General features: G+C 43.4%; 1 protein-coding gene across 1 annotated transcript; it reads right to left on the reverse strand.

Annotated features, from left to right (window-relative positions):
* Positions 1-36,304: 36,304 nt before the first annotated feature.
* On the reverse strand, positions 36,305-114,495 carry LOC141113286 (protein-glutamine gamma-glutamyltransferase E-like). The gene is made up of 13 exons (XM_073606319.1): positions 114,288-114,495; positions 104,120-104,293; positions 96,190-96,432; positions 93,539-93,657; positions 88,578-88,706; positions 83,095-83,272; positions 73,439-73,568; positions 64,932-65,035; positions 62,043-62,285; positions 57,394-57,759; positions 45,663-45,820; positions 37,586-37,719; positions 36,305-37,498 (listed from the first exon to the last, which is right to left on the reverse strand). The coding sequence occupies exons 1-13, from the start codon at positions 114,292-114,294 to the stop codon at positions 37,282-37,284; spliced, it is 2,202 nt and encodes a 733-aa protein (XP_073462420.1). The 5' UTR covers positions 114,295-114,495; the 3' UTR covers positions 36,305-37,281.
* Positions 114,496-134,521: the final 20,026 nt, after the last annotated feature.

The raw sequence follows: 134,521 nt of genomic DNA on the forward strand, positions 1-134,521 counted from the left end.
CTGAAAAATGGCCAAGAAATCATCAATTCTGCCAGGCTATATAAACTTATGAGCATAACTGTATGTACTGATATTGCATATCAGTAATAAAAAAATAAACAACACCTTAGGGAGCTTAAAGGGTAAGTTCACTTCTCCTAGAAAAATTATAAGGTGAACTAACTCCCAATATACCGGTGACCCCTCCATACCCCACTGCGCGTAGCAGCCATGAAGCCCAGTGCTGCTGGTGTAGTGGTCTGTATATCGTACACTGCAATACACAGCCCACAGGTGATCGGGCTGACCAATAAAATTAGCTTTTTTCTTCTGGGACACCCTACCAGAAGAAGAAGCCTCAGATGCACTTCTCATTGGTCAGCATGCTCACGTGACCAATGAGCTATCATTATGATGGATACTCACTCAAGGGATGTGTATTGTGGTGTATCGTGTACAGATCAATACACCGACAGCACGGGCAATGTGCAGCAGAGTTTGGGGGGTTGCCAGCATTTTTAGAATTAGTTCACTTTTTTGTAAAAAGGTGAACTTACCCTATAAACAAATGATCCAAAATAATTATAATTATCATTTCCATATTTATTAACCTGGCATTACTGATTAGTTAGAAGTCTTTACACTGGCATGACTTTGTGTCTGATGGAAGGTGATCACTGTGTTATCAAGCCTATAATATTATTTACAGTGATCAATCACTGTAGATCTTGACTTAACCAGCTTGCTGACTGATTTGTCTGGCATGCACGTGTCAGTGTAAGTAGTTCAATGTCTATGACAGTATGTAATAGTTTAGTGATTACACCCAGACATGGAATATTTTAGGCTACCTGTTATTTTGGACTTCTCAGAGTCTGTTTTGTTGCACATAAAGAGCATCCTAGGCAATCCTTCTGGCTTTGAGTGCTTCCTGTGTTTCTCCCTGTAATCATGACATGTGTAGGATAGATAACCTCCAGCCTTGCTCAAACCTGCTAGACCATTTCCTACAACCACCCAACTATACGATAAAAGACGTGACAAGGTTTAATTGGAGTAAAATGGCCATCGCAGCCTTTTATTTAACAAAAATACATAACTACCATAAATAACACACTTAAAATAATAATTATACAAAAATTGAGAAAAAAAAAAGCTTGGTGGTCTTTGAGGGCAATAACACACAACCTGGTCACTGCGACAAACTTTTTCTTAAACTTAGGCCTCCAGCCGCAACACACTGGCTCGGAGACAATCCTCATCATCCACAGTCACCTCCATTTACCTATTCCGAGTTAAACCCCTCGTTAACCGGAATTTACCCGAGAACCCCATACCACTGATGGGTCCGACCATTCTATAATCCAGAATTTTTCTTCCTCCTCCAAAGACCAACCACCGCCACAGCACATAAGGGGTAAAGCCTTACCCTTGCCTGCCCCTCCATACCCTTAACGCTCGCTCAATCCCCTCCTGCAACCCCAGGGATCATAGATCAATGCCTACCGCATTAAGATGTACCCCGTCACTCCGAAGGTATCCACTTCCAGCTCCCGATGCCGGACAGCCAAGCCCCCATTGTGAGTCACACATTTTCTCAGTTCTTTATTGATTTTTAGGCCGACCGGGCCAAACACCACGACGTCCTGCCCACCATATCTGACCATACTATCAGCATCCCAGTAAATGCCGAGCGTAGATGCAAGAAATCAAATTTTACATTGCGTATAAGCTCACACATGGGCCTAGCCCCCAGATCATTCCCACCCACGTGTAGCACCAAAATGTCAGGTGATCTATCAAGGCGAGAAAAGCGAAGCACCTCCGGCACCACCCTGCTACACAGCATACCAGGCACCCCGTACCATAGAATCTGAGCCTCCTGTCTGGGAATGCCCAGCTGCCTACCATTAGGCCATACATCTACTCAGCTGGCCCCCGAAAACACGTAGGAATGACGACCCAGAATCCAAACGAGGCAGACCCCCACCATCTAAAAAAGAGGAAACAAACAACAAACGTAACAGCATAATCCCCCCGTCCCCAGCCACATAGACGAACATAGACCCCTGACTAAGCCCTAATCCTGCAAAAAATGAGGGCACATGTAGAGCTTAAACCTGTCAGAATGCCACCGATTGATGCGCTTAATGGACTCATCATCCAGACCTGCCCGGGCAGCCTCCATGGCCGCCCCCTGATGTGAAAGGAGTGGGAGGCATAGCACTGAGGGTCATACCCCGCAGCCATTAGACATTTCCTGAATACCGCAATGAACTGAAAATGAGATAACGTGGAACCATCTAAGTTTACAAGGAAAGAACCCCCCAAAGCTGGACATATTAAAAGGAAGGACTCCACCACTCCCTTACAGGACAAATGAGCAAATCCGGAATGCGAAATACAACAATTTGCATGCCTTTGCCACTCTGCTCAGTTTTAGAACGCAGCCAACTGGCCCCAGGAACAAGACACCTCCTGCGCCAACAGGCCCCCTTGAGACCGCTTAGAAGGGCTAAGCAACTCACTCACCCGCAACTCCTCAAAGAAGGCCAGTACAAACGCTGCCCAAAATAAGGAACACTCATAATCTGAAGTACACAGGGAACTTAAGTGAATAAAAAGATCATGCAACATGGAAAAGGAAACCATGTGACAACCATCCCTGTGCTTGTGGGATCTCCTGTACCCCTTGACCGTCTGCCTAACCCAAAATCCCTTTGTGTCACGAGAGCCACGTACCTGATGTGAGACCAAAGTAGTGGGGAGGCCTCCCTTGCACCTCGGGTCCTTGAAGCCTCTGGAGACAGAGACTCGGTGGGACACGGGTGCCAGGGGTGCGGAGCACCGTGCATGCCTTAGTCCGAGATCCGAGCCAAGGTCAAGTCCAGTTGGGCAACGAAGTATAGAAGGGTTAATCAGAACAAGAATGGTCGAGACCCAAGCAGGGTCGGTTCCAGTCTGGCAGCTGAGTACAAAAGGGGCAAAGAAGTAGAATGGTTATGGTACAAATCCGAGGTCAAAGGCAAGCAGCAATCAAGAGTAGTCAAATAGGTTTCCAAGTCACAACAAGTTCACACAGATCACACACTAGCACAGGAACAAGGGGGGGACTGAAAATAATCCAGCAATTTGGCAGTGTCTGGGCTGGGCTTATATAGGGAAGTTTGAGGTCACTTCCTGTGCATCTCCTGGGCATTTTCTGGCCTTTTTCCATCAGGTTGATATCACTTCCTGTGCGCTTCCTGGGCATTTTCTCGCCTTTTCCCATCAGGTTGAAGTCACTTCCTGTGTGCATCCTGGGCTTTTTCCTGCCCTTTTCCATCAAGTCTTCTGCGCAGGTGCGGGTTAGCGCACTAAGGCGTCTTTGGCACATTCTCAGTTGGCATGGATTTTCTATTGCAGCAACGCGCCATTGGTGCATGCGTAATAAGCCCTGGACTCTTACACTTTGTGTAGTCCCTGCAACCCTGCAGTTTAAAAATGAAGGCCAAACCCGCTAAGTTACGATCAAGAGTAGATGCAGAGACCCCATGCTCCATTCTCAGAGTAAGGGAATAGAGGACTGCATATTCAACCTCCCGACCCTCGGGATCAACCCCTGTCCAGTGCAAAAATGCTAACCATTCCCGCCATACCTTAAAATAGGCACACCAAGTAGCCGTACTCCACCGCGCCGCATCTCCAAAAGCAATTATCCACAGCCAGTCAGGACAGGGAACCCATCATTGCTCCAACTCTCGGAACCTGTCCAATCAGCTATATACTGCAACATTCCCAACAGGATGGAGCAAACATTGGAAGCAGAGGGACACACACAAGAAGTCATTCAAATAATGAATGACGGCAATGAGCCCAGAGACGTCCCGCGCAACCCAGAAACGAGCTGAAGGTTTCAAACAAGGCCCAGGAGATTGAGCAGTCCATGGGCAGGCAACGATCAACCTAGAATGCTCCATGCCAAGCACAGCCAAACAAACAAAAGCTGTCCGGGTGAACCGGCAGCAGACGAAAAGCCGACTCAATATCTGGTTTTGCCATGAGCGTGCCACGTCCATAACGGCCATAGCGGAGCACCCAGGATACCGCCGCATCAAAAGAGGTGTAGGTCACAGCACACGTCTTAGGTGCGTTAGCATCATTGACCGAATCACCTTTTGGAAAGGAAAGGTGGTGAATCACCCGACACTTGTGCGGCTCCTTCTTGGAAATTACCCCGAGAGGAGAGACCACCAAGTCCTGCAGGGAAACTGTAGCAAAATGGCCACCCATCCAACCCAATGCAACCTCCTTCTGCAGTTTTTCGGTGACCACGCCAGGATGTTGCAAGGCGGAACGCAAATTTTGTGCCATGGGCGGGACGGAGAAAAGGGAACACGGATTGTGAAAACCCAGAGAAAACCCTTCTTCTAACAATGACGCCGCTTGTCGGTCTGGATACCTACTGAGGAAAGGAAGCATCCTTTCCACCCGCACTGGCATCCTCCCTCTTACCTGGAGGCTCTCCGGTACGACCCTTACCTCTTTTGAAGCTTCTTGACAGCGCATGGGATCCCGCGCAGCTGGAACATTCATGTTTGAAACGACAGGCCGAACCGAACTTACAAGCCCCCTCATAGTGTTGCCAGAAGAAGCCCCGTCGCTTTTTGGTCAGTTGTCCTGAGGCAGCGGCACATCCGTTCCCCCCCCTGAAAAAATTGACTGGGAGCCTGCGAAGATGTCATAAGTTTCATCCTCAAACTGATGTCCTTATGGTCCCAGCGCAGTGACGATCTAATGGCCATCTGTTGTAGAAATTGCTCATCGTAACGTAGCCAAGCTATGCCGCCATAAGTCTTGTGGACCTCGCTGATGGCCTCCAGGTAACAGAACAGTGCGAAACAATGTTCCGGGGTCTTCTCTCAGAATTGCAAACACCTGCAACTAGTTGGAAAAAGTGTGAGGAATCAGTCGGTAGTGCAGTTTTTCTGCAGATGGTGTTCTGCCCTCACTGTACGTGACTGAGGTATAATTAGACAGACAGCTAACTCTCCTCCCTTAACAACTCATTGAGGCAGGCGCAAGGTCCTTTTTTCAACTTTTATTGCAGGGAAGTTAGAGTAAAACTAAAATAAAGGAAATAACATACAATCAGTATACAAAATATACAAACTAGGGAAAGAGGTTATAAACATACCGGCGATGTTTCAGGCTGACATTATAATTGCTTTTAACCACTTCTAGCCCGGCCTATAGCAGAATGACGGCCGGGCGGTGGTTCAGTTATCCTGACTGGGCGTCATATGATGTCCAGCAGGATAACTAACAGCCGCCGCGCACCCATGGGGGCACGCATCGCGGCGATCGGTGGTGTGGTGTGTCAGTCTGACACACCGCTACACTGATCTCTGACAGACGAGAGTAGAGGTGAGCCGATCTCCTGACAGGGGGGGTCTGTGCTGATTGTTTATCAGTGCAGCCCCCCCTGCGGATGCCCACACTGGACCACCAGGGATGTCCACAACAGATGGATCACCAGGGATGCCACCCTAGACCGCCAGGCATGCCAGTAAGTGCCCAAATAATGCCAATCAGTGCCCACACATATTGCCAGTGTCAATCAGATGTCTCCTCATCAGTGATGCCCAGCAGTGCCATCTATCAGTGTCCATCAGTACCACCCATCAGTGTCCATAAGTGCCACCTATCAATGCCCATCCATGCCCATTAGTGCCCACCTGTACCACCTACCAGTGCCACCCATAAGTACCCATCAGTGCCGCCTATCAATGCCCATCAGTGCTGCATACCAGTGCCACCTATCAGTGCCGCCTATCAGTGTCCATCAGTGCCACATATCAGTGTCCATCATCAGTGCCACCTCATCAGTGCCAACTCATTGGTGCCACCTCATCAGTGCCCATCAGTGCCACCTTATCAGTGCCCATTAGTGCAGCCTCATCAGTGCCCATCAGTGAAGGAGAAAACGTATTTATTTACAAAATTTTAAAACAGAAACAAAAAAAACCTTTTTTTTTTAAATTTTCGGTCTTTTTTATTTGTTGCGCAAAAAATAAAAATGCCAGCAGTGATCAAATACCACCAAAAGAAAGCTCTATTTGTGGGTACAAATGATAAAAAATTTGTTTGGGTACAGTGTAGCATGACCGCGTAATTGTCATTCAAAGTGTGACAGCACTGAAAGCTAAAAATTAGACAGGAAGGGACAAAAGTGGTATTGAAGTGGTTAAGCAACAATCTCTACCTACCTTCAGTAAATTATTCACAGATCCTAAGTAAGTAAAAGAACCACTAGATGGCGATATTACAATTTACTTTACATACCATTAGCTTATTCAACAATTAAACAAAAGCACATAAAAAAACACTTGCTGAAGGCATGACACTCCCCATCTGGTATTATGAGTAATTATCATATGATGGTCCCTCTGGGGAGAAAAGTAAAATTAGTTCGGACACAGGTCTGAGGAAAAGTTTAGGCTAGTCTTGCCTAATGACCTTAACCTCAACTTTCCTGACTTTCCCATCTTGGCTTGGAAACACTTGGGTTATCAGGCCCAAGGGCCATTGGTTCCTCTTCGACTGAGAGTCTTTCCTGAGAACAATGGTGCCAGGTTCCAAGTTAGGTTTGCTGTCTTCAAAGGGATTGAGTTTCTTTAGAGGACAGTCTTTTGAAACATTCTTGTGTTTTTGAAGGCATTCTAGTGTTGGTGCATAATTCTGTTGTTGAACACAATGGATGATAAAATTTTTTGCCTGTGTAAGTTCATCCACTGTGCATGCCTTGCGACAATAGTGCCAACCTTTGCTATGTCTTGATCCTGTAGGTGTGGCACTAAAAGATCTGGTTATGTGAATTAAGCAGGTTATAGCTCTGTGTAAAGACTTCTTAGATAATCTATGAAAGCGTTTGGATCCCAACAATTTGTTAGAAACTGTTGTGTGTAGTGCAGAAACCTGAGGGCGGATTTCTGCATCAGATTCAGGCTCCATCAGTACATATGTGCCTTTTTCAGGAGTGCTAGGCGCTGGTTTGTACAGGAAGGGTGGTCCTGTGAGCCATGTAGTATCTCTAAGGCGGGATGCTGGCACAGCCCTTGTAGCATGATCTGCTGAGTTATGATCAGTTGAGACATAATGCCACTGGGTAGGCTGTGTCGACTTCCTGATCCTCAGGACTCTGCTGTGTACATAGACATAGAATCTCCTGCTCTCGTTGTAAATGTAGCCCAGCACTACCTCGCTGTCTGTATAAAACTCTACATCCTCAAGTTCTACATCTATTTCAGATGTAATCAGTTCTGCTAGCTCCACTGCTAGAACAGCAGCACAAAGTTCTAATCTTGGAATGGTGGTCTCAGGACATGGTGCTAGATGGCCTTACCAATTACAAATCCAATATGGACTTGACCTTTGATGTCCACTGACTTAAGGTAGGCTACTGCTGCTATTGCTTTGACTGAAGCATCACAGAATACACATAGCTTTGCAAACTGAACTTCTGCAGGGGAAATGTGAGCATATGGCCTATGTATGTGTAAGTTGAATAATGCCTTTAAAGAGTCTCTCCATGATACCCATAATGTCTCTTTCTCAGGAGGAAGAGGAGAATTCCAATCACATGTGTCTGCAGTAAGTTCTCTGAGTAGCATCTTACCTTGGATGGTCACTGGTGCTGCAAACCCAAGTGGGTCATACAGACTGTTTATTGTAGACAAGACACCTCGCCGTGTGAAAGGCTTTGGTTCCTGGTCGACCTGGAAGGTGAGGGTGTTAGACTTGAGATGCCAATTGAGTCACAGGCTGCGCTGCATGGGTAGCGAATCTGTTGCCAAATCTAGGCCTTTTAAATCACTGGCGTGATCTTGAGAGGGGAAGGCCTCCATAATAGCCCTGCTGTTTGAAGTTATCTTATGCAACCTAAGGTTTGAACAGGCAAGTGTGGTTTGGGTCCTCTTAAGTAGTCTAATTGCAGCCTCAGGCGATGGAAGTAACTTCAGGCCATCATCTACATAAAAGTCTCAATGAACTGTCTAACATCTTGCCCATAGTCTTTTTCACATTCTAGGGCAGATAGTTTAAGTCCATAGATAGCAACAGCAGGATCAACCGATACAAAAACAGAAAATGACTCCTGCGCACAAGTGGTCGACCAAATAGATGAAAGGGAGACACAGGCCTTGCTGCCCTCAAGGATGGGGAATCCTAGCAAACAAAGAAATAAAAAGAGAAAAGGGCGCACCAGCCATGTGCATTATCTTTTGTAAAACATTTATTGAGTAAAATAATAAAGGAAATTACTCACAAGCAGTAGTAAATCATGTGCCGTAAACCTTGGACATCAACTAACAGCGAGAGGTTAAAATGATGAACGAAGCCTTCCAAAGGTCTTTTAGAGGAATATATAGCACTGCTTGCTAACGCGTTTCGAAGGGCTCGTCCCTTCTTCATCAGAGCTCAGCAGTCGACTGCTAAAAGACATTTGGAAGGCTTCGTTCATCATTTTAACCTCTCGCTGTTAGTTGATGTCCAAGGTTTACGGCACATGATTTACTACTGCTTGTGAGTAATTTCCTTTATCATTTTACTCAATAAATGTTTTACAAAAGATAATGCACATGGCTGGTGCGCCCTTTTCTCTTTTTATTTCTATAGCAACAGCAGGGGATGGGCTATTGCCAAAAATGTGCTCTTTCATGCGGTATTCTATAACGTCTTTAGTGGGGTTGTTATCCCTAAACCAGAAGAATCTCAGAAAATTCCTGTGTTCTTCCTTGACTTGAAAACTGTGAAACATTTGTTTATGTCAACAACTATGGCAATGGCTTCTTTGTGGAATCTTATGAGAATGCCAAGAAGTGTGTTGTTGAGATCTGGTCCTTTTAAGAGGACGTCATTGAGAGATTCCTTCATACTGGGAGCTGGAGTCAAATACTACTCGGATTTTCCCTGGCTTCTTGGGGTGGTAAACACCAAAGATAGGTTGATACCAGCGCTCTTCTTTCTCTTTCAGTGGTGGGGCCATCTATGCATGGATGTCTTCAAACATCTTACTCATGAATGAGAAGAAATGCTCTTTCATTTCTGGTTTCCTTTGAAAATTGAACCTGAGAGAAGAAAAACGTTTTAGAGCCTGTAGTCTGTTGTTAGGAAGACACAGTCTGTGTGTTTTGAAAGGCAGCTGTTTGCTACCCAGCTGTTTGCATCATTTTTGTAGAATCCCTGTTCAATTATTTATAAGAAGATATGGTCTTCAATAGATAGGGCAATTTTGTGGTCTTCGTTAGGGATGAGCTTCGAGTTCGAGTCGAACTAATGTTCGACTCGAACATCGGCTGTTCGAAAGTTCGCCGAACAGCGAACAATTTGGGGTGTTCGCGGCAAATTCGAATGCCGCGGAACACCCTTTAAAAGTCTATGGGAGAAACTTACTATTATCTCACATATATATTATTATTAATAAGTGATCTTGCTATGCAAGAACACTTAACTAGAAAAGCTACAATTTCTGGGGAAATTGTGTAAGGTGTTCTTGCCTCTACAACTGGAGTGGGTGGAGTAACTGGGCGGAGTGGCTTGAGTATAGGGATGAGCCGAACACCCCCCTGTTCGGTTCGCACCAGAACTTGCGAACAGGCAAAAAATTAGTGCGAACACCGTTAAAGTCTATGGGGCACGAACATGAATAATCAAAAGTGCTAATTTTAAAGGCTTATATGCAAGTTATTGTCATAAAAAGTGTTTGGGGACCTGGGTCCTGCCCCAGGGGACATGGATCAATGCAAAAAAAAGTTTTAAAAACTGACGTTTTTTCAGGAGCAGTGATTTTAATAATGCTTAACCACTTGCCGACCGCCGCACGACTATATACGTCGGCAGAATGGCACGGGCAGGCAAAAGGACTTACATGTACGTCCTTGCCTGCCCGCGGGTGGGGGGTCCGATCGGACCCCCCCCCGGTGCCTGCGGCGGTCGGCAAATGTCCCCCGGCGATCGGAGGTGAGGGGGAGGCCATCCATTCGTGGCCCCCCCCTCGCGATCGCTCCCAGCCAATGGGATCATTTCCCTGCCTCTGTATTGTACACAGAGGCAGAGGAAATGATGTCATCTCTCCTCGGCTCGGTATTTTCCGTTCCGGGCCGAGGAGAGAAGACTGAAATGTGAGTGCACAACACACACACACACACAGTAGAACATGCCAGGCACACAAAACACCCCGATCCCCCCCCCGATCGCCCCCCGATCCCCCCCCAATCACCCCCCCCCCCCCCTGTCACAAACTGACACCAAGCAGGTTTTTTTTTTTTTTTTTTTTTTTTTTTCTGATTACTGTATTGGTGTCAGTTTGTGACAGTTAGTGTCAGGGCAGTGAGTGTTAGGCCCCCTGTAGGTCTAGGGTACCCCCCTAACCCCCCCTAATAAAGTTTTAACCCCTTGATCACCCCCTGTCACCAGTGTCGCTAAGCGATCATTTTTCTGATCGCTGTATTAGTGTCGCTGGTGACGCTAGTTAGTGAGGTAAATATTTAGGTTCGCCGTCAGCGTTTTATAGCGACAGGGACCCCCATATACTACCTAATAAATGTTTTAACCCCTTGATTGCCCCCTAGTTAACCCTTTCACCACTGATCACTGTATAACCGTTACGGGTGACGCTGGTTAGTTTGTTTATTTTTTATAGTGTCAGGGCACCCGCCGTTTATTACCGAATAAAGATTTAGCCCCCTGATCGCCCGGCGGTGATATGCGTCGCCCCAGGCAGCGTCAGATTAGCGCCAGTACTGCTAACACCCACGCACGCAGCATACGCCTCCCTTAGTGGTATAGTATCTGTACGGATCAATATCTGATCCGATCAGATCTATACTAGCGTCCCCAGCAGTTTAGGGTTCCCAAAAACACAGTGTTAGCGGGATCAGCCCAGATACCTGCTAGCACCTGCGTTTTGCCCCTCCGCCCGGCTCGGCCCAGCCCACCCAAGTGCAGTATCGATCGATCACGGTCACTTACAAAACACTAAACGCATAACTGCAGCGTTCGCAGAGTCAGGCCTGATCCCTGCGATCGCTAACAGTTTTTTTGGTAGCGTTTTGGTGAAATGGCAAGCACCAGCCCCAGGCAGCGTCAGGTTAGTGCCAGTAGCGCTAACACCCACGCACCGTACACCTCCCTTAGTGGTATAGTATCTGAACGCATCAATATCTGATCCGATCAGATCTATACTAGCGTCCCCAGCAGTTTAGGATTCCCAAAAACGCAGTGTTAGCGGGATCAGCCCAGATACCTGCTAGCACCTGCGTTTTGCCCCTCCGCCTGGCCCAGCCCAGCCCACCCAAGTGCAGTATCGATCGATCACTGTCACTTAAAAAAACACTAAACGCATAACTGCAGCGTTCGCAGAGTCAGGCCTGATCCCTGTGATCGCTAACAGTTTTTTTGGTAGCGTTTTGGTGAACTGGCAAGCACCAGCCCCAGGCAGCGTCAGGTTAGTGCCAGTAGCGCTAACACCCACGCACGCAGCATACACCTCCCTTAGTGGTATAGTATCTGAACTGATCAATATCTGATCCGATCAGATCTATACTAGCATCCCCAGCAGTTTAGGGTTCCCAAAAACGCAGTGTTAGTGGGATCAGCCCAGATACCTGCTAGCACCTGCGTTTTGTCCCTCCGCCCAGCCCACCCAAGTGCAGTATCGATCGATCACTGTCACTTACAAAACACTAAACGCATAACTGCAGCGTTCGCAGAGTCAGGCCTGATCCCTGCGATCGTTAACAGTTTTTTTGGTAGCGTTTTGGTGAACTGGCAAGCGCCAGCGGCCTAGTACACCCCGGTCGTAGTCAAACCAGCACTGCAGTAACACTTGGTGACGTGGCGAGTCCCATAAGTGCAGTTCAAGCTGGTGAGGTGGCAAGCACAAGTAGTGTCCCGCTGCCACCAAGAAGACAAACACAGGCCCGTCGTGCCCATAGTGCCCTTCCTGCTGCATTCGCCAATCCTAATTGGGAACCCACCACTTCTGCAGCGCCCATACTTCCCCCATTCACATCCCCAACCAAATGCAGTCGGCTGCATGAGAGGCATTTTTATGTCCTCCCGAGTACCCCTACCCAGCGAACCCCCCAAAAAAGATGTCGTGTCTGCAGTAAGCGCGGATATAGGCGTGACACCCGCTATTATTGTCCCTCCTGTCCTGACAATCCTGGTCTTTGCATTGGTGAATGTTTTGAACGCTACCATTCACTAGCTGAGTATTAGCGTAGGGTACAGCATTGCACAGACTAGGACACACTTTCACAGGGTCTCCCAAGATGCCATCGCATTTTGAGAGACCCGAACCTGGAACCGGTTACAGTTACAAAAGGTACAGTTACAAAAAAAGTGTAAAAAAAAAAAACACAAACAAAAATATAAAATAAAAAATAATAGTTGTCGTTTTATTGTTCTCTCTCTATTCTCTCTCTCTCTATTCTCTCTATTGTTCTGCTCTTTTTTACTGTATTCTATTCTGCAATGTTTTATTGTTATTATGTTTTATCATGTTTGCTTTTCAGGTATGCAGTTTTTTATACTTTACCGTTTACTGTGCTTTATTGTTAGCCATATTTTTGTCTTCAGGTACAGCATTCACGACTTTGAGTGGTTATACCAGAATGATGCTTGCAGGTTTAGGTATCATCTTGGTATCATTCTTTTCAGCCAGCGGTCGGCTTTCATGTAAAAGCAATCCTAGCGGCTAATTAGCCTCTAGACTGCTTTTACAAGCAGAGAGAATGCCCCCCCCCCCCCCCCCATCGTCTTCCGTGTTTTTCTCTGGCTCTCCTGTCTCAACAGGGAACCTGAGAATGCAGCCGGTGATTCAGCCAGCTGACCATAGAGCTGATCAGAGACGAGAGTGGCTCCAAACATCTCTATGGCCTAAGAAACCGGAAGCTACGAGCATTTTATGACTTAGATTTCGCCGGATGTAAATAGCGCCATTGGGAAATTGGGGAAGCATTTTATCACACCGATCTTGGTGTGGTCAGATGCTTTGAGGGCAGAGGAGAAATCTAGGGTCTAATAGACCCCAATTTTTTCAAAAAAGAGTACCTGTCACTACCTATTGCTATCATAGGGGATATTTACATTCCCTGAGATAACAGTAAAAATGATTAAAAAAAAAAAAAAATGAAAGGAACAGTTTTAAAATAAGATAAAAAAGCAAAAAAATAATAAAAAAAAAAAAAAAAAAAAAAAAAAAAGCACCCCTGTCCCCCCTGCTCTCGCGCTAAGGCGAACGCAAGCGTCGGTCTGGCGTCAAATGTAAACAGCAATTGCACCATGCATGTGAGGTATCACCGCGACGGTCAGATCGAGGGCAGTAATTTTAGCAGTAGACCTCCTCTGTAAATCTAAAGTGGTAACCTGTAAAGGCTTTTAAAGGCTTTTAAAAATGTATTTATTTTGTTGCCACTGCACGTTTGTGCGCAATTGTAAAGCATGTCATGTTTGGTATCCATGTACTCGGCCTAAGATCATCTTTTTTATTTCATCAAACATTTGGGCAATATAGTGTGTTTTAGTGCATTAAAATGTAAAAAAGTGTGTTTTTTCCCCAAAAAATGCGTTTGAAAAATCGCTGCGCAAATACTGTGTGAAAAAAAAAAATTAAACACCCACCATTTTAATCTGTAGGGCATTTGCTTTAAAAAAATATATAATGTGTGGGGGTTCAAAGTAATTTTCTTGCAAAAAAAAATAATTTTTTCATGTAATCAAAAAGTGTCAGAAAGGGCTTTGTCTTCAAGTGGTTAGAAGAGTGGGTGATGTGTGACATAAGCTTCTAAATGTTGTGCATAAAATGCCAGGACAGTTCAAACCCCCCCCCAAATGACCCCATTTTGGAAAGTAGACACCCCAAGCTATTTGCTGAGAGGCATGTCGAGTCCATGGAATATTTTATATTGTGACACAAGTTGCGGGAAAGAGACAAATTTTTTTTTTTTTTTTTTTTTTTTGCACAAAGTTGTCACTAAATGATATATTGCTCAAACATGCCATGGGAATATGTGAAATTACACCCCAAAATACATTCTGTTGCTTCTCCTGAGTACGGGGATACCACATGTGTGGGACTTTTTGGGAGCCTAGCCGCGTATGGGACCCCGAAAACCAAGCACCGCCTTCAGGCTTTCTAAGGGCGTAAATTTTTGATTTCACTCTTCACTGCCTATCACAGTCTCGGAGGCCATGGAATGCCCAGGTGGCACAAACCCCCCCCAAATGACCCCATTTTGGAAAGTAGACACCCCAAGCTATTTGATGAGAGGTATAGTGAGTATTTTGCAGACCTCACTTTTTGTCACAAAGTTTTGAAAATTAAAAAAAGAAAAAAAAAATTTTTTTTTTTGTCTTTCTTCATTTTCAAAAACAAATGAGAGCTGCAAAATACTCACCATGCCTCTCAGCAAATAGCTTGGGGTGTCTACTTTCCAAAATGGGGTCATTTGGGGGGGGTTTGTGCCACCTGGGCATTCCATGACCTCCGAAACTGTGATAGGCAGTGAAGAGTGAAATCAAAAATGTACACCCTTAGAAATCCTGAAGGCGGTGATTGGTTTTCGGGGTCCCGTACGCGGCTAGGCTCCTAAAAAGTCCCACACATGTGGTATCCCCATACTCAGGAGAAGCAGCAGAATGTATTTTGGGGTGCAATTCCACATATGCCCATGACCTGTGTGAGCAATATATCATTTAGTGACAACTTTGTGCAAAAAAAAAAAATAAATAAATTGTCACATTCCCGCAACTTGTGTCAAAATATAAAATATTCCATGGACTCAACATGCCTCTCAGCAAATAGCTTGGGGTGTCTACTTTCCAAAATGGGGTCATTTGGGGGGGGTTTGTGCCATCTGGGCATTTTATGGCCTTCAAAACTGTGATAGGTAGTGAGGAGTAAAATCAAAAATGTACGCCCTTAGAAATCCTGAAGGCAGTGATTGGTTTTCGGGGCCCCGTATGCGGCTAGGCTCCCAAAAAGTCCCACACATGTGGTATCCCCATACTCAGGAGAAGCAGCTAAATGTATTTTGGGGTGCAATTCCACATATGCCCATGGCCTGTGTGAGCAATATATCATTTAGTGACAACTTTTTGTAATTTTTTTTTTTTTTTTTTTTTTTTGTCATTATTCAATCACTTGGGACAAAAAAAATGAATATTCAATGGGCTCAACATGCCTCTCAGCAATTTCCTTGGGGTGTCTACTTTCCAAAATGGGGTCATTTGTGGGGGTTTTGTACTGCCCTGCCATTTTAGCACCTCAAGAAACGACATAGGCAGTCATAAATTAAAGGCTGTGTAAATTCCAGAAAATGTACCCTAGATTGTAGGCGCTATAACTTTTGCGCAAACCAATAAATATACACTTATTGACATTTTTTTTACCAAAGACATGTGGCCAAATACATTTTGGCCTAAATGTATGACTAAAATTGAGTTTATTGGATTTTTTTTAGAACAAAAAGTAGAAAATATCATTTTTTTTCAAAATTTTCGGTCTTTTTCCGTGTATAGCGCAAAAAATAAAAACGGCAGAGGTGATCAAATACCATCAAAAGAAAGCTCTATTTGTGGGAAGAAAAGGACGCAAATTTTGTTTGGTTACAGCATTGCATGACCGCGCAATTAGCAGTTAAAGCGACGCAGTGCCAATTTGTAAAAAGTGCTCTGGTCAGGAAGGGGGTAAATCCTTCCGGGGCTGAAGTGGTTAAAGTGAAACAATAAAAGTGTAATATTCTTTTAAATGACGTGGGGGTCCCCCTAAATTCCATACCAGGCCCTTCAGGTCTGTTATGGATATTAAGGGGAACCCCGGCCAAAATTTTTTAAAAAAATGACGTGGGGGTCCCCCTAAATTCCATACCAGACCCTTCAGGTCTGGTATGGATTTTAAGGGGAACCCCGCGCCAAAAAAAAAAAAGAAAACTGCGTGGGGTCCCCCCAAAAATCCATACCAGACCCTTATGCGAGCACGCAACCTGGCAGGCCGCAGTAAAAGAGAGGGGGAAGAGAGAGCGCCCCCCCCTCCTGAACCGTACCAGGCCACATGCCTTCAACATTGGGAGGGTGCTTTGGGGTAGCCCCCCAAAACACCTTGTCCCCATGTTGATGAGGACAAGGGCCTCATCCCCACAACCCTGGCCGGTGGTTGTGGGGGTCTGTGGGCGGGGGGCTTATCGGAATCTGGAAGCCCCCTTTAACAAGGGGACCCCCAGATCCCAGCCCCCCCTGTGTGAAATGGTAAGGGCCTACCATTTCACTAAAAAATTGTCAAAAATGTTAAAAATGACAAGAGACAGTTTTTGACAATTCCTTTATTTAAATGCTTCTTCTTTCTTCTTTCTTCCTTCATCTTCTTCGTCTGGTTCTTCTGGCTCTTCTGGTTCTTCCTCCGGCGTTCTCATCCAGCATCTCCTCCGCGGCGTCTTTTATCTTCTTCTCCTCAGGCCGCTCCGCACCCATGGCATGGGGGGAGGCTCCCGCTCTTCTCTTCATCCTCTTCTCTTCTTCTTTTCTTCTTCTGTTGAGGGCATGTGGCCTGGTACGGTTCAGGAGGGGGGGCGCTCTCTCCTCCCCCCCCTCTTTTCCTGCGGCCTGCCAGGTTGCGTGCTCAGGTAAGGGTCTGGTATGGATTTTTGGGGGGACCCCACGCTGTTTTTTTTTTTTTTTTTTTGGCGCGGGGATCCCCTTAAAATCCATACCAGACCTGAAGGGCCTGGTATGGAATTTAGGGGGACCCCCACGTCTTTTTTTTTTTTTTTTAATTTTGGCCGGGGTTCCCCTTAATATCCATACCAGACCTGAAGGGCCTGGTATGGAATTTAGGGGGACCCCCATGTCATTTTTTTTAAAATTTTGGTTCGGGGTTCCCCTTTGGGGAATTCCCATGCCGTTTTTATCAATGAACTTCTATGTGTATTGTCGGACCGGCAATGCAATAGCCGCGAGTAGTTTTAAATGGCTTTTTTCCTTTCAAATGTCATTATGCTGTCAGACTGTTCTAAACACGGGAAACATGCGCCCCTTTACAGGCATACTATAGACACCCCCCAGCTACGAAATTTAAAGGAATATTACACTTTTATTGTTTGACTTTAAGCATTATTAAAATCACTGCTCCTGAAAAAACGGACATTTTTAAAACTTTTTTTTGCATTGATCCATGTGCCCTTGGGCAGGACCCAGGTCCCCAAACACTTTTTATGACAATAACTTGCATATAAGCCTTTAAAATTAGCACTTTTGATTATTCATGTTCGTGTCCCATAGACTTTAACGGTGTTCGCGTGTTCGAACGAACTTTTTTCCTGTTCGCATGTTCTGGTGCGAACCGAATAGGGGGGTGTTTTGCTCATCCCTAGTCTTCGTTTGTCTTTTGGAAAACTGAGCATCCCAACTGATCTTTTTCTTCATCGCAGGGAAAATTGCTAGTGTAAAGGTTGGAATATATGACACTCACAGGTTTCTCTTTTGTGATGAATCTGTTGGGGCAAAGTTGGAAAAGGGATGGACACCCATTCTCTAATGTCTTTGTAAAAAGAGAGTTCACACTGGTTGGTTTGTGAGCACTTCCTAGGCAAACATCGCCTATAATGACCCATCCTAGGTCCAGCTTCTGAGCATAAGGGGAATTGTGGGGGCCACTGATTTGTTTTCTCACCCTGTGAACTGTGATGATATCTCTCCCAAGTAGGAGCGCTATCTGAGCCTAGGAATCAAGTGCAGGGATGAGATGTGCTATGCTCTTCAGATGTCTGTGATGAAATGCCACCTCAGCTGTAGGGATCTCCCCTCTGTCAGTTGGGAAATTATTGCACTCGAGTAAAGTTGGCAAAGTCAGGGATGTTTGGCCATCAATGGATAAGATTTGGTAACCAATGGCCCATCTCCCAGTTTCTTCGCTTACACCCATACAAGTCTTGAGTGAGTATGAAGAGCTGGCTCTCTTGATTTTAAAGGTGTCAAAGAAGGCTGAGCTAGCAAGTGATCTGTTGCTTTGATCGTCCAAGATCGCGTAAAGCTTTACTGCTTTTTGTCTGTGACCTATGGGATAAACTGTGACAAGACAAATCTTAGAGCAAGCTTTGCCATAGAGACCTTCTCCGCAGACTTGGGTGCACTGGGGTTTCACTATAGGAGGTACTGTGTCTCGTTGCTCCCCGCCGTGCTCTTCAGCTTGGTTTAAGGGGGTAAGTGTCCATGGCCTTGCCCCTGGATGTAGAGCCGTATTGTGCTCTGTGCTGTCACACTCTGAACAGTTTATGCCTGCTTTGCAGTTCTTTGCAAGGTGCAAAGTTGATGCACAGCACCTGAAGCAAATTCTATTTTCTTTGAGAAAGGTTTTGCGATCTTGGAGAGTTTTTTCTCTGAAACCTCTGCACTTTAGTACTGGGTGGGGTTTCTTGTGAAGGGAACGCTCTCTGCTTGGGTTCTCTGTAGGTGATACGCTTGTTTTGTGTACTGCAACAGACATGTCTTTGAAGTTGCAAGTTGAAGTAGGCTTACCTGTCCTAGGGTATGTAGAGTCAGATGATGAGAAGTCAAAACTGGGATCATTTTTAGTCTTTGCTTGTTGGTGAACAAAGTCCACGAAGAAAGAGAATGGTGGGAAAGGGACGGTATGCTATTGCTTGTATTGGGAGCCTCGAGTAACCCACATTTCTTTAAGGCTGTAAGGCAGTTTTTGCACTATGGGGTTAACACCACGGGCTATATCTAGAAAAGCAAGGCCTGGCAAATCTCCTTCTGTCTTGGCTAATTGGAGCTCTGTCACCAGGTCGCTTAATTCTCTCAGCTTCTGGAAGCCTTTGTTAGGAATCTTAGGGAAATCCTCTATTCTTTTAAAGAGTGAATTTTCTATGGCTCCTGGGGAACCGTATATCATGCTCAGTCCTCTGCCTGGATAGTTGACATTGATGTCCCTAATTCTTCTTGCATGCTCTGCTGGCTCAGTCCCCAGCCATTTGACTAAGAGATCGGCCTCCTCACTTGCAGATAGATCTAGATCTTTTATTACATCTCTGAAGGATCATCGCCATGCTCTATAGTCTTTAGGCCGGTTATTAAACCTTGTTAGTCCTTTTCTCAATAGCTCATGCTGTGCGAAGAACTTAAGGAAATCGAACATACCTTGGTCTTTGTGTGAGTAGTCGGGAGGTGCTCTGCTGTGCGGAGCACTTGTTGGGTATTTGTGGTCGTCAGAAATGCTGTCGCTGTAATTCCTACCCTGCGACCCTTCCTTTCTGAAGTGGGTGACTGTATCATAGGGGTTTGATAGCTTGGATGCAGGTTGCACTGAAGGCTGACCGAGTATGGGAATATTTTCTTGTTTAATGTAGGGTGTGTGAACGGCAGGAGTGGACTCTGCTCTTGGAACTGAATGCAGGCAGTCATCTGGCTTGGCATGTTGCAGCACATAGTCTGAAGTACGCTGCAAATTTTCATGATGATCAGGTTTAATCTCAAGTATGTTGCTGAGTCTCTCACTGGTGGGGTTGGCAAGTTCCTCTAAGATCTCTGCCTCAGCTACTGCTGCCGCTGCTTCCTTCTCTGCAGCCAATTTCTCTAACACAGCTTCTATGCGTAGCTTCTCTAATTTCATTTGCATCTCTTTTTCAGCAAAGGCAGTCTTTACTTTTGCAGCTTCTGCTTTTGCACGTGCAATAGCAACCATGTTGCTACTCAGTGACCTCTTTGAGCTTTTGGAGCTAACCAAGACTTGAGACATTGGGGGTTATTTACTAAAGGCAAATCCACTTTGCACTACAAGTGCAAACTACAAGTGCAAAGTGCACTTGAAATTGCACTTGGAAGTGCAGTCGCTGTAGATCAGAGGGGGGCATGCAAGGAAAATAAAAAACAGCATTTTAGCTTGCACATGATTGGATAATAAAATCAGCAGAGCTTCCCCTCATTTCAGACCCTCATTTTTACCCCTCAAATTTACAGCGACTGCACTGCCAAGTGCATTTTGCACTCGTAGTGCAAAGTGGATTTGCCTTTCATAAATAACCCCCTAGTCTCTAATGGCTCTGACTTTTTCTCTGACATGATGTCTTGCAATGTGGAAACCTGTCAAAGGCTGCTGTTTTACTGGGCTTCTGTGTGCAAGCCTGTTTGTAGCCACCGTTTTACTGGCTATGTGCAAGCCTGTTTGGAGCCGCTGTTTTACTGTTCTGCCCTCACTATACATGACTGAGGTATAATTAGACAGACAGCTAACTCTCCTGCCTTAACAACTCATTGAGGAAGGCGCAAGGTCCTTTTTTCAACTTTTATTGCAGGGAAGTTAGAGTAAAACTAAAATAAAGGAAATAACATACAATCAGTATACACAATATACAAATATATAGTCCTAACACACTAGTCTAACTAGGGAAAGGGGTTATAAACATACCGGCGATGTTTTTGTTAGGCTGACATTAGAATTGCAGCTGAATAGGCATGGGATGAAAAAGGAAGATGGCTACTGGGGTCTGTCTCTCAGACCTCATGAAATAGATAAGTGGAATTATGGGAAGCTACGGTGGCTTTTAAGCAACAATCTCTACCTACCTTCAGTAAATTATTCACAGATCCTAAGTATGTAAAAGAACCACTAGATGGCGATATTACATTTTACTTTACATACCATTAGCATATTCAACAATTAAACAAAAGCACATAAGAAACACTTGCTGAAGGCATGACAGGTGGCTTCAATCTATCCAGATTGAATTTCTCCAGGGGCAGTAAAGTGAAAATCTCCATATACTCACCCAAATTTTTTTCTTTAACCTCCAGTTGGAGATGAGCACCCAAGAGACCCTCAAAACAAACATATACCTCACACTTTGCGGAGTCAGCCAGACGTACCGAAACCACCTTCTTGTCCCCCGCCTTCTCCTGCTTGTCCAACATTGAAGCACTAGCCGGGGTTCCGGATCCCTGTACCACCCACAAAGCCACCCCTGCAGCTGATGCCGCTGGTGACCTGCCCAAACCACCCCCCCTGCCAAATGGCAAGGAAGAGTCCACTGTACTCACCTCGCTCCCCCCCGAGGCGGCCCCCACGGTGTCGGCGGCGATGCCCTGGCTCCATCGCCTGGCTCAAACCGTTGTACCAAGTCCCGTAAACCCGCCAACAAGTCCTTAAGCATCAACCCTGACCCCCCCCATCATCGGAAACAGATGTCCCCAACTGCTGGGCGGGTTTTCCACTGGCCCCAGCAACCGGTAACCCACCCATCACAGGGGTCACCCCCCACTACCCTGACCTAACAAATCCCGCAATACAGACTGAACAGACAAGACAGACAAAACAGAAACACACTCTCCAGGCTGCCCAGGACTGGGCTCAACAGCTGCAGTGCCGGAATCCCTCGGTGCCACATGTCCCTGGACTTCATCCACCTCCTACCTGGACAGTTCCCCTTCCGACCTGGTGTCATTCTCTGCTGGCCGCACGATCATGGATTGCATTCCAGGGGCTCCTGGCCTGGTTGCTGAGGGTCTATGTAGCTGGTCCCGTTTGCTTCTCCTGACCAGAACACCAGACCCGCCCACCGACCTCCTGGACACACACCTGGCACGCACCTGGCATGGGCACCCACTGCACGGCCTGCACTGCCGGTCCTCTCAGAGACTGTATTCTTCAGGCTCCGCACATCTGTCGCCGCAGGATCGCCGGCCGCCTCTGAAGCCTGCCCGGCATCCGCACCTGCTGCTCCGCCACGCCGACCCACCTGCCTGCTAGGAATATCAGCAGAAGCAGCGGCTGTGGGATCCAGACACCAGCACTGTGCAGGAGGGGAGGAGACATGTGCAGCTCCCCTCTCTCCTCCTGCTGAGCTCCGCCGCAGAGAGGATTCCTTCTGGGCTCGCCCCCTGCTGAAGCCATGTCTCGCTAGGATGAGGGGCCCAGAGGTTCCCTGTTGGGTCTCCTATACTGGCGCTGAGCTCCAGGGGAGGGGTCCAGACTAAAGCGTTCCGGCGACCGCTGAGCACGTGGGAGCCCCTGCCCCCTCCCCACAACCGAATCAGTCTCCTGCTCACCCATCAAAGCAGCCACCTGAGCCTGCAGCCATTCCGTGCCCCACGAGGTCGCTGCAGCTCACAGCTGGCAAAGAAGCCTGTCCAACTCTGCCATGAGGAAGCACAGGGGAGAACGTGGATCAGGACAGGTAAGCTGCACAAGCTTCTTCTTCCTGGTACAGCACCCGACTGGCCCCTCGCCGTTCACCACTCCCCCTAAACTTCCCAGGACACCTCCCAGCTCCAGCTACAACCCCCTGCCTTAAAGAGACCTAACTGCCCTACCAATTTTTACCCTTACCCAGCTGTCCTACTATCCACTAGCTTTAAAGTGGTTGTAAAGGCTGAAGGTTTTTTACCTTCATGCCTTTTATGCAGAAAGGTAAAAAAGCTTCTGTGTGCAGCAGCCCCCCTCCCCTCAGCCTGCCCAAATACTCATCTGAGCTCCATCTTGATCCAGTGACGTGCCATTGACTCCCACTGCTGTCAATCACAGCCAGTGGGCCAATGAGGAGAGAGAAGGGGGGAGCACAAAGAGCAGCAATCTTGGGAGCACACCTGCTTGGGTGCCCTCATTGCAAGCTGCTTGCTGTAGGGGCACTCGACAGGAAGGAGGGGCCAGGAGCGTCGGTGGGGTCCAGAGAAGAAGAGGATCTGGGCTGCTCTGTGAAAAAACGCTGCACAGAGCAGGTAAGTATAACATGTTTGTTATTTTTAAAAAGAAATTGTGACTTTAACCACTTGCCACAAAATCACATACCTGTACGTAATTTTGCTCAAGTGGTTGTTCCGGTGCAGCCATAACCCCAGTAACGTTTTTTAGAGCCGATGGTTGGCTTTCTTGTAATAACAACTAATGCGGCTAAGCAGCCACTCGGCTGTTATTGCAAGTAGCAGGAAAGGACGTATCCCCCCTCCCCCTGCCTTCCACAGCTCCCCCAGGCTCTCCCATCCCACCAGGAGACCCAAACCACCAGCTGGCACGTCCGCCAGTTGGCCTGAGATCTGAACAAAGCCGGATTTGGCTTTGATCAGGTCTCCGATGTAGGAACCCAGAAGTGACATCACAAGGTCACTTCTGGTTTACTCGGCAGCCAATGGCGCCAGTTTTTAAAAAATCCACAGTATTCAAAAACACAGATCTTGGCCCCAGATCCCTCCATAAAGAGTACCTGTCACTGCCTATTACTGTCACAAGGGATGTTTTCATTCCTTGTGACAGCAATAAAAGTGATCAGAATTGTTTTTTTCTTAAGGGACAGTGTAAAAGAAAAAAACAAAAAAAAAGAAGAAAAACATTTTTTTTTTTAAAGTGCCCCATCCCTCCATGCTCGCACGCCAAAGCAAACGCATACGTAAGTCCCGCCTGCAAATATAAACATTGTTCAAACCTCACATGTGAAATTACGGTATCGCCTCTGTAACTCTAAACAGGTAACCATTAACATTTTTTAAAACGTCGCCTATGGAGATTTTTAAGTACCATAGTTTGTCGCTATTCCACAAGTGTGTGAAATTTTAAAGTGTGACATGTTGGGTAACTATCTACTTGGCATAACATCATCTTTCACAATATAAAAAAATTGGGCTAACTTAACTGCTTAGTTTTTTTTTTTAATTCATTGAAATGTAAAAAGTTGAAAAAAATTGCGTTTGAAAGACTGCTGTGCAAATACAGTGACTTAAAATATTGCAACAAATGCCATTTTGTTAGGGTCTCTGCTAAAAAATATATGTATAATGTTTGAGAGTAATTTTCTAGGAAAAAAATACTGATTTTTAACAAATCTCAAAAATAGGTCTGGTCTAATATCACTTTAATACGTTATGAATCACTGTCCTGAAACAAGTATGTAGATAAGGAGAGCCGGAAATCCTGTTCTGTATTCCTGCCATTGGTTGATTACTTAAAGCGAAGGTTCACACAAAAATTGAACCTCCGCTTTTTGGAACCCTCCCCCCCTCCGGTGTCACATTTGGCACCTTTCAGGCGGGAGGGGGGTGCAGATACCTGTCTAAGACAGGTATTTGTACCCACTTCCGGGCATAGACTCCCACGGGAGTCTATGCCTCTTCCTGTCACCCCACGCTGTCTGCTGGGACACACACGGATCCCAGAGACAGCACGGACCACTCAGATTGCGCAGCGCTACTCGTGCATGCACAGTAGGGAACTGAGAAGTGAAGCCGCTTCATTTCCTGCTTCCCATACCGAAAATGGCAGCAGCAGCATCCGAGGACCGAGGGACGGTTCGGCCTCGGGTGCCGACATCGCTGGACCCTGTGACAGGTAAATGTCCATATTGTAAAAGTCAGCAGCTGCAGTATTTGTAGCTGCTGACTTTAAAAAAAAAAAATTTGCGGGTCTCCCTCTTTAAAGCAGACTTAAACCTATCAATTTAAATTTCCAAAAACAGTTACATTCAAGGCATGTTGTGAATGATAGTTACCACAGTCTAGAGTCTAGATTGAAACATAAAGCCATCAAATTGCTGCCGCGGCACTTTGCGAGTGCTTTTAACTCTTTATTCAGCTGCTAGCAGGGGTAAAAGCACCCCACTAGCGCCTCAAAAACTACAGCAAAGCGCCGCTGAAACTAGCAGCGCTTTACCGCCGACTCCCCCGTGCTGGCAGTGTGAAAGGGCTCTAAGGTAGTGAAGCCACAGGGTCAGTATAGAATTCAGGTAATTACTATAGCAAAATGAGATCTCTAAAAATACATCCTCTGGTTTTCTCTCTGGAAAGGTTTTCATTTCAGATGTTTTAATAAATGAAGTTATGTATTTCATGTCCTAGGCAAAGTTTAAAGAGAATTATGAGATGAAACAATCACAAGTAAAAAATATTGTGATGTTTAAATAAGATAACCTAATAATAAATGTGCTCAGCTGCTAAACATTCCAAGTGGTACACCACACTAATTTCAAAATAGATAGTAAATAAATAAATATAGTGCTATGTGTAAAAATATATATATAAATATAAAGTGCAAATCTCTAAAATAAATAAATCCTACACATAAATTAATAGTCCATAAAATGAAAAAAATAAGAAATGAAACCTAAAAAACACTTCTTGTGATCAGTGTATCCACACAATTCCACCACAGTGATTGTTCGTCCTCAAAAGGAGTGCACGCCACCACCAGTAAAAATGCGTGCTCACCTCCCAGATGAGTCAAAACCCATATGCAGGTCTCCCCACGAGCTCTTTGCTCTCACTTCCTCTTCCCAATCAATGGTGGGTAATCCAGATGGCTCTTTTCTTAATGGTAACTCAGCTCATTAACATCCAAAGAAACAAATCACCTCCCAGCTTGGCTCAAGATTCCATGAGTTCAGGACATGTAAATGTAGCAAAAGACCCCCGAAGGAGCTGCTGAAATAAATTGGGTTGTTGCCGTCACCCCTTACCTGTAGTTTCACCACATCAGGAACTTAGAGTCTATATTAAGCCTTGCGTCCACCAATGTATGCACCAGTCACTTTGTTCTGTTTCCAATGCTTTATTGCAAAACTTGAAAGGAAGTAGCAGTAAAGAGGTAGAAAGGGAGTTGCAGGAGAGTTCAAATACCTTTTTCAGAGGAATTCTGAGGAATTTAAGATTTTGCAGACTAGCACACCTTCAGTCTAAAGATCTTTGCCCACCCAGATAGGTCTCTCTCACTGACCTAGCAGCTGGAATGGCACACGGACAAAAAGTCTCTGCCACAGACTTTAGAAAAACAAAATAGCTGTACGATCCTCTGCCACAGGATGTAGTAATGGTTGTACAATCCTCTGCCACAGAATTGTAGTTTTGGATGAAACAGCAACACAGTACCAGAACCTTTAAGCAAAACGGCAGTACTGTGCGGTAGGTTAAATTGCATCCTCCAATTGAGTCACCAGGCCCTTCTTGAGATACCAGCATGCCGCTCGGTCCTCTCCAAGATGAGTCCTCCCCTGGATCTTCTCAAATGCTTGGCTTCTTCCCGCAGGACAGACAGCACAGGACCAGCTGTAAACCAACGGGCCCCAGACGACCTCTGGGCCTACTTATAGTAACGTAGCCTCGGGCCAGCATGGTCCCAAGACAGAAAGGAAGCTATCACATACCTTTAGGCCAGGAGGGCCAGGCGGTAAAAGAGAACCAAAGATGGCATCTGTCCCTTAAGTACTCTCTCCCAGAATGCTTAGCAGTGGACCATCTCTGCCGAGTTACCTCTGAGAAAGAAGAGCACTCAATACATTTCAGCCTGTTGCTTTTCAACACTGGCCTGTGGTGACAATGACACCTACAGACAACAATGTGGAACTACATGCAACTCAGCCAATGCTGGAACAGAACCTAATTTAGCCACAGATTAAATCTGAACTATATACCGAACAGATAACCCCCTAAATTTACATGCGAGCATCTGATCAATTGGAGCAGGGCGCTACATACCCCCCCACTAGAAAAGACGGTGTCCTCAACGTCTGCAAAAAAAAATGACTCTCAAGTCTGAAAGCCTGAGAGTAGGTATTTTAACTCAAACTTGGATGAGAAAGAAGGAAAACAGTAAGGAAAATGTTATAATTTCAAACATTAAGCAACACATTCACATCAGTCATGTTACAGAAACCTCACTATCTATCTAACTACCCCCATGCTAGCAGCTTGATAGAAGACCTTTTGTTACCTGAAAAACAAAGTTTTTACATAAAGAAATCACACCACAGGGTTACTCGTCAATTTAGGAGCAAAGTCTCATTCCAAAGAGAATGAAACTTTCTTCTACACATTTTCCTTTAAATGTAAAATGAACCAAAAGTAACTTAAAAGTCCATCCCTATCTATAAGTAGCTTCCACCGTTTAGCAGCAGAAATCTAACATGACAAAGAGTCTTTGGGTATAGGAGTGCTGAAGTAAATGAAATCTCTTGACCACGAAGTTCTCACCAACCCTGACACTATCTAGCGATATACCCCAAAGTTCTCTTTTCTTTGGCAAAGTAGAAACAACAGTCCCTTTGCATAATCACCAATAGAACCGGGGATCTGGCAGAGTCAGTTTATTCCCCTGTTTATCCACAGTGGTGATGAAATAAACAATGTCATCTTTTCCAGGTGTGCAAATGACTACTTTATCAGTATAGATGTGCCGACCGTAATTCCAATGTAGCAAACACCCATTGAACCGTTCATCTATAGCAGCAGAATAACCAGCTCTCCGAAAAGGTTTTGGCACAGACAAATAGTCCCAAACAGCTTCACGGTATTACTGCTCTCGATTGGTCTTAATTTCCTGCATGACTTCCTGAGTAACATAAAGAAATTCCAGACCATACTCTGTGGCAACTCGTTTAGTGAGCACTCTTTGTAAACGGGCAAGTCTAGGCAAAGCTCTGGTTTTTCCCAGACCAGGAGGCACACAAGAATTTGGCGATTTGCGCACCATAGATCCGATGGGCATCGGTTCAAACTCAAACGAACTAGAAACTTTAGACAATGTCTCTTTTGTAGTGCTGTGCGGCTCCACACACGGTGATGTCTTCCCAGAATCCATAGCTATCCATTCTGAGAAGGTAAAAGCAGAAGCAATATCTTCACCCTGGGCCCACAATAATTCCTGTGACATTGTCTCAGACAAATCATCATCACCGGAGATCTCTGACAGAGAATCTATCTCCAAATCTCTCAACTCCACTGCAGGCAAATATTTACAAATAGTCCCAGATATGTTCCCCCTTGATCTCTCACCCGTTCCTGTCGTGAACTTTTCTGGATCCATGCTCTCCTCCAGCTCCGGTTCGGGTAGTCTTTGGGGTAAGCCTCGACCGCGGCCGTGGGAAGTCTTTGCATATCCCACCTTCCTTTGGACAGGTGCAGCGAGAACAGGTTTAATGGAAGCAGAATCAAGGGTGATGTCCGCTGATGAAGCAGTAACAGCGACATCTCCCTCAGGAACACTCACAGTAGCAGATGGGACAAGTGCCTGTTGCTCTCCAGCAGTAATGGCAGTAGTTTCTGCCATAGCGATCCCTGTAGCCCAGTCCACTCGGTAAGCACAGGGCGACATTGTAGGTTGCTCCACAATATATAAGTATTCTCCGCACTGCAAACATCCGACAAATGGACGGAGATGTATGGCCAGTCCCTCGCACTTGTGGCAAAGCATGCCCAGCCCTTCAATATCTCCAACCGTGTACAACACGAACAGCCCCCTCCAGGAAGTCAGCATAGCACAGGGATGTTGGGAGCCCCTCATAATGAGCACAGCAGGGGTACAAACCCAGGAAATCAGCACAGGGATGGTGGGAGCCCCTTCATAATGAGCACAGCAGGGGTAAAAACCCAGGAAGTCAGCACAGCACAGGGATGGTGGGAGCCCCTCATAAAGAGCACAGCAGGGGTACAACCCCAGGAGGAACTTCCTCCTGGGCTGTATCCCTGCTGTGCTCATTATGAGAGGCTCCCACCATCCCTGTGCTGTGCTAACTTCCTCCGGGGCTGTACCCCTGCTGTGCTCATTATGAGGGGCTCCCACCATCCCTGTGCTATGGTCATTATGAGGGGCTCTCACCATCCCTGTGCTGTGCTGACTTAGTCGGGGGAAGTCAGCACAGGGATGGTGGGAGCCCCCTCATAATGAGCACAGCAGGGGTACAAACCCAGGAAGTCAGCACAGCACAGGGATGGTGGGAGCCCCCTCATAATGAGCACAGCAGGGGAAAATTCATATTTCGTGCAAATCCAAATTGGATTTCGGACACGAATTACGAAATAAGAATTAACGGCTAACACGAAACGGAACAGGACGAAATGAAACAAATTTATTGACGGCGCACATGTCTAATTGATCACAAGAAGAGTTTTTCATGTTTCATTTCTTCATTTTTTCATTTTATGAACTATTCATTTATATGGGGGATTTATTTATTTTAGAGATTTGCACTTTATATTTATATATATTTTTACACATAGCGCTACATTTATTTATTTACTAAGGTTTAAAGAGACACTGCCATCTTGCCTATTACGGACAGAGTGACAGTGTCTCTGTAAATGTGCCCAACCCACTGCTGCTCCTTCCTCCTCTGATGGAGCTTTGTGGTATATCAGGAATTTATTTATGCAGACTTAGGTACCGAAAAGTCCACTTCAACCAGTCTATTTAACATGTTAATATACAAGATTCGTATTCTTCAAAAATAACCTACACACATTTATGACTTAATGGCTCTGTAATCTATTCTTCATGAAATTGTTTCCAAGGCTTCGTTTACACATGCTTTTCTTTCTGAACAGCTTACCACCTGCTTTAACACCTTGGACCCCACAAAAGGACATTGCAACTGCAGGTAGTAGCGCCTAGGGATGAGCCAAACACCCCCCCCGGTTTGCTTCGCACCGGAACCTGCGAACAGACCAAAACTTCGCACAAACGTTAGAACCCCATTGAAGTCTATGGGACTCGAACATTCAAAATCAAAAGTGCTAATTTTAAAGGCTAATTTGCATGGTATTGTCCTAAAAAGGGTTTGGGGACCCGGGTCCTGCCCCAGGGGACATGTATCAATGCAAAAAAAAGTTTTAAAAACTGACGTTTTTTCGGGATCAGTGATTTTAATGATGCTTAAAGTGAAAAAAAAAGTGAAATATTCCTTTAAATATCGTACCTGTGGGGTGTCTATAGTATGCCTGTAAAGTGGCGTGTGTTTCCTGTGCTTAGAACAGTCCCTGCACAAACATTTTTAAAGGAATAGAAGTCATTTAAAACTGCTTACGGCTTTAATGTAATGTCGGGTCCCTGTAATATGGATGAAAATCAGTGAGACAAGCGGCATGGGTACCCCCCCCCCCCCCAGTCCATTACAGGCCCTTTGGGTCTTGTATGGATATTAAGGGGAACCCTGCACCCAAATTATAAAAAGGAAAGACGTGGGGCCCCAGGCCCTCTGAACAGCAGTATATAGGCGGTGCAAACAAGACAGGGACTGTAGGTTTGTTGTTAAGTAGAATCTGTTTGTAATTTTGAACTGGTACATTTTTAAAGTGTTTAGCTCCAGCCAAAAAAATCTATTTAAAGCTTTTTGGAAAACATAGGGAAGGGTTATCACCCCTGTGACATTTGTTTTGCTGTCTGTGCTCCTCTTCAGAAGATTTCACCTCACTTTCTGTCCTAATGGCAAATGTTTTTTGAAAATTTGGGGTTTTTAGTGAAACAAGGATTGGTGATAAAGCATCAGTGGAAAGGAGCAGCATTTTCCCCTATTAACTCTTATAGGATAGAATTTCCCTTCCTAGGGGTAGATTTCATCTCACTTCCTGTTGTCTCCTTCCATTTGCAAGTAGGAGTCGTTTGTAAGTTGGATGTTTGAAAGTAAGGGCCTGCCCTATATACTCTGCAGAAATTGGGGCATTAGGTGTTGGTGTTGCCACAACACTGTAAGCCCTCACAGGGTCCTGCTGTGAAATATTAGATCAAGAATTGTAATTACGTGCCCCTGTTGAACAGGGTCAGACAAATTGGGCCTTTGGTGATGGTGGTGGTGGTGCTGGTGCCACAACACTGTAAGTCCTCACAGTTACACTTGGTGGGTGCAGAAACGGGCCCTGCTGTGAAATATTAGATCAAGAATTGTAATTAAATGTCCCTGTTGAGCAGGGGCAGAAAAATTGGGCCTTAGGCACTGGTGCCACAACAAACAACCCCTCACAAATACTCTAGTTGGAGCGCAGGAACGAGTCTTGCTGCAAAGTATTGCATCAAAAATTGTAATTGCACGCCCCTGTTAAACAGGGGCTGAAAAATTGGGCCTTAGGCACTGGTGCCACAACACTGCAACCCCTCACAGATACTCTAGTTGGAGCGCAGGAATAAGCCCTTCTGCAAAGTATTGCATCAAAAATTGTAATTACACGCCCCTGTTAAACAGGAGCAGAAAATTGGGCCTTAGCCACTGGTGGCGGCGCCCAGAACCAAAAATATTCTTACAAGCTATCAGCATGATCATTGAGGAGGAAGAGGATAGTCACTCAGCATAACAGGATAGTCACTCAGCATCAGCATAGGGAGTCTTGAAGTAATCTGACATTTCAAAAAAAATTATTTGGTTACATCAGCATCAGGTGCTTGGTATCTGGTGGTGATCCAAGACTGATTCATTTTTATGAAGGTCAGTCGATCGACCGAGTCGGTGGACAGGCGCACCCTGTGATTGGTTACAAAGCCTCCAGCAGCACTGAATGTGCGTTCCGAAAGAACGCTGGATGCGGCACAGGCCAGTAGCTCAATTGCATACTGTGCAAGCTCTGGCCAGTGATCCATCCTCAAGACTCAGTAACCCAGAGGATTTTCGGTGGGAAAGGTATCCAAGTCAGATCTTGCCCCTAGGTATTCCTGCACCATGTAAAACAGACGTTGGCGATGGTTGCTGGAACCAATCATACCTTGGGGCTGCGGACTAAAAAATTGTCTGAACGCATCGGTCAGATGGCCACCTTCTCCACCGCTCCTTTGACTGACCGAAGCCTCAGCAACACGCTGTCCAGGAACAGGAGTTTGTAACCTCCCAGTCTCTGGGAACGTGTTGCACAGACCTTTCTGCAAGGCCTCCCGAAGATGTTTCATCCTCTGCTCCCTCTGCGATGGCAAGATAAGGCCCGCAACCTTACCCTTGTAACGTGGATCAAGGAGGGTTGCCAGCTAGTATTAATCCCTCTCCTTGATACCACGAATACAAGGATCCTTCCGCAGGCTTTGCAGGATGAGGGAGGCCATGCAGCGTAGGTTTGCTGAGGCATTCGGTCCGGAGTCCTCTGGGTCACTAAGGACGACACGATCCGCAGCCACCTCCTCCCAGCCACGTACAAGTCCATGGGTTTATTGGGACTGTAAATGATCCCTTAAAGACTGCTGCTGATGCTGAGTTCCAGGCTCCACCTCCATGCTGACACAATCCTCCTCCTCCTCCTCATCCTCTTCCTGTGTGATCACCGGGCACGCAGGAACACTGTCTGGATAAAGGGGGCCTTGAGAGCTAAGGAAGTCCTCCTCTTCCTGCCTCTGTTCTGCCTCAAGTGCCCTGTCCATTATTCCAAGCAGCGTGTGCTCCAACAGGTGGACAAGGGGGACAGTGTCACTGATGCATGCACTGTCACTGCTCACCATCCATGTTGTCTCCTCAAATGGTGACAGGACAGTGCATGCATCCCCGATCATGGCCCACTGACGTGGGGAAAAAAAACAAGCTCCCCTGACCCTGTCCTGGTGCCATAGTTGCACAGGTACTCATTGATGGCCCTCTGCTGCGTGTGCAGCCGCTGCAGCATGGCCAACGTTGAGTTCCACTTGGTGGGCATGTCACAGATTAGGCGGTTCTTGGGCAGGTTAAATTCCTTTTGGAGGTCAGCCAGCCGAGCACTGGCATTATACGACCAGCGGAAATGCACACAGACTTTCCTGGCTTGCCTCAGGACATCCTGTAAGCCTGGGTACCTGCCTAAGAACCGCTGCACCACCAAGTTAAGGACGTGAGCCAAACAGGGCACATAGGTCAGTTGTCCCTGTCGGAGGGCGGAGAGGAGGTTGGTGCCATTGTCGCAAACCACCATTCCTCACCATTCCTGGCTTAAGCTGGCGTGGCGTCAACCACCTCTCAACCTGCCCCTGCAGAGCCGACAGAATCTCTGCCCCAGTGTGGCTCCTGTCCCCCAAGCACACCAGCTCAAGCACTGTATGGCATCTTTTGGCCTGCGTACTTGCGTAGCCCCTTGAACGCCTACGGAGCACCGCTGGTTCCGAGGACAAAGCACAGGAAGAGGCCATGGAGGAAGAAGAAGAGGGGGGGGTGGAGGAGAGAGGTGTGTCAGAATCACCAGTAGTAGTATTTTGGAGGCGTGGTGGCGGAACAACCTCCAACACTACTGCACCTTGTCCTGCATCCTTCCCAGCTGCCAGCAGAGTCACCCAATGCGCCGTGAAACTTAGGTAACGTCCCTGTCCAAGCCTGCTGGACCATGAGTCAGCGGTAATATGCACCTTACCGCTGACCGCCCTGAATCACCCTGAGAGCCAGAATCGCCTTCCGTGAGAAAAAGTGGCATTTGAGAACCTGCCACTGAGGGACCGCATATTCCACAATCTCACGGAAGAGGGCAGAGTCTACCAACTGAAAAGGTAGCAGTTGAAGTGCTAGCAATTTTGTCAAGCTAGCATTTAACCGCTGGGCATGTGGATGGCTGGGAGCGAACTTCTTTCTGCGGTGCAGCAGCTGGGGCAGGGAAATTTGCCTGGTACAATCTGACGTCGGTGTACCGATAGCAGATTGACCGCAAGGCTGTGAAAAACACCTAATTCTACACCTTCATTCCTCTCAGTGCAGGTCTCAGAGAGGACTGAAGGTATAGTGGGGTTGGAGATCCCAGCTGATGAGGAGCAAGGAGAGGTCATCTTTGTTCTTTGGTGTGGGTCTTTTAGGTACGCTTGCCAACCAACTGCATGGCAGGTCAACATATGCCTGGTCAAGCATGTGGTGCCCAAGTGGGAGATGTTTTGGCCACGCGAGATACGCTTGAGACATATGTTGCAAATAGCAGTGGTGCGATCTGATGCACTCGTCTCAAAAAAGGCCCACACCAAAGAACTTTTGGAATAACGCGCAGAGACAGCAGCACCCTGCACATGCGGAGCTCTGTGGTGTGATGTAGTCAGTGTGCTGCCCTTAAGCTGGCCCCTGGAGGGCATCCTGCCTCATTGGTGATGTGCCTCCTCCTCCGCCTCTCTCCTATCAGGCACCCACATGGAGTCAGTGACCTCATCCCCACCTCCCCTCCCTCCTCATCACTGGCGCAAACCTGGCAGTATGCTGCAGCAAGGGGAACATGCTGCCAGATTGCTGTCCTTCTTGGGCACCCCCTCTGTCTGGGCTCACTTTACTGCCTTCCTCTAGCTGAGTACCATCATCAGAGCCTTCAAAACGCTGGGCATCCTCCTGGAGCATGTACCCAACACTGTGATCAAACAGTTCGGGGGACTCCTCAGGAGGACATGGTGGGGCTAGGGTAGGAGTCACTGATGTCATTGAGACGAGGGAAGAGGCCGCGTTGGCAGCTGCTTTGCCAGACCAAGTACCCTGAGCCTGGGTGATAGAGGATGGGGAGGATGAGGACGGCTTGGTCATCCACTCGACCAAGTCTTCCGCATGTTGCGGCTCAACACGGCCAGCTGCCGAAAAAAAGGCCAAGCGTGTCCCACGGCCACGTGCTGATGAGGATGCACCATGTCCATGACCAGTACTGTTGCCTCTAGACACAGAGCCTGCTTGCCCTCTTTTATTGGCTTGTGACTGTCTACCTCTCCTTGTTGGCCTTCCAGACATACTAATGGCCTGCAGTGAGATGTAGCTGCACAAAACTGGGATGTATATATATATAGATATATATCTACTCTATATATCTATAGATATATAGATATATATCTATATATCTATATCTATAGATATATAGATATAGATATGTATCTATATATCTATATCTATCTATATATATATATACGGATTATACTACTGTCTTTATGGACCTTGCTTAGTGCATTGGTCCAAATCATTTGGTGGAGGGGGGATTATGGTGTGGGGTTGTTCTTCAGGGGTTGGGCTTGGCCCCTTAGTTCCAGTGAAGGAAACTCTAATGCCCCGTACACATGGTCGGATTTTCCAATGGAAAATGTGTGATAGGACCTTGTTGTCGGAAATTCCGACCGTGTGTAGGCTCCATCACACATTTTCCATCGGATTTTCCGACACACAAAGTTTGAGAGCAGGATATAAAATTTTCCGACAACAAAATCCGTTGTCGGAAATTCCAATCGTGTGTACACAAATCCGACGGACAAAGTGCCACGCATGCTCAGAATAGATAAAGAGATGAAAGCTATTGGCCACTGCCCCGTTTATAGTCCCGACGTACGTGTTTTACGTCACCGCGTTTAGAACGATCGGATTTTCCGACAACTTTGTGTGACCGTGTGTATGCAAGACAAGTTTGAGCCAACATCCGTCGGAAAAAATCCTAGGATTTTGTTGTCGGAATGTCCGAACAAAGTCCGACCGTGTGTACGGGGCATTAGGGCGTCATGCTCCCAACTTTATGAGAACAGTTTGGGGTTGGCTCTTCCTGTTCCAACATGATTGCGCACCAGCACACAAAGCAAGTCCATAAAGACATGGATGAGCGAGTTTGGGGTGGAGGAATTTGACTGGCTTGCACAGAGTCCTGACCTCAACCCGATAGAACACCTTTGGCATGAATTTGAGTGGAGACTGCGAGCCAGGCCATTTTATCCACATCAGTGCCTTACCTCTCAAATGCATTTGTGGAAGAATAGTCAAACATTCCCATAGACACACTCCTCAACCTTGTGGAGAGCCTTTCCAGAAGAGTTGAAGCTGTTATAGCTGCAAAGGGTGGGTCAACTCACTATTGAACCCTACGGACTAAGACTGGGTTGCCATTAAAGTTCATGTGTGTGTAAAGGCAGGTGTCCCAATACTTAGTGTATTATTGTATTGAAATAAATACAGGGTTTAAACAGTTCCTGGGACTATGGAGTCAGGGAGGGAGTGGTCTGACATAAATCTGGTCATTCCTCTGCCCTTCTTCTACCTGTATCCATAGAGCACAACCTAGGCAGAGTTTACAGATTCTGTGTAAGTGTTTATATTCTATTTCAATCAGTTATCGCTGTTTGACTGTTTCTAATTTCAGGCTTATTTGTCGAAGTGAATCCCCTGCAGGTAACAAGTTTTTTTTTTTTATTGAATGTCATTGCCAATAATCTTTCAGTAAATGAGATTGAACTGCTTGCTTTGACTGTGTGTGCTTCTAAGTACTTTTGTTACCACAAGAATGTGAGAACCCAGAGTGTCAGAGGTGTCGGAGAACTTGCAAGGTCGGGGCAACCAGTAGGGTACCGATTCATTGAGGGGGTAGTGCCACAGACCTATCACTGCTGTTCTCTCCTTTGTACAGGGATACTGGTCTTGTATCTGCCTCCTCCTGTAGTTTTCTGTAGGCAGCCTGTAGTGGGTTGAGATTCTGGGTTCCTCCAACAGCTGTGCTCTCCACATGGGTCATGTACTGCACGCGGAGTGTGTCACTGCTATTTTTACAAGGTAAAATCTGGGATTGAAAATACATTTGGCACACGCAAAGTGGATATATCCCCTCTGTGGATATCAAGGAATACATTTCAATGCAAGTTTTCTTAGAGTTTAGCTATAAAGTGCTTAGAGAATCCTTTGCCAAGTAGTAAAAGTTTATTTGTAAAACACGGATTGCATATAGTAGAAGAAACAGATATAAAACATCAGTTTAAAAACAGGACAAAAAAAGGGGAAGGTTTCCTTTTAATGAAATTCAGCGATTTTAGTTTAGCCTCACAGATTCCATTTAGTCAAAATGGCACATGTCATTCCTCTTGCTATCCCCTCTAACATGACATCTGCATTGAGGTTGTTGTAAGCTCTTTATTTCTCTCTTGCTATCAATCCTTATCAGTCCCTAGCATCTGTTAAAACTCTGTTTAAAGCCCCTTACACATGGGCTGAATGCTGACCAATTCAATAAAAAACGATTGACATTCGACCTGTGTGTAAGACACTCGGTCCGACAGAAGTCGGCCGTTTGGTCGGCTTCTGTCGGACGAGCATGCTGAAAAACCAGCAGCCGATCGGCTCCTAATCAGTGCTCTCAGCCATGACTGAGAGTGCTGATCGGGGTGTTCTGGCAGGAGGGGGGGATGTCCCCCTGTCAGAACACAACAGCCCATTGAGGGAGACCACTGAACTAACGTCGGATCATTAGTACAGAAGCTTTGACCGGAGCTGACAGTTGTTTTTTTTTTCTTTCAACCCACTGGCTTGAATGGAAAAAAAGAATAGTGTGTACCAGGCTTTAAAAACAAATTTACCTTCAGAAGGCAGATCTGCAATTCCAATGTGCAAGTAAGATTACCATTATACAATGGCACCTTCTTTCGCAGTTGGAGGAATGAAGTCATTGTATCAAGGGAGACTTTCTGTACAGTTGAAGTCGATTTTTACTTTTTATACAGAGTCTTCACAGCTGCTTTCTTGGTATTGCTATAGAGATGTCATATGAAAGAGGGAGCAATAACAAGCTTACAGAATTCTATATGCACAGGTACTGTTAGATAACAAAAAAGAATAGCAAAGGTCAATGTAAGCAGAACTTACAATGGGGTGGCATACTGTTTCATTCATATAATTCGTCATCAGCTTCTACATCTACATCTACATCTACATCTACATCTACATCTACATCTACATCTGTTACATTTATGGTATGGAAACCCTTAATGGCTGAAAAGTGTTTGGAAGTAAAATCCACCACAAGCTGCTTTTTGCCAGTTCTTGAAGGAGTAATTTCTATCAGCACAGTGCGTGTCTCTCTGGGCCCCAGATCTGGAACTCTAAAAATAAGAATCAGTTGTTATTACTGCGTATACTACTTGTTTTTTCTGTTAATAATCATGCTGAATATCAGCGATCATACTTACTTTCTCTTCATTTTTTTCTTCACTAAGCCGCTGCCTCCAACAGACAAAACTCCATCACTTAGATTGGTAGATAAAGGATTTGTATAAGTAACCTCCACTTCCACAGGGTTATTTACTAATGCATTTGCGAGGATCTGTGGGAAAGAAAATAAAGCTCTTAAAGAGATACAAGCAGGTTAGATAGTAAGTATTAAAGTGTACGTGTATTTATCTTCTGATTCATTTTGATTTCACCCTTATACTGGCCACACACAGCAAAGTTCAGATATTTTAAATTTAAATTTTGTATTTGAAGAAAAATTCCAGGCATGGTATATTTTTACATAGTTTCATTGGTCCTGCTTGGCCCAATGTATCTATGTACATACCATACCTGGCCAATGCCACTGGAAGCTGCAAATCACTGAAGTAGACACCATTACCCCAGTGATTTCTATTTGCTTCTGAGCTGGAGCTGAGATGCTTAGCATGGGTGCCATTCATTGCTTCACATTTTATGAATGAAGGCAAATGCCACGTACACACAGTCAGATTTTCCTACGGAAATTGTTTGATGGGATCTTGTTGTCAGATATTCCGACTGTGTGTAGGCTCCGTCACACATTTTCCAAAGGAATTTCCATCACACAAAATTTTGACATCTGGATCTCAAATTTTCCGACAACAAAATCCGTTGTCGGAAATTCCGATCGTGTGTACACAATTCCGACGCACAAAGTTCCACGCATGCTCAGAATCAAGCAGAAGAGCCGCACTGGCTATTGAACTTCATTTTTCTCGGCTTGTCATACGTGTTGTACGTCACCGCGTTCTTGACATTCGGAATTTCCGACCAACTTTGTGTATGCAAGTTTAAGACAAGACAAGTTTGAGCCAACATTCGTCGGAAAAGACATGGATTTTGTTGTCGGAATGTGCGATTGTGTGTACTGGCCATAAGTGTTCGCTGGTTGGAGGAGGTGTAAAGCAGGACACCACCCCACCTTTCCACCTCATCCAATCAGAGAATGCTTTGCATCCACTGAGGAGATGCAAAGTATTCTCTGAATTGTGCCTGTATAGTATATCAGGTTGAAAAAGAAAACACAGGTCCATTGAGTTCAACCAAAAAAAAAAAAAAAAAAAAAAAACCTTGCATCCTCAGAACCTTCAATCTGCACTTAGGCCTGGTTCACACCTATGCATTTTTTAGCGCGTTTTCAGTTTTGCAGAAACACACTGCAGTCCATATAACATGGTTTACTATGGATGTAGTTCACATCTGTACATTTTAAGGAAAGGGCCAGGGACTTTTTTTCTGGTTTTTGGTTCCATAGGCTTCAATGGATGAAAAGCATGTATTGAGAAATGAAAAATGCACCTGCAATATGCAAACTGCAACCTGCATAGGTTCAGACCTTAGGCTCGATTCACACCTATGCATGTTGCTTTTGAGCGTTTTTGGAGGTTTTTTTTTCATGCTTGCCGCGTTTTTGAGCCGCGTTTTTGCCGCGTTTTAGCGGCGTTTTTGCCGCGTTTTTGCCGCGATTTGCGTTTTGCGTTTTTTTTTTTTTTTTTTTTTTCATTTTTTTTTACAGTCTTACAAAAAAATTACAAAAAAAAAAAAAAATAAAAAAAAAAAAAAAACGGCAAAAACGCACCAAAAACGCACCAAAAACGCAACAAAAACGCTGCAAAAAAGGTGCACTTGCGTTTTTGATGCTTGTCCATTGAAAACCATTACATGCAAAACGCTGCATTTTGCATGAGAAAAAGTCCCCGACCCTTTCCAAAAACGCTGAGATACAAAAAAGCATTGATGTGAACATGTTCCATAGGAACCCATGTTAAAAAATTCCCGTGCATTTCTGTAAAATGCAAAATGCATCAAAAAACGCGCTATTGTGAATGGGGCCTTAGGCTTGATTCACATCTATGCATGTTGCTTTTGAGCGTTTCTGGAGTTTTTTTTGTGATGCTTGCCACGTTTTTGAGCTGCGTTTTTACAGCGTGTTTGCAGTGTTTTTGCCGCGTTTTGCGTTTTGCATTTTTTTTTTTTACAGTTTTTCATTTTTTTTTAGACTGTATACAGTCTAAAAAAAACCCGCCAAAAACGCAAAACGCATCAAAAACGCTGCATTTGCGTTTTTTAGGCTGGTCCATTGAATTCTATTACATGCAAAACGCTGCATTTTGCATGAAAAAAAGTCCCTGACCCCTTCCAAAAACGCAGAGGTACAAAAAGGCATTGATGTGAACATGTTCCATAGGAACCCATGTTAAAAAATTCCCATGCATTTCTGCAAAATGCAAAATGCATCAAAAAACGCGCTAGTGTGAATGGAGCCTAAGGCTGGATTCACACCTATGCATTTTCAGTGCTTTTTGCATTTTGCAGATTTGCACTACAAAACTTGTTCCATAGGAAACCATGTTAAATGGACTGTAGTGCAAATCTGCAAAATGCAAAAAACACTAAAACTGCATAGGTGTGAATCGCTGGATTCACACCTATGCAGTTTTAGTGCTTTTTGCATGCAGGGACTTTTTTTCATGCAAAATGCAGCGTTTTGCATGTAATAGAATTCAATGGACCAGCATCAAAAACGCAAGTACAGCGTTTTTACAGCGTTTTGCTGCATTTTTGACGCATTTTGCGTTTTTTGCAGGGTTTTTTTTTTTTTTTACAGTGTATACAGTATAAAAAAAAACTGAAAAAAAACGCAAAACGCGGCAAAAATGCTGTAAAAATGCTATAAAAACGCTGTTCAAAAACGTGGCAAGCACTGCAAAAAAGGCTGCAGAAACGCAAAAGCAACATGCATAGATGTGAATTGAGCCTTAGGCCCCTTTCACACTGGGGCGGTGGGGGCGTCGGCGGTAAAACAGCACTATTTTTTAGCGCTGTTTCACCGCCGTTTTTGCGGCGGTATTCGGCCGCTAGCAGTGCGGTTTTAACCCCTGCTGGCGGCCGAAAAAGGGTTAAATCCGCTCGCATAGCGCGGCTATAGCCGCGGTATTGCCGCGGTATAGCCGCGCTGCCCCATTGATTTCAATGGGCAGTAGCGGTGAGGGAGCGGTGAATACACCGCTCCTTCACCGCTCCAAAGATGCGGCTTGCAGGAGTTTTTTTCTTCTCCTACCAGCGCACCGCTTCAGTGTGAAAGCCTTCGGGCTTTCACACTGAACAAACAGTAGAGGCTGTTTTGAGTCGGTTTGCAGTTGGTATTTTTAGCGCAATAACGCCTGCAAACTGCCCCAGTGTGAAAGGGCTCTTAGGGCCCTTTCACACTGGGGCGGTTTGCAGGTGCTATTGCGCTAATAATAGCGCCTGCAAACCGAACTGAAACAGCCGCTGCTGTCTCTCCAGTGTGAAAGCCCCAAGGGCTTTCACACTGGAGCGGTGCGCTAGCAGGACAGGAAAAAAAGTCCTGCTAGCAGCATCTTCGGAGCGGTGAAGGAGCGGAGTGTATACCGCTCCTTGACCGCTCCTGCCCATTGAAATCAATGGGACAGCGCGGCTATACCACCGGCAAAGCGCCTCCGCAGAGGTGCTTTCCGGTGGTTTTTAACCCTTTCTCGGCCGCTAGCGGAGGGTAAAATTGCCCCGCTAGCGGCCGAATACCGACGGTAAAGCGGAAGTAAACCCTTCTATTGTTTTCAGCCAAGGAAGCTGACATCTTGGCCTCTGCTTGATCTACAACTGCCATTATGCTGCACATGTGATCAGTTATGACACCAGCCATTGGATGGCTTGACAGTTTGGTTGAGAGCACATCACGTGCATAGTTGCCAACAGTCCCGATTTTCCCGGGACAATCCCGATTTTGGGACCCTCATCCCGATTGGAGGCTGTCCCGAATCGGGATTTTCCATAAGGAAAATCGGGAATGTTGTTTTTTTTTATTTTGGAGCAGCGGGCTCCAGCAAAATGGCGGTCGGCGCCGCCGCTCTATCTTCCCCTAGTTTTGAGTGGAGAGAGGAAGGGGGCTCGATCCGTGCAGCCAATGAAGCGGCTTCTTTAGCTGCACGGCCCCTCCCCTCTCCACTGATACAAGCAGAGAACACGGCGCCGTCGCTGTGTCTTGCTGAAAGTTCCCCAGCCCTGTACTGCTCAAGCGCTGCGCTTGCGCAGTACAGGGGGTCCTCCATTGCCGAGGGGAACTTTCTCGGCAGAACACTGGCCGCTCCTGCACTGAGCGGGGGCCGGCTGCAATGAGGGGGGGCTGCACTAACTGAGGGGGGGCTGCACTGAGGGGGGTCTGCACTGAGAGGGGGCTGCACTGAGGGGGGTCTGCACTAATTGAGGGGGGTCTGCACTAATAGAGGGGGGCTGCACTAATAGAGGGGGACTGCACTGAGGGGGGGGGCTGCACTGAGGGGGGTCTGCACTAATAGAGGGGGGCTGCACTGAGGGGGGGTTGCACTAATAGAGGGGGGCTGCACTAATAGGGGGGCTGCACCGAGGGGGGGCTGCACTAATAGAGGGGGGCTGCACTGAGGGGGGGCTGCACTAATAGGGGGGCTGTACTGAGGGGGGCTGCACTAATAGAGGGGGGCTGCACTAATAGAGGGGGGGGGCTGCACCGAGGGGGGTCTGCACTAATAGAGGGGGGCTGCACTGAGGGGGGCTGCACTAATAGAGGGGGGCTGCACTAATAGAGGGGGGGCTGCACTGAGGGGGGGCTGCACTAATAGAGGGGGGCTGCACTGAGGGGGGCTGCACTAATAGAGGGGGGGCTGCACCGAGGGGGGGGTCTGCACTAATAGAGGGGGGCTGCACTAATAGAGGGGGGCTGCACTGAGGGGGGCTGCACTAATAGGGGGGGGCTGCACTGAGGGGGGGCTGCACTAATAGAGGGGGGGCTGCAATAATAGAGGGGGGGTCTGCACTAATAGAGGGGGGTCTGCTCTGATGGAGGGGGTCTGCACTGATGGAGGGGATCTGCACTGATGGAGGGGATCTGCACTGATGGAGGGGGTCTGCACCTGATGCAAGCACAGACTCTGCCGGGGGCACCTAATGCAAGGACAGACTCTGCCGGGGGCACCTGATGCAAGGACAGACTCTGCCGGGGGCACCTGATGCAAAGACAGACTCTGCCGGGGGCACCTGATGCAAGGACAGACTCTGCCGGGGGCACCTGATGCAAAGACAGACTCTGCCGGGGGCACCTGATGCAAAGACAGACTCTGCCGGGGGCACCTGATGCAAAGACAGACTCTGCCGGGGGCACCTGATGCAAGGACGGACTCTGCCGGGGGCACCTGATGCAAGGACGGACTCTGCCGGGGGCACCTGATGCAAGGACGGACTCTGCCGGGGGCACCTGATGCAAGGACGGACTCTGCTGGGGGCACCTGATGCAAGGACAGACTACTGGTGGCAGGCGACGTGGCTAGTGACACGCTCAGGGATCCCACTGATTCGGCATTATGGTGAGTTGAATGATTTAATTTTATATTACAATGTAATAATAGAAATAATGCGCTTCAATCATCCTGACACCATAACAACCATGGTGCCGGGATGATTGAAGCGTTAACACCAGGCGTTTGGAGTATCTTTATCTGCTGATTGTTAAACTTTCTAGAATACACATATTTCTATTGTGTAGGATCTGGGGCTGCTGTCCCGTCATTCCCCTCTCCCCCTTTCCTTCTCCCCCTTTCCTTCTCCCCCTTTCCTTCTCCCCCTTTCCCTCTCCATCCCTCATTCATCTCAGACTCTAACCACACCCTCTTGAGCCACGCCCATTTAAGCCACGTCCACTTTCACTCAATCCACGCCCACTTTTCCTGTAAGCCACGCCCATTTTTCGCCGCTGCGCGCTTCGCACGCCACACTTATAAATGTTTTTGCTAAGCCACGCCTACAAACGAATGCCCCGCCCCCTAATTATTGTACAGCTCTGCCTACAGCCAAAAAAGTGTCCCACATATTTTTTTTGCAATGTTGGCAACTATGCACGTGCCGGAAATGTGACTGTTTTTGTAAACTGGTAAATCTATGGGTTTACTTCTGCTTTAATCCTCTTTTTCTCCAGACACAAATGGTGCCCATGCAACGACCCTAAAGTGAATAACTTTCCACAATTACTATTTATATAAATAAAATCAGTTCAGGTATGTTTACAGATTCTCTTGTATTTAACAATTTCTTGGTGTGGACTTATCATGCATGGTTCATTTATATAGCCCCCACGCCCAGTAAAAAAAAAAAAAAGGTAGGTTAAAGAGGAAAAAATAAATACAAGAAAAAAGTAAAAAAATATCTTACATTCCATTTCCAGGATGCTTGCCCAAGCAAAGGGTGACCTCACTGGGCCTGCTACTGGGATCCTGGGGGAGGTGAGCATCCCAGATCCTCTGAGAATGCAGAGTACAATGTGGCAGTGTGTCCATTTACTCACCAGGTTCAGATGCAGGCACAAGCCCCTCCAGTTCCTTTTCCCTCCCAAATTCCTAGATTCCTGGACACATCCAGAGAAGACACATTTCTGCACATTCCTGGCATGTCATCTTTGGCCTTGGATGCCTCCAGCTGTACCCCTTTGTTACCAGCACTACCCTGGACTTTACTGTGATGGACACTGTCTATGAGGCTAATCCCAAGTAGCTGTGTTCTTTAGAGTTTTCTCTGTTGATAAAGAATCTTACAGAGCCTATGCTATGCAGTCACATGTTACTTGATTAAGCCGCTGCCTCCAACAGACAAAACTCTATCACTTAGTTTGGTAGATAAAGGCTTTGTATAAGTAACCCCCACCTCCACAGGGTTAGCTGGGCAAGTGATCTGGACAGGCCCTCCACTGTCAGTACCGGTGTGTGTGATCAATCAGGCCAATAAGATACAGCTTTTCAACTACTACCAGAACAATGCAGTTACAGTGGGGTGACACTTCATCTTTGGTCCTTGGATGCCTCCAGCTGTACCCCTTTGTTACCAGCACTAACATGTACTTTCTATGCAGCCACATTTTACCCCGACCGAGCCTTGGTGACAATGCTGTGAAGAGTCCATGTTAGTGCAGTTTTCATAATCCGTCTTCTGTTATTCTGCAGTGTTTGCATATTGCCATCTTGAACCTGTTTTGTGACAATTTAGTAAATGGCGAGAGATCCCCCTGAAGACACGTGACCCTGTGTCGACACACGTAGGGGAGGAGCGAGGACGGTGAAGGCACCCGGACACTTACGAGGAGCAAGTGGTCAATCGGGTATACAGCGGTTTTGCAGCTCTGCGGGACTTTTTTATACACCAATGTCATTTACAGTCTGGAAGCACCAGCAACATGTGAGTACCCTGTTTTCTTTTAATAAAAATCTAAACTTTTAAACGGTATAAGCACTATTGGCGTCCCTTTCTATTTACATGTACTCTGATGCTGGCCATTGAGGGGGAGATTGCTGGAAGGTTGAAGGAACCAGCTGACCTGAATCCATCTCATTGAGCCCTGGAGTGGCTCACAGGCGTTTTTTGACCCAACTTAGGTGAGGGGTTACATTCTCTGAGGTGAGCCTTTACCCAATGGGGGGGAGCATGAGTGGAATATTTTATTATGCATTCACAAGGACTATATTCATCATTTTTATATAGTGCATGTCATATCACATCATATACTATTGTATCTTGTGTTTTTATGTTTTGAAATATTATTATTGGCATACAATTTATTGAATTGGTATTCACTTGGATGGTCATACGCAGCGCAGCATTTTATATGAGATTATTATAGTTACTCTCTATCTCATCATTTAGCTGATTACCTATTCTGTTACAACAGTAGCGCATTCTAGCAGGATTTAGGGCACCCTGCTCTTCCAGGCCCAGTGATGTCACCCTTGCCTAAAAGAAGCTAGATGTGGTTTTACATTTTTATCCTATGTAGGCTCTGCCATTTAGACCTATAGAAGAGGAGCAGTTCTTCCACTGAGAAGACAATTCTGCAAGTTTAGACTGATACACATTATTATGCTGTTTCTAGGTAGTAATGTAAGAGAGAGCTACAATGTAACTAGAAGATTGTACAAAGAAACTTTTAGAATTATTATGTCCTGCTAGCCAATTAAGTTAATCCCATACTAATTTCTTTACCTGAATTTTCAGGGGAGGTCTTTCAATAAACAGTACTTTCCGAACAAGCATTTTCTTTCCACTTTTCAATATACACAAAGCAACAACTTCAATAAGATTGTGGTTTATGATTTCCTCTTCATATTGTGAGGCATATAGGTTCACTGGGATTTGTTTTTCTGTACAAATTTAAAAGAATTACATATTAGAGGTCTGAGCATTGTACATTACTATTTATTTTTATTTTCCACTGTAATAAGACAACCTCCATCTAACTTTGTGACATCACAGAATGTCAAATTGTGTTTTTATCACTCACTTTATCAGGAAAGCTAGCTGTTTACTGAATGGTGATGCTACTGACTCACACAGTTGAGGTGAGATGACATCACGTGACCCCACTCCCTTGTGACCTCATTGACTGGGGGCATGCTGGCTCGATGATGTCATAAGGGATGGGGTCACCCGGTGATGTCACAGAGTGGCCCGTCCCTTAGTTATTTAAGAACTGCCAGATGGCAGACCTATCAGATGGAGGGAGCCTTCATCGGGTGCAAAACTCTTTTTTTTCCCTTAGGGTCGGGCAGTAGTGGCGAGCATCATGATTGACGATGGATCTACTTGGGGGGACATTTATTTTTGTTTTTAAATAAAGAACTTGTTAAAAACTGTCTCCTTTGTTTTTTACTCTACACGATTTTTTGGGTGAATGAGTAGGGGTACTAAGTACCCCTACTCATTCACATAGGGGGGCCGGAATCTGGAGGCCCTCTTGTTAAAGGGGGCTTCCAGATCCTGATAAGTCACCCCCCGCACCCCAACAACCAACGGGAAAGGGTGGCATAGCCCCCCGCCTCAAAGCACCCCAACATGTAAATGGTATGTGGCCTTGTATGGTTCAAGAGGGGAGCACTCGCTCATCCCTCCCCCCTTTCCTGGCCTGAGGGGTGCATGCTCAGACAAGGGTCTGGTATGGATTGTGAGGGGGGACCCCACGCTGTTTAAAAAAAATAATAATTGGCATAGGGTTCCCCTTAAAATCTATACTAAACCTAAAGGGCCTACTATGGATTGGGGGGCCCACGCAGGTTTAAAAAAAGTTTTTAATGCCGGCATTCTTTTGTTTACATTCAGCAGTCAGCGGGGAATCAGCTGATGAGTCATCGGTTGTTGAGGACGTGGCGGCTGTCTTCTCCTTAACAACCGGCTATTCAAAGTTTGTTGTATTCAAAGCTATTCCTATTAGAAAAAACACAAAACGCATCCAAAATGAATGCAAAAATTCATAAAAAACACAACACTTGCATTTTTTGGTGAGGGTCCATTGAAGTCTAATAAATGCAAAATGCAATCTGCTGCAGGAAAAGAAGTCCCTGACTTTCCAAAAACGCAGCGGCTGAAAGACACATAGATGTGCACGTGTCCCATAGGAAGCCATGTTAAATTGTAGAACTGTAGTGCATTTCAGCATACCCCTCCCCCCAAAAAGCATAGCCTAAAATGGTTGTCACAGGATCAAGTGTCCCTTCCGGAACATTGTGCATTTCCCATCAAATTATCCCTTCGGTGACAACACTATAATAGTGAATGTGAATCTCCACAGCTGGGAAAGAGATTGCAATAAAAGCTTGACAGAGGTCTCCTACTCCACGAAAAAAAAAAAACATTTTCTTATTATATATAGTACTTTAAACACAGACACATAAAATCATAGCCTGCATGTGTCAAAATATTACAGTGCTTAGGACAAGGAATTGTTAATGATTAGTGAGAAAAGGTTAATATGTGCCATATACTGTACAGTTATCATAATAATTGTATATATTGTCATTCCCTTTATATCAATTAGATGGCTTGTAAATCAAAGTTATACTCAGCGGTACAGACATGTAAATGTTATATACTATGCATTGTAAAATTCTACATTCATATTACACTTAAAACATAATATCAGCTACAAAAATTGTTGTTTTGGATAGAGTAGGGAAGAGTTACATCTTCGGTCAGGCTTTAGTGCCATCTGTGTCCCTATTGGAAAGATTTCATGTCAGGGACAGACGCAATGTGAAATCTCTTTAGCAGGGAGACAGACAATGAGCATTTATTATTAGAATGAGAAAACGTTAAAACTTCCGACAATGTTTTATTGCTAACACAAATGGAAATCGAAGTGCCACGCCACTGCTAAGAGGTCCACATAGAACTTGATTCCAAAATGGCTGCCAAACCATCCGCTGACAAGGTCTATGCTTGTAATCACACTGGAAGAAATAACATTAACTACTTGCCCTCCAGAAGGTTTGACCCCCTTCATGACTAGGCCATCTTTTACAGTTCTTTTTTAGGGTTGGAAATCGCGCTGGACTGACTCAATCAGTTGTGGGTCAATGGCTGGGTGATGTTGGGGGCAGATAGGAAGAGTTCTCTTCTGATGCTTTCTGCTCCACTATACCAGACAAAGGTGGTTAGCCCTTTTTTGGGGGCCTGGGCTGCTGCCTTTGGGTACGGCCTTGAGGTTGTTTCCACATGTGCTAGTAGAGGTAGAGGTTCGCCACTGAAAACACAGAGCATTCCGATTTTGGTGTCACAGACACAACCATTTGGGATTTTCGCCATCAGCAGACAGCAGCAGCCCTGAGGAAGGGGGAGTCTTTTACCCCCGAAACACGTTGGCTTGACCATTTGTTGCTACTTTTAATAATTGATCTTAAATTGACCTCTCTACTTGCATTTCATTGGAGATTGTGTGCTCCTTCCTTTTCTACCTCTACTATCTTTTGTAGTTCAGGCTCTGCACTACTTTAACTGGCGATTGCACGGTCATGCAATATTGTGCGCAGAAAAGGTTTATATTATTTTTTCACACAAATAGAGCTTTCTTTTGGTGGTATTTGATCAACCCTGGTGTTTATTTTTCATTACATAAAGAAAAAAGACTAAAAATTGGGGGGAAAAAAAACTATATTTTTTAAAAATTTCTGCTATAAAACATATCCAATAAAAAATTAATTAACATGTATTCCGCTACATGTCTTTGGTAAAAAAAAAAATAGCGATAAGTGTATAATATTTGGTTTCTGTGAAAGTTATAGCATCTACAAACTATGGTATATATACTGGAATTTTAAAAATTTTTTTTTAAATTTTTTATACTAGTAATGACGGTGATCAGCGACTTATAGTGGGACTGTTATAGTGTGGCAGGCAATATGACCCTAGTTGATGCTGGCTGGCTGGGGGTACACTAACTGACAATGACACTAATAGTGACACTGGCTGGAAAGGGGTTAACATCTAGGGGCGATCAAAAAGTTAACTTTGTGCCTTACAATGTGTAATGTGTGTAATATGTGTTGCTTTTACTAATCGATCTTGTTTTTTTTTCCTTCTTTGCTGAGCTTTGCTGAGCTCTGTCAGTGTACAGAGCTCTGTGTTGTTTACAACACAGAGCTCTTTTCCATGAACAATGGAGCCGGGGCCTGATGATCGGCTTGTGCTGTAATCAGCTTGTGCATGCGTGCCCCCTACCCGGAAGCGTTGATCATGATCCAGTTCACTTCTAGTCCATTCACATTGTTTTTAATCAAGTATTGATGAAGGGGGCGCTTTTGAACCCCTGAAATGCTTTGGCTACTCTTAGGCTTGTCCTCCTGACTTTTATTGGAATAAAGATGTATCTGGACATCTTAGACGTGGTGTGACACTTCAAATTGCATTTTTTTTACATTACACTATAAGCCAGTCTGCCCAGGTATCAGATTATTTACATTAACATCAATACTTTAAGATAGCAATACCAAGATGACTAAGATGACCACCATAGGTCCAGTGCTATTTTTCCACTTTCATTAACTATAACTTTATTGCTGTCTGTGTTGTAAACAACTATTGATGCTCACCCTCTGTTTAAAAAGAGCAATGTTGCTTTCTAAAACTTACCAGTCCATCATCTCTCTCTACCAACACACTTGGTCAAGCCATGATGAAGGGAGTCTGTAAAAACCCCTGAAATGTTTTGGATGTTTACTGCTTTGGATAGTTATGATAGGACAATTTGCTTCTGAATTCTGAGAACATTGGTACGATGCTCTTGTGTCCTCTAAAACCCCAGCAGCCAGGCAGTGTTGAGCAGTTCATCCTCAAAGTGCACTGCAGAAGCTCCAATGTTGATTTTTCAGGAGCTCAGTTCACCTTGCTCCCTTTTCCAAACTCTTGCTCTGTTCTTACATTACAAAAAAGAAGGCTGGAAGGCTGCTGAGTCAGTGCTGAGAGGTGGGAGCTTGGTGAGCTGAGTTCCTAAGAAAATACTTTTGTATTTTTGTGCTTTTGCTATGAAATTGAGGATACATTTCTCCACAGTGCCTGTAGTTTCAGAGGTTAGGGGTGGCTTTTTAAAGCTCATTTACTGCCTGTTAAGAATATGAAAATACTCTATTAATAGCCTAGTCACAGGTTGAGGTTAAAGCCCAGGTAGACTTGTTTTAGTTTTTAATAACCTTAATAAGAGTAGATACTTCTTTAAGGTTTTTATTGCTGTCTGTGACCCCATTGTGGAGATTTCACTTCACTGCCGATCCTTGTGCCAGTAATCTGTAATCTGTACCTGTGAGGTTTGTCGCAGTAAGTGGGCTTAGCACTATATGACCATATAGTGTGACCAAACCCCCGTATTTTTTGAATATGTTCAGGTGTTTTTAACTAGCCTTGCAGGAAATGTCATTCTTGTATGTGTGCGCTTTAAAATATTTTGTACTGTTTGTAGGTCTTATAGCAGCACCATCTTGAATTTAAACGCATTGTAGAGTGTGTCCCCCAAATATGTACTTGTATATTGGAAGTGAGGTCAGACATTCCCAATCAGAACACAGATTGCAAATAAAGATATGACAAAGGCTTTATCCCTTCAATGCTCTGTCCAAGATTGTGGCTGATGGGGTATAAGAGCAGTTCTATACATCCCACATTAATGTTTCAAAAAGTTGCTTCTCCAGTATGGAGTAAGAATGTCCTGCAAGACAGAAGAAAGGTCATCACCTACATTCCTCAAGATTAGCTCAGAAAGACATGGTGAGGGGCAGGAAGGAGTGTGGATGGATGGGAGGAGAACAGAAGAAAGGGAAGAGTGAAAGCAAGAGAGCTAGTAGCTGAATGGAGGGTACTGGGTGAAAATGTCACTGACATGGACCTTGGGTATTGCAGTGATAACAGGGACTGCAATGGGTGGGGTCTGCAATACCTGTCATGAATCCGAACACTGCAGAAAATGGAATTCCCATACTAATAGTACCAAGGTCATTTCTTTTTTTTTTTTGTTTACAAAAGTTTTATTTGGAAGTTTGGATGAACAGACATTAGGTATAAAATGACATCAAAATATTGCATTAAAGTGATTAGTTGTATACAATGAAGGATGATATTTAACATCGTATAACAGATGTGGTTATATATAATGAACGAATGTTAATATATATATAAATAAAGAAAAAAAAAGTAAGATATAACACAGCATCCTCATAAGGCAATGAGAGAAGATGATAATATTATGTTAAAGACAGTTAGGTTGGGTTCCAATAGGCCCATTTCTTTTTGTGAATATGGATAGTATCATTAAGGGTGTGATAAATCCATTCAGATAGTCTAAGGAGTTCCATTCTATTTATTACTTGTTGCCATGACAAATTAGTGGATTTCCAATTATAGGCCGTCATCCAGTGTATGGAACTGCACAGGGAGTGGAACAGTCTCAGACAGGGGGTAGGTATGCCTGGTATATTAGCATATAGCAAGCATATCTGAGGGGAAAGGGTGATTTTTTGTCTTGAGGATTGTTCTATTAAATCAGATGCTTTGTGCCATATACTGTTTATATGGCTGCAGCTCCAAAAAATGTGTAAGAGGGTACCAGAATCCGAGCATCCCCTAAAACAATTGGGGGAGATGGATGGGTAGAAAGTGTGAAGTTTTGAAGGGGTAAGGTACCATCTAGAAAAAATCTTAATTGGAGTTTCTCTAAAGGTGATAGCTCTATTACATTTGCGTAAATTTTCTGACATGGAGTGCCAATCCTCAACATTAATCGAGACATCCATATCCTCTTCCCATTTGAGCATTTGAGTAGATTTATCTGGTACTCCAACACAATTAATATAATTATACAACCTGGAGATAAGGCCTCTGTCTCTAGAGGATAAAATACATATATGTTCAAAGGTTGTGTATGAAGGGTGTGTTTTTAGTGCAAAATATTTAGCATAGAAGGATTTGATTTGCTAGTATCTTGGGAATTCCTCAGCAGGTAAATTGTGTGTGGCTTGAAGTTCGGGGAATGAGATAAATTCCCATTTTTGCTGAAGAGATCTCAGTGTAATTAAATTTTTGTCAATCCAGGTAGAGAAAGATTGTCTGTTATTATAGGCACATATGAATCTAGGATCACCTAAAAAGGAGGCTAAAGGTGGTGTGTCTGAGGAGAGTTTGTAAATGTCTTTATATTTAGTCCATAACTGATAAAATTGAGCTATTATAATGTTTTGTTTCATAAGTCTGCTATATGACATAGAGTTGGACCATAGAATTCCCTGTAAATGGAATGGGAGGATTGAGATGGATTCAAACAGCTTCCATGGGGTGTTTATTGAGGGAGTGAACCATTGGGTAAGTTGTGTAAGTCTTGTGGCTAGATAATAAAGCCACAAATTTGGAAGGCCTAAGCCACCCATAGTATGTGGTCTATGCATTAATGCATAACTGCATCTTGGTTTTTTATCTGCCCATATGAATTTGTTGATTTCTCTTTGAAGGGAAGTCAGTTTAGATTTGGGAACATTGATAGGTAGGGCACGAAAATAGTACAGAAGTTTAGGAAGAATCGTCATCTTGATAGCACATATTCTACCAAGGAAGGAAATATGAAAGGAAGACCATGATTTTAGGAGGGATGTGATGTGCGAGAACAATGGGATATAATTAGATTTATACAAAAGGTTGTGAGATGAGGAGATTGTGACACCTAGGTATTTGAATGAGCTGGAACACCAATCAAATGGAAAATTTTTTAATAATAGGGATTGGAGATTTTGGGAATAATTAATTGGTAAGGCAGAACATTTATTGGAATTGATTTTGAGGCCTGAGATGGATTGGAAAGATTTAAGTTCTTTTAGGAGGGATGGAATAGAAGTGAGGGGGTCTGTGAGGAATAGAAGAGCATCATCTGCGTATAGACTGAGTTTGAATTCTCTATCACCCTTAGTGTAGCCTTTTATATCGATGCTATTCCTAATCTTGTGGGCTAAGGGTTCAATTGCCAAAGCGAACAATAGAGGTGAAAGGGGGCATCCCTGTCTGGTGCCTCTACTGAGGGGGAAAAAATCAGAGTTATGTCCTGGGAGTCTAATTCTAGTTTGAGGGTTGTGGTAGAGTGCATTAAAACCTTGTAAGAATTTTTCTGAAATTCCGTATTTGGGTAATAGATCATTTAGATATGACCAGCTAACGCTGTCAAACGCCTTATGAATATCTAGACTGAGAAGGCATAATTTGTGGGAGGTTAGATTGGCATCTTGGATAATATTGGTAACTAGTCTAGTATTATCGACTATCTGTCGACCGGGGATAAAACCGGTTTGGTCTATATGTATTAGATTGGTAATGACTGCTGCTAGTCTGTCTGAAAGCAATCTACCAAAAATTTTAAGGTCATTGTTAAGGACTGATATAGGTCGGTAGTTTTGGGGTAGAGAATGATCTTTAAGTGGTTTGGGGATAAGGGAAAGGTTTGCTAGAAGCATTTCATCCGGGAAATGATTACCATTGAGAATATGGTTAAAGAGTTTGGATAGATATGGGGTTAGGAGGGAGGAATATTTTTTATAGTATGAAGATGAGAAGCCATCTGGGCCAGGGGCAGTAGATGTTTTAAGAGATTTAATAATTTTGCTTATTTCTGCTTCTGTGCATGGCGCGTTAAGGGATTCTATTTGAAGAGCATTAAGAGTAGGTAGTTGAATGTTGTCTAGCCATGATTTAGAATGTTGGTCAAGAGATGGTTGTGGGCTACAAAGTAAGTCTTTATAGAAGGAGGAAAAGATTTCCAGCACCCCTTGTGGATGAGTAATCATATTTCCAGAATGATCTCTAAGCTTATATGTATGAGGGGGTTTATGATCATGGTTGATTTTTTTGGTGAACATGGCAGAAGGGGAGTTACTGTGTAGTAAGAATTTAGCTTTTGAGAATCTTAAGGATTTTTCTGTGTTTGCTGATAATATTTGATCTAGAGCTTTGCGTTTATCTTGAATTTGTTTTGTGACTTCTTGAGAGGAGTTTTGTTGTAACTTATTGTAGAGAAGGTTTAGATCTCTGGTAAGATTTTTTATGTTTGTGAGTTTTTCTCTGTTTCTTTTGGCCGCTATGCTGATTAGATGGCCGCGTAGAACTGCTTTGTGTGCTGTCCAGAGAGTTGTGGGGGAGATATCATCAATAGCATTTTCAGTGAAGTAATTTTCAATGTGTGAAGAGATAGTTTGTGTTATTAAAGGGTCAGTTAGAATAGAATCGTTTAGTCGCCAATTGTAAGGGGAAGGAGAGAGACCTATGTGAGATGTTTCAAAGTAGGTAATATCATGGTCAGACCAGGGGCAGGGATGGATTAGGGCATTGGAAGAATTAGCCAATAATATGGGTGTACAAAAGATATAATCCAGTCTAGCATAGACGTCGTGGGGGTAAGAATAGTGTGTATAGGCCCTAAGCCCTACATTGTGGGATCTCCATGAGTCTATAAGTTGAAAATTATTTAAATAACGGTTTATAGACTTGGAGAATGCTTTAGAAGAGGGGGAAGTTTTACTTCTGTCTAGGGTTGGGTGTGCAGTTAGGTTAAAATCGCCCCCTAGAATTATATGAGGTGAGCTGTATTGGTCAAGCTTATCAAAGAAATTTGTGAAAAAGGTAGATTGAGATTCGTTTGGAGCATAGACTGAAGCTAATGTTATTGCTTTATTATCAACAAGACCTTTGATGATAATATATCTACTATCAACATCTTTATATATGTTTTGTATGTCTAGGATAATGGTGTTGCGTTTAAATATGGCTACACCTCGAGTTTTATTGTGGAAGGTGGTGTAATAAAACTGATTGTATGTCTTGTCAAAATAATTGGGGTGGCTATTGGATGAAAAGTGGGTTTCCTGCATGAGGATAATATCTACTCCCAATCTTTTATAGTGTTGGAAGGCTTTTTTACGTTTGTGGGGTGAGTTAAAGCCCTGGACGTTATGTGATATTACTCTAAGGACCATTATATGTAAGTGGGGTAATAAGCTGAATAGAATCCAACTTGAGCATGAGATGTGCTATATACCAAAATATTTTTGGTGTGTGTTTGGTAAGTGAAATATTAATGTTTCTGAAATAGAGGGGATAAAAGTAATGTGAGAATACAAGGAATATTATGTATAGTAAAACATACCATGAGAGTGATGTGCCATAATAAGAGCAATTATACCAACATTCAGATCTATGTGGTCGTAAGATGTCATGAAAACTTCCATTTTTTAACAAAAATATGTTTTTTGCCTTAAGGGCAATAAAATTGTGAAAAAACAAAATATAAAATAGTAACAAAGGGACAAGAAACATCCTGTCACTAATAAATGAATTAACTTCAAGAGGACAATACAGTCCTAGTCCTGCGAGTGCCACCAGGCGCGACAACAAAAATCAGTGGCGTCGCAACTGATAACACAAGCAGGAATGGGGGACAATCCAGCGGCGGCGGATGTCACAGGCCTTAATACTGAGATAATTTAAAGTTTTAAATACAAAACCATATAAAGTAACCAGGGGGGAGATGAAAATTGCAAAGAATGGGGGGGGGGAGGGGAAAGGGGGGAGGAAGGGGGGGGAAGGGGGAGGGAGGGGGGAGGAGGGGGGGGGAAGGGGGAGGGAGGGGGGAGGAGGGGGGGGGGAGGTAAGGTACCAGATGGGAGGCGGTGTTGTCACCTCCCGTCTCAATGATATGTATGAGAGATATCAAATAACTTATAACTCTAAACGAGGGAGGAGGTTTAAAATGAAAGTCTGTTCAGACAAACAAAATGAAAGAATAAAGAAAATCCCTCTCTCTTCTTCCCTTTTCCTCTTCTTTCTTCTATCCCAAATTCTGAGGGGGATATGTGTTGCTGGGGACTTCTCGACATCGTCCGGGAGGAAAGGAAAGAGCAATTCAAGATGCCAATTGGACAAGGACAAACTTGGTGGCAGTCAATTGGATCATGTTGTGTGAGCGTGAAAATCCATCCTCAAAATGGAAAAAAGGAATAAAGAAAAAATAAGTCACTTCCCCCTGTCAACATTACGAGAGGAAAAAAAAAAAAATTCCTATACAACAGAAAGTTGAAAATGTGTTGTATGTGGTCATGAGGGGTCCTCTTGAAATGGTTGACGCCATCTTCTTTGGTTGTTTGCGATTCGTCTGGAGGAAGGAGTGGACCAAATCGGGGAAGGTCTAGGAGATGATGGGAATCTGTTGGGTGGTTCTGGGTCCAGAAGGCCCAACTTTACAAGCAGTTCTTTGCCTTCAATAATATTGTAGACTGTGTATGTGGATCCATTGTATGGGATAGTGAGCTTGAATGGAAAGCCCCATCTATATTTTATTCTTGCTGCTTGTAAGATGCTAGTGACATCTTTCATCCTGCGTCTTCTATCTAGTGTAGCAGGGGAGATATCTGGGTATATCTGCAGCTTTTTACCATCAAGAGAAATGTCAGGAGAGTTTCTTGCAGCACGCATGATGTCCTCTTTAACCAGGAAGTCTTTCATGCACATGATAACATCTCTGGGTGGCTTGTCAGGGGTGGGTTTAGGGCGTAGTGCCCTGTGGATCCTATCACAGACAAATGCTGATAAAGGTTTATCTGGTAGAAGGTTATGAAATATTTTAGAAACTGTAGGCATAAGGTCTGTGACCGATTCTGGAACGCCGCGTAATCTGATGTTATGGCGCCTATTTCGGTTATCAAGATCTTCAACCTGGGCTTGCATAAATGCAAAGCTGTCCGCTAATGTTTCATAATCCTTTCTTAGATCATTATGGGCCAGCGACAGTTCATCATGTTTTGTTTCTAGTATGTCAGTACGAGTGCCAATACTAGCAATCTCTTGTGACAGGGCTGTAGTGGATTTATGGACCTCACTTTCAATCTTGTCCACTAACTGCTCAAAAATGGTAGTCAAACTAGCATCTAAGTCAGCTTTGGAGAGGGGAGATGTGTACTCACTGATCCCAGCGTTAGATGAGAGGCTGGATGGGATGGATGCAGATTTCCTTGAGGCCGCCTGTGAGCTGGCGCCGGCGCCATCTTGGGACATTCTCCTGTGCTTTCTGTCTGCAGCGTCCAGCAGAAAGTTAGTTAAGTGGTGTTTGGAACATTTAAAATGTCCCGATTCTCTTCCAGGCATGGACCGCTGTGTACTCAAGCGGATGGTGTCACTTTCGCCTGGGTATGAGCGATGTAGCCCTGGTGTTTTAGGCCTGTGATAACCGGGACCAACGGAGCTGTGATCACCCACGTCTGTTCCGCATCGCGCCGCGCATGCGCCCCCCACCAAGGTCATTTCTGGTGGCATCATAGTCAAATGAACAACACAATACTGGGAGGTAGTTACCTGTATGCATTACATAGCTTAAATTTTGACAGGAGTTAATTAATTAAACATAACTTTAAATATGAAACAATGTTACCTTTCTTGGGTGCCAGTGTGAAAGATGTCTGATCTGAAAATAATTCAGCTATTGGCTTGCCAGTGTACTCAATAGAAGATGAGCTTAATTTTACGTTTAGGCTCTGAGTCTTTTTGCCAGTGTTCGTCAGGGTTAGAGTTAGACTTATGTCATCGCCAAATGCCGTGGATGATATCAGCTCAAACTTTCCATCAATGTCTAGCTTTTCTTTCACAGTTTCAGCCTCATCAAGATCAGTTTCACCGTTCCTCTTTTTGCGACGTTTCTTTCCAATGCCTCTTTTGCTAAGGCCATCCTTATTAATGATCCCCATTTTTATCAGCTTTTCACGCGCTTTCAAGTAAATGGCCCTTTCCTCAGGTGATCCTAAAACAGAACATCAATCATATTTCTTTAAAAATTATTAATATAGCTTTTTTTTTTTGCTTCATCTGCACATTTTTCATATATTACTAGAATATTTTTTAATATATAGTGCCATAATCTCTGTAGTGTCGTATAAAATGATAGTGATATTAGCAATAAAAAGGAAAAAATAGGAGCAAGGGTCATGCACGTAAGAGCTTAGGGTCTTCGTGAATAAGGAGAAGAATATTAGTTAAAAAATGCATGTGCTAATTCCATCAGGATTTAACTGAATTCAAGAGTTGCCTATGCAGACTTTAATAGCATACTCTATTTGGCCACTGAGAGCAGATATGTATACTTGGTATTTCTGGGTATGGGAAGAATGCAATTTACTCCCCTTCCTCTCACGTGACAGCAATGGTGCTTTGTTATTGGCCCAGTGTTGTCACTTGACAGGGGGTCCTTAACCCTGTTTAGGCTACCAGGTCTGCCATCCTCACTTACTTTGGTATTAATATTTTTTCCAACAAGTGGGAGCACGTACTGTATAACTTGAACCTAGTATTTCATTGAGTAAATTTTCTAAGAAACGTGTGGACTGCTCCTGGAAATTACGGTGGCAGCAGGAAAAGTATTGGAGAGACACAAAGAAAATTAGGAAGATCCCCTTAACCACTTGCCTACTTGGCAACTTCACCCCCTTCCTGCCCAGGCCAATTTTGCTTTTAGCGCTGTCACACTTTGAAATGTACCCATATCAAATTATTATAATTTTTTTCACACAAATTGATTTCTTTTGGTGGCTGCACTAATAATCAGGATACTGATGATCAGTGTAGATGTCCCCTTTCACACTACTTGGTTACTGGCACTCCTCTCCTCTCAGCAGTGACTGAGTGAGGAAAGGAATGCCGATAACCGGCAACTGTGTTTACATGTGATCAACTGTGATTGTATACAGCGTTCACGTGGTAAAGATCCACTGTGATTGGCTCTTTACCCTGATTTGTGTTCACAGAGTGCTCCGTATATGCGCTGCAGCGTGTGCGCACGCAGGGGGGTGCAGTTTTAAGAGGATATCAATAGACGCCCTCCCAGAACTGGACGACCACGCTGTAGCTGTCATTTGGCTATAGCATGGTCGGGAAGTGGTTAAAGGCATCTGTATGATCAGAGAAGAAAAGCTATTGCCACCATTCACCTGGTTTACAGACCATAATATGGGGGAGATCACAGTGAAAACAGTTTTAATTGCAGTTAAAAAACAGAGTGGGGCTAAGTGCTAAGGAGCCGGATGGACCAACAAGTATCAGATGCAGTTGTATAAACCCCCTGGGAGGCAAAGTAATACAAACCAAGAACAAAAATTAAAACAGCGCACTGAAATTTAGCAATAGTTAGTAGCTACTAGCCAATGATGTAGGGAAATCATGTCCACCAAGAGGTTAGTAAACAATGCAATGCTGTCCATTATTGAAGAAAAAAAAGTCTTTAAAAGTTACAAAAGTGTGTAACAACGTATAAAACAACCGCCTTATGGTGGTATAGGCTCACGGGTATATCAACGCTTTCTCACCAGACCTGTGGTAATGTCTCCTGGTGGGATGTAGAGAACACAATGTGGTTGTAGATTGCTTGCTCAATGGTCCCAGAGTGAGCAACAAGGTAGTGCTAGTAATCGACCCGCAGGGTTCTCTGGTCAAAGCCGCTGTTGTATGCGGACACTGTCTGCAAGGTAACCATCAGGTAACCAACAGTGTGGCCGATCTCTAGGGTCACGATGTCTGCGATCAGAAATGATGTCACCACTGGGCCAGATGTAACGTCCATGGAACCAAAGTGTAGATGATGACTGAGAGGACCCAAAAAAGCCAGCCTGGTGCGTACTGTGGGACCATCGAGCAGGCAATCTACAACCACACCATGCTCTCCACATCCCACCAGAAGATTTTACCATGGGTCTAGTGAGAAAGTACTGTATTCCTATACACCCTCATATGGTGGTTGTTTTATATATTGTTACACACCTTTGTAACCATTAAAGACTTATTTTTTTTCTTCAATATTGGACAGCATTGCATTGTTTTTTAACCTCTTCTTGGACAAGATTTTCCTACATCATTGGCTACTAACTATTGCTCAATTTCAGTTCGCTGTTTTCATTTTTATTTTATTTACCGTTATCCTATTTAAATGTAATGTTGTGACAAGGATAGACATTGTAAAGCCATTGTTTTTCCCCTGAATAGGGGGCAATCTCATGTTCATTATTTAAAAGAACTATACTAAGAAAATATGGAAGCTAATATTGCTGACCTTCCCTTCTGGAAATGCTACTTGCCCAGCTGTAATCCTGATTCCAATGGCTTCATTCATTTCGGAGACATTGATATGTACAGTAACTGCAGTTCCAGTGTTCTGACTCTAATCTGACTTTGTAATCTGTATACATGTTCCACTTTAAGGACTGAGAATGCTAGCTGTTACTGTTAGAACAGATCTGTAATGGCAGTCTCTGTAAAGGGTTCCTTTAGAAGAAAATAGGAGGTGGTGTGAAAATTCCAGAGATTGGTGGGTTTATGTGCAGCTTACTTACTGCTAGAAGTTGTCCACCTTAAGATTCTGGAAAGCAAAGGTCCACTAACATTCCAAAAATGGTATCTATTTCTGTGATGGTGACTAAATGCTCACCTGTGAGGTTAGAGAAAACATCACTCAATTGTCGAGAATTTCTGTATTCATGTCTTTCCCCTCCTCCTGTATCAGCTTTTACTGTTTATACAGAGAAGGCAAGGATTGTTTGCTGCTCTGCACAATGTTTATATTCATTTTACTCTTTAAAATTCTTTTCAATAAAAACGATTGAAAGAGAATTTTTTTTTAAATAAAAAATAAATAAAATGGTATCTTTAGCTATGCATCTACTGGTAGCATGGATTCTGAGTGAGCTACAGTATGTGTGCTGGAGTGCAGATCCCACTGGTGGCATGACACTGGTGAATGAGATGTATGTGCTGGAAAGCAGATCTCACTGGTGACATGGATACTGGGGTATAAGATGTGTGTGCTGCAGTACAGATCCTACAGGGGGTATGGATACTGAAGAGTAGGCAGTGTGTGTGTGTTGGGTGTAACTGCTTACACAGATACTAGGGAGTGAGTTGCGTGCTGGAGTGCAGATTTAATTGGTGGTTGCCTGAATGCCATGCTAATTAAACGGTTTCAATGCTTTTGACCTACTGATCTGAAACTTGTGCAACTCAGAAATTTTGACTTTACCCTGACTTCACTAGTTGCCTGCTTGCAGAGTATTTAAGAAAGATGTAAAGCCAGAGGCAACTAGAATTCCCAGGGCCGCTGATAGGCCAGTGCAACTGGCCCTGTTGTACCGTGCCCGGCCAGCAGGGGAGTCCGGGTAAGCTGAACAGAGAAAGAATGAATGCAGAAAAAAATAAAAATAAATTCCTCCAGCCATGACCGATCATCAACCTCCAGCACATTATGGCATTGGCAGCATGGGTGGCACTGTCTCTGCAGGCATAACGCATGTGCCGCCTGGAGACAGTGCCACCCATGTCGCCAATGCCATAATGTGCTGCAGACAGTGCCACCCATGCTGCCAATGCCATGATGTGCTGTAGACAGTGCCACCCATGCTGCCAATGCCATAACGCATGTGCTGCCTGCAGAAACAGTGCCATCCATGCTACCAATGGCATTATGCCATTGGTGGCATGAGTGGCACTGTCCGCAGCACATTATGGCATTGGCAGCATGGGTGGCACTGTCTGCAGCACATTACGGCATTGGCAGCATGGGTGGCACTGTCTGCAATACATTATGGCATTGGCATGTCCCTCTGTCAAGTCGCTGATCGCCACCATTACTAGTAAAAATATGTTGCAGAATACATATTGGCCTAAACTATTGAAGAAATTAGATTTATTTTTTTTTTTACATTTTTTTTAATGGATATGGACACTTGTAGACAAACCTGCACTTTGTTTCAAGGTGGGGTCTGGGGAAGGGCCAGGGGCAGGGACAGGGGTGGGGCTGAAGGAGGGACCAGGGGTGGGGCTTAAGGGGGGACCAGGGGTGGGGCTGAAGGGGGCCCCGTAAGGAAGGCTGTACGGGGCCCCATGATTTCTATCAGCGGCCCTGAGCATTCCCCATATTTCTCTATCAAGTGCCTAATAAGAATTTACAGCTTATTCTGTCAATAGTGATAAAGAAGGTGATCTGTTAATATAAAGTTCAGCAATGGCTGTTAGCCAACAGTGACTCTTATTTGTTCCACTTACCTTCTGGGTACTTATAGCTTTCGGTTATGTCTATTCTTTCATCGCTTCCTACAGCCTTTGTACTAATGTTTTTCCCCACATTCTCAGTGTTGGTGTACACTTTCTCCTTCACATCCTTGTCATAGTAGATCCAGGTGTTACGGTCAGCATTTACTTCTGAGTAGATAAAGGGGCCATCATGGTTCAGGTCAACGTCTCCTTCTTTAATAGCATGTACTGAGGCTGGCCCACAACAGTAAATGCCTAAAATTAAGAGGACACAATGAAAAGCCAATTTATCACAATGCTACACTAGTAACACCTAGCATTTGAAACAATTATCCTTATGTATAAATAGTACTTTTTGATGGTAACATTGTGAACTTCAGCATGTTCAGGGAAGTAGCATAAACAGTGTTTATTACATTACTTGATTAATGAGCCTGTTTTTGTGGTTCGTGCCAATAAACACATTGCCTCTCATTTTTATAAAATACATCATTATTTGAGGATAAGTAAAGGCAAAAGCTGTTTCATCCATCTTCTTTCTTTCTTTTTGTAACCTGGTATTATAGTGGTGGAAGAGAGGTAGTTGCAGAGGTAGGTACCCAGGGACACATGGATTACAAGAGACTTTTCAAAATATCGTGGCAGATAGTGGAAAGATTAGTTTGCAGGAGGGACAAAGCTATACCACAGAGTGGCTGGAAAACTGCAACTCCCACATCAGAAACACTAAAGGGGAAGGACAAGAGTGATTTTCCTGGGTTGGAGAAAGAAAAAACTCTCTTTTTCTGCTGGGAGACTGGACTGAGACAGACTGCAACCTACCTGAGAGCAGTGGAGGGAGATCGGACGCTGTTTTAGAACCCCAGAAGTAAGATCCAGACCTCAGAGAGCCTGTAGTGCAGTTAAAGGGCCTGATGCTGAGGATACCACCAGAGGTTGCAACAGATCCCTCTGCCTGGCCAGTGAAAAGAGAACCTTAGCTGACACAGGACTGGTGAGCAGCTGATGGCCAACCATAAACTAGTTTACCAGCAGAGAGACTAGGCACACTGGACCATTGTATGAATAGACTCTTAAAGGGACGATACTCCAAGCACTCCAGTGTAGGGTCCAGGGGCCCTACCTAACTGGCCAGCAGAAGGTTTAGAGCAGGAGTACTATTGATTACAGACTGTTGCTAAGGTGATCACCTATAGGCCATGTCCCTAGTTAGGGTTACCTATAGCAGGTGTAAGAAAAAGGTGCAAACTTGGACATTTACTGTTTGCTGCCTGTTCAGTAAACTGTTCAGCTGTTGCATTAACTATGTTTGATGCTGTTTGATTGTGCAGTTTATTCTTCTAATGCTTTAAAATAATGTGGGATATACTGTATATATAGCTATGTTTGGGGGTACTTATACGCACGGGTGTCTGCAAGTACTTCCTCATCCCAGCCAGATATGTCAGAGAGCACAGAGCTGCAGGGCTGCTGATAGAAATTGTGGGGCCCTATATAGACTACCTGACAGGCCCCCCCCTCAAGAAAATATTAAAGCTATATTTCGCTAAAAAATACAATAAAATCATTATTAGCAGACACAAATACAACATAACCCACAACATTCCTGTTAAATCTACAGTAAAAGATAAAACTGAGTTAAAAAATAAAAATGAAGATGAGATAAAAATATACAGGCTGAGCTCTGGGATCAGAGAGACAGAAGGTGAGAAACAACATTACAGAGATAACAAACTCAGAAGCAGAACATTAGAGCCAGAGCTGGGAGGGGGGCCCACAGGGAGGGGGATTAGTGAGGGACGACTGTCTCTTTCTCAGCAGATAAAAGCTGGCAACAGGGAGAGGGGGAGAGACCAGCTTTCAGCTGCTAGAAGAGGAGTCCTGCAACCGTCGTCCATCACTAATCCCCCTCCCTGTGTGGGCCTCCCTGTGTGCTCGGCCCCCTACAAGAGGACCGGTGGTCCCCCTCTATCAGCAGCCCTGTGGGCACAGGACCCAACACATCAAGTGGCTCATTCGGGGGTAAGCACTACACTTTTTTTAAATTTGCACTGAAGCTTGTATTCATATATATATATATATATATATATATATATATATATATATATATATAAAAAGACTCAAGTTGCACTACTCAAATTACCTCCAGAGCTGTCCCTTCAGTAATCTATTTTCATCACATGCTATTCCCTTAGATGTCTGGAGGACATACTGTGAGCAGAGGGCATCATGGGTCAACACTCATTGCGCCAGGTAATCACAACAGTGCAGTGAGCAGTGCTGACACAGCACTGAAGACTGACCAGTCTGGAAAAGTGTCAAAGTTGAAGAAGATCCTGTGCCATCACATGACCAGCCTGAAGACTTCGGAAAAGGTGAGTGGGTGTCTTCAGGGTAAGTGGGGGGGGGGCACTGGGGGGATGCAGGAGTTTGAACAGGGCCACCTTAATAGCATTATGGGCCCCTGGGCAAAGTAGGGCACTGGGGCCACTATCAGCCTGCCCTGATTTACGCAACTGCTCTCAAGAATTAAAGTATAAATAGTTGATAGAATTAAACATATATTTATTAGTACTTTTAATAAAATGTATTTTAAACAATAAGAAAACATGCTATGAATCAAAGACTAATCAACACAAAGCTCACAGTACGGGGGGGAGACAGAAATGCACAGTACATGGGGGGTCAGGAGGGCACAATACTAGGAACAGGAGGGCACAGTACAGGTTTCAGGACACTGCCCAGGACACGGCCATCCCAGGACACCTTAGTAAAAAGCGTGACTGTCCTGGCAAATCCGGGACAGCTGGCAAGTATGATGTAATGCAAGATAATCATAGGGCCCCCATGCATTAGGACATCCCTGAGTGTGAAGCCTAAAGTTGGGCTATAAAAACTCACCTCCACTTAATTCTTGTGGTGTTGCGTCCAGTACTTGCCATCCTCCATAACTTTCACCTAACTCATTTCTTGTGAACCAGCTCTCATTCCAAACATGGTAGTTCCTGCAGATAAAAAAATGTGAAAGGCTAGGTTCACCTTTTCAGGCACAATTTAAATGTTCATAATAATAGAAGCCTTTTCTAATGTCTTTTCTGTCCAAGCCATCCCAATGTGCTTATCTCTCACTTACCTAGTCCATGGCAGCCTTCAATCTGCACCTCTCTGTTCAAAATTTAAAAAAATGGATTATGAGTCCCGACTTCCTGTAGCATGAAGTGACCATCCAGGAAACTTCATATCCCATCGTGCACTGCCTTACTGCATCAGTGATTAGGGCTTGTTTTACTTCTCTGGACCACACCTCCCTCATTACTACACCATCATTTTTTTATTTCCATCCACTTTCCTACTCCTTCCATCAAAGTGGCCATACACTGTACAATTTTTTGTACAACCTCCTTTAGTTCTACCATCAACTATGTAGTGCAAGGGCCTGCCTGATTTGATACAAATAGAATAGATTGTTCAGGTGGGTCCTTTTATTCCATAGTTTTGGTAAATCTAAAGGAAATTGTACAGAGATTGTACATTCAGATTGGATAGTGTATAGCCATCTTTATACAAATACATAGTAGGGAGTGGGTGGAGAAACTCTTGTAGGCCCCATTCATACAGCCTAGTGGGAGCGCACTTTTTTTTTGGTGCGCTTATCCCCCGACATGCATAGGGCAGCCCATTGATTTAAACGAGCTGTCTTACATACGACAAACGTGGGAAAGTATCTCATAGGGCATTTTGGCGTGTTGAGATTAGCATATTTTTTCCAGCACATTTTGTCATGCATTTTTTGCATGTAGAAAAATGTTTGTTCGTTTCCACGTTTGGGGTGCCACGTTTATAGACTTCCAGAGCACACACTTCTCCTTCTCCTACAGTTCTACTCTACGAAGGCTGTTATGTGATCACTCAGCTCCTGCACACTCTGCCAAATAAACGATTTATGCAAGAAGAAGGTTATGTACAAAACGATCGATCAGTAGAGGAAGACACTAGCTGTGTATTGAGGGAGAATGCTCATAGATGTTACTGTCTAATTGCACAATGTCTAAACAATTTTCTTTAAAGTGTATGTCAAGCCACAAAATTATTTTATTTTATTTTTATAGCATGGAGAAGGATCATAACCCATTTCTAGTTTTCCAGGGCTCTGTTAGAAAGATTTTTAGTTTCTGTCCTGGATTTAGCAGAAAGGAAGTGAGGGAAAATCTGCAACAGGGATTGAGACAGAAATAAAAATCTGACAGGGGTTCAAGCCTTCCCCTATTCTGCCTAATAAAACTTTTTTTATTTCTGTCTTTGTTGATGTTGAAGAGTTACCCTTGCTTCCTAAATCAACAGGACATGAAATAACAGGATATATCAGGGAAATGGCCGTAGAACAACTGGCAACATTGGCAATACTGGAAATGCATTGGCACAAGAAGATTGAACAGGGGCACGCAAATGCTCAACGGCGCGAATGGACGAACGCGCTTGCGCAACGGAGTGAATTGGCGAATGCACATACGCAATGGCCTATATAAGACTGTTTCTGAGTCCATCACATTGCTGGATTGTCATCAACCTTCCTGTGTTCCTGAGCCCTGAGCATTTACCCTTGGAATTCCTTGCTCCTGACCTATATGATCTGCTCTCCTGGCTTTGACCCCCTGGCTTGTTCTACCGACTCTGCTGCTGTCTCCAGTGAATGCTCCCGGCTTGCATTACAGGCTTTGCTATTTATTCCTGGCTTGCCTTCCTGTGTATGAACTCGGCTAGTTCCTTCTCTGCTACATGCCTTTGCTTCTGATGGATCCGCCTGACTTTCACTACCGTCTTCTGTGTGCACTGCTGCCATGTACTGCTGAGGTTCTCTAAGAAACTCCTGCCCAGCTGTGTATCCTGCTGCATCCAGCATACATTAGGTGACCATCGGTCCTACTCTTCAGAACCCATCCGGCAACCTGTGATTCTTTGGGCACTGCACCTTCTGTACCATCTTCAGGGGTATACTGCACTTAGCCACAAGGGGAGCCCTCTCTGCATTTCAGCCTCCGACCAGGTAAGTGACAGGATAGCTCCCTAATGGAGCCCCAGATAACAGTAACAATTCAATGGGAGGTGCTAACTCTTCCTTCAAAACGAATTTAAAAGGTTTTGGCTGGTTGTATATTTTAAAGCCTAAACTTAGTCAAAAAGCGTTTTTAAAAAAAATCAGCACACGGGATATCACTTAAAGTCAATGTTATGTGTCCCTTGTGCTGCCTCTGAAATCTTCCTCCTCCAATCCCCCGCCGCCGTAATCATCTGGTACCACAGGGGATAGCATTGCTGAGGGACCTGTCATATGCACCCATTAACACTGCTGACTATGCCCATCCATTCCGCCTCCTCCTCTATTCAAGGAAGTTGTACTATAGCTTCTATGAAATACTATATATGAATCAGGGATGGGGTGGGTCAATGAAAGGACAGCCTCCTCTATTCATAGATGGATTTCATTCCTAGAAGTTATAATACAACTTCTATGAATGGAGGAGGGGTAGGAAAGGTCGGGCACATAGGTGTGCAAAGCCTATTGCATTAGGGTGTGCACCCCAAAGCTCAAACACATATGCGTGTGTGTGCATGTGTATATATACTGACGGTGTAAGTAGAGCAGTGGACGGTGTCAGTAGGGTAGAGATCGGTGTCAGTAAAGTAGAGGTTGGTGTCAGTAGGGCAGTGGATGATGTCAGTGTTTTTTTTCATTTTTATTATTTTGTTTTTTATTATTTTTACTTTTTTTTTTTTTTTTACAATATGTTTAGGAGCCTCATTAGGAGACTTTGGTGAAATATCATAGGTCCAAACAGGGGGAATCTGCATTACACGGGGTGATTAGGGTGTGCCCACACCTGGCACATCCTGTGCGCACGCCTATGGTCAGGCATAGTTGGCATTCTTGATTAGAGCATATGGTCCCTCGGTTTTATTAACCCGTGTGGCACCAGAATATTGCACTGGTGGGGGATCTGAAGATGCAAAATTTAAAAAAATCTGTAGCCAGTAGCACAAGGGACATGTTGCAATGAATGTAAATAAATTCCTATGTGCTTATTTTTTTTGTAACATTTTTTTTAAAATAAACTTAGACTTTAAGCATTTTAACAGATATGCAATGTAAGGGCCTATCTAAAAATCCATCAAATTTAAATTCAATCATCTGGAGCCTCACACTACATACTGTAGCATTTGGGGAGACTATATGGTTTTTGTATTGGGGCACTTGTACAGAAGGTAGGGAAGTAATGCCTCCCTGCTTGTTCATGTAAGATAGGATAGTAAGAAAATACCTCATCTTTTGCCATCTGGTGCCTAATATGTGAGCATGATGTGTCATTGCCAACCTGTTCTACTGCATTCTTTTTGCAATAAATCACAGGGCTTAAATTGTTTTCCTGAATCAGAGCTACTAAACAATGTCAATGCATTGAGAAATGTTCACAAAGGAGAACATTCAGTTTTTCTTCTGCTTCTGAATCCTTACAGAAGTTGAGGGACTTTTACATAAAGGCTTGTATTCTTTCTAGTATAAAGCTGAGGGGTTGTAGCAATGACTTCCTCAGGAACTGCTGAGTTCCCGTCCCATCTTTTGGACCCTACTATAAGCCCATTTGCCATTCTCTGGGACTGGATTTTAAAGTTGATGAACTCTCCCCTGGCAGCAGGCCTGAGAGGCAAAAAAGACTACTTACAGTGAACCTCCTATCCAGACAAAGCCTGGGAGCAGTGGCGTAGCGTGGGGGGTGCGGAGGGGGCCGTTGCCCCGGGCGCAACATTTAGGGGGGCGCAATGCTGGCTGCCTCCTCCTAAATTCACTGCCCTGTGTCCCCACGCTATGGCCACCATGTTCAGTCTCCAGCGCCCTGTGATTGGCCGTATGGGGTCATGTGCGGCGGCGCGGCTGGCCTGTCCATGATCGCGGTACATCCTGGAGTCCCGCCTCTGCACATGTTCAGTCTTCGGCACCCTGTGATTGGGTAAATGGGGTCATGTGCGGAGGCGGGACTCCAGGAGCAAGCGCGATCGTTAACAGGCCAGCCCCGCCGCCGCACATGACCCCATACACCCAATCACAAGGCGCCGGAGACTGAACATGGCGGAGCGCGGGGGACACGAAAATTCAAGATTGTGAGCCGCCGCTGTCTCCTCCTCCTGCTCCCCTCCAGACCGATGGAAAGCAAAGAAGAAAAGGTGAGACTCCCTCGCGATGAGAGTCGTGTTGCTGGCCCGGGGGGGGACACAGTCTGGGAAGAGGGAGCAGCCAACCAGAGAGAGAGTGAGTAGAAGAGGAGCTAGAGTCATGCAGTGTAGTGGTCAGTATAGAAATACTGTAGGTAGGATAGTGTAGTGGACAGTAAAGTAGTCAGTGCAGTATAGTGGACCGTATAGTACAGTGGTCAGTGTAGTGGACAGTATAGTGTAGTGGATAGTATAGTGGTCAGTGTAGTGTAGTGGGCAGTATAGTGTAGTGGGCAGTATAGTGTAGTGTATAGTGTAGTGGACAGTATAGTGGTCAGTGTAGTGGACAGTATAGTGTAGTGGACAGTATAGTGGACAGTATAGTGTAGTGGGCAGTATAGCGGTCAGTGTAGTGGGCAGTATAGTGTAGTGGGCAGTATAGTGGTCAGTATAGTGGGCAGTATAGTGTAGTGGACAGTATAGTGGCCAGTGTAGTGGGCAGTATAGTGTAGTGGACAGTATAGTGGTCAGTGTAGTGGGCAGTATAGTGTAGTGGACAGTATAGTGGTCAGTATAGTGTAGTGGGCAGTATAGTGTAGTGGTAAGTATAGCGGACAGTATAGTATAGTGGACAGTATAGTATAGTGGACAATATAGTGGTCAGTGTAGTGGACAGTATAGTGGACAGTGTAGTGGTCAGTATAGTGGATAGTGTAGTGAACAGTATAGAGGTCAGTATAGTGTAGTATAGTGTAGTGGACAGTATAGTGGTCAGTGTAGTGGACAGTATAGTGTAGTGGACAGTATAGTGGTCAGTGTAGTGGGCAGTATAGTGTAGTGGACAGTATAGTGGTCAGTATAGTGTAGTGGGCAGTATAGTGGGCAGTATAGTGTAGTGGGCAGTATAGTGGGCAGTATAGTGTAGTGGACAGTATAGCGGTCAGTGTAGTGAGCAGTATAGTGTAGTGGACAGTATAGTAGTCAGTGTAGTATAGTGGTCAGTGTAGTGGACAGTAGAGTGTAGTGGTCAGTATAGGAATCAGATTGGTTAGTACTATTGTAGGAAGGGAAGGGACAGGACTCGGGGAGTGCTAAAAGTCCACAAATTACTTGCCTTGCCCCAGGCGCTGACAACCCACGCTACGCCACTGCCTGGGAGGCAAAGATCCTTTCAGAAGGGCTCCCCTAATATTTATCTTGATCCCCAGCCCACATCACTGGCAATAATCTCTCAGTGATTTGCCAAGGTGAAATAATTATTTGTAAGTCATATTATATTACTCTGTCTACTGGAGTACACCCCCAGCACCAGGCATAAGCAAAATATGTTCTGAGCTTAGGGGAAGCCTAACAAATGTTGAAACTAATAACATTCAGAGCTTAGGAAAGCTACAACCTAGATGCCCATTAACTTTAGACCAGTGTGACTCCTACTGTCAGAACCCGGGCTAAGCCTGCGATCTCTGCTGGATCTGGCAATGTCTCTTCTTGCTGAGCCACCTGAGATGCTGGACAGCTCCCTAGACAATGATCGTGTGTTTCTCTTGAACCTTGAACCCTTTGCTCCTCTCACAAACTTCCTATTTAAAGTGTAATACCCTGGACACACGATCAGACATTGATCGGACATTCTGACAACAATCTCCATGGATTTTCTCCGACGGATGTTGGCTCAAACTTGTCTTGCATACACAAGCTCGCACAAAGTTATCGGAAAATCCGATCATTCTGTGACGCGGTGACGTAAAACACGTAGGTCGGGACAATAAACGGGGCAGTAGTCAATAGCTTTCGTCTCTTAATTTATTCTGAGCATGCGTGGCACTTTGTGTGTCGGATTTGTCTACACACGATCGAAATTTAACCGATGGGATTTTGTTGTCGGAAAATTATATAGCAAGCTCTCAAACTTTGTGTGTCGGAAATTCCGACGGAAAAAGTCCATTGGAGCCCACACACGATCGGAATTTCCGACAACACAATCCGATCGCACTTTTTCCGTCGGAAAATCCGACCGTGTGTACAGGGCAATACTAAACCCACAAAAGTAAAATAAGTCTGTATATGCAGTAAGGCATATTTGTTATACTCAATGTGGAACCTAAGGGGTTAATCCTGTGCATTGTGTAAAAAGGCTGTTTGATTCTGTCTTCTCTGATCCTCCCCTTCTTCCACTGTTACCAATTCATCACCTGATAGTACAGAGCCTTAAGGGCACTCTGCACATGCTCAGTTTGGTATGTATTGCTAGAGATTTTTTTATTTTCTTGGGAGGGTGCATGTGATCTTTACAGGGCCAATCGGCACTGTCCAGACAGAGGGTCAGGGGTCTTGGAGCTTCATAGGACAGTCAGAGGAGAATAAAAACTCCTCCTACAAGCTTTAACCAGTGCTTGGCCAGACACTTATAGAAGTCACAAGACTGCTATATACTACTGATGAGAAAAGGTATTTAGCATGTTATATTTACTAAAATAATTGCATTTCTGTGTTCTGTGTACTATGGGAGACCAGGTATAGTGAATGCAGGGCCCTGTGTTTAGTAACACTTTAAGCCATGCCCTTGCATTTCCTGTTTGATAGATTATTGTGCTGTCTCCAGCCAATATCTTACTCTTGTCACTCCTGCTGCCATCTGTGTCTCCGCTATCACTCGGTACCTACCTTTGGCTTGTTCCATAACTACGCTTCTGCTTGATCCCAACCTGTGATCACTTGTTACCGACCTTAGGCTTGTTTACTGACTACGCTTCTGCTTCATCCCTACCAACTATATCTGCTACTGGACCCCGGCTTGTTCACCTCCTCGGGGGGCGATGCTGCGGACTGGTATTACCACGCAGCAAAACCCATCTCCACCATCAGGAGCTCTGGTGAACAGAGGTTAGTGCAGTACAGAAATTTGAATGCATTTCTTTAGTACTGTATGGGAAAGCTAGAACTACTGTCAGATTTTTTAATTCTCTATGTGCTGCTATTGCAGATTTTCCTTTACTTCCAGATTGGTAAAACTATTGGAAACAGGACAGGAAGTGAGGATATGTTGTGCTAATGAAAATGAGAAAATAATGATGGCTGGGCGGTGCGGCTCTCGTTCTGGGTGGATGTTATATGACGGCCTCCCAGAACGACCGCTCAACCGTGCCTTGTTGCTAGGATATGGCGTGACCCCGATCTGTGTAAAAAGCCGCGGCCGCAGCTCTTTAACCATGTGATCGGCTGTGTCCAATCACAGCCGGTCTCATGTAAACACGGAGATGCCGGTAATCGGCGCTCCTCGCCTCACACTGACAGAGTGTGAGGAGAGCCAATCAGTGGCATCTCCTCACAGGGGACAGCTAGGTTTGTAATCATGGCACTGATGATCAGTGCCCTGATTACAATTAAGTGCCCACCAGTGCCAGCAGTATTGCCCACCACTGCCAGCAATCAGTGCCAACCAGTGCCCACAATTGCCGCCAATCTGTGCCCACAAGTGCCTGCAATCAGTGCCCACAAGTGCCAGCAATCAGTTGCCATTAGTGATGCCAGTCAGTGCTGGCTATAAGTGCTGCCCATCAATGCCCATCACTACTGCCCATTGATGCTCATCACTGCTGCCCATCAATGCCACCCATTAATGCCCATCAGTGCCCATCAGTGCCGCCCATCAGTGCCGCCTATCCGTGCTGCCTATCTGTGCCCATTAGTGCTGCCTATCTGTGCCCACCAGTGCTGCCTATCTGTGCCTAGTGCCCACCAGTGCCACCTATCAGTGCCACATATCAGTGCCACCTATCAGTGCCCATAAGTGCGGCATATTTGTGCCTCCTCACCAGTGCCACCTAATCAGTACCCATAAGTGCCGCCTCTTCATTCCCATCAGTGCAAATTTACTTACAGAAACTAAGAAAAAAAATTTTTTTTTGGTCTATTTTTTTTTTTAGGAAAAAATAAAAAACCCAGGAGTGATTAAATACTACCAAAAGAAATCTCTATTTGTGTAAAGAAAATGATAACAATTTCACATGGTTATAGTTTAGCATGACTGCGCAATTGTCATTCAAAGCGTGACAGCGCTAAAAGCTGAAAAATGGCCTGTGCAGGAAGGGGGTGTTAGTGTCCTGTATTGAGGTTTGTTTAAATTTCCTTAGATATAAGCAGTGCTTTATGCAGTATATTACAATCTAATGTTACCAAACATAAAAAGAACAATATCATACCACAGACTGTCTTTACCCATCGATCTGCCAGAACTGCTGTATATGCTGTCAATACTCAAATTGGAATCCTTGTCATGAGCTGAAACGAAGTTTGTAATCACTCTGGTTGGAATTCCCAGACTTCGGAGTGCTGGAAATTGTGATAGAAAGTCACATGTCATAATTGTATCAAGGTATACAGATCAAACCCTTACAGCGTAACTTCAGTCATTTTTTCATCTTTCCATCTATTAAATCTTCTGCCCTTGTTGTTTTAATTTTGGGTAGTAAAACATTTTTTTCTGCCAGTAAATACCTTATACAGCCTACTTCCTGCTTCCTGTCTGGTAAAAAGCCTAGGTTTATGACATCATGCACAGCTCTCTCTCTCACTCTCATGAGAGTTTGCCAGGAAGGGAGGGGGTGAGTCATAAGAGGACCAATGCGAGCTGCAGAGCTGGAGGTGTGCCTCTGTGTGTCTATGTAAATTCAGGAAGTGAACAGGCAGTAGCTTCAGCTGCCAACAGTTAAAATGGATGCAGCCAGACTCAGTGGAGGGAGATTTCTGCAGCATATTTGGCAAGTACAGAATCACAGTATATAAAAAATAATATGCAAAGTGGTTGGAGGGAAGCTTCAGAATGGCAAAGATGTTTTTATTACAAATTATGTGAGCAGACTGCAGTTCCTCTTTAAATACGTGCCTGGCAAAAGAAAGGCTACTTGGCTGGGAACTGGAAAGCAGGTCACAGCAAAAATGAATTTTCACCATGACATTATAAGAGAAAATATTAGTGTTTGATTTATCAAGGAATCTGAAGGGTTAAGCCTAATACTCTTATGTACAGTTGTGCTCATAAGTTTACATACCCTGGCAGAATTTATGATTTCATGGCCATTTTTCAGAGAATATGAATGACAACACAAAAACATTTCTTTCACTCATGGTTAGTGTTTGGCTGAAGCCATTTATTATCAATCAACTGTGTTTACTCTTTTTAAATCATAATGGCAACAGAAACTAGCCAAATGACCCTGATCAAAAGTTTACATACTCCAGTTCTTAATACCGTGTATTGCCCCCTTTAACATCAATGACAGCTTGAAGTCTTTTGTGGTAATTGTGGATGAGGCTCTTTATCTTTTCAGATAGTAAAGCTGCCCATTCCTCTTGGCAAAAAGCCTCCAGTTCCTGGAAATTCTTGGGCTGTCTTGCATGAACTGCATGTTTGAGATCTCCCCAGAGTGGCTCAATGATATTGAGGTCAGGAGACTGAGATGGCCACTTTGATAGCAGAAAACAAATGCTCCTGTGCACGAGTGGATAACCAAACAGTCTATGTATCTTGATAATAAATGTCACAGGCCTTGCTGCCCTCAAGGATAGAGGTAGCCTAATAGTCAAAGAGAAAAGGAAAACAAGGGCGCACCAGTCTTGTGCATTATCCTTTGGATGTATTTTATTAAAAGTGGTCCCTGTTATCTCCTCCGTGACCTCTGGAGTTCATCATTTGTCCTAGACCTATTGCTGTCATTCGGAGACTATTTACATTGCAAGATTTCTATAGATGTTTGTTAGTAGTTTTCCTTTTATCTACTTTTAATAAAATACATCCAAAGGATAATGCACAAGACTGGTGCGCCCTTGTTTTCCTTTTCTCTTTGACTGAGATGGCCACTCCAGAGCCTTCACATTATTCTGCTGTAGCCAATGACAGGTCGACTTGGCCTTGTATTTTGGATCATTGTCATGTTGGAATGTCCAAGTACGTCCCATGCGCAGCTTCCTGGCTGATGAATGCAAATGTTCCTCCAGTATTTTTTTATTACGTACTGCATTCATTGCCTTCAATTTTGACCAAATTTCCTGTGCCTATGTAGCTCACACATCCCCAAAACATCAGCGATCCACCTCCGTGTTTCACAGTAGGAATGGTGTAACCTTTCATCATGCCTTGCTGATTTCTCTCCAAATGAAGCGTTTATGGTTGTGGCCAAAAAGCTTAATTTTGGTCTCATCACTCCAAATTACTTTGTGCCAGAAGGTTTGAGGCTTGTCTCTGTGCTGTTAGGAGTATTGTAAGCGGGATACTTTTTGGCATCTGCGTTATAATGGCTTTATTCTGGCAACTCGACCATGCATCCCATCTTTCTTCAAGTGCCTCCTTATTGTGCATCTTGAAACAGCCACACCACATGTTTTCAGAGAGTCCTGTATTTCACCTGAAGTTATTTGTGGGTTTTTCTTTGCATCCCAAACAATTTTCCTGGCAGTTTTAGTTGGTCTACCTGACCGTGGTTTGGTTTCAACAGAACCCCTCATTTTCCACCTCTTGATTAAAGTTTGATTCATGAGCGTCCGCAGGTAAGGGCAAGGGGGTCAAGTGCCCCCCCCCCCCCCAGCAGGACTGGTGCTACCTATAGGCAAGTACGCACAATCAGTCGGGGGGGGCCGGGAGTCACATAAGCAACATGGAGTGGCAGGGAGTGATGGTGTTTGCAGCCCCTGAGCTGAGGGGAGGCAGCGTGGCCAGAGGCAGGGAAAACAAAGCTCTCCCGCTGCTTGCCTGTTACCTTTCACCTGCTGCCTGGACAGCGTTTGCTAATGCTCAGCCCAACCAGATTACTAATGATTTATCTCCCCTCCTCTCCTCCTCCTCGGCTCAGACTGCCGGCAGTGTGTGCTCTGCCTGGACATGTGTGAGAGGCCCAGCGCTCCCTTCTAGATAGAACACCCACTGCATGGGGCCCCAGCCTCATTTGAGCTGCTTGGCATGTGGAGCCATCCATCAGCCTTTTCTGGGGTTAGTAATCCATTTAATTTTCTCTAATGTCATCTGAAGCTTGCAATAAAGAAATTGATTGGAGGGGCGTTCTCCATACTAATGATTGTGTGTGTAATGTATGGGGGTCTAATGTATCTGTGTGTATGGGGGTGTAATGTATCTGTGTGTATTGGGTGTAATGTATCTGTGTGTATGGGGGTGTAATGCATCTGGGTGTATGGGGGTGTAATGCATCTGGGTGTATGGGGGTGTAATGCATCTGGGTGTATGGGGGTGTAATGTATCTGGGTGTATGGTGGTGTAATGTATCTGTGTGTATCGGGGTGTAATGTATCTGTGTGTATGGAGGTGTAATGTATCTGGGTGTATGGGGGTGTAATGTATCTGGGTGTATTGGGGTGTAATGTATCTGGGTGTATGGGGTGCAATGTATCTTGGTGTATGGGGGTGTATTGTATCTGTGTGTAATCTGTGTGTATGGGGGGTGCAATGTATCTGGGTGTATCTGTAATATGTCTGTAGTCTCTGACCATGATAATGACAGTCGAAAAAGGGCGGAGCATGGGTGACCTTAAAATAATGCCCCCCCCCGAGAAAAGGTCTGTGAACGCCCATGGTTTGATTACTGCTGATTGGCATTCTCAATTCCTTGGATATCTTTTTATATCCCTTTCCTGTTTTATACAGTTCAACTACCTTTTCCCGCAGATCCTTTGACTTTTTTTTGTTTTCCCCATGACTCAGAATCCAGAAACGTCAGTGCAGCACTGGATGAAAGATGCAAGGGTCTGTCAGGAGTCCAGAAATGCATTGACCTTTTAGACACACAGACTAATTACAAGAAAACAGATCACAGTGAGGATGGTTACCTTTAATAGCCATTCAAACCCCTTTGTGTCAACTTGTGTGCATGGTATCAGGCCAAAAACACCAGGGTATGTAAACTTTTTATCAGGGTCATTTGGGTAGTTTCTGTTGTCATTATGATTTAATAAGAGTAAACACAGTTGATTGATAATAAATTGCTTCAGCCAAATGCTAACCATGGGTGATAAAGTTTTGCAAAGTGTGACATATAAGCCCTTGAAGAAGAAGCAAACCTTGTTCTGACTTTAATACCACAAACAACCAAAACAACATTTCTGCTCTGAGCACATTTTTTTCCAGAAATTGCCTGGTCTACTTTGGCACTCTGATTCTCATGTCATGATCATCCTTTGGCTCCAGGCCTTGACTGGATTTCTGGATTTGTTTTGCCTCAACTTTAAGAGATGTATTAATATATACTTTGTAGTGCTATTTGTCTTCTTGAACTGCATGTGCATGTTCAAATGGGGGCAAAATCGATTGTTATTAGGATATTTTCTTTTAAAGTTGAATGTTATTCATTCATAAAAAGTGGTTCAGGAAAAAAAACAGTAGTATGGCCACTAGAAGAGATAGAATTATTATTTTTTTATTTTTTTTTTATCATCAGCTCCTTCTAGTGGCCATAATTCAGTATTTTCCTGTTTCTCTCTATTCTGTACGAACAAAGAACATGTTGACTCCATTCCCACAGACGAATACACATGCAGTTTCACAATGTGAATTGCTCTCCGTTTTTTCAAGAAATACACCCCCAAGTGTATGTGTGTGAAAAAAACACATTCAGTACATCTTTTTGATCAATGCACTTTTCCCCCATTATATTTCTCTTTAACCGCCTCCTGCCCACCGTATAGACAAATGACAACGGGCGGGATCCCCTTTTGGTCTCACTACGATTGCACGCCCGCGGGGGCGCGCAGGGTGACGATCGCGAGCACGCTGTGTCCATGGGACAAGGCATGACCCTGATCTCAGTAAGGAGCCGATGACGTGGCTCTTCACCCATGTGTTCATGTACATATTCATTAGCACACCATGAATCTTCAGTTGTCGACCAAAGGTTTTAATTGCAGATAGATCACATCACAATGACAAGTGCAACGTTTGGAGCCACGCAGGACCCGTTCACATGTAAACACGCAAATACCTGCAATCGGCTCTCCTTGCCTCACACTGTGTGTGAGGAGAGGAGAGACGATCAGCGGCATCTCTTCACAGGGTAGACCTGTACAGATAATCAGGGCAGCCCCAACAGTGCCCAGCAGGGATGCCAGTCCTTTCCCATCAGTGACACCAATTTGTGCCCATCAGTGATGCAAATTTTTGCCCATCAGTGAGGCCATTCTGTGCCCATCAGTGATGCGTTGTGAGAGCATGAAGTGTGTTACTGGCAGGATCACTGGTGAAAAATAAATTAATAAAAGCCTGAAAAAAGAAAATGAATTCAGCTATCACCTAAGGATTACTAACCTACACTATATATCATTTTTATCAATGGGTTTAGATACAGTACATTTTAATCCTTCACAATATCTTAAACTGCCAGACCTGCCCTTTTCCTGCTTTGCTGCTTGCCCTTTTATTTCTTTGTTTCGGGCTCTTACTTCCAAGGTTTACTACATATATATATATATATATATATATATATATATATATATATATATATATATAGTCAGGTCCATAAATATTGGGACGTCACATCGACACACTTCTAATCTTTTTGGCTCTATACACCACCACAATGGATTTGAAATGCTTTAACTGCAGACTTTCAGCTTTAATTTGAGGGTATTTACATCCAAATCAGGTGAACGGTGTAGGAATTGCAACAGTTTTATATATGTGCCTCCCACTTTTTAAGGGACCAAAAGTAATGGGACAGATTAACAATCACCCATCAAACTTTCACTTTTTAATACTTGGTTGCAAATCCTTTGCAGTCAATTACAGCCTGAAGTCTGGAACGCATAGACATCACCAGACGCTGGGTTTCATCCCTGGTGATGCTCTGCCAGGCCTCTACTGCAAATGTCTTCAGTTCCTGCTTGTTCTTGGGGCATTTTCCCTTCAGTTTTGTCTTCAGCAAGTGAAATGCATGCTCAATCGGATTCAGGTCAGGTGATTGACTTGGCCATTGCATAACATTCCACTTATTTCCCTTAAAAAAGTCTTTGGTTGCTTTCACAGTATGCTTCGGGTCATTGTCCATCTGCACTGTGAAGCGCCGTCCAATGAGTTCTGAAGCATTTTGCTGAATATGAGCAGATAATATTGCCCGAAACACTTCAGAATTCATCCTGCTGCTTTTGTCAGCAGTCACATCATCAATAAATACAAGAGAACCAGTTCCATTGGCAGCCATACATGCCCACGCCATGACACTACCACCACCATGCTTCACTGATGAGGGGGTATGCTTTGGATCATGAGCAGTTCCTTTCCTTCTCCATACTCTTCTCTTCCCATCACTCTGGTACAAGTTGATCTTGGTCTCATCTGTCCATACGATGTTGTTCCAGAACTGTGAAGGCTTTTTTAGATGTTGTTTGGCAAACTCTAATCTGGCCTTCCTGTTTTGAGGCTCACCAATGGTTTACATCTTGTGGTGAACCCTCTGTATTCACTCTGGTGAAGTCTCCTCTTGATTGTTGACTTTGATACACATATACCTACCTCCTGGAGAGTGTTCTTGATCTGGCCAACTGTTGTGAAGGGTGTTTTCTTCACCAGGGAAAGAATTCTTCGGTCATCCACCACAGTTGTTTTCCGTGGTCTTCCAGGTCTTTTGGTGTTGCTGAACTCACTGGTGCGTTCTTTCCTTTTAAGGATGTTCCAAACAGTTGATTTGGCCACACCTAATGTTTTTGCTATCTCTCTGATGGGTTTGTTTTGTTTTTTCAGCCTAATGATGGCTTGCTTCACTGATAGTGACAGCTCTTTGGATCTCATATTGAGAGTTGACAGCAACAGATTCGAAATGCAAATAGCACACTTGAAATGAACTCTGGACCTTTTATCTGCTCCTTGTAAATGGGATAATGAGGGAATAACACACACCTGGCCATGGAACAGCTGAGCAGCCAATTGTCCCATTACTTTTGGTCCCTTAAAAAGTGGGAGGCACATATACAAACTGTTGTAATTCCTACACGGTTCACCTGATTTGGATGTAAATACCCTCAAATTAAAGCTGAAAGTCTGCAGTTAAAGTACATCTTGTTCGTTTCATTTCAAATCCATTGTGGTGGTGTATAGAGCCAAAAAGATTAGAATTGTGTCGATGTCCCAATATTTATGAACCTGACTGTATATATATATATATATATATATATATAGCACCCTCTACCTTAGATAGGTAGCTGCTAGCGTAGGTTTTTGTCTAAGCTGCCAGGGCAGGTAACTTTAGGCAGGCCTATGTTGTGAGCTAGGCCTATTTGTTTTGCTCTGGGGGCAGGGGAGTGGTTTAGTATAGCAGTAGGTGACTGACATGTACTTCAGCTCTTCGGCGCCTCCTTTGTATCCAGGGAGAATGTACTGGAAGAGGGGCAGCGCAGAGAGCGACATGGGGTGCATGTGAGCAGCTCTGACCAATCCCCAACTAGGATTGGCAGGGGGCAGGCCTCCTACATATATCCATGGTCAGCCTACTGGGGGAGGAGTTGTCGGCTGGGTGAACTGGATGATGGAGTGTTAGACTGTCCTGTCTGGGGGAACCCCCTTTCTGGGGGGGTGTACCTCAGGTGGGGAGTTTGAGAGCTGGAAGGGAGCCTCTCCTTACACGGTCATGGATAGGAGTCCTGGAACAGGAGCTGGAGGAGACAGTTGGTCAGCACGTCCGGAGTAAAGTCATTCAGGAAGGATCCAGGGCAGTCATGAGTGGAAAGCACAGTGGAAAGCTCTGGAAGAGACATGCCAGGGGAGCTGGATATAGAGCCAGAGGGAGAGACTGTGGGAGTTTGTGTCAAGTCACTGCAGCCAGTAGGGCAGGCAGGATTTGCAAGTCGAACTTGCTGGGATCAGTAGTCCATCTACATTTATTCTTCCCAAGTAAATCGGTTGCTACCACAAAGGGGTACTGCAGACCCCGGCCTACAAAGGGCCATCAAGTAAAGACACTGGGACTTATGCAGAGTAAGGCCCAGTTATGTTCTGATGGTGTGACAGGATTACTAAAATTGGACAGTGAAGTAGCGTGCTGGAGGAAGTGTGCTGGAAGAAGTGTTCCGAGGTAAAAGTCTGTCAAGTTTAGGGTTAGCCCTTTTATTCTACAAAGTACAATTCATCCTATGGGCATCCCTCCAATGTCCCTTTTCCCCAGCCAAGTTCAATCCCCTAATAAAACAACAAAAACAAGCAAGAGACTGTTCATTGACTGAGAGGTGTGTCTAATGGATGTCTGGCAGCAGGGTGAAATGTGTGGATGCTGTAACACCTAGCAACCCCATGGGGCCATCACTATATATATATATATATATATATATATATATATATATATATACACTGAAACAATCAAACTATGACCTTGGAGGATCATGCAACTAAATCCATGTCTTCCAAAGATTAAGACAAATTACTTTTTATCACCTTAGATAGCTACAGCTGGGGACACAATGGGCCCATTGTGTTGCCAGCTCCAGAACTCCCAAGCCCTCTTGGGTGAGGGAACCTTTTAAACAGGGAAATGCATGTCACTTTAGTGTGCTTTTAGTGAATGGTTGGACAGGGTTGGCACTGGCAGTGTCCAATGTAAGGAGAAGGTCCAGATGAGAAGGGAGAGCTCAGGGAAGGCTTCTTCATCGGTACTCTGATGGTGGCTGGTCAGGTAGCAAGGAGCTAGTGCAGATTTCTGAAATCGTTCCTCTGGTATTCTGCCAAGGAACTGAAGCTGTCCTCTGGCAACGTGTTTTGATATATGCTGAGGCTGATTATTCACTGTACTGTTGTATCTAGTGCCAAAGACTGGTTGATCTGTTCTACTAAAAAGCCTGCTCATGATCGATATATAATCCTTTAATGCATCACATTCTATGTGTGAGTGATTCCCCCAAAATTAGGCCCTGACTAAATGGGTGTGATAGATTATATCCTTTGGATAATACTAAATAAAGGAATGAATTTTGAAAAGATAAAAGACAGTATTGGCTTATCGTATAAGTGTGTATTGTATTTTAAATTGGGGGCTAACTTACTAGCTATAGGGAATGTCAAATGGAGCTCCTAACGTACCCAGGGGGGGTGGCGCAGTGCTACAGAGGATTGTCAGAGACTGCTGACCACTCCTGAAGATGGTGAGAGATTAAGGACATGCTACATGCGTAGCTGAAGTCTTGGTATAGCAGAGGTCTCCAAACTTTTTAAGCAAATTACCAGTTTACTTCAGACTTTAGGAGGGCCAGTAGGGGTAGAAAATGCCCCAAACTTGGTGGTTAGCAGGGGTTAAAAAAATTACATAATGCTTGTGAGGTGTAGGAGGAGGAATAGAGCCCCATAATTGGTATCAGTGGGAAGAATAGTGCCCCATCGTTGGTATCAGTAGAAGAAACAGTGCCCCATCATTGGTATTAATGGAAGGAATAGTGATTCATCATTGGTGTCAGTGGAAGGAATAGTGCCCCATCCTTGGTATTAGTGAGAGGAATAGTGCCCCATAATTGATATTAGTAGGAGGAATAGTGCTCCATCATTTGTATTAGGTATAATATATATATATAGAATAATCCCCATCTATGGTGTCAGTGTGATGAAAAGTGCTCCATCTTTGGTGTCAGTGGAATAAATAGTACCCTGATGTATATAGCTTATATGGAACTATTAAAATCAGATCCATAAATTATAAATGAATATGAATTATGAAACGTTATGCTAACCACTCTACATACATTTTAAAAACCTATTGGCTGATTGCTGTGATGTATACTACCATTTTTTTTTTCATTTGCCTTCATTAATATTAACAATGAGAAGATGTCAAGTCCATATTGAGCCATATATTCATAGATCTCACTTTTGTTTATAAGTTACCTGTACATAAGACTCCAGCGAATACCCAGCATTGCCCGTATTTAACTGGCTTATATCCTCGTCTACGCCACATGGTAAGAATCTCAACACTTCCATTCCAGTTTGAAGGATCAACACCACCTGAGAACCGAGTATCCCAGTTTCCTTCCAGAACACCCTTATCATCAAAGCTATTTATCTGGAAAAGGAAGACATTAAAATTTGATTTATGCCTGGAAACTAAAACTGTAATTTAGTGCTTCTGGGTTGCATTGCATTGATAGTTCCACGATTGTATTGAACAGACCTAGAGTAGCAATGACACAACTGTGACAAGCATATGAGTTGGCAAGGTGACATCTTGGGCCTGTAGCCCAATTTAGGCTTGTTCAACGCAACTTCTAATACTGTGACTGATACAATCAATTTGGAGAAATTAAAATACGCATTATTGCTGGATTTGTTTCCCTTGGCAATCAATCAGAATTCTTGTTATTTTTTTTTTTTTAAAGAAAGCGGAACTCTGACTGATTCTCATTGAAAAGGACTATTAACAGGGTCATTTTACATTTGCATATTCCCAATTGTGTTGTTTCAACAATGGTACCAAAAGATGACTCGAGTTTGTAAATGGGTAAGAAACAATCCGGGTGTCTAAAATATATTTTGATCCTGTAAACTTAAATCATGCAAGATATTGCACCAACAAAATCAAAAAATCACAGCTCTGTGCATCCCTGTTCCCCGTTTCAGGGACGAATCAGGGCCGATTCTATGCCTGAATTTCGGCTCTGAAATGGAGCCAAAGACGCTCAGCGTTTCTGTGCAGTGCGCTCCGCAGCCGCCCCGGAGATATGTGAACCGGCTCCATAGGGAGCCAGTCACATTCTCCTACTATGCGAATTAGATGTGGGGAAACGCACATCTAATTCGCATAGGTGTGAACCCGGGCTCAATTAATTGATTTGAAATAGTGACAGCAATTATACAGTGTCTCACAAAAGTGAGTACACCCCTCACATTTTTGTGACATCTTTTCATGTGACAACACTGAAGAAATGACACTTTGCTACAATGTAAAGTAGTGAGTGTACAGGTTGTATAAGTTTAAATTTGCTGTCCCCTCAAAATAACTCAACACATAGCCATTATTGTCTAAACCACTGGCAACAAAAGTAAGTACACCCCTAAGTGAAAATGTGCCCAATTAGCCATTTTCCCTCCCCCGGTGTCATGTGACTCGGTGTTACAAGGTCTCAGGTGTGAATGGGGAGCAGGTGTGTTACATTTGGTCTTATCGCTCTCATGAGAAATGGGCGATCAGAAACCGTGCATGCGCAGGGAGGAGTCACGTACACGCGCTACTGCGCATGCACGATTGCTGATTGGCCATTTTTCTTGAGGGAAACTGATCGGATCTGACATGTTTACATGCTTATTTTCACTATTTTAATGTAAGTGCACTATGATTTTAATAAATTGGATATTGATATAGTATCAGACTATATGGAGTTTTATATTTTATATACACTCTGACATCTAGTTCCATTGATGGTCTTCTGATACTGTTTCCTGGTTTATTGCAAGCCTTCCGGTATACACCATCTGTGGCCATTAGAGTTGATATCCGGGCTTCCCTCCAGTGGATCAGAGATCTGATTACCGTATTTATCGGCGTATAACACGCACTTTTTTCCCCTTAAAATCAGGGGAAAGTCGTGGGTGCGTGTTATACGCCGATCCCCGCTATCGCTATGTGAATGTCGGCGATCGCCGCCGACATTTACATAGCGAGTAGTTTCAAATATGGCGCCGCGGACTTCGGAAGGACTCGGCGGTGCTGAACGAGCGCCGCCGAAATCACAGAGCCGAGATACACATAGTCGGGTGTATTCGGCTCTTTCCGGCGCCGCTCACTGTCACGCCCAGTCCCGCCATTGGACCTGTGTTATGTCCATCATAGGGCGGGACTGGGCGGGACTGTGAGCGGCGCCGGAAAGAGCCGAGAACCCTCGGCTATGTGTATCTCGGCGGCGTTCGTTCACTTCCGCCGGCGCCGAGTCTCTCCGAACTCCGCGGCGCCATATTTAAAACTACTTCTATGTGTATGGCGGCGGCGGCGGCAGCGGCAGAAGGCATGGACACTAGGCTGCACTGGGGACAAGGCTGCACTGGGGACAAGGCTGCATTGATAAGGCTGCACTGGGGATAAGGCTGCATTGATAAGGCTGCACTGGGGACAAGGCTGCATTAATAAGGCTGCACTGGGGACAGGGCTGCATTGACAAGGCTGCACTGGGGACAAGGCTGCACTGACAAGGCTGCACTGGGGACAAGGCTGCATTGACAAGGCTGCACTGGGGCAAAGCTGCACTGACAAGGCTGCACTGGGGCAAAGCTGCACTGACAAGGCTGCACTGACACTGAAAAGGCTGCAATTACACTGAAAAGGCTGCAGATGAACACTGATGAGGCTGCATTGATGGGCATTTTAATGTAAGTTTCTTTTCCTTAAACTTCCCTCCTAAAAGTTTTTTTCCTTAAAATTCTCTCCTAAACTTGGGGTGCGTGTTATACGCCGGCGCGTGTTATACGCCGATAAATACGGTAAGTGCTGTTTGACCTCCCTGAATAAGGGGGGTAGCTGGCTTTCTGGTAAGCCTCCATTTTAGTTCTGGTGATGGGTGTTTGATCTTCACTTCTAACAAGGATTCTTCCATGGTATTTTCTTAATGGACTTTAGTTTGATATTTGCTATACATGAGTTTTGTCTGCACAGGATTGCACTTTATTTACATTTATTATAATACTTTATAGATGTGCTTTGAGACTTATTATGGTCTCCTTTTTTGAATGTTTTATTGATTATACATATTGTTTGATTGCACAGTATTCCACTTTATTTGTTTTAGCACTGCACTTTATTTATATATAATTTGTGGGCCTGGTATCTGGGTTATAGCGTACAGCTGCTGGTGCTCAGTTCCAAGCGCGGATATAAATTTTTTCTTTAATCAATAATTAAACATGAAAACTTGTCTGTCACACAGAGATAAACCACCCTAAGGGTGCTCAGAAAGCCCACACAGGGGACAAAATAGCTCAGCACTTCCATTACCCACCTGACGTGGGTCACAATCGCTTCCAAGTTCTCCATATCAATTAGTAATTATGGAAACCATAGAAGTCTAAACTAGAAAAGAAAAAGGGAAGAAAGAAAAAAAGAAAAAAGGTAAAGGGGGAGGTAAGGGAAAAATGCCCAAGAGGTCCATCAGAAAGTCCACTGCCCCCATCCGCACTCTTCAAGTGTCCAAAGGTTGGAGGTATTTAAGCCAAGGGTCCCAAACACAATCAAACCTAGCAGATCTGTCTTTCAGTATACTGACCAGCTTTTCGTGTAACATGATCCAGAACATTTTGGATTTTCTTTAAGGCTGGGTTCACACTGGTGCGCTGTGCGACAGTGCATGTGATTCGCACTGCACTGCAGTGCAAATCACATGCAATATTTGTGAGATGCGAATTCATCCATACAGATTGAATTTGCATCGCATTTGGACCAAAGTCATGCAGGACCCTTTTTTTTAGTCCGCACCAGAATCGGATCTCATGGGTCAGGTAAAAGCCTCCCATGGCTACCAATACCATCTCTATGCTGACGACACCCAAATGAATCTCTCTACCCCTCAGCTCACTTCTTCGGTCTCACGTATCACTAATTTACTAACAGACATATCAGCCTGGATGTCACACCACTTCCTCAAACTCAATCTATCCAAAACTGAGCTCATGATTTTTCCTCCCCCACGTGCCTCTGCCCCTGATCTCTCTGGCAAAATCAATAGCACTACTATTAGCCCGTCCCTGCATGCCAAGGTTCTAGGTGTAACCCTGGACTCTGAACTATCCTTTCGGCCCCACATCCAAACGCTTTCCAAATCTTGCCATCTTAACCTCTGCAACATCTCCAAAATACGCCCCTTCCTAACCAATGACACTACAAAACTCCTAGTTCACTCCCTGGTCATCTCCTGTCTTGACCACTGCAACTCCCTCCTCACGGGAATACCTTTACATAGGCTATCCCACCTTCAGTCCATCATGAATGCTGCTGCCAGGCTCATCAACCTTACCAACCGCTCCATGTCTGCTACCCCTCTCTGTCCATCCCTCCACTGGCTTCCACTCACCCAACAAATTAAATTCAGAATTGTAACAACAACTTACAAAGCCATCCACTACATCACTAACCTAGTCTCAAAACACCAACCTACTCATTCCCTTCATTCTTCCCAAGACCTGATGCTCTCTAGTTCCCTCATCAACTCCTCCCAAGCTCGCCTCCAGGACTCCCGAGCCTCTCCCATCCTCTGGAACTCCCTACCCCAATCTGTCCGACTAGCTCCTGGTCTGCTTGATTTTAGACAATCCCTGAAAACCCTTCTCTTCAGAGAAGCCTATATGACCCCCACCTAACAACTGTACATTTATTTTCTCCACCAGCACATCCACCACAGTTACTACCTCTTGTATCTTTTGACCTTCTCTCTCAGATTGTAAGCTCTAAGGAGCAGGGCCCTCTGATTCCTACTGTATTAAAGTATATTGTATTTGTACTGTCTACCCTCAAGTTGTAAAGCGCTGCGTAAACTGTTGGCGCTATATAAATCCTGTATAATAATGTCCGAATTGACAGTTCGCACTGCAATATGCAAACCGATCAGGGGATGTCATTAACCTTGTATTGCTACCCAGAACGAGATCCTTGTTTAGTGCAGGAGGAATTACTACAACTTAAAATATATGTTTGTTTAATGCAAGTAATACCTAAATTTGACCTGATATCAGTCCCTGTACAGTAGAGCCTGGGGGGGGGGGGGGGGGATCCACCCCCAAGTGCCTATCAGTTCTGCTGCAGACCAAAGAGCATATTTATAGGAGGAGAGTACAGAGTGACAGACAGATAAGCTCATCAGTCTTTTTCTTGTCTTTTCACTGTCACAGGATAGGGGAGAAGAGACCTGTAAGTAAACTGCAGCAAAGGAAGATCAGATCCTCTTCTCTGCCAGGAGGGACTGTGCTCTGTGGCAGAACTGTGTAACTGTCAGGCTTAGATAGACAGAAATACAAATTCTTTGGCAGGAAAATCCCCACATATTTATCTATTTCATCTGTGTATTTAGTTGTTTGTCTGGGGTCCAGACTGACTGTAAGACAAATATAGTGAACTAAAAGAGTGTCTGTGAATGACCAGCCCTTTGAAAGGTGGGAATGGCAGTAGATAATCACCTTAGTACAGCAGGAAACTGGCAGAGTATCACCAGCATGGTAAGAGTCAGAAGATATCACAAGGTCAGAAAATGTCCAAGGATGAAAAAATGTTGGATGTAGCTCCTAATTGTTGCATTTAACCCATTATGACTTAAACTTTAAAATGCCAGCATCTGAGAGCTGTTCAAGCATTGTTTATAGCAAATCTTTAGTTTCATTATATGGAAACGTACCATTGCGCTGAGCACTCTACCCACATAAGCAGGGTCACATCGTTTTGAAGCGTCCAGGGTCTTATCTTCCTTATAGTTTAAACTTCTGTTTAACATTTGTAGACATGTCTCCAAAATTCCATCTTCATACTAAAACATAATATCAGGAAAATTAGCTTTATGGAGAATGAAAATTCTAAGGACCCATAGATTGGATTTCACCTTAAAGAGTATCTGTAGTGGTCCTATTTGTCATAAACAAGCTCATCGCATGTCCTGGTGTATGCAGGCAGGTAGTCTTTTGTCTTTTGTCTCAGGCTCCATGCACACTGGGCTTAAAAAAAACGTCTGTTCTCTTTGGAGTAAAAAACGCTCATATAGAGCATTTTTTGTACAAAGTTTAGACGAGTTTAGGAGAATTTTATGGTCTTTCTGCCAATGAGCTCCAATGAGAAACGCGACTGAGAAGGGTTTTTTTTTCCTGCCTCTAAACAATCTCAAAATATGCCTGTAAACATTCTAATGTGCATGGACACATAGAATAACATTGAGTTGCTTCTACAGGCAGAACACAAAACTCCTGTAGAAGCAACATTTTTTATGCCAGTGTGCATGGAACCTTAAAGTATCCTGGAAGTCTTAAAACCAGGGAGACACCACTATGTAAATTCTGACTTTACACATTGTCTTTGGCTTGTCCCTTCCACCTCCTGTATTTCTATTAGTCATTTAGGCCACCTATCATAGTACTGGGCCATTAGAGAGGAAGAAAAAGTAAGGGTTAAATTCTGACTTTCTAGGTGAAGTTGAAATTTTAATTTGGGTGTAAGGACTCCCAAGCTATGCTAGCTATCACCAGGATTGAATCACCTATACCTGCTACTGGATAAAAATGACTGATTACAAAATTTAGGTCCAAAATACATTTGTTTTAAAGTTTTTCACAATGTACAAAAACAATGAACAATGATTACTAATTGGTTAATATTGGTTATCCATTCCGCACACACATCTTTTACTTTAAAACCTTATAATGCATCCGTCCAAATTTGGGACACCACTTAATCATGCTCCACAAATGTACAGGCAGTAGAAACCAACAACAAAATCATTTCCTTGCCCCCCTAGAGTGTTTTATTATAACACTTGTGTCAGTGTCCCAGCGCTCACCACTTTTTGGTCCCAGATTAAAGTCTACAGCTCCCCCCTCAGCCCCCTTAAAACTTACCTAAGCTCAATCTTGATCCAGTGATGTGCATGAGACCCGAGGCTTTCCCATGTCTCTCCCATTGGCTCCCGCTGCTGTCAATCAAAGCCAGTGAGCCACGCTGTATGTGTCTTATGGACGCAGACAGCCAGCTCGGGAGCGAGCATGCATGAGTATCACCACAGCAACCGGCTTGCTATAGGGGCACTTGGCAAGGGGAAGGGCCCAGAGCGTCAGTGGGGGACCCGAGAAGAACATGATCGGGGCTGCTTTGTGCAAAACCACTGCACAGAGCAGGTAAGTATGACTTTTTTTGTTTTTTTTTAACAAAATGTTTTCTTTTACAATCACTTTAAGCCACCCGGAATAAACAAGCACACCTTCAAATTACTGCTACACATTTTTACAGTTGCGAAATAGACAATTGCTAAAGAATAGCACTCCCCCACCCTGAAACCACTCTGAAAATGAACACTGTTCTTTTTCATGAAAGGAACCAAGCACATTTAACGAATAGGATCTTCTAAAGCCTGTGGTCGATTCACGCTATGTGATTTGGCTAAACTTTAATAAAAACAAAATGGCTAAATTAAATAAAACATTACATATTAACATACACTGAGTTACAAAAAAGTCCTACCATTGGGCTATAATATATATATATATATATACTGTATATATATATATATATATATAACAGCAACATTGAATCACTCAAAGCCTTCGATGAGATGATTAACAGTCTTTTACCTAATATCCAGTTTAAAATACACATTGGTGGGGACTCGGTCCCCTTTTTGGATGTACGGGTATATCTAAAACATGGACGGATTGAAACTGACATATACACCAAACCCACAGATAGGAATCAGCTGTTAAGGTATGACAGCTACCATCCCCCCCACGTTTTTAGTTCTATCATTAGAAGCCAACTTCTCAGAGTGATGCGTATTGTGAGTGAGACTACAATAAGAGATCAGAGACTAGATGAAATGTGCAGTAAGTTTAAGGAGCGGGGTTATCCAGAGGGTTTGATTAGACAGGAATTAAATAAAATTCTGAACCCCATTGACAATTGCAAAAAGAAAAAGTATTTATCTGATAGACCTAGGATTCCATTTGTCTTTCAATTTAATAGTTATAGTGATAAGATCATTAATATATTAAGAAAACATTGGACGATATTAAAACGATCATATCCTCAGATAGAGGAGTTTCAATTAACTCCTATGAAAGTATATCGACGTAATAAAACTTTGCGCGACTTTTTGGTACGATCTCAATTCAAACCTGGTAGGCAGGAGGAGAAAAGAATGACTTTTTTAGGTAGCAAAAGGAAGGGGTGTTACCCTTGTCTTAATTGTATCCAATGTAATCTAATGATTAAAGGCAATGATTTTTCCCATCCTAGAACAAATAACAAGATAAAAATAAATGGCTTTTATACCTGTCAATTATCATATGTGATTTACATTCTTACATGCCCTTGTAATCTCCTTTTATGTGGGGGAGACGACCCAAAAAATTAAAGATCGCATTGCACAGCATCGCAGCACGATTAGACATCCTCAATCAGGTCTCCCTGTATCGCGTCATTTTTCTGAGATGGGACATAAAGACACTGACCTACGATTTATGGTGTTGGAAGAGATTCCTCACGACAAAAGAGGGGGTGATAGGATTTTAAAATTGAAAAAACGTGAGGTTTGGTGGATCAATAAATTACAGTCCCTGCATCCTGATGGTATGAACAAGGATTATGATTTATATTTATTTGTATAGAAATTTGATATGAGATACAAAGTAATTATAACCAGGTCTTATTATATCATATTTCTTTTAGATCGATTGGAAAGAAATTCCGTTGGGAATATTAGATAATAGAATATCGGCTGGAATCTATGAGGAGATCTGAGATATAATCAAGAATACTATTGTATTTATGAGAAATGATTGGAAAGATGTTTATTTAAGCATATGAGATAGTTAATTCATTCCATAACATTATACTAATGGAGGATTTATATATAATGAGGATGAAACTGATGTGAATAACTCTATATTGGGGAAATTCAAGATAGTTTACTATATTGGATGTATATAGTGGGGTTAAATATTTGTATATGTATAGGTAGTTTGTTTATGGTAATTACTTAAGTGAACACAGGTGTGAACTGGACTGGGTGTGGATAAGAGAACATGATGTGGTTTGGCTTTTCACACACAGCCAGAAAAGCCTGACGAAGAGCGAATTGCGCTCGGAACTGTACAGTGGTTTGCTTGCATTTGAACTATGTAATGAAGGATTTTCAGTAAAAGGACACTTTTTGCATCAAAGCATCGTTCCTCGCATTTTTTCCTATATATATCTATATATATATCTCTATATATAGATATCTATATATAGAGATATATATAGATATCTATATATAGATATCTATATACTGTATTTATTGGCATATAACACTCACTTTTTCACCATGAAAATCGGGTGCAAATAGCGTGTTCGTGTTATACGCCAATACTTCAATTTTAGCTGCCTCAGAGGGGACAGGGAGGGAAGCGGGACGAGCGTCGTCAGATTACATACAGTGAGAATCTCCTGTTTACTTGGCGGCCTCTGTAATAGGAAGTCCCATCTCCTGGGCCGCCATTGGACCACTGTTCTGTCTTTCATAGGAGATTCTCACTGTATGTAATCTGTCGGCGCTCATCCCACCCCCCTCCCTGTCCCCTCTAGGCTGTAGATGAGCATCGATCAGGCAGCACTGATGGAAATGGTGAGGCTACTGCATTGAAGGCATTGATGAAGCTGCTGCATTGATGGCAATGGTGAGGCTGCTGAATTGATGGCAATGGTGAGGCTGCAGATGGGCATTGATCAGGCTGCATTGATGGCACTGGTGAGGCTCCAGATGGGCACTGACCCTTATTTTGCTTCAAAGTTCCTTATTTAAAATGTAAGATTTTTTCCTGAAACTTCCCTCTTAAAATGAATGTGTGTGTTATACCCCTGTGCGTGTTATAAGCCGATAAATACGGTATATAGATATATATATCTATATATATCTATATATATATAGATATATATAGAGAGAGAGATATATATAGATATATATATATCTATATATATATATATAAGGACATGGCACTTACTAGTATCCTGCACAAGGAATCAGCGCATGATTCCTGATTATGAATGATTAGTGTAAATTGGGCAAACTAAATGAAGGTTGTGTAAAAAAAATAATCAGGTTCTCACAGTTTCGCTTCTATTATGGAGAATTTGATTTTTACTTTTACTTTTACTTTGGGGACAGGTGAAAAAACAAAAGAAACCAAAGACATAACTGCATACTGTGTAACAAATTGCAACTCATACTGTAAGTTATATAAAAATACATAACTCTATAAGCCATTTGACTTTCCCCTAGCACAGAAACCTGCCACAAGGGAGACCCAAAGGCTGTCATTGACCTGAAAATGCTAGTTTCCTTGTTTTTATGCCAACGTAATGGCAAAACACTTGACTTGAACAACTATACAGATAAAGATTTTTGACTTTTTTTTCCCATCCTTTCTGATTTGCATGCTTGTTACTGGTCATTCACTCAAGCCAGTGGATTATTACAGCTAGGTGACTAGAACATTCAGAAATTTTGCATCAATGGCATTATCTCTATTTTTCTTCCAGAAAATATATTTTAATACTGTAGTAAGAAATATATTTTTTCAAAACTCTAAAAAAAACGGAAAATCAAAAGGATGTTCTTACTTGCCCAAAGTTCCATCCCATTTCTTGAATTGAGTCTTTGTCTCCAAAATAAATGATGCCGCTGTCATTCAAAACATACTCAATCTTCTCATTTTCATCTTCCATAAAGACATCATCATCTGAAGACAAACATGCAATAAACACTTCAAAAGGTTATCTTTTCTAAGGTAATCAAATGACAATATACTACATTTACAAAGCTTGGCCAAAGTTGCTGGAAGTAATGTTCTAACCAAGATCTGAGTATGAATTTAATAGACTGAAGTACTGAAATAAATTGTCAGATTTTTTGAAGAAAGAATGTCCGCAAGAAAAATATAGCGCATCCTTTAATTAATTACTACTAAATAACGGGGCCAAAGCTTGATATGAAAGAGTTCCTACCCCACCAAATAAATCGTTCTCTTCGTTCCTCTGAAGACCTCCTGCACTCTATCTCCCTTGTCACCTACTCCCATGCTTGCCTCTAGGACTTTTCCCTAGCCTCTTCCATCCTATGGAACTCCCCACCCCAATTTGCCTGACTCTGTCCACTTTTAGGTGATCCATGAAAACCCTATTCTTCAGAGAAGCCTATCCTGCCTCAACCTAACAACTGTATTTTCACTTTCTCCATCATCGCATCCCCCACAGTTATTACTTTTTGTATCGTTTAACCCTCTCTTTTAGATTGTAAGCTCTAACGACCAGGGCCCTCTGATTCCTCCTGTATTGAATTGTATTGTAACTGTACTGTCTGCCCTCATGTTGTAAGCATTGCACAAACTGTTGGTGCTATATAAACCCTGAATAATAATAATAGTAATAAATTGTTAGGTTTTTATCTTCTGATCTTGTATAATCAAGTTTTTAAAATCCATAATCCAGGCACAAGAATTTTTTTAAAAAAAGTCTGTAAGGAGCAATCATTGATTTGTAAAGGGGCTGTAATTACAGTAATCACGCTCATATAAAGTATCTCCATTCTAGCAATGTTTCCTGGGGCATGTCCCCAGTCTCCAATTCATCCTATAGCATGTTTGCTATATGCAATCTCTGTTGGACACGTGAGTATACCAGCGACACATGTACATTTTTTTATCCATCTGTTGCCATTTGATGGATATAAACACTGATTGAGCTATGCTGTTGTTAACAATATGTATTTCTTTGTATTTTAGATTGTCACATTTAGAGAAAATTGCATATCAGATCATCCCTGAAGAAAGAGTGTAAAACACTCCGCAACGCGTAGGATACATCGAATGCATATGATCTTTTGTTTACATGTCCATACTTTGAGTGCATATGTTCTCTGTGAGATACTAGGAGATATTATACACTCTAAGGCTATTTGCACAGATATTTTTAATACATGTTTGTATGAATATTACGTCATTTGAAAACGGGAAATCCCCCTAATGGGGCTATAAAACAGCCAGTGGTATAGGATGAACAAAATACAAAAGGAATAGTAATGGATGTTTTATTAATACAATAAATACTGACACCAAAAAGTTAGGACATAAGCTGGAATCCAAGAGTAAACAAAATAAGAAAACAATACCAATAACAGAGGGCAGTGTGCGATAAGGTTACACCATAAGCAACAGTAATACAATAACACAGAGATGTTGATTGTGTGAGATCCTGACGTGTTTTGACCCCAATGGGTCTTCTTCAGAGGATAAATATATAGAAAAACAGTCACGATGTACTCGATGGTTACAGGTGGCCATAGTATGAAGGATTTCCCTCTTATTGTATCCCCGATCTCCTAGCGGGTGGGCCAGCCACAAGGGGAGCAGGTGCCACACATACATGCCTTGCAGGGAATCACACACTAGATATCCCCAAAAAGTTGAGGGAAAAGAGCAGGTGTGCACTGCACCTGTGGTAAAATCACAATGTGTGTTAAGTAACAGGTTCCAAGATAGTTTATAAAGGCAAAAAAGACAAAAAGGAAAATGTATCTGTGTATGGCTGTTTGAATTCTAATTGGGTTGAAACTGAATGTTTCATACTATGGCCACCTGTAACCATCGAGTACATCGTGACTGTTTTTCTATCTCACACATCACATCTCTGTGTTATTGTATTACTGTTGCTTATGGTGTAACCTTATCGCACACTGCTCTCTGTTATTGGTATTGTTTTCTTATTTTGTTTACTCTTGGATTCCAGCTTATGTCCCAACTTTTTGGTGTCAGTATTTATTGTATTAATAAAACATCCATTACTATTCCTTTTGTATTTTGTTCATCCTATACCACTGGCTGTTTTAAAGCCCCATTAGGGGGATTTCCCCTTTTCAAATTCATTATTCGGGGTGTGCGGCCTCTTTGTCTGTACTCCTATGAGTGTCCCCTTTTCTTTTGAATATTACGTCATTAATTTTGATATATTGTCTAAATAAAATTACTTTATATTTTTATTACATTATTTGTCTTATAATCTATGCCTTTAAAGTCCCACCCCCAAGGGGAAACCTTGTACCATATTTAAGATTGGGATGCTGGCTGACAAATAGCAGATTTTTTTCTTAAACCTCCATTCTTTTTGATATCCATATTTGCAATCTCGGACCATCTGTTGTAACATGTCCATAGTCTCCTCTGTTGCGTATTAAAATGAAAGTAAAGTACTGCTGAAAATATTACTCAGAAACCTACCTGTAGCCCATGGGTTAAATAATAATATGAAATCATGGAGTTTGGAATGGCTCTTCCTATTTTTCGAGTATATTTGGAGGCTTGTTTTGTAAAGACCAATCGGTGCATCTGCTGGACTAGTGATGGTGACATTCACATCAGAGGAAGCGAGTGAGTCTGTAGTAGCTGTCCAGTAAGTGTTACTTCCTGACTTGGAGAGCTCAAATACAGCTAGAGTATAATAATCTTCCTGAGGGTTTGGACCTGTATATAGAGGGATGGCAAAGGAGCAATTATTGCAGTAAGAACAAAAAATGAATACATTCAAAGTAAGTCACTATACAAAAATGTAGTGCCATATTTAGTACATTTTTAGTTTCCAGACTGCTGGGTTACCTTTTATTCTTTAAGGTGCCCCCCTGAAGGTGACCTCTCCAGGTCAGCCCCCTTGTGGCAAGGCAGTCCTACTGTCTCATCTATCCTCCCTTTAGCATTCTAAGCACCCCTACTTGAAGCAATCCTGGTATAATTTGGCACTTGTGGCACTTTTTTTCTGCTTTATTTGTATCTCCTGGTATATGGTTGGTCTCACTGTAAAGAAAGACAAATTGGGATGGGTAGAGGGGGGTGGGTTTTTTGGCAAGTGTTTAGGTCTCTGTTAGTAATAGACAGTTTTTTTGATACTTGCTTTTCCAATTGTACTGTATTTTTGACCCTGCGTGGCCAAGGCTGGCAAACAAGCAAGTATGACAGAGGGACTACATTTTCTGAGGGTGTGTATGGACTGGTCTGAGCTCTTATTGGATTATATAATAATATATAAAACTAATGCAATCTCTTAGATTTTTGGAAGGCTTAGGTTAGGATAAAGTAGTTCGCCTTTTGGTTATTTAGCCTGGCCTTGACTTCAGTCTAATCAAAGCAGGCACCCCAAATCAGAACCTCATGCACTTCCAGAGCCTAACCACGTCATAGTGGTGGAACCTTACTAGAGTTTCAAAGAAGTAAAAGCATATGGAGCAGTCTTTCAGATATGTGATACAGTAAATGAACAGATTTGGATGGACTTTACTGGTGGTCACCTACAGTAGATCTACATGGTGTAATGTTAGAGATGCAATAGTACCTGTTTGCATGAGTGCACATACATGGCTGTTCCTGTGCTGAAAGAATATATCTCAGCCAGTAATTGGTGGCATGAGGCTCTTTGGGGAGCATAGAAGTACAAGAAAAGGGAAACCAAGAGAAGGCAGTTCACATATTATAGGTTGGCTGTGGGAGCAAATTTCTTACCAGTTTTAGGCATCTTAGGTGACAGAATGTTGGCCAACTTTGAAACAGAAATTAAGGTGATATATAGAAATAATCAAGAGGTAGAAAGAGGGGGCGTGGCCTGGACATGGCTGAATAGAGACGTGCGCTAGCTGAGCTCCCGGCCGTTTTCCCCATACCCCGGCTATTTCAGCTTGAAATTTAAACTATCCACCCTGCCAGAAGGAAAACGACAAAGAAAAACAGCAGATCGACTAAATCTACTCCTCAGCCACCCACATCGGGCGAACTCAGAAGGAGATTCCAGCTTTCTCTCCTTGGTTCGCCGGAGCTCAAGATGGCGACGCCACGTGGAGAGCACTCAGGGAGACAGACAGCAAGCGGCTCCCCGTCACCACAGAGAGACACACAAGTGGCAGACAACTACGCTGGCTTCCCCGCGGACTTCCACCCCGTTCTCGGTGAGCATTCACAGCCGCCTTCTCATGCTCCCTGAGTGGACACAGAGCTGCGCACTCTATTACAGGCCCTCCCAACAAAAACAGACATTGCGGCCCTCATAGCTACGGTGGAAGCAGCGCACCGTAAGTAGATGAGTGCAGTGAGGGCGGATGTCAGAGCGCTGAATACTAGAATAGTGTCAGGGGAGAGCTCCCTGGCAGCGCTGGAACGCTGAATGTCGGCTGTGGAGGAAAACCAGGACGCGCAAGCAGAAGCATTACAGGAACAACAGCTGCGCTTAGAAGAGATGGAGGACCGGAGTCGCAGGAACAATCTGCGCCTCCGGGGACTCCCAGAGGCCACAGGACCTGAAGATCTAGCAGACACAGCGATCACCATCTTCCGCAGCCTCCCAGGTATTGATCTGCCAGACCGTATAGTTATTGACAGGATACACCGAGCACTAGGCCCTAAACTAACTGACCCCCTGAGACCCAGAGATGTCATTTGCAGGGTACACCATTATGTACATAAGGAACAGATCCTGCGCAGGGCCTGGGAAGCGGAAGATCCAGAACTGGACGGTGTCACGATCAAGATCTTCCCGGATCTATCTCGCGCTACCCTGCAAAGGCGCGCGATCCTGAAGCCATTGCTGGACCTGGCTAGACAGAAAGGAGTTACATACCAATGGGGGTACCCCCTATCTGCCACATTCAGGAAAGACCAAAGGATCTTCACCTTGCGCAAACCAGATGCTCTACCAGCCTTCTTCACCTTTCTGGACACAGACCCTATAGATGTTCCGAACTGGCTGGGCCCTCTCCCGTGCACACAAGGACGCCCGCACATGTCAGGATCGGGAAACGATCTTCCACCGAGGCAACAACGGAACTGCCGTCATACCAGGGCAACTTCTCGGGAAGACACACGTGAGTCGTGAAACAGAAGTTTATCTACAATATGTTCACTCTCTAAGAGGTAGTGTTCTGGATGTTCTGTTCCCCATTGTTTTGGTTGGATTGTTACTTTCATTCAACAGTTGTCCTTAGCCCATCTCGGCCTTATGGCGGTCAGTGCATCATTTAAATTTTGCTGGGTGAGCAGCCGATTAAACCGTCACTGCTGACGGGCCGTACGCTAATTTTCACTTATACCGTTGTTACACTACAGTAACTTACTTGTTGCTTGAAATATTTTCTACTTAAAATAGACCACTACCCTATGCAGGAGACGCAACAACATGAAAAGGTCACCATGGTCTGAGGAACTTACGAGGCGGCGGGCCCAGACACTTGCATATTATCTGAAGGGAGCTGTTAAAAAACCTTACAGATACTCCTCCTATTACCCTGCCGGATCACATAAGCGGTCAGCATATATGGACAGAAACTGAAGCAGACACTATAGATGAAAGAGACGCTGTTGGGTACCCTTCCTTGGAAGACTTGTGCGATTCATGGCCTGCATAGCCTGTCCATGATGGCTCCAGGGGTGGACATACCAGCTCCTAGTTAGTGGAGTTATGGAGTGCCCACCCGGCAGACATGACATAACACTTTGTGAACCCAAGGAAGCTTCGAGATGCAGGTTGTATGCTAATGCAAAATAAGTTTTAGTGTCATAGGAAGTTATTTACGCCTCGTTCTGGGTCAAGGGTTATCTTGTAATGCTGTACTTCAGAATTGGGTCGGTTTACTAGCTACCTTTTATGGCTATAGTAAAGTTACCCAATTCATGGGCTAATCCGTTGTTGAGAGGGCCTTACAGTGTTTGCCCATTTAATTACATTGAGTTGAGCTGTTGATATGTATGGAAAGATGCATAGTAAATTTTTTATGGTTTTATCTCCAGATTTGCTGGGGTGGAGGGGGGTGGACGGGAGTCTCGCCTTTTCGAGCCTTGTCCTACCTCTCTCCCGCTTAGGTTAGCATACCCCCCTGGAGGACGGATCTGTACCTTCCGGGGGTCATATGCAGAATATACTCCCCGAATTTACAAGGGGTTTGTAACAGGCAAGACACTAGGCCTTGTCCTCATCTTCTCTTTGTTTTACTAACTTTCTGTCTATTCTCTCTACCCTAACTTTTCTCTCTATTCCCACATCTTACCTCGTCTTCCTTTCCCTTCACCTGAACCTACTCCCCCCCTCACACCTATCACTCCATGAATCCGGAGTCTAAATCCAAAGGAGTTTCCATCTTAATTTCTAGTAAGATCCCCTGGCAACTTCAGAACTCTAAAATAGACCCGACTGGTAGATACGTATTCCTCAAAGGACTAATCGGTACGATAAAGGTAATACTAGCAACCATGTATGCCCCTAATGAACATCAGGCCACGTTCTTAGGAGAGACTCTAGAGAAGCTAAATGACTTTAGGAAAGGACAACTGATCATAGGAGGAGACTTCAATATGCCGCTAATTCCATTGGCGGACACGTCGACGGGAAGAACGTCGATCCCACCGAACCAACTCAAAAAGATAGCTAAAACGCTACATAAATCTCAACTAATTGATGTCTGGCGCTTACAACATTCGGGAGAACGCGACTTTACATTTTACTCAAACGTGCACCAGTTATACACCAGAATTTATTATTTTTTGATCCCCCATACACAGCTACACGCTGTGGAGAAGACCTCAATTGGACATAGGACGTGGTCAGACCATGCACTTGTATTTTTGAACTACCGTTTGTCTTCATCTCCGAAACACCGCTTTTGGCGACTAAATGAAAGCCTCCTACAAAACCCTTAGGTATTGACTGAAGTGACTAGAGCAATTAATTTATACTTTCAGGAAAATGACAAACCAGACTGTGACCCAGGAATACTGTGGGAAGCTCACAAGGTAGTCCTTAGGGGGATCCTCATATCCCATGGTGCCGTAAAAGGACATATGAATCAGGGAACAAATGCGGGAAACTATTAGCCAAAATGGTTAGAAACCGCAAATCAGCGACCTATATCCCGCACATCACAGCCTCCAGAGGCAAAAAGGTATCCTTACCCGCACAAATCACTGAAGAATTTAGACAATTTTACTCTAGTTTATACAACTTGCCACAGGTAGCTCCCTCCACTACCGTGATAGAAAACTACATCATGTCCTCCCAAATGGCATCTCTCCCTCAGGAGATCAGAGATTAACTAGATTCACCTATAACCCTAATGGAAATCCATAAAGCCATAGGGACGATGACACCAGGTAAAGCCCCAGGCCCCGATGGCTATACACTACAATACTATAAAACACTTTTTCCTATACTGGGACCTCGCATGGTCACACTGTTTAACATGATAGGAACGGGTAAAGCTTTTGCTAGAGAGACCTTGGGTGCCCATATTTCGGTGATTCACAAGGAGGGGAAGGACCCAGCGGCATGTGGTAGCTACAGACCTATATCGCTCTTAAATATTGATCTCAAGCTATTTACTAAAATCCTGGCGGCTCGACTGGCGCAACACCTCCAACAACTTATCCACCTTGACCAAGTCGGATTTATTCCTTCTAGGGAGGCTAGAGATAGCACTACAAAAGTGCTAAATTTGCTGCATATCGCCAGGTCCAGAGAAATCCCTTGTGTCTTCCTTAATACCGACGCTGAAAAGGCGTTCGACCGTGTAAGCTGGCAATTCATGTTTGCGGTACTCAGACACATAGGCCTGGGGGGGGGGTGATGCTCAGCCGAATAGCCGGTATATATTCCAATCCCACAGCACAGGTGAAAGCGAATAGAGTCCTATCGGATCCCTTCCCGATAACAAATGGGACGAGACAGAGATGCCCTCTATCCCCTCTCCTCTTTGCTCTTTCCCTGGAACCATTTCTCTCCAAAATAAGATTAAATCCTGATATACAGGGAATTTCACTTGATCCCATGCAACATAAGATTTCAGCCTATGCAGACAATTTACTTTTCTCCCTAACCAATCCGGTGGTGTCCCTACCTAACCTCCTCAAAGAATTTGAAATATATGGGAAACTGTCAAACCTAAAAAATAATTTCTCAAAATCAGAAGCAATAGGAATCTCCATACCAGCTAACAATCTTCCAAATCTGCAATCGAGCTTTAGATTCAGATGGACTAATTATGCTTTGACTTACTTAGGTACGAAAATACCATCTAACCTGGCCCTACTGTATGTCAGCAATTTTCCCCCCTTACTAATTAAGACAAGAACATTAATGGATGACTGGAATACAGGACTACACTCCTGGTTCGGGCGGTGTAACTTAATCAAAATGAGTATATTACCAAAATTTTTGTACCTCTTCCAAGCCCTGCCAATTAAGTTACCTACCACATACTTTAAACAAGTGTAAACTCTTTTTACGCGCTTTGTTTGGGCACATAAAAAAACGCGCATCCCAAGATCGCAGCTATCCATACCAAAACACTATGGGGGTGTTGCGCTCCCAGACATCCGGAAATATTACCAAGCAGTCCATTTAGGCAGAGTAGTAGATTGGAACCGACATAAAGAGTCTAAATTATGGGCACAAATAGAACAACATCAAACTAAGATACCTTTACAGACAGCAATGTGGTGCTGGGACTCCCTTCCGTTGGAATTGAAGTCTCATCCCCTCATAGGCAACACTATTAAGCAATGCTTACAAGCTACGTTACAGACCTCTTTAATGACTAAAGGATCTCCCTTGACCCCGATCCTGGGAAATCCCAAATTCCCCCCGGGAATCACACCGGGGCAGTTTCAAGCACTAAGGAGTTCTAACTGTGTTGGAGATTCGCAATTTGTGAAACAAGATAAATGGCCCTCCATTCCAGAACTAGTGGACCCGATAGGCCCGTTCAAACTTGTATTCTGGAGTGCAGTACAAATCCACCATTTCCTTCAGGCAATCCCAAACCCTAAATCTTACACTAGACCTTTAACCACGTTTGAAGAAATATGCTCAGACACAGAACCACTACCACAGGACTTATCTAAGATGTACACCTTATTAAACACACCCCCACAACCACCTAGCTTACCATGCATCACAAAATGGGAAACTGACCTTCAGCGTTCTTTTACGACAGTGCAGAGGCAGAACATGATCGCTCTCTCCCTTAAATCCTCAATATGCACTAAAATACAAGAGACGAATTACAAAATTCTGACTAGGTGGTATTTAACATCTAGCCGCTTACATACCACGTTTCCCAGTACGTCAGAATACTGCTGGAGATGTCACGAGGAGGAGGGAACGATATTACACATGTTCTGGTCCTGTCCTAAATTGACGAATTTCTGGACTACGGTCCGTTCCATTTCCCAAAAATTCACTGACTTTCAGATCCCGAACGACCCAGCATTTTTTCTACTCCATATATCCACCATACCGCTTAAAACTTATAAAAAATCTATTTCCCCATGCTCTGGAAGCAGCAGTCCCCACCAACCACTTTGATGTGGCTACGGAAAGTAGAAGACATAAACAAAATGGAAGATCATATAATGAGGGCCCAAGATAGACAGGCAGTTTACAAGAAAACTTGGACACTCTGGAATATGTTTAAATATTCTGAGGAAGGAAAGGCCCTTTTTGGGAACCCGAATTACTGACAACTCAAGACGCACCTGACATAAAAAGACTTAAATAAAGATTTCCGCTGACCTCCCCCCCCTCCTTACTCCCCTCCCCAATCTTACCTTCCCACCCTTCCCCCCCCTCAACCCTCGCCCTCCATCTATTTTCTTTTCTTTTTTGCTACTGGCTTTTCTATCTCTCTGTTTCACTCTCTGGTTGCTGCCTCCTGATTGAAGTATGCAAGTTTCCATAAGAAAGACTTGATATCTAGCTGGAAATCTAGTTCGATGATCTCTACATGTACCCACAGGATTTAAGTTCTAAGATGGTGAAACAAAGAAAAATGTATATTTCAGTAACAGTAGCATGTTAACAGAACTTGCTCAACAAGTTTCTTGATATGTATTATATATTGTTAAGATGTACCATTGGGAGGCTGCGACCCCCCCCCCCCCCCCCCCCCTGTTTGTTTTGTACCATTGTGGTATTTTCTGGGCTCTGCCCTTTCCTTAAAAAAAAAAAAAAGAACTAATAAAATATATATTTGCAAAAAAAAAAAAAGAGGTAGAAAGAGTTTTATGGTCATGTTTATGCTGCAATTTCTATGAAATGCTACTAAGGTTCAAGAAGTATCTGATGACCACATTGGGTAAATTATGAAAGTCATATCAGTATATTTTCAGTATATATTTTTACCTGTGTGTACATAGAATTTCACCTGCTCTTTTTTTTGGATGGGTCTGTTAAAGTGAAGTGTGATCTTGAATTCCTGCCCTCTCCTCAACACCATCTTGCTGCTGTGGTAGTAATCAGTCTTATGTTCATACATGTTTGTTGTCTCCTCCATGCTGAAGTTCTTTAGCTTCAGTGCTGTAATCAAATTTAATTTTGGCAAACAAAGTTTAATTCAGACTGCAACCTTGAAATCACTAAAATATAAGGACAACTCTTATATAAATTAATCATTCAGTAAATGGGTTCTGAATTCCAGTGGCAAATGTCCCCTTTGTTTTGAGGAGGCACTTTTTTCCCCTTTTCACATTCTGGTTGGACTTCTTTAACCACTTCAGTCCCGGAAGGATTTGCCCGCTTAATGACCAGGCCATTTTTTTGCAATATGGCACTGAGTTGCTTTAACTGACAATTGCGCGATCATGCAATGCTGAACCCAAACAAAATTCACACCCTTTTTTACCCACAAATAGAGCTTTCTTTTGGTGGTATTTGACCACCTTTGCGGTTTTTATTTTTTGTGCTATAACCAAAAAAATACCAACAATTAAAAAAAACTCTTTTTTTTTACTTTCTGTTATAATACATATCCAAAAAAAACTATATAAAAAAAACAAATTTATTTATCAGTTTAGGCTATAATACATATCCAAAAAAAACTATATAAAAAAAAATGTATTTATCAGTTTAGGCTGATATATCATTGCGCGCACCCGCTATCCTCCTTGCACGGACCGACGTACAGGTACGTCAGTTTGGGCAGGAGAGCTGACCTGCCGCAGTTTATCTAAGTGAGCTGGTTGGCAAGTGGTTAAGTAGTGTATATTTAAGCCTTATTAAGGTTCTAACCCTTAAAAAAAAAATCCTGTTCCTTTAAAACATGTTAAGCCTCATAGTGCTTGTGCTGTGTCATTTGTCCATTTGTATGCTGTAAAAAAAAACCTGGATGATCCTGCCTGTTCCTGGGTCCCACTAGGTGTGCTGATCATGGTAATCATGGCTGCTGATCCATGATACAGGTCAGTTTACATGCCTCCATCAGCCCGCAGTCTTTCCCCCTCCCCCTCCCTCTCTGCCTGTCAGCTCCTGTGTGTGAGCCACCCCTCCCCACCCCCCTCTGCTATTCTGTGTAGCCGTAAAGTTAGTGCTCACAATTACTGACAGCCCCTCTGCTTTAACAAGATATACAACACAGTGTATGTGTTTTGTTTTAAATTCTATTATTCCACCTTGGTCCACATCGCCAATGTGTGGTAATGTCAGCGTTCGGCTGACGTCAGAAGGAAATCTCAGCCCCTCCCACTGTAGACCTTGGATCAGGGAAGGAGAGCGTCGAGCAGTCAGATGACCTCGCATCGGCGGTGTGAAAAAAGATATTTAGCAGCAGAATTTTGAAAAAAAAACACATACACAGTATAGTATAGCTTGTTATAACAGAGGGGCTGGCAAAAAATGGGAACACTGACTTTAACTATGAACTTTTCTTCTTTGCTTCACTTTGATTTGTTAAATATACAATTGAAAGAGTTTTTAGAAGAAGTGCAAAAGATATCTGTTAATCCAATGAGCTGATAACTTCCTGCCTTTATGCCTGTGCTGCAATCTCATCAATTACATTATTCCCAGGAAAGTGGGTGGCCACGTTTCTGCTCCATACATACAGTGCGGTGAGTGTTGTCAACTAGGGCGCAGCAAGTGTGTTACTGGCAGAATCACTAGGTGCACAAAAAGGCAGCCACCACATCTAGGAACTGGTAAGCTGCAATGTATTTTTTCTTCTTTGCAAAGATATATGAAACTGTACTGGTGGAAAATACCAATCATCTTGTGGAATGAAAAGCAGTTTGCACGCTATGAGATATTTTACTATACAAAAAGTGCAGCGCTAATCATGAGAGTATACAATTGTGAATCTAAAAAAAATCATACAATGTGAAAACAATTCAAATATAAAGTGTCAAATACTAATAAATCTGATAAAAATATAGAAAAGTCATATATAACTCCTGCCCCTCACTGGCAAAAATCTTCCATGGTTACCAGACAAATGGCCAAAAGGATGCAAACAAAAAGTGCATGAGCTGGGGTATGCTTCACTTCTTCTCAACAGTTATCCGGTCATCACACCTATGTTACAAAAAAAAAAAAGCCATGTGTTCCTCATAGTGTAAAAGCCAATTAATATTTTATAATTTAGTAAAACGACACATATAATAGCAAGTCACAGCGCTGTACAAAAAAATTCAGTCGGGGACAACAAAAGGACACTCCCTGGTACATGGTGACATCATCGATGGATCCCCCGATGACGTTAATGCTGACGAAATTTGTAGGGCGGAGCTGAACACAGTGGCATCAACATGTACCAGAAAGTGTCCCCTTATTGTCCCAGATGAGAATTTTTTCATACAGCACTGTTACATGCTATTATACATGAATGGTTTTACTAAATTTTAAAGTAGTCATTGGGTTTTACACTATGAGGTGCGCATGGCTCATTTTTCTTTTTAACATGGGTTTGATCACTGGATGACTAGTGAGGGGAATTGAGGAGTACCCAGATCATGCACTTTGTGTTTCCATCCTTTTGGCCATTTCTCTGATAACCGGAGAAGATTTTTGCCAGTAAGGGGCAGCAGTTGCTCCATGCACTATATGACGTCTCTATATTTAGAGGGTCATATATTTTTGGTAAGCCTTTCTGTGTGAAGCACTACGGCGGAGGTTTCATTTTTAGGTTTTTACATTTCTCAAGTTCATACTGACCTTCTAAAAACAGGTGCCTGTTCATAGTAGGATTTGTGGAACTTGAGGACTGGCATGTATCATTCAGTGCAGTATGGACTTTATTCTGGCTGACCCAAAAATAATATATTGTTTTATCTGTTATTGCCCTCTGTAATTTATTGAATATATTGTTTTAATTGTTTATAATTTCCTGTTTTGATAATACCTGTTCTCATTTTTAGTCCTGGTGTTGAAAGAAATAAGAAAGTAAGAGGAAATCTCCCCAGTGGGATCGCAGAACAATAAATGTTTAAAATTTTGATTGGGCTGGGATCAGTGATTTTATTTAAAGCAAATTACATGACTGCTGAGGCACAATGGGCCTAGGTCCCAATTAACATAACACCATGGGATCAAAGCTCTTCCAACAACTTCTCCGAATGACCCAGAATTCCCTGGGGGCACATGTTCCCTGAGCTCAGGCCCATCCCATCCCCCATATTTTGACCAATCATTCTCCTTGTCCCGGCACCTAGCCATGCCCCCATCAGTCAAGGCTCTCTTTCCCTAGGAGGGCTCAAGAGGCCTTCATTTCCCTGCTGCCTTCTTTTAATTAAAAAAAAAGGCTTATCTCAGGTCCCCTCATTGGCAGCATGCCCCTAAATCCATCACATGACGTCTCAGAATAAACATGTGGAGAGGAGATAATGGTCCGAGCCTGCATGAAAATTCCTTGCCTCTGCCAAGTGCTAAACAAAGCGAGGCCAGCCAGGGCTTACGAATGAAAGCAGGAAGTTGCACACCAATGATGTAAGATCATATTCAACTTTATTAAAGGAGGACAAAGCACACTGCAGCCCTGCCTAAGACAAGCCCCTCTTTAACGTCTCAGAGATAGGAAAGTAGGGAGAAAGCTCAAAGTTCAAAGTTTACCCACATCCTCGATAAGGTTTTTTTTTTTTTTTTTTGGCTTCTTTGGATTCTTGTTAAAGATTATCAGTAAAAAAATATTTTATTGTTTTAGGGGGTTTCTTGTAACTGAATGATTCAATGTGCAATTTGTAATAACAACTTTATATCAGTTTGTTGTCATTTTTTGTGATTTATGTTTATATAGCATGCATCTTTAACCACTTCAGCCCCGGAGGATTTGGCTGCTGAATGACCGAGCCATTTTTTGCGATTCGGCACTGCGTCACTTTAAATGACAATTGCGCGGTCGTGCGACACTGCATCCAATTTCCCACAAATAGAGCTTTCTTTTGGTGGTATTTGATCACCTCTGTGGTTTTTATTTTTTGCGCTATAAACAAAAAAAGAGCGACAATTTTGAAAAAAAGACACAATATTTTGTACTTTTTACTATAATAAATATCCCAATTTTTTTTTTTTTTTAAAGAAAATGTTTTCTCATATGTCTTCTACATATTTTTAGTTAAAAAAATCACAATAAGCGTATATTGATTGGTTTGCGCAAAAGTTATAGCGTCTACAAAATAGGGGATGGATTTATAGCATTTTTATTATTATTTTTTACTAGTAATGGCGGCGATCTGCGATTTTTATCGGGACTGCGACATTATGGCGGACACATCGGACACTTTTGACATATTTATGGGACCATTGGCATTTATACAGCGATTAGTGTTATAAAAATGCACTGATTACTGTAAAAATTTCACTGGCATAGAGGCACACAGTGTCTGCGCGCTCCCGAGCTGTGTGTCTATGGAGTGTCTATGGAGCCACTCTCCATAAACTTACACAATGGAAATTAATCCCGTCCCCCAATTCCTCCTCACTGCATTTGATTGACTTTGACTGCCCGAATGCTGTGTGAAGAGGAAGAGAGGGGAGAAGAGATACAGTCGTGCACAGCGCTGGATCTATTCTCCTCTCTCCTCATCCTTCACACAGGGAAGGAGGGGGGGCAGACAAATAAAGAACATTTTTTACATTAATGCAAGGAATGCATTAAGGTAAAAACGTTTTTAGTTTTAAATTGACTTTAAGAGTTAAGTTGCATTGATTGTATACTGCACGAAAGAGCTTTTCCTCCCTGCTCCCCCCATCTCTGGGTGAAACCGTGAAATCTTAAAGAGGGACGGTCCCAATGGGTGGTTGTGTTCCCCAGATCTGGCACCCCACTCCCTAATTTTGCAACAATTATTACAACTGTGACTTTGGATCCATAAATAGTTAATTGTCCCACTCCCATGTGAGGTCCCTTGGGTCACTCTGGCATGCATAACAATCATGTTGTACTTTGGGTGGAATACCAACAGCTAAAGACAATGCTGTGCATGGTAGGCAACAATCAGCTTCTAGCTTCAGGTTGTTCAGTTAAACTTTGACAAATAAAACCTGGAAGCTGATTTGCACCAGATTTTGCACTCTTCAGTTTTAGTAAATCAACACTAATGCGTCTTTGGTTTGAAAGTATTATATTATCCTGTACCAATTATCCTGGGCTGAAATACAGTGGTTCTGTATCATTTCTGATAAATATGCTTGTTTATGATACAAACTATACCTAGTGTATTTTAACACCTTCCCATCCGGCTTATAGCAGATTGAGAGCTGGGCAGGACTTTCCTCCTTCTGAGTGGATGTCATCTGATGTCCTCTCAGAAGGTGCTATTCAGGCAGACCTGGGGCAACGCAGCGGCACCATCTGTCACCAGCTGTGTCCAACGGTACCATGTGACCACTTTGACCAATCACAGCAGATCACATGGCAGTTGTAAAAAATGGATGGCTTTCTTTCATGCCATCCATTGTGTACAATTGTGTTGCTAGCTGTGATTGGTCAATGTGATCCCATGGTACAGACAGGGCCAATCACAGCCCATCTGTACCATGTGATTAGCTCTGGTCAATCACAGCTAATCACAACAAAACAAACTGAATAAATCAGTTTCATTCAGTAAAATTCTTGCTTATAGCAATGATAATGTGTGAAAAAAAAATCCTGATTACTTCCCCAGAGTAGTACAATTTTACTATGGTAAAATTATATTGCTCTGGTTACAGTATGTTAAAAAAATTGTAAAAACTTTTTTTACATTTCTTCATTTTCCAAAAAATTATGACAAAAAATTACAACTTCAAAAAACTCACCATGCCTCTTACTAAATACCTTGAACTGTCTTGGGCCTCAAAAAATGAGGGCCGTCAGTACATCAGGATTGATTAATTTTTCCGATATATACCATAGTTTGTGGACAATACAACTCTACTACAGACTAAATAATATACACTGATTTGGGTTATTTTCACCAACTAAATGTAACAGAATACATTTTGGCCTAAATGTATAAAGAACAATTATTTATTTGCAAAATTTTAAAACAGAAACGAAGAAAAACACATTTTTCTTTTCTTCAGAATTTTTTTGTTTATTTAGCAAAAGATAAAAAACACAGTGGTGATTAAATGCCACCCACCAAAAAAAGCTATAATTGTGTGAACAAATAGATAACAATTTAGTTTGGGTATAGTGTTGCATGACCGCACAATTGTCATTCAAAGTGCGACAGTGCTGAAAATTATATGTAAGTGTATATACAGTATTTACAGTATATGAATTAAAAAATGCAATTCAGTTCCTAGCATTTATTGTATATGTCTGTACTTGCTCCCTGAGCCTACAGTGAATTAACTTGTTCAACTGTTGAACTAATGTAATTTACATAGAGATTAAGAAATGCATTACTTGCTTTGTTTACCTAGATTCTCTCTGCAGTCTGTGAGAGACAATGATGAGAAAAATAAACACGAAATTCGAAAAGGTTATATATAAAATAAGAGATAATAATGTTAATAAAAATATGTGTAATATGTGTTCTTTATGTGCAATACACTTCTAAATGTAATAAAAAGAGGTTAAAGAAAAGTAGACATAGAAACTTTCGGCTCCTAATTGGAATAAGCAATCATTTGCATGTAAAAATATTAGCTAGTAACTCAGATTTTTTTTTTTTGGTGTTCCAGTGAGCCCAGCTCCCACACAGTTAGAACACACCCAGGGAACACAGTTAACCCCTTGATCGCCCCCTAGTGTTAACCCCTTCCCTGTCGTTTACCGTATTTATCGGCGTATAACACGCACTTTTTTTCCCTTAAAATCAGGGGAAAATCATGGGTGCATGTTATACGCCGATCCCCACTGTCTGACCCAAAAAAGAGCGAGCGCCGCCGAAAAAGACCGAGCGCCGCCGAAAAAGACCGAGCCGAGTGCTCGGCTCCGCTCGCAGTCACGCCGCCCCGCCTCCCTGCTGTTTCAGAGAGGATGAGAGGAGCGAGTGCTGCCGAAAAAGACCGAGCCGAGTGTACTGTGTACTCAGCTCGGCTCCGCTCGCAGTCCCACCCAGCTCCTATGATGGACATAACACAGGTCCAATGACGGGACTGCGAGCCAAGCTGAGTATACAGTACACTCGGCTCGGTCTTTTCGGGAGCGATCGCTCCTCTCATCCTCTCTGAAACAGCAGGGAGGCGGGGCGGCGTGACAACCCGAGTACACAGGCTCGGCGGCAAATTTAAACAAATGTTGCAAACAGCACACCACACTGAGAAAGGCTGCACTGAGCAAGACTGCACTGGGCAAGGCTGCACTGGGCAAGGCTACATATGACAATGGGCAAGGCTGCAAATGGACAATGTTCATTCTGCAATGATGGACAAGGCTGCAGATGAACACTGATAACGCTGCATTGATGGGCATTTAAATGTAAGTTTTTTTCCTTAAACTTCCCTCCTAAAAGTTTTTTTCTTTAAAATGCCCTCCTAAACTTGGGGTGTGTGTTATACACCGGCGCGTGTTATACGCCAATAAATACGGTATATATTGATCAGTGCATTATTTTAGCACTGATTAATGTGATAATGTCACTGGTCCCCAAAAAGTGTCACTTAGGGTTAGATTTGTTCGCCACAATGTCGCAGTTCCACTAAAAATCGCAAATCACCACCTTTACCAGTAAAAACATTAAAAAAAAGTCCATAAATCCTTCCCATAGTTTGTAGACGCGATAACTTTTGCGCGAACCAATCAATATACACATATTGCGATTTTGTTTACCAAAAATATGTAGAAGAATATATATTGACCTAAACTGATGAATAAATTAGTTTTTTATATATTTTTTTTGGATATGTATTATAGCAGAAAGTAAAAAAAATTGTGGTTTTTTTATTGTCGTTCTTTTTTTTTTGTTTATAGCGCAAAAAATCTAAACCACAGAGGTGATCAAATACCACCAAAAGAAAGCTCTATTTGTGGGAAAAAAAACGACATAAATTTTGTTTGGGTACAACGTCGCACGACCGCACAATTGTCAGTTAAAAAAAAACAAACAAAAAAAACACCTGAATGCCTAAAAACTTGGGGGTGGTCCTAGGAGCAAAGCAGTGTGTTTTGTCCGGCTTTAATAAAGTTGAATGGGATCTGATATCATCGGTGTGCCAATTTTCTATATAATATCTCAGGGCCGCAAAGAGCTGGAAGACTTCCCTCTGAACAAGATAGCTATATAATGTCCAGCACATGTCAATGACTGCAGATCCTGCTTTTAGGTATCCTTTCAGGGCCACCAACCCAGCCAACCGTATAAGCACTCGCCTGGCGATGGGAAGGGAATGCCCACTCACCCCCCAGTGCCCCTGCCCAGTCCTTCCCAATTTGCACTGTATAACAAAATACTTACTAATTTAAAGCCGTTTTGATATTTTCATTAAAAACAAAAAGTGTATATACAGTATTTACAGTATATGAATTAACAAATCCAATTCCGTTCCTAGCATTTATTGTATATGTCTGTACTTGTCTGAGTCTACAGTGAATTAACTTGTTCAACTGTTGAACTAATGTACAGTAGTTTACATAGAGATTAAGAAATGCATTACTTGCTTTGTTTACGCACATTCTCTCTGCTGTTTGTAAAAGACAATGATGAGAAAAATAAACACGAAATTCGAAAAGTTTATATATAAAATAAGAGATAATAATGTTAATAAAAATATGTGTAACATGTGTTCTTTGTGTGCAATACACTTCTAAATGTAATAAAAAGAGGTTAAAGAAAAGTAGACATAGAAACTGTCGGCTCCTAATTGGAATAAGCAATCATTTTACTGATTTTGTTGCAAAATTGTTGACTTCACTGTTCATGAAACTTCATTAAAATTAGCCTTATATTTGCTGCGAGGACTGCTTAAGTAAAATTGGTTTGAAAAAAAAAATTGAACAAAGACATATCATCACCATGTGAGTATGCAATGACATAATAATACCTGGTTTTGTTGATACACAAAGCCAACACTAAGGCTGCCCCTTTGTTTTTAAGTAAAGTCATGTGATCACCATTTCAACAAACGTCACCAAAGGTTAGGGTTTCTTAATATCTAAGTTTATGTTCCCAGCTAATGATTTTTTCTTTGGCACAATAACAGGTCCAGGGCTAGTTAGTATGTTTATGGGAATGTTTGACCATTCTTCCAGAAGCACATTTGTGAGGTCAGGCACTGATATGGACAAGAAGGCCTGGCTCGCAGTCTCCGCTCAAATTCATCCCAAAGGTGTTCTATTGGTGGAAGTCAGGACTCTGTGCAGGCCAGTCAAGTTCCTCCACCCCAAACTCGCTCACCCATGTCTTTATGGACCTTGCTTTCTGGAAGAATGGTCAAACATTCCCATAGATACACTCCTAAACCTTGTGGACAGCCTTCCCAGAAAAGTTGAAGCTGTTATAGCTGCAACGGGTGGGCCAACTCGATGTTGAACCCTACAGACTAAGACTGGGATGCCATTAAAGTTTGTGTGCTTGTAAAGGCAGGCGTCCCAATACTTTTTGTGATATAGTGTATCTATTTGACCACTGTCTCTGGTGCAGAAAGTATAGAAAATCTCATCTTTTAGAACAGGAAGTGGGTGGAGATCTTTCAGTGGGAATACCCGTTCTGGTGACTTCCTGTTGTGTCTCTGGGACAGGAGCTGAATGTATATCTCCCCAGTGGGATATAAACAGCAAAAAATAAAAAATACATAACATAACATATTGTATTAATTTCCTATGTTATCCAATGCTAAAAACAAGTTTGGGTTTACATACACTTTCATTTAATCAAAACTGGAAAAAATTTGGAAAACAGGAGTAAAAATGTAAAATAAATCTTAAAAAGAGATGATGTGTGTGTGACCAGCATTAGATTTATCAGTCCATAAGTTTGTGTTACACCAAGCAACTTTGACCAACCGGAGCACACACCCTTCAATCAAGAAGGGAGTAATGTGTGTCGACCTATAATAATAATAGCATGTAATCATAGTTACTTTAACAGACCGCCTCAAATAGTAATTTGGTGTAATCAGCTTGTCACTACCTGAAACATTTATTTCACTTACCTGCCATTGTGATGTGCTCTTTGTTGGGAGATCGCTGTGTAAATGCCAATGGATTGATTCCAGGCTAAGCATCAGTGGTTTGAGTTCACCCAGGCGGTGTAGGGATATACTGACAGTAACTAAAGATGTACAATTAGATACTGAGAGAGACAGATATAGGAGGAGCTGAAAACCTCTGCTGACCTTAATGAACCAGCAGAGTCAGCCAGTATTTGCTTGATTCGTTCTGAGAAACTATAGATGATTATCCTGTGCATTAATAATACCTGCTCTACAGGTATTATGGGTGTATTAGCATGATCCGGGAAGAAAGAGCTTGATTTCTTAATCAGTTACACAAGAATTACCTGCAGGAGCATCTTCTGTGACAAATAACACCAGCCACATGTTTTGATTTTTAAAATCTATTCAGGGCTCTATTTTTTATTGGCAATCGTGGATTAACAGGGTCAAAGGGAACAGAAAGCATCACAAATGTAAAAACTGTAAAACCTTTTCTTTAGTAAAAGGCTTTGGGTTACATCTGGACACAGTGGCTAAATTCAGCAAGAAAGCTGTAGGAGATGGGGGGGGGGGGTGCAGGGGATGTTAAGAGCAGTCAGAAGGATCCTTATAGTTGGGGAAACTATCTTCCCTTTCTCCTAATAGGTGGCTTATACAGCTGAGGCATAGACAGCAGACTACATGTTGTCAGCACTAACACATTAAGCATTAGTCATTCAGGTGACACTAAATTCTGATTTTAAAAAATTCTATGCAATTTCATATTTTTAACTCTGGGCTTCTTCCAAGTCCCTTTTTTTTCTGCTGTGATCTGACTTTCTGTTAAAGGGTGGCTACGTTTGAACTTTAAGTGGACCTACAGTAATTTTTTCAACTTTCCATCTATTAAATCTTCTGCCCTTGTTGTTTTAACTTTGGATGTTAAAACATTTATTTTTCTGCCTGTAAATACCTTATACAAGGTGGCGTGGCTCGGCTGCAGAGTGGAATGGCTGTGTAACTGCTCTGCTCCGTCCTTGAGGGAGAACCACAGCGGCTTAACAGCAGTGAGGATCGCCGCACACAGCTCCAGGCTCACCCGCCATCACTGGGGATCACGGGGCACATACAGTTGTGCTCATAAGTTTACATACCCTAGCAGAATTTATGATTTCTTGGCCATTTTTCAGAGAATATGAATGATAACACAAAAACTTTTCTTTAACTCATGGTTAGTGCTTGGCTGAAGCCATTTATTATCAATCAACTGTTTACTCTTTTTAAATCATAATCACAACAGAAACTACCCAAATGACCCTGATCAAAAGTTTACATGCCCCAGTTCGTAATACTGTGTATTTCCCCCTTTAACATCAATGACAGCTCGAAGTATTTTGTGGTATTTGTGGATGTAGCTTTTTATCTTCTCAGATGGTAAAGCTGCCCATTCCTCTTGGCATAAAGCCTCCAGTTCCTGTAAATTCTTGGGCTGTCTTGCATGAACTGCACGTTTAAGATCTCCCCGGAGTGGCTCAATGATATTGAGGTCAGGAGACTGAGATGGCCACTACAGAACCTTCAATTTATTCTGCTGTAGCCAATGACAGGTCAACTTGGCCTTGTGTTTTGGATCATTGTCATGTTGGAATGTCCAAGTACATCCCATTCGCAGCTTCCTGGCTAACGAATACAAATGTTCCTCCAGTATTTTTTTATAACATACTGCATTCATCTTGCCATCAATTTTGACCAAATTTCCTGTGCCTTTGTAGCTCACACATCCCCAAAACATCAGCGACCCACCTCCGTGTTTCACAGTAGAAATGTTGTACCTTTCATCATAGGCCTTGTTGACTCCTCTCCAAATGTAGCGTTTATGGTTGTGGCAAAAAAGCTAAATTTTGGTCTCATCACACCAAATGACTTTGTGCCAGAAGGTTTGAGGCTTGTCTCTGTGCTGTTTGGAGTATTGTAAGTGGGATACTTTGTGGCATTTGCGTAGTAATGGCTTTCTTCTGGCAACTCAACCATGCAGCCCATCTTTCTTCAAGTGCCTCCTTATTGTGCATCTTGAAACAGCCACCCCACATTTTCAGAGTCCTGTATTTCACCTGAAGTTATTTGTGGGTTTTTCTTTACATCCCGAACATTTTTCCTTGCAGTTGTGGATGAAATTTTAGTTGGTCTACCTGACCGTGGTTTGGTTTCAACAGAACCCCTCATTTTCCACTTCTTGATTAGAGTTTGAACACTGCTGACTGACATTCTCAATTCCTTGGATATCTTTTTGTATCCCATTCCTGTGTTATACAGTTCAACTACCTTTTCTCGCAGATCCTTTGACAATTCTTTTGCTGCTTTCCCCATGACTCAGAATCCAGAAACATCAGTGCACTGGATGAAAGATGCAAGGGTTTGTCAGGAGTTCAGAAACTCATTAACCTTTTATACACACACACTAATTACAAGCAAACAGATCACAGGTGAGGATGGTTACCTTTAATAGCCATTCAAACCACTTTGTGTCAACTTGTGTGCATGTTATCAAGCCAAAATCACCAGGGTATGTAGACTTTTGATCAGGGTAATTTGGGTAGTTTCTGTTGTGATTATGATTTAAAAAGAGTAACCACAGTTGATTGATAATAAATGGCTTCAGCCAAACACTAACCATGAGTGAAATAAAAGTTTTTGTGTTATCATTCATATTCTCTGAAAAATGGCCAAGAAATCATAAATTCTGCCAGGGTATTTAAACTTATGAGCACAACTGTATATAAAAAGAAATTCAAGCCCCCAGTACCACAAAAACTCACAGAGCACTTCTCCCGGCCAGCAATAGAGACCCAAGATGGCACCGATGGCAGGGACACAGCACACTCGCCGCTCCCTCCCTTGATTGTAATCCAGAGCTGCAGACTCACCAGCTCACTCTCCTCTCAAGGCACCTGTAAGTAAGAAACACATGGGGGCACCTGTAAGTAAGAAACACATGGGGGATGATGACAATTTTAACCAGGAGGGGGATGACCTGAGCTCTTTGGCTGCTATACCTTCTACTAGCAATTCAGTCTCTAAACACTTCCTGAAATCAATGTTCCTAAATCTCCACAAAAATATCCAAACAGAACTCTGCTCCTCAGTCTCACATATCCATAACAGAATAGATCAAGTGGAAGAATGCACTGGTCAAATTGAAAGGCAGATGGAAGAGTTTACCCATGCTTATAACGAAATGGTTGATTCACATGCTGACCACACAGAGAAAATTCAATACTTAAATGCCAAAGTTGCGGATATGGAAGAGCGTTCCAGATGGAACAATATCAAATTTAGGGGTATCCCTGAATCCATAAAAAATTCGGACCTGGTGCCGTATCTGCTTCACAAACTCATTCTTTCTCTGTCTCCATCAGATCTTCTAATTGATCGAGCACACAGGATCTTCAAACTGAAGCATCCCAAGGTATGTGCTTGCTTTCATTCATTTTTTCCATACTAAAGACCAAATTATGAAAGTCGCCAGATCCATGCGCACCCTCCCTGATCCTTATTTAAAGATCGCCTTGATTGCGGATATCTCTGCTGCCACTGCGCAAATGCGGAAAGAATTCTATCCAATAACCAAAGCTCTCAGGGACCGTAACCTGGTGTACCAATGGGGATAACCCACTAAATTGCTAGTGACCTACCAAAATAAAATTGTACAGATGAATTCAGCTAAAGAAGGCTATAAACTCCTCCACAACTGGGGCATCCCTGTTCCACCCCCCACAACAACATCGCAACGTGGGCTCAGCCCCTCCAAAAATCTCGAGCTCCTGGTCCTCAGTCGGGAACACTGAACCTCCCACTCTAACTGTAAACAGGCAACCTCTCAAGTTCTATTAAACTCTTATCTCCCTAAAGGATAGCCATCACCTGTTAATCCACCCCCCTGGTTACTAGTGTGCCATGCTAAAAAGTTAAAAGTTGTTACGCTAACTTTGCGATGTTATGTTCCTCAATTTTTTTAAACCTGTTTTATCCTATGCCCTGTCAACTTATATTTTTATGTCAGTATTATGTGGTCTTTGAGTGGATGGTTCACATGTAGTCTTTTTCTGAGCATACTGCAGCATTACTTTCCTACTACACATGACACTTAAAATTGTCACACACAATGTCAAGGGGCTCAATAGCCAATTCAATCGTAGGCTCATGTGGAAGGATTCACTTTCATTCAAAGCGGACATCTTATGTGTACAAGAGACACATTTCACTGCCGAAAAGGCTCCCATCTGTCACCATGAAACATACCCGACTGCTTTTTCACCTCTGCAAGTCATGATAGCCATCTGCGACTCAGTATCATTTCAACTAAGCTCTGTCGAAGCTGACCCCAATGGTTGTTTCCTAATCGTATTGGCTATTTTCAATAACCACCCTCTAGTCCTGGTCATTATATATGCCCCCCAACGAACACCATTAACAATTCTTCCACTCTCTAATGAAAAAACGTAGTCCTTACCCCAAGAACCAAATAATCATGTGTGGAGACTTTGACACAGTCCTAGACCACTCTCTCGACTCGACTAACATTTGCAGAAGATGTTCTACCACCCTAGCCGAGTATGTCCAACAAGAAATTCTCTATGACCCCTGGAGGTGCTTACATGCCTCGGAAAGGCTTGATCTTTTCCTGGTCAACAAAAACCTCCTGCAACCTCTACACAAATAGGTCTGATCACATGGTCAGATCATGCTCTAGTCTCCCTTGAACTGTTCGCTTCTCCAGATAAGCGATATCGCAGAATCTGCTCCCTTCTCTCCCATCTATCCTACCAGGAAAAGATCAAAACTGAGGTCCACAACTTTTTTGAATTAAATACTGGCTCTGTATCCGACGATGCTCTACTCTGGAACGTGCATAAGGCCTACACCAGAGTTATTTTGATTAAGTTTGGTGCACAGGAGAATAAGCTACATAAGCAAGCCATTTCTAAAACTCTACAAGATATCAGGATAGTTGAGCGCTCCCACAAATCTACCCACAATCCCCAAGATGAGGCAGAATTACAAAAATTAATAACTCAACTACACTCCCCTCTACACACCAACTTTGACATCTACGTCAAAAGGCTGCGTACCACTTGGTAAGCCCAAGGCAACAAACCTGGTGCGCTTCTGGCAAGACAATATAAACACAAAATGGCGCAATCCAAAATCTCCTTTCTGCTAGACTCCTAAGGTAAAAGACTCTCTAACCCCCAAGATATTGCCAATAGATTCAGTGAATTTTATTTCAAATTATACAACCTAAAAGACTCCCACTGGCCCTCACCCAACCCCAGCAATTATCCAAAACATTTTATCCTCTATTGATTTGCCCTCTCTCCAACCTGACCAAATAGATGACCTTTCTAAGCATTTTACAAATGACGAAATTGCCAAAATAATCTCCAAACTTCCTTTACATAAAGCCCCTGGCCCGGATGGGTTTACCAACAAATATTACAAAAACATTCAAAGATCTGTTGTCTCCCCATCTCCAAAAAACATTCTCCACCTATGCAAATTCTGGTGATATACCTAAAGAATATTTAGCAGGTATTATTGTAATAATTCCTAAACCAGGTAAATCCACAGAGAATCCAGCTAACTACAAGTCCATTTTACTTCTGAATGTAGATACCAAAATCTTTGCAAAGCTCTTGGCTTCCAGAATATCAAAATATGTCCCAAAGCTTGTTCATAAAGATCAAGTAGGATTTGTAGAGGGGCGCCAGACGCTGACAATTGTGTGGTCATGCAATGCTGTACCCAAATGAAATTTGCGCCTTTTTCTCCCCACAAGTAGAGCTTTCTTTTGGTGGGATTTGATCACCTCTGCGGTTTTTATTGTTTGCGCTAAAAATAAAAAAAGAGCGACAATTTTGAAAAAAAAGCCGTTTTGTTTACTTTTTGCTATAATAAATATCCCCAAAAATGTTTTTAAAAAACAAATTTCTTCATCAGTTTAGCCCAATATATATTCTTCTACATATTTTTGGTAAAATAAATTGCAATAAGTGTTTCCTGACGCATCATGGCAGCACACACATTGGGTTGTGACTCCGCCTCCACAACCTGATAGGACTGGTTAGCTATAAGATTTGAAGAGGAGTCCACCTTGCATTCTCCTTTTTTTCCTCACCTGGATGGATCGACTGGTTACAGCTTGGAAACCCCTTGCCGATTCGCCCCAGCTAGGTTCAAGCCTCTCCTAGCTGGAAGCCCTGACTGTACAGCCTCTAAACGAGCTTTATGCAGGGAACCCCACTCTGGTGGTCTCAGGGGTATGTCCTAATTATATTTTTCAAAAGCCTTAAACAGGTTTTAAAAAGTGCACAGTGGTCTCCACCTCTTACCTTTCAAATCCCATTCTCTACCACCTGGTAGGTCACCACTTTGGCTATTGTAAAACTCTTATTTTCATTCTGTTTCGTTTTTCCCCTCTGTACCTTCGTCCGGGTCCGCTGGGCGCTGTAGTTCCTTGCCTTGCCTGTCCCATCATGGCGGCCGGCTCGGACTCACGGCACCAGGAAATGACAGCATGGATGCCTTGCTGGTCAATTGCCAGCACCCAAAATGGCGCCGAACGCCGCGGACGGCTAGAGCGCATACGCGGCCGTGACGTCATCACCGCAGCGACGGCGGTCTATTTAAAAACCGCAATTCTGTCATTTGGGGTTGCTTGAAGGGTAGGAGAACACCCTCTACACTAATACTGCCCCAGTTATTGCTGCCTTGCTAGTCAATCTCTGTCCCTACTGCTGGTAAGTCCATTTTCTCTCCCTCTCTTCCTAGCAGCAAAAAAAAAAAAAAAAAAAGGAAAAAACTTTTTTTTCCCCCTATGTTATTATATATGTAAAAAAAAAAAATTTTCTTAAAGATGGGGAATCTTTCTTTTCTTCCTTTCTCCCTTCATAGACACACTCTACTTTCTCCTATGGAGGCCGCTGCCACAGCAGACCACTCACGGACTACAAGGTAGGGGGGCAACAATAATGGGCTGCCACTAATACCACCTTATATTGGTAGTTCCGGCAGGTCATCAAGGTCCTCGCATTCTAAAAGAAAAGAGCGTTCACCTTCAAGACACTCTCATTCTCAAAGAAGTCATTCAAGATCCTCCCACCATAGAGATTCAACATCTTCTCGTCAACCGCGAGATGAGCAGTGTATCCGCCCTGCGGCCAATACATGCTGGGTCTGTGGAGCGCAAGCGCTACCTGGCAAACTAGTATGCCAAACATGCTTCGAAGAGGCAACCCGTGACAAGGAAGCTGACGCAGTGCAGGCATCCAACATAATAAGAGAAACCGTAAAAGAATCTATCCTGCATGTAGCAACATCCGAATCAATTGGACAATCCACTCCGGCCTCAACTCCTTACGATCCCCAGGACCAAGAGGATTCACCAGAGGAGGAGGAGGCTTTAGTACCCACTTCCTTCGACTTTGCATTAATAGACCCTTTTGCGAGAGCAGTAAAGAAGGCGATCGGATGGGAGGAAGAAAAGGACGCTCCTTGCAAACTAAGGAAATACTTTCCTAACCTAAAAAGAGATCCCGAAACCTTTCCCTTTATCGATGAGCTCGAAGAATTAATAAAAGATGAGTGGCAAAAGCCAGATAAAAAATCAGGGCTAAATAATAGGCTAGCCAAGCTTTACCCACTGAGAGAACCAAAGGTAAATCCTCTCATCGCAGCACCTGTGGTTGATTCATCACTAATGCGCCTGGCGCGTCATGTAACATTACCAATCGAAGATGCCGTCACCTTTAGAGACATAATGGATCGCAAGATAGACCTCGATCTTAAAAAAGCATATTCAGTGGCAGGAGGGGCCTGCAGGCCGGCAGTTACACTAGCTGCAGTCGGTAGGGCCATATCTAGCTGGGCGTCTAACATCGAAAAGTTATTACTAGAAGCAGCGGAGCAAGAAAAGATCACGTCTGCTTTACAGGAACTCAGCCTGGCGGGAGACTTTGTGGCAGAGGCATCGGTGGACATCATAAGATCCTCAGCGAGAGCAATGTTGGTGGCAGTAACATCCAGAAGAGCGTTGTGGTTAAAGCCATGGGTCGCAGATGCGAGTTCAAAATCCAGTTGGTGTAGAATCCCATACGACGGAACAAACCTATTCGGGCCTAAACTAGATTCTGCCATCTCGAAAGTTACTGGGGGTAAATTGGGCCTCATTCCTTCAGATAGGAGACCCAAACAGCAAAAAAACCCACCCTTCAGACGACATCTGCCCGAAAGATATCGAGAAGCAAGGTCTTATAGGCCAGGTAAACAATTTAAGCGAAATTGGCAAAACCCACAACCAGCCTTTGTGAGGGTGCAGAAGCCCAAAAACCCCAACTCAAGGGTTCAACAAAAGTCGTTTTGATGGCACGCAAGCCCAACTCGCAATAGTGGGTGCGAGGTTGAGGCTGTTTGCTCACGTATGGATACACTTTATAAGAGACCCCTGGACGATTTCCACCATCCAGGAGGGCCACAGATAAACATTCAAACACAAGCCTCCCAGAGAGTTCTACAGAGTTACCAGACTATCGTCCTCCCTTCCGAATCGAAAGCTTCTAACCAAGTATATTCTATAATTACTACAAAAACAGGCAATCGTAGAGGTTCCACGGGAATAGGAAGGCACAGGATTCTATTCTCCTCTCTTTTTAGTAACAAAAAAGACAGGAGACTTGAGACCGGTACTCGATCTAAAAAGTCTCAACGAAACGATTCTAGTCGAATCATTCAAAATGGAGAGCCTGCAATCAGTACTGCTAGCAATAGCAAAGGATTGGATGCTCTCGGTCGATTTGTCCGACGCCTATCTGCACATCCCCGTGCACCAAACCTTCCAGAAGTATCTACGCTTCGCAATAGGCCACCAACATTTTCAGTTCCAGAGCCTCCCATTTGGAATATCAACAGCTCCCAGGACCTTTACGAAAGTCTTGCTACCAATAATAGCACAGCTGAGGGAGAAAGGACTGAGTCCTACATTATCTCGACAACATACTGCTACTAGCTGACAGCTGGCGAACTCTGCTTCTACATCAAACAATATTAATTTCCGCACTCCAACAGTTTGGCTGGATAATAAATTGGAAAAAGAGCAACCTGGTTCCGGCACAAAGAATCATTTTTTTGGGAGCCGAGATAGACACCTGTTCCAACACAGTAGGTCTTCCTCAAGCGAAAATAGATCCGCTAATACAGAAAATAAAGAAACTCCTAGCAGCAGAATACTTATCAGCCAGAACGTGTCTAAGTATCCTGGGTTCAATGTCCTCCACCTTTTTAATGGTCCAGTGGGCACAGTGGAACTCAAGAACATTCCAGAATTCATTCCTAAAACAGTGGAACGGGTCATCAATGAACCAGCGGATCAGGATCAACCCGGCAGTAAAGAAGTCGGCATGGTGGTGGGCTCAAATCAGCAACCTATCACGCAGCCGTCCCATAATACCGCCACTACCAGAGATAATCACCACGGATGCCAGCCTCCAGGGGTGGGGAGCACATTATCAGCATCAAGGGGCACAGGGCCGTTGGTCCTTTCACCCACAGGGTATAGTTTCGAACATTCTGGAACTCAGAGCCGCCTGGAAAGCTCTACTAACATTCGGACCACTTCTCACAGGAAGAAACGTTCTCCTACGCATGGACAACACGGTGGCTGTAAATTACATTCACAGACAAGGAGGTACCCGGAGCAACACACTCATGGAGGAGGTTCCTCCTATAATCGAATGGGCTCAAGTTCACCTGACGGATCTCAAAGCAATATACGTCCCGGCAGTACAGAACCAACTAGCAGACGACCTGAGTCGGATATTCATATCAAACAACGAGTGGTCTCTCAACCCTCAAGTATTTGCTCTTCTCACTCGCAAATGGGGGATCCCCGATATGGACTTGGCAGCAACTCCACAGAACAGCAAATGCCCTCGGTTCCTATCGAGGGCCACCTATCCAACGGCGGCAGGGATGGACTGTCTCCATCATCCATGGAGCTTCCACTTAGGATATGTCTTTCCTCCGATTCCCCTAATAGCCAGATTTCTGGCCAGGCTGAGGAGATCGATGTCCATAGTGATAGCAGTATTGCCGTTCTGGCCGAGGAGGCCATGGTTTGCGACCACCCTACAACTAAACACAGAAGTGCCGTTTCCAGTTTCCAGTTTCCAGCACTGGAACGACTACACCTAACGGCCTGGAGATTGAAAGGGAGAGGCTACTAGACCAAGGATGCTCACTTAGAGTAGTGAACACACTCCAACAGGCAAGAAAAGTGACAACAAATATCACGTATAGCAAAATCTGGGAAAGATTCACCGAATTTTCGCAGCAGCAGTGTTGGAACCCGCTCTCTCCTTCAGTCTCCCAAGTCCTAGAATTCCTACAACTAGGACTGGAGAGGGGACTAGCTTCCAGCACTCTCAAAGTTCAGGTCTCCGCACTGTCCGCAATGACGGGAACCAAATGGGCAGTGGATCCACTCATAATCCAATTCCAGAAAGCATGCCTGAAAATAAGGCCACCAAGAAAACCAACCTTTCCGACCTGGGACCTATCGATTGTGCTAGGGGCTCTGTCTAGATAACCATTCTTCCCTCTAGAATCAGCATCCTTATGGGATCTAACGTTTAAATTATCTTTCCTGGTAGCAATAACATCTGCCAAAAGAGTCTCAGAGTTACAAGCACTACTAATCAAAGAACCGCATCTGGTCTTCTATCCGGATAGAGTCGTCCTCAGACCATCAGATCAATTTATACCTAAGGTAGCATCTACCTTCCACTTCAACTCGGAGATCAATCTCCCAGTTTTCCTTACTAGCGAAGGGAATCCACATCCGTTGGACATTAAATCGGTTATCTCCTCCTACTTAGAAGCTACCAAACAATTCAGAAAGACTGATAACCTTCTAGTCATACCGCATGGCCCAAGAAAAGGCCAGGCAGCTTCCTCAAGAATAATAGCTTCTTGGCTAGTGAGAACCATCATAAGAGCGTACCAAATTCAGCTACTCCCAATACCGGACGGATTAAAAGCCCACTCGACTAGAGCGGTAGCGACCTCCTGGGCAGCATACTGTAGAGTGTCCTCAGAAACCATTTGCAAGGCAGCAACTTGGTCTTCAAGAAACACTTTCATTTCACACTACAGAATAGACCCGGCTCAATTAACTACAGTTGAGTTCGGGAGATCAATCATTCAGACTAATTTTTCTATACCCTGTACTTGAGCAAATAAAAATCTTTGAAAGCACCCACCCATTTAGCGAGTTATTTCCCAATGTGTGTGCTGCCATGATGCGTCAGGAAAACGGAAAATTGTATACATACCTTTCCGTAATTTTCCTTTCCTGACGCATCCCATCGCAGCACACAGAACCCACCCTTCTAAGGTGATAGTTACTGAGAATGCAAGGTGGACTCCTCTTCAAATCTTATAGCTAACCAGTCCTATCAGGTTGTGGAGGCGAAGTCACAACCCAATGTGTGTGCTGCCATGGGATGCATCAGGAAAGGAAAATTACGGAAAGGTATGTATACAATTTTCCGTTATATTGATTGGTTTGCACAAAAGTTATAGCGTCTACAAACTATGGGAAAGATTTATGGCATTTTAATATTTAGTTATTTTTTTACTAGTAATGGTGGTGATCTGCGATTTTAGTGGTACTGCAGTATTGCAGCGGACAGACCAGACACTTTTGACACATTTTTGGGACCACTGACATTTATACAGCAATCAGTGTTATAAAAATGCACTGATTATTGTGTAAATGTGACTGGTAGGGAAGGGATTAACACTAGGGGGCGATCAAGGAGTTAAATGTGTGCTCCCTAAATGTGCTAAATGTGTTCTAACTGTTTGGGGATGTGACTGATTTGGGAAGGAGACGTATCGGTGTTCCTACTTAGTAGGAACAAACGATATGTCTCCTCTCCCCTGACAGAACAGGGATTTGTGTATTTACACACACAAATCCCCGTGCTGGCGCTCGTGCCCGTGGTTGCCCTCTGTCGGCTCCTAAAGGGTACAACGTATCTATACAGGGTTTCGCCCAGCAGAGCCATTCTGCCGACGTATATCGGCGTGAGCCGGTCGGCAAGCGCTTAAAGTGGTTGAAGTTTCCTAAAATTGCTGTGGGCAATAATGCTAGCTTTTCACTCTGCTATTTTATCCATTTTATCTTGCGTTCCAAAAAATGTACTGGTTTCAAGCAACAAAACAATGAACATGTGGGACATTGTTTAAAAATGTATTTTCAAGTGGAATTGAGTTCTGTCCCAGTTTTTGACCATTTGGCCACTAGTATCCGGGAACAGGGATGAGCCAAACACCCCCCCGGTTCGGTTTGCAGCAGAACATGCGAACAGGCAAAAAATGTCTGGGAACACGCGAACACTGTTAAAGTCTATGGGACACAAACATGAAAAACCAAAAGTGCTAATTTTAAAGGCTTATATGCAAGTTATTGCCATAAAAAGTGTATGGGGACTAGGGGACTAGGGTACTGCCCCAGGGGACATGTATCAATGCAAAAAAAAAAGTTTTTTCAGGAGCAGTGATTTTAATAATGCTTAAAGTGAAATAATAAAAATTAAATATTCCTTGAAATATTGTGGCTGAGGGGTCTCCTTAGTCTGCCCATACGACAGCAAAATTACATTTCTAAAGGAAAAAATGTCATTTAAAATTGCTTGCGGCTGTAATGTATTGTCGGATCCCAGCAATAAAGATAAAAATCATTGAAAAAAACAAGCCAAAATTTTAAAAAATGGCCTGCTATGGATTTTAAGGGGAACCTCGCACCAAAATGAAAACAAAAATGGCTTGGGGTCCCCCCGAAATCCATACCAGACCATATCCAAGCACGCAACCTGGCAGGCCGCAGGAAAAGGGGGGGCAAGCGAGCTCCCCCCTCCTGAACCGTACCAGGCCACATGCCCTCAACATGGGCAGGGTGCTTTGGGGTCCCCCCCCAAAGCACCTTGTCACCATGTTGATCGGGACAAGGGCCTCATCCCCACAGGAGTAGGGCACTCTCTCTTCCCCCTTTTCCTGCGGCCTGTCAGGTTGCGTGCTCGAATAAGGGTCTGGTATGGATTATGGGGGGACCCCCATGCCTTTTTTTATTTTGGTGCCATTTTTTCAATGATTTTTATGTATATTGCTGAGATCTGGCAATACATTACAGCCGCGAGCAGTTTTAATTTACATTTTTTTACATTTTTTCCTTTAGAAATGTCATTTTGCTGCTCTCATTCATTACACTATGTACAGACGCTATGTAAGCAGCCTTACATAGTGTGTGGCATTGACATAGCTCCCTGAGCCATGTTTGGCCAAAGGCACCCAGCCTTTGGCCAGTCATGGCTCTCACAGCAGAGCGCGCTGTGATTGGCCAAAGCATGCATGTCAGGTGCATGCTTTGGCCAATCATCGGACACCAATGCACTGCGACCTCGCCACAAGCACAGTTCTTGTGAACACTATCAGCCTTATTGAATAACTGAAGAGCTAATTATTAATTGCAGTAACCTACAGCAACCGATCAGAACCCATCTACTGCTGATCTCACTAAGTGAATTGCTGTAGGCAATAAAAACCTGACAAATGTTCCAACTCTTCTCCCACATACTATTCGAATTCAAAATTTTTAGTCTTTTTTTTGTAAAAAATAAAAAACCCAGCAGTGATTAAATACCACCAAATACCACCTCTATTTGTATGAAGAAAATTATAAAAAATTTTTTGGGTACAGTGTAGCATGACTGCGCAATTGTCATTCAAAGTGCGACAGCGCTGAAAAATGGCTTGGGCAGGAAGGGGGTGTAAGTGCCCTGTAGGCAAGTGGTTAAGTGTACAGTAGGTTTTACATGGCCCCTGAGGTTTATGTATTGTAAGATGATTTCAATTATTCTGAATCTGTACTGCTGCCATAAAATGGCAACACTTTAGTCTCATTGTTTTATTTTTTCACAGAAAGAAAACAGAATCAATGGCAAAAAATGCAATCAAAAATGTTAAAGTGGCAGTACAATACAGTTTTAACTACTTCAGCCCCGGAGGGTTTTACCCCCTTCATGACCAGGCTATTTTTTGCGATTTGGCACTGCGTCATTTTAACTGAAAATTGCATGATTGTGCCACGCTGTACCCAAATAGAATTTAGGTCCTTTTTTTCCCCACAAATAGAGGTTTCTTTTGGTGGTATTTGATCACCTCTACAGTCTTTATTTTTTGAGCTATAAACAAAAAAAGACAGATAATTTTGAAAAAAATACAATATTTTTTACTTTCTGCTATAATACATATCCAATAAAAAAATGTAAAAAACCTAATTTCTTCATCAATTTGGGCCAATATGTATTCTGCTACATATTTCTGGTAAAAAATCCCAATAAGTGAATATTGATTGGTTTGCGCAAAAGTTATAACGTCTACAAACTATGGGATATTTTTGATGGAATTTTTATTTATTTATTTATTTTATTGGTAATGAGGGCGATCAGCAATTTTTAGTGGGACTGCGACATTGTGGCAGACAAATTTGACACCTAACTGACATTTTTGACACTTTTTTGGGGACCAGCGACATTATTACAGTGTTCAGTGCTAAAAATAGGCACTGTTTACTGTACTAATGACACTGGCAGGGAAGGCGTTAACACCAGGAGCGATCAAAGGTTTACGTATATCCCCAGGGGGAGCTTGCTAACTGTTTGGGGGATACTCTGACTGGGTGAAGGCAGAGATCGGTGTTCCTGCTTAGTGGGAACACAAGATCTCTATCTTCTACCCTGTCAGAACAGCAATCTGCCTTGTTTACATAGGTAGATTGCCGTTCTGCCTCTCTGGGGAACGATCGCAGGTGGCCGGTGGACATTGGGTGCACCGGACCCACTAATTGGCATCCCCTGTGTCCAATCAGCGAGTGATCACGCCTCTGGCATGACCCCCCCCCCCCCCCCGGTGTCTATTGCATGAAAGGACGTACAGGTGCGTCGTTTCGTGCAATAGAGCTGACCTGCCGCAGTACATCTGTGGTAGGCATTCGGCAAGTAGTTAAAGTAGCAATAACAAATACACACAAAAAAAGGAAAACAATTAAATAAACTAAACTACCCTAAATTTAACAAAATAAAATCTCAAAAAAGTGAGTTTGTACTGTTTGATAAATAAGGCTTACATGTATGTCTACCATGTGCTCGTATGATTTGATTCTTAACTATATCATTTCTTGATCGTTCCTTTATATAGATCTAATTAAACTCTTTTCAACCCTGGTGTCCCCAAAGCCATTTTAAATGGTGCTGGTATAGCAGCCATTTGTCCCTCTGTGTTTGAAATGGGTGGGGGTTAAGGTTGGCTGTCTTTGACAGCTTGAATCCAGCACTAAGCCAAGCTAAAACAATCAGCTCCCCTGCTTCTGATACTTTTATAGGGCTTTCACACCGAGCCGCCACTGGCGTCAGCAGTAAGGCGGCGCTATTTTTAGTGCCGCTTTACCGCCCCATTGATTTCAATGGGGAGCAGCGGTGGAGGAGCAGTGGAGGAGCGGTGGAGGAGCGGTGAGTTCACAGCTCCAAAGAAGCTGTTGGCAGGACTTTTTGTGATGCCCTGCCAGCGCACCGCTCCAGTGTGAAAGCCCGAGGGTTTTCACACTGGAGTGAATGGAGCCGCTTTTTTTTAGGCGCTATGCAGGTGCTATTTTTAGCGCTGTAGCGCCTGAAAAACACAGGCAGTGTGAAAGGGCTCTTACAGATCGCTCCATAGGAGTGTGCTGTGAAAGAGAAAGTAAACACAGAGCTTCCGCGCAATGTTTACATTGGAAGTGTGGCAACGCCACCACACTTTTATTCAATTATGGTGGGTCTAGCAAAGATTTAACAGCTTTGCCCAGCTTCTCCATACAGCAGCGGATCACTGCTAATTGCAGCCAGCAATATATGACTATAGAAGTGATCTGCTGCAATGCTGCCTCACCGCTGATCAGATCCCTATGAAGGATAGTTAAGGGCAAATAAAAAATATGGATGCTTTTATCCATACACCTTATATTGGGCATTTTTCCATGACCATGATGCACCTACCCATAGACGTGAATGGCTGTGTGCAGATTTATGTGGTGCGCCATTATGAAAGGCAAGGTGATGGATGGACGCTATGTATCACCTCGCATGCGTTCATATGCAGGAAACTAAGGTGGCAATGTTGGTTCCGGACCAGATTTTCCAGTCCACTAGTGACCACCAGTAGGTGGTATAAATAAGGAAGGACTGGAGCAAGAGGGTGCTCTTGGCCTGGGACTCAGAAAGCCAAACCTGAGAAAGTGGCTGATGCGAAGTTTGCTTTGTGAGAGAAAGAAAAAGGTTGCATTATGTTTGTTTTGTGGGTGACTGGGGGAGGCCCTTCATCTGTGAGTTAGGAACCGAAATGTTTAGTTGATGCCTGGATGGCAAGGATTTATTTTCTGTTTTGTTTTGTTTGATTTCCATGCAACCTTTTAAATTAACCACTTAAACCCCGGAAGTTTTTACCCCCTTAATGACAGACCATTTTTTGCAATATGGCTCTGCATCGATTTAACTGACAATTGCATGGCCGTTCGACGTTGTACCCAAATAAAATTGATGTCCTCTTTTTCCCACAAATATAGCTTTCTTCTGGTGGTATTTAATCACCTCTGCAGTTTTTTTTTTTGCGCTATAAACAAAAAAAGACCGACAATTTGGAAAAAAACAAAACAATATTTTTTAATTTCTGCTATCATACATATCCAAAAAAAAAAAGTGAAAAAACAAATTTATTTATCAGTTTAGGCCAATATGTATTCTGCTACATATTTTTGGTAAAATAAGCGTATATTGATGGCAAAAGTTATAGCGTCTACAAAATAGGGGAAAGTTTTTTGGCATTTTTATTTATTTTTTTTTTACTAGTAATGGGGGCGATCATGGATTTTTAGCAGGACTGCGACATTGCGGTGGACAGATCGAACACTTTTGACACTTTTGTGGGACCAGTAACATTATTAAAGTTATCAGAGCTAAAAATATCCACTGATTACTGTATAAATGACACTGGCAGGGAAGGGGTTAACACTAGGGGCGATCAAGGGTTTAAATGTGTCCTAGGGAGGTGTCTCTAACTGTGGGGGAAGTGTACTGACTTGGAGTACAGACAGTACAGAGAGATCGCTGTTCCTAATCACTAGGAACAGACAATCACACTGTGTTCCCCTGACAGAACAGGTATTTGCATTGTTTACATTGGCAGATCCTCGTTCTGCCTCTCTGAGGAGCGATCGCGGGTGGCCGGCGGACCTCGCGGCCGCCGGACCCACGCTTCGGCTCCCCTGCTGTGCAGCAGGTGCGCGCCCATGGCCACAGTGTCTCATGCATGAAACGACATATGGGTACGTCATTTCACGCAATAGGGCCGCCCTGCCGCAGTATATATGCGGTGGGCGGTCCTTAAGTGGTTAAAACTGGCTACAAATCAGATTTTAAGAAAAACCTGCCATCTGGACTACCTTTTTTCCAGGGAAGGTGATCCCTGTTTGATCTAACTCCCCACAGTGAGTATATGCCACTGTCACTAATGCGATATAATTTGATCAAGACCAGGCCCACTTCTGACATTTGTTGTTTACAAGTTAAAATCAGTATTTTTTGCTAGAAAATTACTTAGAACCATCAAATATATATATTTTTTAGCAGAGGCCCTAGAAAATAAAATGACGGTTGTTGCAATATTTTATGTCAACTGTATATGTGCAGCGGTCTTTCAATCGCAAATTTATTGCAAAAAAACACACTTCAATTAGTTAAAAAAAAATAAAAGTTAGCCCAATTTTTTGTACAATGTGAAAGATGATGTTAAGCGGAGTAAATAGATACCTAACATGCCACGCTTTAAAATTGCGCACACTCTCGGAATGGCGACAAAGTGCGGTACTTAAAAATCTCAATAGGCGAAGTTTTAAAAAATTTTAACGGTTACCTGTTTAGAATTCCAGAGGAAGTCTTGCGCTAGAATTATTGCTCTCGCTCTAACAATCGCGGCGATATCTCACATGTGATTTGAACGCTGTTTACATTTGTGGGCATGACTTACGTATGTGTCTTCTTTGGCACGCGAGCACGAAGGAATGGGGTGCTTTAAAAAAAATGTTTTTTTTATTATTATTATTTTTATAAAATATATTTACTATTATTTTTATTTTATTTTTACACTGTCCCTTTAAAAAAAATGTTTCTAATCACTTTTATTGCTGTCACAAGGAATGTAAACATCCAGCAAACAGTAATAGATCCCAAACCCCTCCTCTGCACTGAAAGTATTCAAAACGCCAGGATCGGTGTTTTAGAATACTGAAATTTTTTTTAAACTTGCGCCGTTGGCTGCCGAGTAAACCGGAAGTGGCATCATGAAGTTTTTGGCACTGGCAGGTGCCACTGATTGGCACTGGCAGGGGGCACTGATTGGCACTGACAAGTAGCACTGATTGGCACTGACAGAGGAGAGGGAGTTTCACACTGAGCTGATATTAATGCTTGCCAGAGCCGCTCAGTGTGTGAAACTGACATGTAATGTAACTTCATGCAGAGAGAGACCAGTTGTCAAAATTCAGCGGTGATGTCGGGGGTGGGCAGGACCCAGCAGCCAATCAAACACCAGCCAATGATTGGGCTGCTTAAGAAAGGAGGTGGGCCCCCAACGTTGTGGCCTGCCCAGACCCCATCCCATCTGGTGTTTGATAGCTGCTGGGTCCCGCCCACCCCCGACATCAATGCTCAATTTTGACAGCTGGTCTCTCTCTGCATTCAGTTGCATTATATGACAGTGTCACACACTCAGCGGCTCTTACAAGCAGAATGATCTGCTCAGTGTGAAACTGTCTTACAGGCAGAACGGACTGCAAACTCATTGGATGCAGCCTTTCACAGCAGTCCCATAGGCAGATCCCTGGAGACAGCCAGCACGGGTGACCGTATGGGTACAACTGCCGCCCCTCTTAAAATGTCGCCTGGGCCCACTGGATTCCATGGTAGGGCCGGCCCTGCTTATATGGTATCTTTGTGCACAGAATAGATAATTGAAATATTGTTGGATGCAGTTTTTACTCTGCCACCAGTTTTGAAGAATATGTATTTTTATTTCTAATTTTGCTGCTAAGTGCATTTTGAAAAATTGTGGTTCAATGTCCAAGTTGTACCTTTTGCCAAAAATCCTGAGGGGGACTACTTTTATAAATGGAGTCACTTTGGTGTAGTCGCAGGGGTTCTGCCACTTCTGAACCACTGTAAATGCAGTACAGTGCGAAAAAACTGACATGGCAGTTTTTAACAATTGAAAGCCAGAATGCACTCCTTTGTTTGTGGGCCCTGCCATGTTCCCACCAAGTGACTTAGGCATACCTTATGGTGTTCTCATGTATGGAAGCAGTAGCAGAACGTTTTATAGCAACATTACCTACAGTACTTTTATACATAAGAAACTGAAGCAAAAAGCAACAGCAAAAAACAACTAGAAACAACAATTTTTTATCTATTGTGTTAAGTAAATCAATTAAGTACAAATGTTCATAACATTCACAGTCTAATGCCCCGTACACAGGGTCGGATTTTCCGACGGAAAATGTGTGATAGGACCTTGGTGTCGGAAATTCCGACCGTGTGTAGGCTCCATCACACATTTTCCATCGGATTTTCCGACACACAAAGTTTGAGAGCAGGCTATAAAATTTTCCGACAACAAAATCCGTTGTCAGAAATTCCGATCGTGTTTACACAAATCCGACGGACAAAGTGCTACGCATGCTCAGAATAAATAAAGAGATGAAAGCTATTGGCCACTGCCCCGTTTATAGTCCCGACGTACGTGTTTTACGTCACCGCGTTCAGAATGATCGGATTTTCCGACAACTTTGTGTGACCGTGTGTATGCAAGACAAGTTTGAGCCAACATCCGTCGGAAAAAATCCTAGGATTTTGTTGTCGGAATGTCCGAACAAAGTCCGACCGTGTGTACGGGGCATAACACTTTTGACTGTTTTCTGTTCAAAATGGTGCAATTTCTTCAGTCCTTCAACATATAAAGATAGGGCCTTTGTTGCCATTCCATAGTGTGAGAAAAATTTTATAAATAAAACCTACCGTATACATCATTGTTTCTACACCAAATATGTCCCCCTT

The sequence above is a fragment of the Aquarana catesbeiana genome, linkage group LG12 (assembly GCF_042186555.1).
Source record: "Aquarana catesbeiana isolate 2022-GZ linkage group LG12, ASM4218655v1, whole genome shotgun sequence".
Classification (NCBI taxonomy): Eukaryota; Metazoa; Chordata; class Amphibia; order Anura; family Ranidae; genus Aquarana; species Aquarana catesbeiana.

Bases quoted from the DNA above. Each gene is read 5' to 3' on its own strand.
- LOC141113286 (XM_073606319.1), bottom strand. The intron at 73,569-83,094 runs GTAACTTATAAA...CACAATTTCCAG, and splicing joins CGCTGGAGTCTTATGTACAG to CACTCCGAAGTCTGGGAATT. The intron at 57,760-62,042 runs GTAAGTGGAACA...GTTCTGTTTTAG, and splicing joins AAGCTATAAGTACCCAGAAG to GATCACCTGAGGAAAGGGCC.